Genomic DNA, 144179 nt, shown 5'->3' with positions numbered 1-144179 from the left:
CACCACTGCAGCACTGTGCTCACCACTCATTACTATGATCTATGGGGAGCAGCCGCACTGACATAACCGCTCTGCTCTGATCACCATAGTTACTGGTGAGTGCTCCTCAGGTTCAGGCACCAGGGCTGCAGTGGTCAGTACACGTCACTGAATAAAATCACCACTGCAGCACTGTGCTCACCACTCATTACTATGATCTATGGGGAGCAGCCGCACTGACATAACCGCTCTGCTCTGATCACCATAGTTACTGGTGAGTGCTCCTCAGGTTCAGGCACCAGGGCTGCAGTGGTCAGTACACGTCACTGAATAAAATCACCACTGCAGCACTGTGCTCACCACTCATTACTATGATCTATGGGGAGCAGCTGCACTGACATAACCGCTCTGCTCTGATCTCCATAGTTACTGGTGAGTGCTCCTCAGGTTCAGGCACCAGGGCTGCGGTGGTCAGTACACGTCACTGAATAAAATCACCACTGCAGCACTGTGCTCACCACTCATTACTATGATCTATGGAGAGCAGCCGCACTGACATAACCGCTCTGCTCTGATCACCATAGTTACTGGTGAGTGCTCCTCAGGTTCAGGCACCAGGGCTGCAGTGGTCAGTACACGTCACTGAATAAAATCACCACTGCAGCACTGTGCTCACCACTCATTACTATGATCTATGGGGAGCAGCCGCACTGACATAACCGCTCTGCTCTGATCACCATAGTTACTGGTGAGTGCTCCTCAGGTTCAGGCATGATGGCTGCGGTGGTCAGTACACGTCACTGAATAAAATCACCACTGCAGCACTGTGCTCACCACTCATTACTATGATCTATGGGGAGCAGCCGCACTGACATAACCGCTCTGCTCTGATCACCATAGTTACTGGTGAGTGCTCCTCAGGTTCAGGCACCAGGGCTGCAGTGGTCAGTACACGTCACTGAATATAATCGCCACTGCAGCCCTGTGCTCACCACTCATTACTATGATCTAGGGGGAGCAGCGGCACTGACATAACCGCTCTGCTCAGATCACCATAGTTACTGGTGAGTGCTCCTCAGGTTCAGGCACGAGGGCTGCAGTGGTCAGTACACGTCACTGAATAAAATCACCACTGCAGCACTGTGCTCACCACTCATTACTATGATCTATGGGGAGCAGCCGCACTGACATAACCGCTCTGCTCTGATCACCATAGTTACTGGTGAGTGCTCCTCAGGTTCAGGCACCAGGGCTGCGGTGGTCAGTACACGTCACTGAATAAAATCACCACTGCAGCCCTGTGCTCACCACTCATTACTATGATCTAGGGGGAGCAGCCGCACTGACATAACCGCTCTGCTCTGATCACCATAGTTACTGGTGAGTGCTCCTCAGGTTCAGGCACCAGGGCTGCGGTGGTCAGTACACGTCACTGAATAAAATCACCACTGCAGCCCTGTGCTCACCACTCATTACTATGATCTAGGGGGAGCAGCCGCACTGACATAACCGCTCTGCTCAGATCACCATAGTTACTGGTGAGTGCTCCTCAGGTTCAGGCACCAGGGCTGCAGTGGTCAGTACACGTCACTGAATATAATCACCACTGCAGCCCTGTGCTCACCACTCATTACTATGATCTAGGGGGAGCAGCCGCACTGACATAACCGCTCTGCTCAGATCACCATAGTTACTGGTGAGTGCTCCTCAGGTTCAGGCACGAGGGCTGCAGTGGTCAGTACATGTCACTGAATAAAATCACCACTGCAGCACTGTGCTCACCACTCATTACTATGATCTAGGGGGAGCAGCCGCACTGACATAACCGCTCTGCTCAGATCACCATAGTTACTGGTGAGTGCTCCTCAGGTTCAGGCACGAGGGCTGCAGTGGTCAGTACATGTCACTGAATAAAATCACCACTGCAGCCCTGTGCTCACCACTCATTACTATGATCTAGGGGGAGCAGCCGCACTGACATAACCGCTCTGCTCAGATCACCATAGTTACTGGTGAGTGCTCCTCAGGTTCAGGCACGAGGGCTGCAGTGGTCAATACATGTCACTGAATAAAATCACCACTGCAGCACTGTGCTCACCACTCATTACTATGATCTAGGGGGAGCAGCCGCACTGACATAACCGCTCTGCTCAGATCACCATAGTTACTGGTGAGTGCTCCTCAGGTTCAGGCACGAGGGCTGCAGTTGTCAGTACATGTCACTGAATAAAATCACCACTGCAGCACTGTGCTCACCACTCATTACTATGATCTATGCGGAGCAGCCGCACTGACATAACCGCTCTGCTCAGATCACCATAGTTACTGGTGAGTGCTCCTCAGGTTCAGGCACGAGGGCTGCAGTGGTCAGTACATGTCACTGAATAAAATCACCACTGCAGCACTGTGCTCACCACTCATTACTATGATCTAGGGGGAGCAGCCGCACTGACATAACCGCTCTTCTCTGATCACCATAGTTACTGGTGAGTGCTCCTCAGGTTCAGGCACCAGGGCTGCAGTGGTCAGTACACGTCACTGAATAAAATCACCACTGCAGCACTGTGCTCACCACTCATTACTATGATCTAGGGGGAGGAGCAGCACTGACATAACCGCTCTGCTCTGATCACCATAGTTACTGGTGAGTGCTCCTCAGGTTCAGGCACCAGGGCTGCAGTGGTCAGTACATGTCACTGAATAAAATCACAACTGCAGCACTGTGCTTACCACTCATTACTATGATCTAGGGGGAGCAGCAGCACTGACATTACAGCTCCACTCTGATCACCATAGCTACTGGTGAGTGCTCCTCAGGTTCAGGCACCAGGGCTGCAGTGGTCAGTACACATCACTGAATAAAATCACCACTGCAGCACTGTGCTCACCACTCATTACTATGATCTATGGGGAGCAGCCACACTGACATAACCGCTCTGCTCAGATCACCATAGTTACTGGTGAGTGCTCCTCAGGTTCAGGCACCAGGGCTGCAGTGGTCAGTACACGTCACTGAATATAATCGCCACTGCAGCACTGTGCTCACCACTCATTACTATGATCTATGGGGAGCAGCCGCACTGACATAACCGCTCTGCTCAGATCACCATAGTTACTGGTGAGTGCTCCTCAGGTTCAGGCACCAGGGCTGCAGTGGTCAGTACACGTCACTGAATATAATCGCCACTGCAGCACTGTGCTCACCACTCATTACTATGATCTATGGGGAGCAGCCGCACTGACATAACCGCTCTGCTCTGATCACCATAGTTACTGGTGAGTGCTCCTCAGGTTCAGGCACGAGGGCTGCAGTGGTCAGTACACGTCACTGAATAAAATCGCCACTGCAGCACTGTGCTCACCACTCACTACTATGATCTAGGGGGAGCAGCAGCACTGACGTGACAGCTCTGCTCTGATCACTATAGTTAGTGGTGAGTGCTCCTCAGGTTCAGGCACCAGGGCTGCAGTGGTCAGTACACATCACTGAATATAATCGCCACTGCAGCACTGTGCTCACCACTCATTACTATGATCTATGGGGAGCAGCCGCACTGACATAACCGCTCTGCTCTGATCACCATAGTTACTGGTGAGTGCTCCTCAGGTTCAGGCACCAGGGCTGCAGTGGTCAGTACACGTCACTGAATATAATCGCCACTGCAGCACTGTGCTCACCACTCATTACTATGATCTATGGGGAGCAGCCGCACTGACATAACCGCTCTGCTCTGATCACCATAGTTACTGGTGAGTGCTCCTCAGGTTCAGGCACCAGGGCTGCGGTGGTCAGTACACGTCACTGAATAAAATCACCACTGCAGCACTGTGCTCACCAATCATTGCTATGATCTATGCGGAGCAGCCACACTGACATAACCGCTCTGCTCAGATCGCCATAGTTACTGGTGAGTGCTCATCAGGTTCAGGCACCAGGGCTGCAGTGGTCAGTACACGTCACTGAATATAATCGCCACTGCAGCACTGTGCTCACCACTCATTACTATGATCTATGGGGAGCAGCCGCACTGACATAACCGCTCTGCTCTGATCACCATAGTTACTGGTGAGTGCTCCTCAGGTTCAGGCACCAGGGCTGCGGTGGTCAGTACACGTCACTGAATAAAATCGCCACTGCAGCACTGTGCTCACCACTCACTACTATGATCTAGGGGGAGCAGCCGCACTGACATAACCGCTCTGCTCTGATCACCATAGTTACTGGTGAGTGCTCCTCAGGTTCAGGCACCAGGGCTGCAGTGGTCAGTACACGTCACTGAATATAATCGCCACTGCAGCACTGTGCTCACCACTCATTACTATGATCTATGGGGAGCAGCCGCACTGACATAACCGCTCTGCTCTGATCACCATAGTTACTGGTGAGTGCTCCTCAGGTTCAGGCACCAGGGCTGCAGTGGTCAGTACACGTCACTGAATATAATCGCCACTGCAGCACTGTGCTCACCACTCATTACTATGATCTATGGGGAGCAGCCGCACTGACATAACCGCTCTGCTCTGATCACCATAGTTACTGGTGAGTGCTCCTCAGGTTCAGGCACCAGGGCTGCGGTGGTCAGTACACGTCACTGAATAAAATCACCACTGCAGCACTGTGCTCACCAATCATTGCTATGATCTATGCGGAGCAGCCGCACTGACATAACCGCTCTGCTCTGATCACCATAGTTACTGGTGAGTGCTCCTCAGGTTCAGGCACCAGGGCTGCAGTGGTCAGTACACGTCACTGAATAAAATCGCCACTGCAGCACTGTGCTCACCACTCACTACTATGATCTAGGGGGAGCAGCAGCACTGACATGACAGCTCTGCTCTGATCACCATAGTTAGTGGTGAGTGCTCCTCAGGTTCAGGCACCAGGACTGCAGTGGTCAGTACACGTCACTGAATAAAATCGCCACTGCAGCACTGTACTCACCACTCACTACTATGATCTATGCGGAGCAGCCGCACTGACATAACCGCTCTGCTCTGATCACCATAGTTACTGGTGAGTGCTCCTCAGGTTCAGGCACCAGGGCTGCAGTGGTCAGTACACGTCACTGAATAAAATCACCACTGCAGCACTGTGCTCACCACTCATTACTATGATCTATGCGGAGCAGCCGCACTGACATGACAGCTCTGCTCTGATCACCATAGTTAGTGGTGAGTGCTCCTCAGGTTCAGGCACCAGGGCTGCAGTGGTCAGTACACGTCACTGAATAAAATCGCCACTGCAGCACTGTGCTCACCTCTCATTACTATGATCTAGGGGGAGCAGCCGCACTGACATAACCGCTCTGCTCTGATCACCATAGTTACTGGTGAGTGCTCCTCAGGTTCACGCACCAGGGCTATGGCGGTCAGTTCACTCATTACTGTGATCTAAGAGGAGCAGCCGTACTGACATGACAGCCCTGCTCGGATCACTATAATTATTGAGCGTAGAGTGAAATTGTAGCCAGTACATAATAACATGGCGCGCGGCCCCACCTACAGCAGGCAGCGCCTTCTTTTTTTCTCTCCATTAAAAATAAAGATTTTGAAAAAAATAAAACAAAGAAACATATGATATTGTGTGTTCCTAAAAGAAAACATCTGATCTATCAAAATATACAATTAGTTAAAGGTAATTTTTGGATCCACGAACCAAAACAGGTTCTATTTGGGATATACCCACATATACTTGATCTTATCTAGGGCTATATACAGTCATGGCCAAAAGTGTTGGCAACTTGGCACCCTTGAAATTTTTCAGAAAATGAAGAATTTTTCCCAGAGCGTTATTACAATTCCCCAAGTTTTGTTATTCTCAGGTTTATTTCCTTTGTGTTTGTATTGGAACAACAGAAATAAAAACAGAAAAGAGGTAAATTGGACATAATTTCACACAAAACCCCCCAAAATAAGACGGACACATTTGTTGGCACCCTTCTTAATATTTGGATTAAATCACTGCAATCAGTAGCTTCCTGTAACCATTCACAAGCTTCTTCCACCTTCTCAGCTGGAATTTCAGATGACTCTTCTTACAATCTGGTCTCATATTTCGTCTTCTCCCAACAAAAATTTAAAGGTCTCTCCACAGATGATCAATGGGGTTTAGATCCGGACTCATTGCTGTCACTTCAGAACTATGCAGCATTTTACTTCCTTACATTTCTGGGGGCTTCTTGAAGTATGTTTGGGGTTATTGTCCTGCTGGAAGACCCATGACCTAGGACGCAAACCCAATTTTCTGACACTGGGCCCTGGGGTAATCTTCAAATATCATGATGCCTTGCACACAGTCAGGGCCCCCAGCGCCAGAGGCTGCAAAACAACCTCAAAACAGTTCTGAACCTCCACCATATCTGACTGTAGGTACTGTGTGCTTTTCTTTGTAGACCTTATTCTGTTTTCAGTAAAAAGTAGATTGATGTGCTTTACCAAAAAAGCTCTATATTGGTCTCATCTGTCCAAAAGACGCATTCCCAGAATGATTTTGGATTACTCAATACATTTTGGCAAACTGCAATTTAGCATTTTTTGTCTGTGTGTCAGAAGTGGGGTTCTCCAGGTTCTCCTGCCATAGCTTTTCATTTCATTCACATGTGGATGGATAGTTTGCGCTGACACTGATGCCCCCTGAGCCTGCAGGATAGCTTGGATTTCTTTTTACCTTTATTGAGGCTGCTTAGCCACCATCCTAACTATCCTGAGTGGCAAACTTCCATCAATTATCTGCCGCCCAGGGAAATTAGCTACACTGCTATGGGTTGTAAACGTCTAGATTATGTTGAGCACCTTGGACAAATGAACATCAAGATCTCTGGAGATGGACTTGTAACCTGGAGATTGTTAACATCATTGAACATTTTTGGTTCTCAAGTCCTCAGACAGTTCTCTTCTCCTCTTTCTGTTCTCCATGCTTAGTGTGGCACACACAGACACATAATGCAAAGACTGAGTCAACATCTCCTCTTTTTGTCTGGTTTCAGGTGTAATTTTCTTATTGCCCACACCTGTTACTTGCCACAGGTGAGTGTGAATGAGCATCACATGGAGGAAACAAAAGTTGTTTAACCACAATTCTGGAAAGGTGCCAACAATTTTGTCTGGTTCATTTTTGGGGCATTGTGTGAAATTATGTCAAATTTATCCTTTTCTTTCTCATTTTTTGTGTTGTTCCAATACACACAAAGGAAATATACCTGAGTATAACAAAACATGGGGAATTGTGATAATGTTCTAAGAGAAATACTTCATTTTCTAGAAAACTGTCAAGGGTACCAACACTTGCGGCCATGATTGTAGCTTTTTTTGGACCCTTGCTGTGTTTTTGTGGTTTCCATATCATGATTTCCATTATGTGTACTGACAGAAGGGTAACAATGTTCTGACCTTCTGACTTTCAGGCTCGATATCTCACCATCCTCTACTGCTCCGAACTGAGACTCTTATCATTTTATACACAATCCTCTTGGCTATCTCATACATAAATGTTACTTGCATCTATTTAGCATATGATTAGATATGCAGATTCTCATTTCACTGCATTGTTACTGTTTTGCTCCTAAAAATCTTAATTTTAATTATTTTGTCAGTATTTTGTAAACCCACCCTTGGCTTTCGCCATTGCCTGAATCTTTCTGGGATTCTCTCAATCAGATTCAACCATGTCTCGACTAAAATCTGATCCCAGGTCTCTTCTACACGTTCCCATAGTTGGTGCACACCGGTCGGCTCACTGGGGACTATATACAGCTTTACCCACAAGTGTTGGTGTTCTGTCACTGACATTTAATTCATAATCCCTGATTATTCTGCTTGTTAATGTTTACATTGTTTTCTGGCTCCATCTAGTGACCAGAGTCATAACTGCAGTGTTATTGTGTTTTACTTTCACTATGCTATTTCCCTCCATTTGCAGTGCATTCTGGTAAGGTTGCAATGCACCCTGGTAGCCCTTTTGCAAAGGATTGTGGTTAGTTTAGCCCAGTTTCCCTCCAGTCCACCATTTTCCTTCTGCCTGCATTCAGGAAGCATCTAATTTCTCTTCTCCCCTTGTGACAGCATCGCTGGTATGTACTTATGTTTCCTGTATCCAATTCCTGTCTCATATTAGCCTGCTTAGTTAGTTCTCCCCTGGTTAGCTATTAGTGCAGATGATGTATTATGTGTATATGAATCCCTGATGAACCCAGTACTGATTGTATGCATATATGTTTTTGTTTGTAGTTTCACCTTGCCAATATACCATCACGTTCAATAAAGCACAGATTCAACCTACAGTCTCCTTATTGGACCACGGTATAGCGGTTTAGCTGCCTGTATAAGCTACATGAATTCTGCTTCATATAGTGAGGACAGAACAGTTGGATTGCGTTGAGGTCTGGGGACTGTGGGGACAATCCAGCACCTCTACTTCTTTGTCATTGAACCATTTCTTCGCCAATCTTGCCATATGCTTTTGTGTTGTTGTCCTGCTGGCACATAGTCGTCCTTTTCATACCCACAGTACTCGAGTGTGCAAAGTAACTCATATTATAGGACACACATATAGCTCATCAATGAGACCGCCATCAATCCTGGTCAAGTACCTAACACCTTTGGCAGTGAATCAACCTCATATCATCAGGCTTCTTCCACCGAACTTGACAGTTACTTCAATTTCTCGATCCGTTAACCCCTTTTTCCCTCGTTTCTTCCAGACTCATTTTCACCCATTAGATACTAGTCCATTGACTTTTGTCGATCACCCGTCTCCAATCTTCTACTTTCCACTAGTTGCCCTTTTTTTGCAAACTCGAGCTGACGATACTGAAGTTAAGGCTTCAACTTTCAATCTGCATAACTAATAATATGCTAAATAGCTGCAAGTCACATTTATGTATGAGATAGTCAAGACGATGGTGCGCAGGTGCCGGGAAAGGTCAGAGAGGTCCGGTACCTGCACACTGCAGTATTCTCAACAGGGCAGAGCAGTGCGCCTGCGCCGGAGTCACGACAGGAAGGAAGGAAGAGGACGGCATTGTATAAAGATAGGTGGCGCCGGACCAGACGGCGACACCCATCGGACTGAAACGGACGCCGGGGTGAGTAAAATCTAACTCTTTTTTTTATCTTTCAGGTTACATCAGGGGCTTATCTACAGCATTAACGAATGCATTACAGAATGCTGTAGATAAGCCTCTGATGGCAGTGCTGGCAGCTCATATTTGAAAAAGGGGGGGCAGATACAGTAGATACAGTAATGACACAGTATATTTTTTCACTTGTTCTTCTGAAGTTATATTTACCTAATTTTTAGACCTTCTAAGGACCCATAAAATTCAAAGAGGGTGTACTTATTTTTTCTCATTGCTGTATAACCAATGAGCTCGAAAGATTAATACGCATCTGGAAGTTATTGAGCTGTCGCTTCTTGTACCCTAAAAGCTCAGTGGCTCTTACACGCAGAATGGACTAGAACTTGGCCATTTGTCCAGGTTTCGTGACGTTTATAACCCTGATCTGTGCCGATCGCTGACGCAGGCCGACACAACTTGTTTTTGTGTGAATTTTCAGCCACAAGGTTAGCATCAGCAATAGGATGTTTGAAGTTGCATCAGGACTAATCGCTGCGGTCTCCTAAACGAGATCCGTGTAGTGAATTCAGAATGAGTAACTAAATCCTCCAGGGAGACAAAGAGTTTATGTAAGTCGCAGCTGCGGAGGTCAGAGTAGTCAATCACAGTAAGTGGTAGCCAAAGATAGCTCAACGGAAGGCTGCTGTCCGATATACGACCCAAAATCTGCAGCCTGCGTGAGGCACGTAGGCAACCGTGACCTGGTAAGACGATCTGCTCCATACCGGCCTACAAAGAGCCCTGGTGGTCTGGGCGGGTATTCTGACCAAAGCCTCAATAAGTGGATCAGACAGGGATTAATGGACTTCAGGGGAATCCGCCTGATTGCAACCGGCAGCTTCTTAGTTACCATAAAACTGTAACTCCCAGTATATCCTGAAAGATTGTGCAACGTAGTACTACTACATAGTACAAGCGAACAAATCCTGTAAAAATCGCCATGTCATGAAAGGGTTAAGATTCAGTACGAGATAAAAATGGCTTCAAATATCTTTTTTTTTTTTAATGCTGTGGCAGTAATGTTTAAAAAACTGCTGAATTCTCCCCATAATTGTGATGTACAATGCCCGAAGATATGTTTTCTGTTGCAATGTGCTAACAAATCCTCCATCCTAGGACATTGTAAACTGTCAGTAGTAGGAATTCTTTCCCCCCAGGCAGCCCACCGCCGTTCGTCTACTTACGGGCGACACTAACGGGGGTCCCGCTGCCACCAAAACGCGACGGACAGCGGACCCTGTGTCACCACTATGTCACAATCCCACCACTGACACGGGTGTATCAGCGGACGGAGGGACGTGACACAATGCCGGCACACAGCTATCACAGGCACCGTTGGGGCTTATCTTAGTTATCCCACCACCGGCACCATGTGACAAAAATATCCAGCAAGCTAATCTCGCTCTACAATTTGCCGCAGGGGGAGTTTAATTTGGATGCCCCACCACTGCTATCAATCTTCCAAGTACTGCGGGGATTTATGTATATCCCACTTTCTCAGTTCCACTTTGGAACTCACAGCTCTCCGGCGCCCCCCTTACCCTCAGGTCAGTCAGGGAACTGCACCTAGGATAATTGGTCGCCGGACGGGCTGCCTGTTGTGAACCGGCAATTAGGCTTCTGCAGTAAGGGAATTATCAATGCTGTGGCTGCAGACCCTTATTCAGCAATATAAGACCCTTCTGTACTGCCAGCAAGCCGTAATAGCCGTACACAACGCGCTGCCACCAGTCACGGTTACTTAATTCACAGTGTTAAATTAAGAGGGTCCGTGGCAAACCCTTTGAATTAGTAGCGATTATCTATCAAAGGCGTATAGTTCGAGTCTTAGAGCATGGAGACAGATCTAAATAATTATTTCATTTATTTTCCGAAAGAGGACAGTGATTACAGATAAAAGTTGCTATAAAATTGAGACATAAAATATGTACAGTACAGGTATAAAATAAAAGTGGAGAAAACAAAGAGATTACACTCACAGTTCCATATTGTTCCTTAGGCAGACCATGCGGCTAAGGTGGGTGGAGGCGGAGCTGCACTTCTCCGCTCATCTGGATCTTTCTAGCACGACGACTTGAGCTGTTCTGAGCTGGTTCTGCCAGGGAATGCCTTATAGACTTTCCTATGTGACATCACAGAGAGGTGCATTCTGGGTTGATCCCACCTCTCTTATCCAAGTTATGTTTTGGCTACAAAACTTAGATTAGCTATAACTTTATGGGAGAAGCTGGTATGGACTCATCAGTGGTATCATGTTTCCCAGCGTAATGAGCCCATCAAGAAAACATCAAACATCTATGCGATATGACCGTCCATTTGGGCGCAAATCATATCTCAGGTTCTGGACATCCGAGAGTTTTGCAACAGGCACCACAGCGAAGCTGGGTCTGCTCGGATCGCAGAAATATGATTTTTATATTTCTGCTGGGTATGGTTTTCGCGGGACAATCCCTTATTGTTTTATTCAAACTCCTGGTTTCAAACAAAGAGTTTAGTTCCCGCACTTTTTTTCTCTTTCAGCTGAGAGAAGCCAAATGGTGTGAGGAAGATGGTCTAGCTAATTAACATTCCTGCTCTTCCAGAGGAAGTGGCAGGGTGGATAAAACCTGGGGGGAAAGAATTCCTACTACTGACAGTTTACAATGTCCTAGGATGGAGGATTTGTTAGCACATTGCAACAGAAAACATATCTTCGGGCATTGTACATCACAATAATCACTAAATAACATAGAAATTCCGCTCGCGGCACAATGAGCCAATAATCACTAACCAGACACCATGTAATAATGTGAGTGATTGAGTGCTCACGGAATTCCCGTTCCCGGTGACCTCTTTATAAATGGAGGCTGTCGGCAGTCGCCTATATCGTCAGCCGCTATATAAAGTGCACAGATCTGAGCAGTAAAACAAAGTGTGAACTCAAAGCTGTGCGTCACAGAGTGTCCGTCACTGAAGGTTTGGCAATGACGCTTCCACTCTTTATGAGATGAACACTTCGGCCTCCCGTTATGTGCAATGTTTTGCTTTACTTTTAGAGAATGGGGTATTCGCTGTGGTTCGGTGCCTATAGGCAGTACATAGTTTATGCCCCCCCCCCGTACACAACTGAGAGACAAGAGCAACCTTTCCGACTCTTGACAAGTTATATGATTCTGCTCATTTTTGTTTTTTTTCCTCCCCTTATTTCAAGAGCTATAATTGTATTTTTTCAGCTGACTCAGCCGTATGAGGGCATATCTTAAGGTGAGATAATTTGTTGCTTCAAAATTTTTTTTTGTTTTTTTCTCACCATATAATTTCCTGAAAAATGTGAAATTTTTTCAAAGTGGCTTGATATTAGGAAAAAAAATATGCAATGTCAGGCCATTAGCTCCATGCCTTCACAGCAACGCTCTACTTTGATATTCTGAAAAACAAAATGCAAAGTCAGACCATTATTAGCTCCACACCTTCTCAGCAACTGTCTACTCATTGCGCTAACCGCTCTGCTCCTCCCTGTGTCAGGCCATTGCACTGAACTGCCTCTTGCAGTATCCCCAGTACTGCTGCTTCCTCGTGTGGCTGGAGAATCTTCACCTAAATATAGGGAGGCACAGCCAGACTCTGCAGGAGTCAAAACCACTGTATCCTGAAGAGTTCTGCTTCCCTGGCCTATTATTGGGTATATATTAGGCAGCTACTCCCTCCACACCTTGTCTGAACTTCTGTTGCAGTTTGTCTCCAGTTTCCTATCTTGGGGCATTCTTGTTCGACTCTCCTGTTACTGACCTTGCTTGTTTATCCATTTTTTCTTTTCTCTCCGCTCCTTACCCCGGCTTTGTATTTTTAACCCTTGCTGCCTGCCCTGACCTCAGACTGTATAATCAAGTCTGTCTCCATCCCCTGTGCCTCGCATTTGTGCCTCTGACAAATTTTATAAATGATCTAGATTAGGGAACTGAAGGTAAACTAATCAAATTTGCAGATGATGCAAAGCTAGGAGGGATAGCTAGCACTAGAGAAGACAGAGAAAGGATTCTGTAGGATATAGATAAGCTTTAATAATGGGCAGTGACTAATAGAATGGTATTTAAGATTCTAAGATTTAAGATTCTACTTCTAGGCAAGAAAAATGAAAATTACATCTACAGAATGGGAGGAATAGAACTAAGCAACAGCATGTGTGAAAAAGGCTTGGGTATACTGATAGATACAAAACCTACAAAAGACAAAATAAAAAAAAATCCTGCTGTAACTAAATAAATAAAAAGCAAAAGTGCATCTAAATAATTCAGAGTTCTCAGTAATACTGTATTTGATCCAATATAGCATAAAAGCCGTCCCACCATCGACAAGGTGACTCTGTGATTCGGGCAGTCCTACACTGTCTAATATTAACAAACCTCATCATGTGTCAAAGTTGGCATCAGTTTGTGAATAAGGGCAGACAAAAGAATCGGATCCTAACCCATAGATACCAGTCAGGGGAAGCCTTTAAATAAAATTTCCAGCCTAGGAGAGGGAGGCCACACGCCGGCCTAGATCTAGATAAGGATCTAGATAAGCTTGAACAATGGGCAATGACTAATAGAATGGTATTTAAGATTCTAAGATTTAAGATTCTACTTCTGGGCAAGAAAAATGAAAATTACATCTACAGAATGGGAGGAATAGAACTAAGCAACAGCACACGTGAAAAAGACTTGTGTATACTAATAGATTGCAGACTGCACATGAGTCAACAGTGTGATGCAGCATCAAAAAAGGCAAACACAGTTCTGGGAAGTACGAGAGAAGCATAGAGTCTAGATCACGTGAAGTAATTACCCCCCTCTAGTCCTCCTTGGTCAGACCTCATCTGGATACTGTGTCCAGTTTTGGGCACCACATTTTAAAAAAGAAATTGAAAATCTGGAGCAAGTTTAGAGAAGAGCTACCAGGATGGTGAGTGGACTGCAAAGTTTGTCCTGCGAGGAACGGTTAAAGGATCTGGGAATGTTTAGCTGCAAAAAAGAAGGCTAAGAGGAGATGTAATAGCTGTTTACAAATATCTGAAGGGCTGTCACATTGTAGAAGGATCATCTTTATCCTCATTTGCACATGGAAAAACGAAAAGCAATGGAATAGAACTGAAAGGGAGAAGTTACAGATTAGACATTAGAAAATAATTTTTGACAATTAGGGTGATCAATGCGTAGAACAGGCTGCCATGAGAGGTGGTGAGTTCTCCTCCAATGGAAGTCTTCACACAGAGGCTGGACAGACAACTGTCTGAGATGGTTTAGTGAATCCTGCATTGAGCAGGGGGTTGGACACGAGGACCCTGGAGGTCACTTCCAACTCTGACATTCTAGGATTCTATGATGACCTGTTAGGTCTGCTGCAGGTCCGGGGACTTCCCTGGACTGGAAATTGGCCCAAGGCTATCCTCAACATCAGAGGCTCTAGTGAAAACCAGGTAGCCCCTTAGTCATGACCCACCAGGGTAAGCCCAGCCAGTAGCTCCACACCCACCACCGTCACATGCAATTTCACCAGTGTCTTTTTTAGAACTTTTTTTTACAGTTTTTAACGATACAACTTGGGGATACATATGATGCTTTCAACACTTTATTGCATTTTTTGGGGAAATAAGTGTGATGGTCAAAAATGGCAAATCATGGGCACCAACATTTTTTTTCTTTTTTGCATTTAAAATACAGTTTAACCTCGTCACTACCTTCGGATTTTCCGTTTTTACGTTTTCGTTTTTCGCTCTTCTTCTTCCTAGAGCCATGACTTTTTTTACTTTTTTGTCAATATGGCCTTATGCAAGCTTGTTTCTTGCGGGACTAGTTGTACTTTTGAAACACACCATTGATTTTACCATATTGTGTACTGAAAAACAGAAAAAAAAAATCCAAGCGTGGTTAGATTGCAATAAAAGGGCAATTCCCCAATTTTTTTTTTTTTTTTTAAATTTTTACCATGTTCACTAAATGCTAAAACTGACCTGCCAATATGATTCTCCAGGTCATTATGAGTTCATAGACACCAAACATGTCTAGGTTCTTTTTTAGTTAAAGGGGTTTTCCCACAAACAAATGTTAATTTTAATTAATAGATCTTGGAATAATAATATTTTCCCCAATTGGATGTGATAAATAAAATGTTCCTGTGCTGCAATAATCTTATATGTGCCCCTGCTGTGCTGTGTAATGGTCGGGTCTGGCCATGCAGGAACAACATTGTCTGACCATACCACATCTCCTGGTCAGGGGGGGAAGCAATAAAATCTACAGACATTACAGCCGGAGATCACAGCTGATTCTTTATTTGAAGTAAAAAAGAACCATACATTGTTGTCATATGAGTCTTTTATGTTGATTTTTGATGTTTTCAAATGGCTGTTGTTTGCCTCTTATATCAGCTCCCACAGCATATTGTCTGCTATCTTTGCAAGTCAGTGATGCAGGATCATTGAACAATGGATGTCTGCTTAATGTGTTTAATGACCATTGTGTAGGTTCTGTGGTTTGTTGACTAGCGAAACAGTGGAGTAAAAACGATGCAAATTAATTAGTCAAACAATGCGAGTTAATCTCATCACCCCTTCTCCTTGACTTGTGAATAATGGCTTAAAGAACAGCTGTGAACTATAAATAGAGGATATGCACCTCTGTAACAATTTACATCCAGACATCCAATCAGCTAAAAGATCCAGAGATCCAAAGAACCAGAGACTCTTTACAAAACCACAGCCAGAAACACTCTACAAGACAGCAGCCAGGTCATGGCTCAATCACAAGGGATGCAGATTTGACATTCTAAAGGATACCATTGCCCCAGCTGAAAGAATACAGATCTGCTCCATTGACCATCACTGAATGCATGTATTCGTTTGCAGGGGCCAGGAATGGGACTCGCTGGTCATTTAGCTCCATAGACATTTTCAGAGAAGCTAGGTTGTTGTAACCCTCCAGTCACCTGGCCTTGTACCCTAATGGACTGTCAGCTTCCTAAGCTTGTCATTACCTTCTCTCTGTGTGCGCACCACAGGTGGCATAGTTGGCCCTGGAAGCTCTGAATTCACAGCTTCCCTAATCCGGTGAGTTAGCGGAAGGGTGAGACTCTGTAATGTGCCCAATCTTGGGTAATGTGCTGGGACTATGCTACGCGTTATTTCTGTTTTGTGTTTCATTAAATTATTGCCACACTGTTTCGCCCTCACCCTGTGTTGTCTGAGTAGTATTGCACCCATGGGAAAATAGAGCGGGTTCAGTGGGATGATGTCATGATCCAAATGTGGTTTTGGGTCTTGTCTCTCCTTTCCCGGTCTGGTCATGTCAGGGGTTAACTTTCTCTGCCTCATTCCGGTGTCAGGTCTGCTATTTCTCTGCCCTGCATCCTGCAGGCAGTGCCAGCTTCTTGCCTACGGCACGTGTAGCTGGCACGGCTGAAACCCTGATTTGTCCTCCTGCATTTAGCTGACTTTGCCTGTCTGTGCACTCCTCTCCTACCCGTCCTGCCTCTGTGTGTCCCTGTGTATTTGGATTCCCCGGTTCCCAACTCTGCTTTGGCTCTGACCTGATTCTGTCTCTTCCTTCTGGTACTTCTGCTACAGATCAGTACTGACCTTTTGGTGCTCCCCTGACTCTGTGTTTGAGATTCCCCTTTGTACTACTCTACTCTCTGATATCGACCCAGCTTGTCTGACTATTCTGCCACCTGGTGGTAGCCTCTCTGCAGTTCTGCTGGTCTTCTCTGAGCAGGATTTCAGCACTCTCTCCACTCTGCTGCCATCTAGTGGAGTTTGCGCTACTCTCCATTTACCTGCAGTGCTGCATGGTGACAGATGAGTCCTGGTCCGTGCAGTCTTTCTAAAGACAGCCAGGCCAGTGTGCGAGACGACCCACTGACCCCATGTATCCACATATGTGAAAATAGACATCTGATTAATTAAGATAAAATGCCCACCAGTGAGGGCTTTCAGAAAGCAGCCATGGGAGCTATAAGCAGCCTTAACTGGCATTGTAACTTAGTGATGACCCCAGCATCTACATGGTTAACCAGTAGAGATTGGAGAACAGCTCCATTCACTGCTGCTATAGGCAGACATTGGATGGGTGATACAGCCCTCAAGCATACTCCATACACCCTTGCAAGACCGTGACGAAAAGGTACTTTGCAAGTCACTAAGGGGTTAAGTACATTTTTCCCTTTTATGTATGATGTTTGTAAGGCATCTGTCTTTGTTTTACTCCATCCTCCCGTCTTCCTTTTTATTCTTGTCCCTCTCTAGACAATGGTGGCGTCTGTGACCCATGGTGAGCTTCCAACTCTGAATACTTCTCTTTCCGAATGATGTGCTTACTGCAGGAAGTAATAACAATTAGTAAATGAGAAGACGGCCAGAAGTTGCCAAGGATCTGATCTCAAACTTTTGGAGACAGGCAGGCCGGAATTCATAGGGATGTGACATTTATGAACGTCCACTTTTCTTTCTATGGGATTCTTTTATTGTCCTGGAAAATATAGCCTTTTATATGGAGGTGCGTACATGGCGGCTTCAAAGTGCTCTACTGCCAAAAACATTTCAGATACAATAGTGACTGGCACTTACTTGGGTGCAGCAAGCACAAAACATCATCATCATGGGCACAATCAGTGGGTACAAGGCTGCAGGAGTCATCTCGGATTAGAAAACAAGGTTGCTTTATTTTTTGGGTAACATTATACGAACATTAAAAGGATAATGGAAAAGGACAAAGAATAAAACGAGATTGATTTTTAATTCATAGACTACAGCAAAGCCTTACACTATTGATCACCAGAAACTTTGGATACCATGAAGGATAAGGGTGACCCGAACCATCTCACCAGCCTCATGAGGAACCTATACATCAACCAAGAAGCAACAGTCAAAAGTGGACACGGCGACACGGCATGGTTCAGAGGAGAGTGAGGCATCAGGCAAGGCGGCATCCTGTCACCATTTCTCTTCAATTTATATGCAGAAGCTATTTTCAGGAAGGCCGGACTTGCCAATAAAGAAGGAATCAAATTCGCTGGACGAATTATGAACAATCTTAAATACGCAGATGACACAACATTGATAGGAACAAGTGTAGATGGAATGAAGGACGTATTACGAAGTGTCAAGATGGAAAGCTCGAACATGGGACTGATACTCAACACAAGGAAGACAAAGATATAGACTACTGGCAGCTAGGCCCAGGACACATATGAGATGGACGGCTATGAAATAGAAGTTGTAAAGGACTTCCACCTACTCAGATCAATGATCACTCAAGACGACATCGTGAAATCAACAATGACGTCACTGGACAAGGTCAAATCAAGGAACATTTTACTGGCAACAAAGGCATGGCTAGTACATAGTTTGGTCTTCTCTGTGGTAACAGATGGATGTGAAACCTGGACAAAAAAGAAGAATCAACGTCTGTGGAGACACAGGGGTCATTGAATTCTCTAGTCCATTGACCGAAATCGCATGGACCAGGGATTATCCCATCAAACGCCCGTTCTCCTTTTACTGTGGGCATAATACTACTCAGACATCACAGTGTGAGGGTAGCACAGTGTGGCAATACTTTATTGAACCGCAAAACAGGCAAATAACACATAGAACATTTCCTATGGAGGCAGGTGACCGTTGGGTTCCAATCCTGGCTTTCCCAAATGTATCCTTAGGGCTCAGGTGACCAGTGGGTCCAAATCCTAATTACCCCAAATGTATTCATGGGTTCAGTGTTGGTCAATGGAGGAGATCTGTATTATTTCAGCTGGGGTCATGGTCCCCTAAGCTGGCATCCTGTAGAATGTCAAATCTGTGTATCTCGTGATAGAGCCATAATGTTTTGGCAGCTGTCTTGTAAAAGGTTCCTGACTGTGTTTTTTTAAAGAGTTTCAGGATCTTTGTATCTCTTGGCTCGTCTGTTAGAGGGGCATATCCCACTTATATAGCTCATAACTGTTATCCTTCAATCCAGCATCCAGAGGTCAAGAGGAAGATGTGATGAGATTGAATATGCAATCAATTTGCATAGTTTTTACTGCTCTGTTTTGCAAGTCAACAAGCCAAAGGCCCAACACAATGGTCATTCAGCATATTAAGCAAACATCCATTGTTCAATGTCTTACAAAGAAAGCAGACAATACGCTGTAAGAGCTGATATAAGATGCAAACATTAGCCATTCAAAAATCAATGTTTAACATAGTAACATAGTTAGTAAGGCCGAAAAAAGACATTAGTCCATCCAGTTCAGCCTATAAAATTCTGTCAGAATAAATCCCCCGATCTACGTCCTTCTAAAGAACCTAACAATAACTGTAAGATATAATATTGCTACGCTCCAGGAAGACATCCAGGCCTCTCTTGAACCCTTCGACTGAGTTCGCCATCACCACCTCCTCAGGCAGGGAATTCCAGATTCTCACTGCCCTAACAGTAAAGAATCCTCTTCTATGTTGGTTGAAAAACCTTCTCTCCTCCAGACGCAAAGAATGCCCCCTTGTGACCGTCACCTTCCTTGGTATAAACAGATCCTCGGAGAGATATTTGTGTTGTCCCCTTACATACTTATACATGGTTATTAGATTGCCCCTCAGTCGTCTTTTTTCTAGACTAAATAATCCTAATTTTGCTAATCTCTCTGGGTATTGTAGTTCCCCCATCCCCTTTATTAATTTTGTTGCCCTCCTTTGTACTCGCTCTAGTTCCATTATATCCTTCCTGAGCACCAGTGCCCAAAACTGTACACAGTACTCCATGTGCGGTCTGTCCAGGGATTTGTACAGAGGCAGTATAATGCTCTCATCATGTGTATCCAGACCTCTTTTAATGCACCCCATGATCCTGTTTGCCTTGGCAGCCGCTGCCTGGCACTGGCTGCTCCAGGTAAGTTTATCATTAACTAGGATCCCCAAGTCCTTCTCCAGGTCAGATTTACCCAGTGGTTTCCCGTTCAGTGTGTAATGGTGATATTGATTCCTTCTTCCCATGTGTATAACCTTACATTTATCATTGATAAACCGCATCTGCCACCTTTCGGCCCAAGTTCCCAACTTATCCAGATCCATCTGTAGCAGAATACTATCTTCTCTTGTATTGACTGCTTTACATAGTTTTGTATCATCTGCAAATATCGATATTTTACTGTGCAAACCTTCTACCAGATCGCTAATAAATATGTTGAAGAGAAGAGGTCCCAACACTGACCCCTGCGGTCCCCACTGGTCCCCACTGGTCACAGCGCCCCAGTTAGAGAATATACCATTTATAACCCCCCCGCATTCTATCACTCAGCCAGTTACCCATTTACAAACATTTTCCCCCAGACCTGGCATTCTCATTCTGTGTACCAACCTCTTGTGTGGCACGGGATCAAACGCTTTGGAAAAATCAAGATCTACCACATCCAATGACTCACCTTGGTCCAGTCTATAGCTTACCTCTTCATAAAAACTGATTAGATTGGTTTGACAGGAGCGATTCCTCATAAACCCATGCTGATATGGAGTTAAACAGTTATTCTCAGTGAGATCATCCAGAATAACGTCCCTCAGAAACCCTTCACATATCTCACCAACAATAGAGGTTAGACTTACTGGCCTATAATTTCCAGGTTCACTTTTAGAGCCCTTTTTTGAATGTTGGTACCACATTTGCTATGCGCCAGTCCTGTTTAAGACTTATTTGACAACAGTGTATTGTTCTTGACCAACTGAAGAACAAACACATAAATTCAAAAGTCAACATATAGATAACATATTCCTCCTGGCTTACTGAATATAGACGTCTGGTTAATTATCACAACGCCTTTGAAATGTGCTGGAGAAGGATGTTGTCAATACCATGGATGGCAAGAACAAAAAAATCAAGCCAGATACAGTGGGAAAAAAAGTCTTTAGTCAGCCACCAATTGTGCAAGTTCTCCCACTTAAAAAGATGAGAGCGGCCTGTAACTGACATCATAGGTAGACCACAACTATGAGAGTCAAAATGAGAAAACAAATCCAGAAAATCACCTTGTCTGATTTGGAAGATTTATTTTGCAAATTATGGTGTAAAATAAGTATTTGGTCATTAACAAAAGTTCATCTCAATATTTTGTTATATATCCTTTGTTAGCAATGACAGAGGTCAATTTTTTCTCTAAGTCTTCACAGGGTTGGCACACACTGTTGGTGGCATGTTGGCCCATTCCTCCATGCAGATCTCCTCTAGAGCAGTGATGTTTTGGGCCTGTTGCTGGGCAACATGGACTTTCAAATCCCACCAAAGGTTTTCTATGGGGTTGAGATCTGGAGACTGGCTAGGCAACTCCAGGACCTTCATATGCTTCTTACGAAGCCACACCTTCATTGCCCTGGCGGTGTGCTTGGGATCATTATCTTGCTGAAAGACCCATCCACATTTCGTCTTTAATGCCCTTACTGCTGATGGAAGGAGGTTTGCACTCAAAATCTCACGATACATGGCCCCTTTCATTCTTTCATGTACACGGATCAGTCATCCTGGTACCTTTGCAGAAAAACAGCCCCAAAGCATGATGTTGCCACCCACATGCTTTCACAGTAAGTATGGTGTTCTTTGGATGCAACTCGGCATTCTGTCTCCTCCAAACACGACGAGTTTTGTTTCTACCAAACAGTTCTACTTTGGCTTCATCAGACCATATGACATTTTCCCAATACTCGTCTGGATAATCCAAATGCTCTCTAGCAAACTTCAGACGGTCCAGGACATGTACTGGCTTAAGCAGGAGGACACCTCTGGCACTGCAGGATCTGAGTCCCTCGCGGCGTAGTGTGTTACTGATGGTAGTCCCCAATGCCCCTCTTAGCTGCTCAGCCCTGTTCCTCCAAACCCAATTTCTCCACCATGACATATCAGCTCTTCACCCTCCTATCAAGTTCACACCTCACCACTTGCATGCTTGACCCGTTCCCGTCCCACCTCATCCCTAACATCACCACAGTCTTCATCCCTACTCTAACACACCTCTTCAACCGCTCACTTACAAATGGTGTGTTCTCCTCATCCTTCAAACATGCCTTGATCACACCCATCCTCAAAAAGCCCTCTCTTGACCCATCCTCTGTGTTTAGCTATCGCCCGATATCTCTTCTCCCTTATGCCTCAAAACTACAGGAACAGCATGTCCATCTTGAACTGTCCTCCCACCTCTCCTCCTGCTCCCTCTTTGATCGCTTACAATCAGGCTTCCGACTTCATCACTTAACTGAAACTGCCCTAATTAAAGTCACCAATGACCAACTAACAGCGAAGAGCAAGCGACACTACTCTGTCCTCCTGTCATGATCCAGATTGGTTTATGACAGATAAATGCACTAGTAACCTTTTTTTTTCCTTAAACTGTGTGCTTAAAGGTAGTTTTGCCCCCGGTGGCCATTAGGGTCATTGCACTGTGGTGATTTCAGTTCTAGCTTTTCCCCTGGTGGCCGTTAGGGTCATTGCACTCTGGTTACTTTGGTTTAGTGCACGTGATTATCACTAACAGGTGTGATTGCTCTGGTTTAACTATATAGGAGTGTCTTGTTCTCTCACTCACTTTGGTGATATTGCTCATTTCCAACCAAGTCTGGTGGAGTAAGGAACTACAGAGAGGAGTTCCTTGCAGCTTAGGAGAGCTCTGGTGTAAAGTCTGGTGAAGGAAGGAATTACAGAGAGGTGTTCCTTGCAGCTCTGACAAGCTTGGAGAAGTAGCAGCGATTATGGAGGAAAGCTGCATTCTGGTGGTGGACTCTGTTGCTGGGACCAAGAGCAACAGAGCAAAGCTAAGTGCTGTTATCCCTGTTTGTGACTTCCCTTATGTGTGTTTCAGTGCAGTGGTGGGATTAGTTTCTGCACCGTCCATTTCATTAGAAAGGGCCAGGTGCAGGGCGAGCTAGGGTTCTTAGGTTCCAGCTCAGCGACAGGTGCGGAGCCTGTATAGGGACTGTTAGGAGTGTAGAGACTGGCTCAGGGGAGTGCAGGAGGTCTCCACGTCCCCGTTCCCTATCGCAGGGCCCTCCATTGCATCGGTTTCCCTGGTGTTTCCCTTTATTGTTTAAATTCGCCCTGATGGAGGTGGTGTATCCAGGGTCATGTGTGTCATGTGGGTTTGCCCTGCTGGGGGCGGTGTGTCCAGTCACACGTTGACCTTCACACCTCCTTTTCTTGGACTTGTCTTCTGCCTTCGACACTGTGGACTATTCCCTCCTGGTACAGATTCTCTTATCTCTTGACATCACAGGCTTGGTCCTATCCTGGATCTCATCATATTTAACAAACCGAATATTTAGTGTGTCCCTCTCCCACACCACCTCCTCACCTCGCCCCCTGTCTGTCGGTGTTCCTCAAGGCTCAGTTCTAGGACCTCTACTCTTCTCCATCTATACCTTCGGGCTGGGACAGCTCATAGAATACCACAATTTGCAGTATCATCTCTATGCCAATGACACGCAGATCTATCTATCTGCACCTGACCTCACCTCCGTACGTACCAAAATCCCACAATGTCTGTCCGCTATTTCAGCTTTCTTCTCTGCTCGCTTTCTAAAACTGAACATGGACAAAACAGAATTCATAATCTTTCCCCCATCTCACTCTACCCCTCCACCAGACCTATCCATCAATATCAACGGCTGCTCACTTTCCCCAGTCCTGCATGCTCGGTGCCTCGGGGTGATCCCCGACTCTGCCCTCTCTTTCAAGCCACATATCCAAGCTCTTGCCTCCTCCTGTCGACTTCAACTCAAAAATATTTCCCGGATCTGTGCATTCCTTGACCATGAAACCACAAAAACACTACTGCACCGCCGCACAACCAGCTTTAACCTCTCCTAGTGTATCCGCACCCATCCCCTGTAGACTGTGAGCCCTCGTGGGCAGGGTCATAGAATCATAGAATCGTAGAGTTGGAAGGGACCTCCTGGGCCATCTGGTCCAACCCCCTGCTCAAAGCAGGATTCGCTAAATCATCCCAGTCAGATGTCTGTCCAGCCTCTGTTTGAAGACTTCCATAGAAGGAGAACTCACCACTTCTCGTGGCAGCCTGTTCCACTCATTGATCACTCTAACTGTCAAAAAGTTTTTTCTAATATCTAATCTGTCTCCTCCCATTCAGTTTCATCCCATTGCTTCTAGTCTTTCCTTGTGTAAATGAGAATAAAGTTGATCCTTCTACAATGTGACAGCCCTTTAGATATTTGTAGACAGCTATTAAGTCTCCTCTCAGTCTTCTCTTTTGCAAACTAAACATTCCCAAATCCTGCAACCTTTCCTCATAAGACAGGGTTTGCAGACCGGTCACCATTCTGGTCGCTCTTTTCTAAACTTGCTCCAGTTTGTTGATGTCTTTTTTAAAATGTGGTGCCCAAAACTGGACACAATATTCCAGATGAGGTCTGACCAAAGAGGAGTAGAGGGAAATAATGACTTCACGTGATCTAGACTGTATGCTTCTGTTAATACATCCTAGAATTGCATTTGCCTTTTTTGCTGCTGCATCACACTGTTGACTCATATTCAGTCTGTGATCTATTAGTATACCCAAGTCTTTTTCACATGTGTTGTCACTTAGCCCTATTCCTCCCATTCTGTATATGCTTTTTTCATTTTTATTGCCCAGATGTAGTACTTTGCATTTCTCCCTGTTAAAAACCATTCTGTTAGTTGCTGCCCACTTCTCCAGTTTATTTATATCTTTTTGAATCAAAACCAGGGAAAGAGTCTTGAGGAGATCATTTGCATATTCCCAGTGCCTTCTGGGATAAGCGAAGAGTCTCCGCGAGCTCAACGATCACTGGGTTTTGGCTGTTGCAGCTGAAAACAGGAAATCGGAAAACCAGGGGAAGAATCTCGAGGAGATCATTTGCATATTCCCAGTGCCTTCTGGGATAAGCGAAGAGTCTCCGCGAGCTCAGCGATCACTGGGTTTTGGCTGTTGCAGCTGAAAACAGGAAATCGGAATTTTGGCTCATCTTTCATCGTTTTTAAGAAATCTCAATATGGAAGAGGCCAGGAGCCATTTGGTGAGCTGCATTTCTTGCTACATGTTCACAGATTTACCAGTGGAAAAGCCAAACTTCACATGCCACAAATGCAAGCTTGTGTCCCTGTTGGAGGAAAAGTTGCAAAATCTCGAAGAGAGGTTAGCTACTTTGAAGATCATTAAGGAAGGTGAAGAGTTCTTGGACAGAGCAGAATTATCTCTTCATGTTACAGAAAGAGAAGAAATTCGACGTGCACCTGAAGAAACAGAGGAATGGAGACATGTGACCCAGAGAAGCAGGAGGATCAGGAGGCAGTCAGCACCCATACTGCTGAGGAACCAGTACCAGGCTCTCACGCAGGAAAACGATGAAGAAATACATCAGGATAAGACTTTGCCAACAAACAGCAACCTTGTACGCCATCAGAGTCCTCCTGGATGGAGAAAGAAAAATGTTGTGAAGAAGAAATGGAGAGTGGTGGTCATGGGGGATTCCCTGTTGAGAGGAACAGAGGCCGCTATCTGCAGACCGGATATAACTTCAAGAGAAATGTGTTGTCTTCCAGGTGCAAAAATTAAAGATGTGTCTGACAGGATATCAGGACTCTTCAGACCTACAGATGACTACCCATTCCTGCTACTACGTGTGGGGACAAATGACACCGCAAGAAACAACCTGGAAACCATCTGCAGAGACTTTGAAGACTTAGGCAAGAAAGTCAAAGAACTGGGAGCGCAGGTGGTCTTCTCTTCCATCCTCCCAGTGGATGGCCATGGAACAAGGAGGTGGAATAAGATTCTGCAGGTGAACAACTGGCTACGTCGATGGTGCCGTCAGCAACGATTTGGATTTCTGGATCACGGAGTGGATTACCTTTACGATAAACTACTTGCTAGAGATGGGGTGCACCTTACGAAGACTGGAAAACATGTATTTGGAAGTCGTCTTGCTACACTTGTAAGGAGAGCTTTAAACTAGAACAACATGGGAAGGGAAGCAAAAGACCAGAAAAAGCCATACACCTGACAAATGCTATTGAGAACTCTGCTATTAGAAGTGGAAAGGAAGAACAAAGACGAAAGAATCTAATTAATAAAAACATTGGAGAAAGAGAAACCAATCACAAACTAAAATGTTTCTATACTAATGCACAAAGCATGGGCAACAAACAAGGAGAATTGGAACTACTAACACAGGAAAAGAAATATGATGTCATTGGAATCACTGAAACTTGGTGGGACAATACACATGATTGGAATACAAGACTAGAAGGATACAACTTATCTGCAAGAAACAGACTTGATAAACGAGGAGGAGGTGTCGCATTGTATGTTAGAAACGTGTATATCTGCACAGAGATCCAAGCTTCAGAGACTGGGAGTTCTGTGGAAACTGTTTGGGTAAGAATACAAGGACAGAACAATGGAAAGGACACCATTGTAGGCATTTACTACAGGCCGCCTGTGCAAGCTGAAGATATGGATGAACTCTTTATGCATCAAATGGCCAAGTTCTCCAAAAAATATGACATAGTTGTCATGGGAGATTTCAACTATCCAGACATTTGTTGGGAATCTCTCTCAGGCAAAACTAACAGGTCAAGGAAATTCTTATCCTCTCTTGCTGACAACTTTATGTTCCAAAAGGTAGGGGAGAAAACAAGGGGAACTGCTACCTTGGATCTAATCCTTATAAACAGGGAGGAAATGGTTGAGGAGGTAAAAGTGGCTGGGACCCTAGGAGGTAGCGACCATGCTATTTTAGAATTTTGGATAACTAGAGGAGGAAGACCTGTGAAGATCAGACGTCAAGGTTAGATTTCAGAAAGGCAGATTTTAAGGGATTCAGAAAGAGAATTGGAGGGATCCAATGGCTGGATATCCTTAAAGACAAAAATGTCCAGGAAGGATGGGAAATCTTGAAAAATGAAATTCTCAAAGCACAATTGTTAACAATTCCGAAAAGAGGGAAGAATAGGAAGCATTTAAGGAAACCAGGATGGATGAACACAGAACTTAAGCACATGCTAAAAAGGAAGAAAAAAATGTTTATAAAATGGAAAGAAGGAGGCATATCTAAAGAAGAATATAATGCTGTCTGCAGAACCTGCAGGGCACAATTCAGATTAACTAAGGCTGAAAATGAATTGAGGCTTGCAAGAGATGTCAAAAGCAATAATAAAGGATTTTGGGGATATGTCAAAAGTAAAAGAAAAGTCAAAGATGCTATAGGATTTTTACAGGATGAAAATGATGAAATGGTAAGACAGGATGTTGAGAAGGCTGAACTTTTAAATTCCTATTTTGCATCTGTTTTCTCTCAGAAAGGAAATGTAACATCAACTGTTCTTCACTGTCCTATTAAGGGAATAGAAGAATCCAGGATATCTATAAACAGAAAGATAGTGAGGAAACACTTAGCTAACCTAAATGAATTCAAATCTCCAGGTCCAGATGAATTACACCCCAGAGTACTGAAGGAGATAGCAGAAGAAATTTTTGAACCCCTCTCCATAATCTTTGAAAATTCTTGGAGAACAGGAGAAGTCCCAGAAGACTGGAGAAGAGCAAATGTTGTTCCTATCTTCAAAAAGGGGAAGAAGGTGGACCCAGGCAACTATAGGCCGGTGAGTCTGACTTCTATACCAGGAAAGATCTTTGAACAGATTATTAAACAACATGTATGTCAGTACCTGGATAAGAATGAAGTGATTAAACAGAGTCAGCATGGGTTTGTAACTAATAAGTCATGTCAGACTAACTTAATTTCCTTCTATGAATGAAGACGGAAACTCCCTCGACTTGGTCTTCTCTCGGCTTTGTGCAGTGGATGATTTTGCAAACTCCCCTCTCCCGCTCTCTGACCACAATCTTCTTTCATTCTCTATAAAGAACTGCCAGGCTGCTCAGGTCACCCCCACTGTCCAGACTTATAGAAACATACAGGCCATTAACACCCAGAAACTTCTGAAGAACTTGCAGTCTTCATTGGCCCCTATCTCCTCCCTCTCATGTCCTGATTCTGCATTGAAGCATTACAATGAAACACTTCAAAGTGCCCTGGATGAATTTGCACCCCCTATAAATAGAACACCACAACGCAGACGGCGACAACCCTGGCACACGGTGCAAACACGTTTCCTGCAGCGGAGCTCCAGGTGCGCCGAACGTCTGTGGAGAAAATCCAATCTACACGAAGATTTCATCCATTTTAAGTTTATGCTTAGAACATACAACACTGCCCTTCACCTCTCCAAACAAACCTATTTCAACACCCTCATCATCTCACTGTCCAATAACCCGAAACGTCTCTTTGACACTTTTCATTCTCTACTCAATCCAAGAGTACAGGCCCCAACCACGGAGCTCCGAGCTGACGATCTGGCCAATTACTTCAAAGAAAAAATTGACCAGATCCGACAGGAAATTATCTCCAAATCCCCTCATACCATGCACTGTCCTCCCTCCCCCACTGCATCTAACTCACTCTCTGATTTTGAACCAGTCACAGAAGAAGAAGTAAGCAGGCTCCTTGCATCTTCTCGCCCAACTACTTGCACCAGTGACCCATTTCCGTCACATCTCCTCCAGTCCCTTTCCCCTGCTGTCACCCCTCACCTAACTAAAATATTTAACCTCTCTCTCTCTTCTGGTATTTTTCCCTCCTCATTTAAGCATGCCATCATACATCCACTACTTAAAAACCATCCCTCGACCAAAACTGTGCCACTAACTATAGACCTGTCTCTAATCTTCCCTTCATCTCTAAACTCCTGGAACGCCTGGTCCACTCCCGTCTTATCCGCTATCTCTCAGAAAACTCTGTTCTCGACCCTCTCCAATCCGGTTTCCGCTCTTTACACTCCACTGAAACTGCCCTCACTAAAGTCTCTAATGATCTGCTAACAGCTAAATCAAATGGTCATTACTCCATGCTAATTCTCTTGGATCTCTCTGCAGCATTCGACACTGTGGATCATCAGCTCCTCCTCACTATGCTCCATTCCATTGGCCTCAAGGACACCGTTCTCTCCTGGTTCTCCTCCTATCTCTCCGACCGCTCCTTTACTGTTTATTTTGCCGGTTCCTCCTCCTCTCACCTTCCCCTTACTGTTGGGGTTCCTCAAGGATCGGTTCTAGGCCCCCTCCTCTTCTCCTTGTACACTGCCCCTATTGGTCAAACAATCAGTAGATTTGGTTTCCAGTACCATCTCTATGCTGATGACACCCAATTATACGCTTCTTCTCCTGACATCACGCCAGCCTTTCTAGAAAACACTGGCGATTGTCTAAACGCTGTGTCTAATATCATGTCCTCACTATATCTGAAACTGAACCTGTCAAAGACTGAACTCCTTGTGTTTCCTCCCGCTACTAATGTACCTACACCTGACATTGCCATTTCCGTGTGTGGTTCCACTATTACTCCCCAGCAACATGCCCGCTGTCTTGGGGTCATACTTGATTCCGAGCTTTCCTTTGCCCCCCACATTCGATCACTGGCTCGCTCTTGTCATCTGCACCTCAAAAACATTTCTAGAATTCGACCTTTTCTTACTTTTGACTCTGCAAAAACTCTCACTGTTTCTCTTATTCATTCTCGTCTCGACTATTGTAACTCTCTTCTAATCAGTCTCCCTCTTACCAAACTCTCCCCTCTCCAATCTGTCTTGAATGCTGCAGCCAGGATCATATTCCTCACCAATCGTTACACCGATGCCTCTACCTTGTGCCAGTCATTACACTGGCTACCCATCCACTCCAGAATTCAGTATAAACTTATTACCCTCACCCACAAAGCCCTCCATGGCTCAGCTCCACCCTACATCTCCTCCCTTGTTTCAGTATACCACCCTACCCGCGTCCTCCGTTCTGCTGATGACCTGAGGTTAGTATCCTCAATAGTCAGAACCTCCCACTCCCGTCTCCAAGACTTTACACGTGCCGCGCCAATTCTTTGGAATGCACTTCCCAGGTCAATACGATTAGTCCCCAATCCCCACAATTTTAAGCGTGTCCTGAAAACGCATTTATTCAGACTGGCCTATCGCCTCAACACATTAACCTAATCTATCCCTGTGTGGCAGAGCCAAAAGTTTTACCATAACCAGGTTCCCAGCATCATGTTCCCACATGCTTTATGCATCCGTTAGCCCTCTGTGTCTGTACTGTTACACACTTAACATTATGGCTGGTCCAAGCAATGAGGGCAACTGTTACCACCCACCTTTCGTGTCTACCTCTTTCCTCATAGACTGTAAGCTTGCGAGCAGGGCCCTCTTTCCTCTTGGTATTTGTTAGAATCTACTGTATGTGATTATTGTTATGCTGTAATGTCTATTGTCTGTACAAATCCCCTCTGAAATGTAAAGTGCTGCGGAATATGTCGGCGCTATAAAAATAAAATTTATTATTATTATTATTATTCTATGACGGAATCACTGATTGGGTGGATCAAGGAAATGCTGTAGATATAGTATATCTTGAATTCAGCAAAGCATTTGACAAAGTATCTCATACAATCCTTATTGAAAAAATGACTAAGTATGGAATGGACAAGGCAACTGTTAGGTGGATTCATAACTGGCTTAGTGATCGGACCCAAAGAGTGGTCGTAAATGGCTGCACATCCAGTTGGAAGAATGTCTCAAGTGGGGTACCACAGGGCTCTGTCCTGGGCCCTGTATTGTTCAACATCTTTATCAATGATTTAGATGAAGGAATTGAGGGTAAACTGATTAAATTTGCTGATGACACAAAGCTAGGAGGGATAGCTAATACTAGAGAAGAGAGAGAGGATTCAAAAAGATATAAATAAACTGGAGAAGTGGGCAGCAACTAACAGAATGGTTTTTAACAGGGAAAAATGCAAAGTACTACATCTGGGCAATAAAAATGAAAAAAGCATATACAGAATGGAAGGAATAGGGCTAAGCAACAGCACATGTGAAAAAGACTTGGGTATACTAATAGATCACAGACTGAATATGAGTCAACAGTGTGATGCAGCAGCCAAAAAGGCAAATGCAATTCTAGGATGTATTAACAGAAGCAAACAGTCTAGATCACGTGAAGTCATTATTTCCCTCTACTCCTCTTTGGTCAGACCTCATCTGGAATATTGTGTCCAGTTTTGGGCACCACATTTTAAAAAAGACTTCAACAAACTGGAGCAAGTTCAGAAAAGAGCGACCAGAATGGTGACCGGTCTGCAAACCCTGTCTTATGAGGAAAGGTTGCAGGATTTGGGAATGTTTAGTTTGCAAAAGAGAAGACTGAGAGGAGACTTAATAGCTGTCTACAAATATCTAAAGGGCTGTCACATTGTAGAAGGATCAACTTTATTCTCATTTGCACAAGGAAAGACTAGAAGCAATGGGATGAAACTGAATGGGAGGAGACACAGATTAGATATTAGAAAAAACTTTTTGACAGTTAGAGTGATCAATGAGTGGAACAAGCTGCCACGAGAAGTGGTGAGTTCTCCTTCAATGGAAGTCTTCAAAGAGAGGCTGGACAGACATCTGACTGGGATGATTTAGCGAATCCTGCTTTGAGCAGGGGGTTGGACCAGATGGCCCAGGAGGTCCTTTCCAACTCTACGATTCTATGATTCTATGAATCCTCTCTCTCTCTACTCTAGTATTAGCTATCCCTCCTAGCTTTCTGTCATCAGCAAATTTAATCAGTTTACCCTCAATTCCTTCATCTAAATCGTTGATAAAGATGTTGAACAATACAGGGCCCAGGACAGAGCCCTGTGGTACCCCACTTGAGACATTCTTCCAACTGGATGTGCAGCCACTTACGACCACTCTTTGGGTCCGATCACTAAGCCAGTTATGAATCCACCTAACAGTTGCCTTGTCCATTCCATACTTAGTCATTTTTTCAATAAGAATTGTATGAGAGACTTTGTCAAATGCTTTGCTGAAGTCAAGATATACTATATCTACAGCATTTCCTTGATCCACCAAATCAGTGATTCCATCATAGAAGGAAATTAATTTAGTCTGACATGACTTATTAGTTACAAACCCATGCTGACTCTGTTTAATCACTTCATTCTTATCCATGTACTGACATACATGTTGTTTAATAATTTGTTCAAAGATCTTTCCTGGTATAGAAGTCAGACTCACCGGCCTATAGTTGCCTGGGTCCACCTTCTTCCCCTTTTTGAAGATAGGAACAACATTTGCTCTTCTCCAGTCTTCTGGGACTTCTCCTGTTCTCCAAGAATTTTCAAAGATTATGGAGAGGGGTTCAAAAATTTCTTCTGCTATCTCCTTCAGTACTCTGGGGTGTAATTCATCTGGATCTGGAGACTTGAATTCATTTAGGTTAGCTAAGTGTTTCCTCACTATCTTTCTGTTTATAGATATCCTGGATTCTTCTATTCCCTTAATAGGATAGTGAAGAACAGTTGATGTTACATTTCCTTTCTGAGAGAAAACAGATGCAAAATAGGAATTTAAAAGTTCAGCCTTCTCAACATCCTGTCTTACCATTTCATCATTTTCATCCTTTCTCCTTCTGTACTTGTGTGTGTCTTGTATTGGTCATGTTTATTGTACTTGTCTATATTTACCCCTTTTCACATGTAAAGTGCCATGGAATAAATGGCGCTATAAAAATCTACTATATAATCGTCTAATTCTGTCTGTCTGTAACGGAAATCCCGCGTCACTGATTGGTCTGCACACTCAACTCTCCTGAATCAATATACCTTATTACTAGTTTGTCGCAGCTTTTTCTGATATTTTCTGCACTTACAACTTTGCTATTCCTTAGTGTTACCACAATTATTATATGCAAGATGCCAGATTGCCTGCACAGCTCTCCTAACGAAGAGATGGAGTCCCTTCACCAATTCCAGACATGGGAGCTTACTGAGCTACCACAAGGAAAAAGTGCTATCGGATGTAAGAGGGTCTTCAAATAACAAATATGACTCAGAAGGTAAAGTATGATGAAGATTATGATGCTACATTTTCTCCAGTAGTGAAGCAAACCACATTCAGAACTTTAATGTCTGTAGCTGCAGTTCAGCAGATGACACAGACATTTTGACGTCAACACAGCCTTCCTACATGGTGACATTGAAGAAGAGTTGTTCATGAACCAAGGAGGGATATATTAAAAAGGGTGAAGAGCAACTTGTTTGTAAAATGCAAAAATCTCTCTATGGACTTAAGCAGTCGGCGGCGAGAGCTTGGAACTCGAAAATGAACAAAGTTTTGATGGATGAAGGATTTAAAAGATCTCAAGCTGATCCACGCTTGTGTACGATGAATGTAGTTGTAGGGAAGGTGACCTGATGGACGGACTTGTCTGTAGGGAGAAGGGATGGTTGGTGCACTGTAGACAGAAGTTTGTAACGACAGAAGGGACACAGCTGGGGAAAATGGAAAAGAAGTGCAATACCTAGATTTGACCACAAGATGCCAGGGGGGAGAGTTATGAATGAGTCACCGGAGGAGGAAAAAAACAAAAATGCAAGCTAAGTCCAGAAAACTGGAGAGGTTGGTAGCTAGCGGATTGCAGACCCCTGATCCTATTCACAACAACTAATAGTAGCCGTGGAGCGTTCCTACGGTGGTCCTAGGCGCCTCTTCACAGCGGAGAACTAAATAAGCCTAAAGAAAGAAAGGGCAAATCTAAACTGCCCCAGAGCAGACCCCAAAGCAATAGACAGCCCCCAACATGTATTGTCGGTGAAAACAGATGAAAACACAAACACAGACAGAAAGACAGGCAGAGCAAACGATGGGGCCCAACTAACTAGATAGGAAAGGACAGAAAAGATGCTGGCGGCAATCCGCAAAAACCCTACCAAAAATGTCCCAACACGTCTGATAGGAAAAACGGCCCTGAAGTCACTAGACTTCAAAATCCCTGTATCAGCACTCCAATATATTCTGAAGACAGAGCAAAAGAGATTTAACCGATCAGGGACAAAAATGGAAATTCAGCAGAGCCCCAGCCGGGGCTGGCAGAGCACAAAACTAAGCAAATCAGACAAAATCTCAAGGAACAATAACAGAGCAAAACTTAGCTTAAGAAGACAGGAACTGAACTGGAGGCCAGAGCTCAGAGCAGAGAAATCACCAGCAACCCTACAGGGCGTCGGCTGCCTTATATCCACTCAGAGATTCCGGATGTCCAATCGCAATCCACCTGTTCAGGTGACAGGTTTCTCCCATCCAAATCAGTTTCACCACCTCCTTTCACCAGCAGAGGGAGTTCATCGGACATCAAAGGTGAACGAGAAAATGAGCTCACAACAGTACCTCCTCCTTGAGGAGGGGTCACCGAACCCTCATCCACGCCATCAGGCCGATCTGGATGGGCCCGATGAAAAGCACGAACCGATCTTTCCGCATGAATATCAGATGCAGAGGCCTGGCCATAACCCTTCCATTTAACCAAAAACTGGAGTCTCCGTCTAGCCAGACGAGAATCCAGTATCTTCTCAACCTCATATTCCACATTACCTTCAACCAATACAGGGTCAAGAGGTGCCACCACAGGAACTACTGGCTCAACAAACCTCTTCAACAGAGACTTATGAAACACGTTATGGATCTTAAATGTAACAGGAAGAGCCAATCGAAAAGAGACCGGATTAAGAATCTCCAAAATCTTGTAAGGTCCAATAAATCTAGGTTTAAACTTTAGAGAAGCCACCTTCATAGAGATATTCTTTGATAACAACCAAACCATATCACCCACCTTAAACCGGGGACCAATGGTCCTATTCTGGTTGGAAATCCGCTGGGCCTTTTCCTGGGAGAGAGACAACTTATCCACCACTTAGTCCCAAATCTGGTGCATTCTCTCCACCACAGTGTCAACACCTGGGCAGGCAGAAAACTCCACCTGCCCTGAAGAGAATCGAGGATGAAACCCAAATTTACAAAAAAAAGTGACATCAAAGTGGCAGAACTAGCTCTATTATTTAAAGCAAATTCGGCCAAGGGCAAAAATGAGACCCAATCATCCTGATCAGCAGAGATAAAACATCTCAAATAAGACTCCAAAGTCTGGTTTGTTCTCTCCGTCTGCCCATTGGTCAAAGGCATCAATAACCCACTAGAGCAAGAACAAGGTTTAGACCGGGAGAAAGTCCCACAGGACTGCACAAAATTCCTGACATCACAAGACAAGGCGGGCCACCAAAAAGACTGACTCACCAAATCTCTAGTACCAAAAATACCTGGATGACCAGCCAATGCAGAGCAATGAACTTCAGACATTACTCGCTTCCTCCACTGGTCAGGAACATACAATTTTCCAATGGGACAACGCTCAGGTTTGTCCTCCTGAAACTCTTCCAGAGCACGTCTCAAATTTGGCGAGATGGCAGAAAGAACTACCCCCTCACCTAGGATGGTAGCAGGCTTGGTCACAATAGGAGAATCAGCAAATAAACTCCTAGAGAGGGTGTCTGCCTTGACATTCTTGGTGCCTGGAAGAAAAGAGACCACAAAATCAAAACGTGTGAAAAACAAGGCTCACCTAGCCTGTCTAGGATTCAAGCGTTTGGCCGACTCAAGGTAAATCAAATTCTTGTGGTCAGTGAGGACCACGACTTGATGTCTAGCTCCCTCCAACCAATGTCTCCACTCCTCAAATGCCCATTTCATGGCTAACAGTTCCCGATTCCCCACATCATAGTTGCGTTCAGATGGGGAGAACTTTCGGTAAAAGAAAGCACAGGGATTCATTTTAGATGTTACCGGATCTTTTTGGGACAAAACAGCTCCTGCACCAATCTCAGAAGCATCCACCACTACCTGAAACGGGAGTGAGACATCAGGTTGCCGCAAAACCGGAGCAGAAGTGAACCTCCGCTTCAGCTCCTGAAAGGAAGAAAAAGCCTCTGGAGACCAATTCAGCACATCAGCACCCTTCTTAGTCAAATCAGTCAATGGTTTGGCAATACCAGAAAAATTAACTATAAATTTACGATAAAAATTAGCAAAACCCAAAAACTTCTGGAGGGCCTTCAATGAAGTGGGCTGAACCCAATCATAAATGGCCTGTACCTTGGCCGGGTCCATTTCAATAGTTGACGGAGACAAAATAAATCCCAAAAATGAAATCCTCTGTACACCAAAAAGGCATTTCGACCCCTTAACATACAGGGAATTCTCCCTCAAAATCCGGAACACAGTCCGAACATGTTCCACATGAGAGTCCCAATCCCTGGAAAAGATCAAAATATCATCCAGATAGATGATCAAAAATGTATCCACAAAGTCCCGGAAAATATCATTCATGAAGCACTGGAAGATAGAAGGGGCATTAGTGAGCCCAAAAGGCATCACCAGGTACTCAAAATGTCCCTCCGGAGTATTAAACGCCGTCTTCCATTCATCCCCATGCTTAATGCGAATAAGATTATACGCCCCCCTGAGGTCAAGCTTGGTAAACCAGCAAGCACCTTTAACTCTGGAGAATAGATCAGAAATCAGGGGTAACGGATACTGATATTTAACAGTAATTTTGTTGAGGGAACGATAGTCAATACAAGGCCTTAATGAACCATCTTTTTTGGCCACGAAAAAAAAACCAGCACCCAAGGGTGAAGAGGATGGTCTAATATGACCCTTATCCAACGACTCCTTAATATAAGATCGCATAGCCTCATGCTTGGGTACAGATAAATTGAAAGGTCGACACTTGGGAAATTTACACCCCGGGCTCAGCTCAATTGCACAGTCATAACTCCTATGAGGAGGCAAAGACGCAGACTTATTTTCACTAAATACATCATAAAAATCAGCCAAATAGTCAGGAACATCAAGCGACTGGGGAGAGGTGGAGAAAACAGGAGCATCACTAAGGGCACACCGACAACCCCAACTCACCACAGACACAGATTTCCAATCCAAAACTGGATTATGGATTTGCAACCAGGGAAACCCCAGAACAATGGTATCATGCAAATTATGCAACACCAAAAATCTGCAATTTTCTTGATGGTCTGGGGCGACCCGCATTACCACCTGGGTCCAAAACTGAGGTTTATTCTTCGCCAAAGGAGTAGCATCAATACCCCTCAAAGGGATATGCGTCCGCAGAGGTGTCATAGGAAACCCACTACGTTTAGCAAAATCCAAGTCCATCAGGTTCAGAGCCGCTCCTGAATCCACAAAAGCCTTAGCGGAAAAAGTGGACAGGGAACAGATCAGAGTAATCGCCAGAAGAAACTTAGGTTGTACACCACCCACAGCAAATGTGTGTGCAAAATGTTTCTCTCGTTTAGGGCAGACAGAAATCATATGAGAGACATCTCCACAGAAAAAACACAGCTTATTACGCCTTCTGAACTCCTGACATTGCGCCCTAGACAAAACTCTATCACATTGCATAGGTTCAGACATTTGTTCAACAGGTGGCAACATTTCTCGTGTAATTTTACATTCACGTAAACGCCGATCAACCTGAATGGCTAATGACATAGAATCGTCAAGACCAGAGGGAACAGGAAATCCTACCATAGAGTCTTTTACGGTTTCTGACAAACCCTTCCGAAAGAGAGCTGCCAAGGCACCATCATTCCAGGTAGTAAGGACCGCCCACTTTCGGAATTTTTGACAGTACAACTCTGCAGAATCCTGACCCTGGCTTAATGCCAACAGGGCTTTTTCAGCTTGATCAATAGCATTAGGTTCATCATACAACAACCCCAAGGCTTGAAAAAATGCATCCACATTAGTTAGAAAAGGATCATCAGGTGTCAAAGAAAACGCCCAATCCTGGGGATCGCCGCGCAGCAAAGAGATGACAATTTTAACCTGCTGCGCAGAGCTCCCCAATGAGTTAGGCTTCAAGGCAATAAATAATTTACAATTATTCTTAAAATTCATTTAGACCGCTCCCCAAAAAACACATCAGGAGTAGGGATCTTTGGTTCAGCAGCATGTGAATGAGCAAGATAGGCAGAAATTCCCCACACTTCAGCAGTGAGCTGCTCCACACGATCAGACAATTGCTTAATCTCCATTAAGAAAAAATTCCTTCTACGGCCCCAGAGAAAAAGAAGAAAAAATATACAATAAAAAAAAAAAAAAAATTCTGACACTTTTTTTTTTTTTTTTTTTACAATTCTTTCCTGCTATTTAGTACCCTAGAATCTGCAGTATGGCTGGTGATTCTGTTATGCAAGCTAAGTCCAGAAAACCGGAGAGGTTGGCAGCTAGCGAATTGCAGACCCCTGATCCTATTCACAACAACTAACAGTAGCCGTGGAGCGTTCCTACTGTGGTCCTAGACGCCTCTTCACAGCCGGAGAACTAAATAAGCCTAAAGAAAGAAAGGGGAAATCTAAACTGCCCCAGAGCAGACCCCAAAGCAAAAGACAGCCCCCAACATGTATTGTTGGTGAAAACAGATGAAAACACAAACACAGACAGAAAGACAGGCAGAGCAAACAATGGGGCCCAACTAACTAGATAGGAAAGGACAGAAAAATGCTGGCTGCAATCCGCAAAAACCCTACCAAAAATGTCCCAACACGACTGATAGGAAAAACGGCCCTGAAGTCACTAGACTTCAAAATCCCTATATCAGCACTCCGATATATTCTGAAGACAGAGCAAAAGAGATTTAACTGATCAGGGACAAAAATGGAAACTCAGCAGAGCCCCAGCCGGGGCTGGCAGAGCACAAAACTAAGCAAATCAGACAAAATCTTATGGAACAATAACAGAGCAAAACTTAGCTTTAGAAGACAGGAACTGAACTGGAGGCCAGAGCTCAGAGCAGAGAAATCACCAGCAACCCTACAGGGCGTCAGCTGCCTTATATTCTCTCAGAGATTCCGGATGTCCAATCGCAATCCACCTGTTCAGGTGACAGGTTTCTCCCATCCAAATCAGTTTCACCACCTCCTTTCACCAGCAGAGGGAGTTCATCGGACATCAAAGGTGAACAAGAAAATGAGCTCACAACAGGGACCGCTGCGGCGGGTGCTCCTCCTGGAGGTACCGCGGGGTTGGCAGCGGCGTTGGCTTGTGGCGCAGATATTCTCCCCCCCAGTTAACGTTAGCCTGGGCCGGGGGTTGTGGGAGCTCACCGGCGGCCGCTTCGCTGGCCCGACGCTCCAGGCTGTAGGCCTCAGCTCCTCCTCTCGCGCGCTGTCCTCTCTTCCTGCATGGCACTTCTCTTCTTCGCACTCTGCAGCAGGCTCCGCCCACGAAGGCTGCCCCACTTTCTTCCTGCGAGCGCCAAGCAGCGTGGCAATGGCGGCAACTGGCGCCAAATTCACACAGTTCACAATCACAGTCTATGGCACACAGGACCCAGGGATACTGAGCTCCGTAATCCTGTTCGTGATGCCAAAATTGGGTCACCCCTGCTGGCTTCACCCAGGGCTGTGGGGTACTCGGTACCGGGTCGGTGTCAGGGGGATGATGTGTCACAGCAGCGGTGACCTGTCCCGTCGCCCTGGGCCCCAGTATCAATGGCGGTGGTGTTTGGTTGTAATATAAAGTTTGTGACGCCACCCGTGGTATTTGGCAAGTGAGGTGTTAGCCAACGCTGCGTGCAGATCCTCTGGGGCTGATGGAGTGTCACAGCTTAGATGGTGTAGCTCCCCACAGGTGAAGCTGTAACCCCAGGGCAGTGTGTAAGTGATGGGCACAGGGATGTAGCAGTGCCGACAGGTTAGGAAGCAGACACATCACAGCGGGGTGCAATTTCTGTACCTTTACTTGGTAACTGCAGTCCAGGGTCCTGATCACAGATGGTATTGGAGCAGGCTAGCCTGGAAGCAACTCAGGGATTCTCTCTCTCAGACGGGCTGTGCAGTCTCCCTAATAGCGCTGTGTGTGTGAAGCACTCCAGTCCTTAGTTACTCTGAAGTTCCTCCTGTCAAATGTTCCTAGACTTCCACTTGCACGGCAGACAGCTGTAGCCTCTCTCTCTCTGGGACTCCTCTCACTCTCCGAATCCCCGGCTCTCTATCCGTTTTGCTGTTGTGCCTCAAGTCTTCTAGGGGAGCAGGGCATCTACAGCCTCCTACTCCTCGGGTATCTGTGGCAGGGCCGTTAGTACCCGTACCACCGTGGAGACCCGACTCCAGTTCTGTGCACTCTCAATCTGAGGGAGCTCGCCTGCTGCAGCTCAACCTCCAGCTTCGCATTCCCCGTCTGCACACTTCACCCTCCGCAGACTAACTCCCTCTTCTTCCTCCTGGCCCTCAGGGATCACTCCTCCCCTCAATCCTGGGTCAGAGCTCCCCCTGCTGGTCAGGAGGGGAACTGTGTTGTACGCATGGATTGACTGTGAGAGAGTCCCATCATTGCCTCCAAGTCTGGCATTACCCTCCCCTGGAGGAAGGCAAAGCCAGTGTGGCGACCGTACTCCTGGGGGCGCCACACTTGAGCCCAAACCTCAGTCTTTGTTGTTCCCTGTGACCTGAGGCTGAGGCCAAACATCGGTCTGACAGAGTGACAACACCTTTCATTTCCTCGTCTGTTTACAGGACATTTTATATATTTTTTGCTTTACAGATATTTTCAATCAATTGCAACATTTTTTTAAAAAAAAGTTGCTAATTTTTTACACAAGTGCAATACAATTTCCCCTGGAATTAATTTATTTACATCTACTTTTTTTGCGCAGATTTGACATTTTAACAAAACTTAGGCTACTTTTAGACTAGCATTCTGAGGCGCAGTGCAGGGCCGCCACTAAGCTCCGCCCCTGCCGTGCCTCCTCCGGTCAGCTCCTCCTATGATCGCATGACGCTGCGTGCGATCAGCGTACCCTATATTTAGCATTGGGTACGCTGGCATGATTTTGCCGGCGCTTGCGCCCTTTTGGTGCTGCACCGAGCGCACAAAAATGCAACACAGGAGAATGCTTGTGCATGCCCTAATTATCTCCCGCCTTGACTACTGCAACACTCTCCTCTGTGGCCTACCTTCTAACACTCTCGCACCTCTCCAGTCCGTCCTTAACTCTGCTGCCCGATTAATTCATCTCTCTCCTCACTACACTCCTGCTTCCCCGCTTTGCAAATCCCTTCACTGGCTACCATTCCCAGTTCAAATTACTAACACTGACCTACAAGGCCATCCATAACTTCCGTATATTTCCGAACTAATCTCTCAATATCTTTGTTCACGTAACCTCCGGTCCTCCCAAGAGCTCCTTCTCTTCTCCACACTTATCCGCTACTCACCCAATCGCCTCCAAGACTTCTCCCGAATATCCCCCATCCTCTGGAATTCTGTGACCCATCACGTCCGGTTATCCACCACATTTGGATCCTTAAAAAATATATAAATTGCTCTCAGTGAGAGAAACAAAATAGGAATCTTGTGGGTATGATACCTTTTAATGGCTAACAAATAATAGTGAATGTTGTTACAAAGCAAGCTTTCGGGACTGCTTACGTCCCTTCATCAGGCTGATATATTTGGATCCTTCAGACGGAACCTGAAAACCCATCTCCTCAAAAAAGCTTACAACCTGTAATGCCCACCAGGCCACCTCAACACCATCGGAGCTACTGCAACCCCCGACCTACTGTCTCCTTCCCCATAATCTTCAGTACAAGACAATGTGGACAATTGTAGCTTCAGCTTTGTGGGAACAGTATGGTGAAGACCTTTATCTGCTCCCCCTGACTGTGACCCGTTCACAAGGTCCATACAGACATGGAGGAGACATGAGCAGCCGCACAGAGCCCGGTCCCCCATCCCACTATACAATGGAGATTGTGAGCCCGGCCTCTCCCAACATCAGGGTATGACCCCACAAATGGGCAAAAGATCACATAGGCGCCTCCAAAATCTTGTAAAAAGTCTTCCCAGAAGAGCAGGAGCTGATATATCTGCTGAGTGGTGACTCCATATTAGTGTCTAGGGATGTGGGACAGAAGGTCAGAAAACCTGGAGGTGTAACGCGGCCAAAAGTAGAGTTGAGAGAAAAACATTCATAGGACCCAACATAAATCATTTATTAATAGATGGTGCTGCATCTTACTCTATGCTTGCACTCGGGTGTATGTTTCTGTTCGCACATTATCATTATCTGCATCCTGCATGACCGCATGGGGATTCCAGGCTAACGAAACTGCAAATAGTACTCTGATCTCTCCTACGTGACAATCCCAACTCGTGTTTTGGACATTTTTGCCAGGTTTTGTATCCTCTTCTATAAAGTAAATAGGAAAAAAATCTTGGCAGAAAATTGAGGTCTTTTGTGATTAGAATTATTGAACGTGACTAATGTCATATTGAGGTTAAAAAAGGGTCACGTACTCCACTATTTATCTCTATCTATCTTTATATCTAGCCCTACCTTTCTTTTTATCATCTATCTCATAGGTCGTGACAGTTTGGTGATGGATTCAGTACATCTGACCTCTGGTGCCTCTCTGTCACGTTGTAACCGTAGGATTACCGGTGAAGAGGGACCATATACTCTCCCTAATTTAGGGAAGCCCTAGCTATCCCTAACCCCGGGGTTACTCCTGAAGGTGGAGATGCCCGGTTCTCGTACTTCTCTGTGCTGCTACGAAACCCTAAGCATCTCCAACCCTCCCCCAAGGGAAGAAAGGGGCAGGAGTAAAATGGGTAACGCCGACTGGACAAATGGGAAAAGTAAAGTACAATCCAACAACAGGTGCACAGGTGAAATTACAAAGGGGGGAAGAGAGCTCAATAAGAAGGCAGTAAAGCAACATGAAGGAACAGCAACAAGGGGAAGGAAGAGGTATTCACAACAAACCGCATACAACAATTTCAAGACGACAAGAGCAGCTCTCCAGAACACCTTTTCCAATGCAGCTCGGAACACAATGAAGAATCTATTGCTGGCATGGAGGGAAGACAGACACAGTTTTATATAATGGGGGGGGGTGTGGTTCCAACAGCAGCAAAGAAAAACGTTCCTCCTAGGAACCACCAAAGCCTTCGTCCTACTGAAAGTACAGAACAGCGGGTTAAACCCGTATGCACCAAGGCATGGTGACTTACCAGTGGACTCATGGCAGTGATTGTTAATTGCAAACTCAGCAAAGGGCAGGTATGATGACCAATCCTGATTCTGAGGAACAAAACAACTAAGGTAAGTGTTAGGATTTCCAAGGGTGAACCCACTGGACCGCGGCAATGAACCTCCCCTGGGCGAGCGGGCCAGGTGGACCACCCTCTATACAGGGAGCATTAGGGACAGGCTCAGGGGAAACTATTACCGCTGCAGCCGGTACCCGGGGCAGACACAGGATACAAAGCAGGGGACTGGAGAGGCAGACGGACGGACGTGCAAGGCAGGAACCAAGGAAGATGGAGAGGATGGAGGCACAGGCCGGCACGGCTGGAACACAGAGGCACGGGCTGGACGGAGACACAGGCTGGACGGAGCCACAGGCTGGACGGTAAGGTGAGCCATCGAAACTCAGGCTGGAGGTAGACATGGGCAGGCGAGCACTGGGAGATACAAAATGGAGAACGACAATCAGGGCGGAGGTGATAGGTAGCAGGGAAGCGCGGCAGGAAGGACGGAAGTGACAGGCTGGCGTGGAGCCAGGATCACTCGCTTAGCACAAGTGACGATCAGGCAACGCCAGGAGGAAGGGGCGGTCTGATAAGGGCAAGTGCAGCGGTGTTTCCGGGTCAGGGTCCTCCAGAACCTAGAATGAGTCGGAAGGGCGGCCGGTCTCACAGAGTGCGGTGTGCACGTGCGCGGTAGGACCGGCTGTGCGCGCTCGCCCGACAGGAAGCAGACGCTGCTGCAGGAGGTGGAGAGAGGATGGGGACGCGGGCAGCGGTGGTGCGTGCGGCAGCGGGGCAGGCAGCGGCGTGACAGTATATCTCTAGGCTTTGGTTCATATATTCTGTCTGACCGTTAGATTGATCTCACTTTAACAAAATTATTCTGGGAGAAGTAATCAAATAGTGAACATATATTTCCCTTAAAAACAATTTTAATTCCTTATTATAGTAAAAAAAAACCTATCCCAGTGTGTAGGGTAAAAAAACCCCTATATAACCCACAATATTGACACACAAAATTGCCTGCAATAACCCTGCAATATGCCTCACTGACTCCTTCCTTGCCGTGGAGGTTGGCACCCTAAGAGACAATTTTTTGGCGCCCCCACTCCCCGTGGACTGTCCCTCTCTCCCCTAATATCACCCTATCTATATAGGGGGGAAAACAATATAGCAAAGAAAAGAAATGAAAGGAATTGATCCTTACACAATATATAACAATTCATTTAGTAGGTTCAAACCCAGAATTAGCAAGAAACAAAGAAAGGCCAAACAACATTAAGGCCCATAATTGCCACAATGATCCAAATCCAGAAAAAATGTTAAACACACAGCGGCATATCCACATCCCAGGAGCAACAATTTTTCCCCCATAAATAAAGGACTTATTAATATATGATAATACCAATGTAACAGCCCCTCAATCATAGGGACATAAGGCCTTTGAAATAGAGCCATATACAATAATGCAAATGATTGAAATTTAGCATATATTTAGGCCACCTCAAAAAATGTTACACACATAGCGGGATATTCATTAACCTAGGAGCAATGATCTCCCCCTTATTCACATATGGTAATACCAATAGGCAGCCCCCAATCGTAGGGACATAAGGCCTTAAAAAATAGAGCAATATACAATGATGCAGATAATTGGAACTTAGCGTATGTTTAGGCCATCCCGACGCGTTTCCCCGTTTGCACGGTTCATTAGGAGGAATGCATATCGATGCCGGATGCCATGATGATGTAAGGCAGACCACTAGATTGAGGAAAAAGATAGATGCACTCCTAGGCGAGAACAAAGAGCGCTTCACAATTTAGACACAAACTGGGTCCCCGGATCTGTGGCCACAACAAAGGGAGTCACAACCAGCTGAGCCAACATTTTAGCATTCGGGAGAGCTGATAAAAGGAGTAAAATGTGCCATTTTATTGAACCTATCTGTGGCGCCCCTGAGGCTTCAGTCGCCTCAGAGGTACTGCACCTTCTCCTAAGGTGTGGTACCCCACCATCCAGGTAGGGTGGGAACTCTGTTTCACATTCCAAAACTTGCACCCCACACACAGGATAGTTCAGCAGGGACCCATCCATGCTTTATGCTGGAAAGGTCATAGGGTGCCTCTTGTGATCCCTGGCTTCGTAACACGGGAGGTGCTGGGGAGGCGGGTGGAGTTAGCTATAAAAGTGAGGGAAGGTGTAGGATTTCAGGTCAGTCTGACAGAGGGTGAGAGAGAAAGGAAGTCACTCAGACAGAAGTGAGGATCCCTAGAAGAGGGATGGAGGAAGGAGTGCTGCAGCTGCCTCAGTGACCTGAGCCAGCTGGCACGGGAAAGGAACAGAAGGAAGAAGACGTAGACTGGAGACTACAGATTCCATAAGAGAGATAGAACAGTTCGGAACGAAGAAGAATAGAAGGACGGTGGGAAGCAGGTTGAGAAAGATAGAGAACCCTTCCAGTCCAGAGCGCAAAGGCCGGGGCCCGGTCCCCGAGGTTGATTGGATCTTTATGTCCGGCAACAGACACCGGAGGAGTAGTGAGCCACTAACGCCTTACTCCCATCATATAAAAAATAAATTTTTGGCACTCAACTTGAAATGATTGGTAGAATTTTATTCGCAGTCATAATAGACGTTTCGGTCAATTCATTCTGACCTTTCTCAATATACTGCAACGGTACAGAAGTTGAAAAGAATATATAATAACAATAAATCAAAACTATGAACAATAATGTATGATCATCACATCAAGAAATAAAGACATCAAAATCATGTGCATGAGTGGTGGGAAGACCTAGATATAAAATGTGAACAAGAGGTAAAAGTCACAGAAAACGAAAAAAAGGAGGGGGGGGAAATAAAGTATGAAACATACCCGACTGCTCTTGAGATGTAGAGAAAAATTGTGTGGCAGATATCTAGATTTAAACATATGTTCATGTCAGTCAAAACAAGAAACCGGGGTGAGGTAAATATGTTCAGTATATGGGATCACTTACATAAAGGTATAACAGGGAGCAAAAGGGTCGGTGAATCGATTGCCTACGGTCCGAATGAGGCCTAAGTCGATATGAAAAAATAAGCCTTGTTATATGTTGACTATGGTAGGAGCATCGGTTTAAGTATATATAGCAATCTGTGTATGAGGAAAATAACCAACCTGTGGTATATCATACAAAATTTCGTATGTCCTGCGACTTGGGTCACTGGTATAAATGTATCTAGGCAATAAATAAGGTGTAAATAGATCTCTCCAGATCATACATTGATTGTTGAAAAAAAAATATATATATACAGAGGATATATAGTGAAAACCGTACCATATATGTCTCTATATGCAGGGTGATGGGACCCGGACCATAAATACACTAGAGATAAGTCTGTATGTCCCTGATCATGATATCCTTGTAAGTACTCGTCAATTCAAATCTGTATTGCCCCGTAATTTCCTTTTTCTATCTGAAACCATGATCAAAAAATACGTCTTAGGCTGGTTTCACATTTGCGTTTTTTAGCGCTGGAAAAAAACGCACACCTGCGCATGCGTTTTTTCCCCTATATTTAACATGGGTGCGCATACCTGCGCACTGGTCAGCGCATGTATGCGATTTTCATGCGCTGCGTTTTTTTGGGGTGTGCGATTGGATTTTCCAGACGCAGCATGTTGCATTTTTTGGCCCTGCAAAAAAGCGCATGCGCACATATGCGCACGTTTTGCGCTAAAAATGGCCATTATAGCCTATGGATGCGCATATGTGCGCACTGGCATGCTCATGTATGCGTTTTTTTGCATATGCGTTTTTTTTTTTAAACCATGGAATTTAGGGGTTTGGGTTAGAGTTAGGGTTAGTTAAGGGGGTTTAGGGTTAGGGTTATGGTCAGGGTCAGGGTTAGGGTTAGGGTCAGGGTTAGGGTTAAGTATGGTTTTGTTAAGGATTAGGGTCATGGTTAGGGTCAGGATTAGGGTTAAGTATGGTTTTGTTAAGGGTTAGGGTCAGGGTTAGGGTTAGGGTCAGGGTTAGGGTTAGGGTTAGGGTCAGGGTTAGGGTCAGGATTAGGGTTAAGTATGGTTTTGTTAAGGATTAGGGTCAGGGTTAGGGTCAGGATTAGGGTTAAGTATGGTTTTGTTAAGGGTTAGGGTCAGGGTTAGGGTTAGGGTTAGGGTCAGGGTTAGGGTTAGGGTTAGGGTCAGGGTTAGGGTCAGGATTAGGGTTAAGTATGGTTTTGTTAAGGATTAGGGTCAGGGTTAGGGTCAGGATTAGGGTTAAGTATGGTTTTGTTAAGGGTTAGGGTCAGGGTTAGGGTTAGGGTTAGGGTTAGGCTCAGGGTTAGGGTCAGGGTTAGGGTTAGGGTTAGGGTCAGGGTTAGGGTTAAGTATGGTTTTGTTAAGGGTTAGGGTCAGGGTTAGGGTTAGGGTCAGGGTTAGGGTTAGGGTCAGGGTTAGGGTTAGGGTCAGGGTTAGGGTTAGGGTCAGGGTTAGGGTTAGGGTTAGGGTTAGTTAGGGTTTAGGGTTTGGGTTAGGGTTAAGTATGATTTGGTTAAGGGTTAGGGTCAGGGTTAGGGTTAGGGTTAGGGTCAGGGTTAGGGTTAGGGTTAGGGTCAGGGTTAGGGTTAGTAAAGTCATGGTTTGGGTAGTGTGAGGGGCCACCTAAAAATGTTGGAAAAAAACGCAAACGCGGTAAAAACGCGCTAAAAACGCATACAAACGCATAAAAACGCTGCGTTTTTTTCATGCATGCTCATAAAAATGCTTGAAAAAAACGCAGCAGTTGTATGCTTATGTATGCGTTTTTTCAATGCGTTTTTTTGCGGGAAAAACGCGCTGCAAAAAAAAGCAAGTGTGAAACTAGCCTAAGATGTCTGGCTTTCAGCCAGAATAAGTCATAAATATCTGACATTCAGCGTAAAAAAGCATGTCCCAAGAAAAATGTGTACCCACCATCAATGAACTTGGTAATGAGGCCCGGGTCCAGAACTCTGATTACCAATGCGGTCTATATAAGAGAATGTGGGTCAAAATGCGTCCCTACCGAAGGAATGACAATATATGAAAAGGTAAACTAGTGAGGTCCCTTACCAGTAGTAGATAGTAGTGTCTCCTGCCACAATGTAACTCGGCATCCACCGCTTGTTCATGGGCAAGGTGACAGTGGAAGGCGCTCATTTTTAAACATTAGGGGCGGGACTAACAATCCGGCCGTAAAACCGGAAGTACGTCACCGGAAGTGACGTCGCGCTATGTGATAGTGTCAAATGACACTCGAAAGGGAATGTAAACATGAGATCCCTCATGATAAGTAGTGTACATGGCACAATGGCACAAACACAGACAAAGGAGTGTATGAGAAATGTTATTTATTGGGAAGAATACGATATTTAGAGCAAACTATAATGTATATATAAGGCAGCGGGTAAAGAGATAGGAGAAATAGAAAAACGAGATGAGGAGAGGTCAGGGATCCAGAAGGAAGGGTCGGGAGGTGACAAATTGCATGTTGTCTATTCAATAGCGATGGCTCTGAGACCGTGTCACTCTGTAGAAGTCTGGACCTCTTCCTTCGTTGGCTACGGCGTGGCCTCTTCTTCTTGGACGTCGTCGGCGTTGGTCCAAAAAATGAGGTGGACCTAGGTGAGTGTCTCTCTTTTTTACGCTGAATGTCAGATATTTATGACTTATTCTGGCTGAAAGCCAGACATCTAAGACGTATTTTTTGATCATGGTTTCAGATAGAAAAAGGAAATTACGGGGCAATACAGATTTGAATTGACGAGTACTTACAAGGATATCATGATCAGGGACATACAGACTTATCTCTAGTGTATTTATGGTCCGGGTCCCATCACCCTGCATATAGAGACATATATGGTACGGTTTTCACTATATATCCTCTGTATATATATATTTTTTTTTCAACAATCAATGTATGATCTGGAGAGATCTATTTACACCTTATTTATTGCCTAGATACATTTATACCAGTGACCCAAGTCGCAGGACATACGAAATTTTGTATGATATACCACAGGTTGGTTATTTTCCTCATACACAGATTGCTATATATACTTAAACCGATGCTCCTACCATAGTCAACATATAATAAGGCTTATTTTTTCATATCGACTTAGGCCTCATTCGGACCGTAGGCAATCGATTCACCGACCCTTTTGCTCCCTGTTATACCTTTATGTAAGTGATCCCATATACTGAACATATTTACCTCACCCCGGTTTCTTGTTTTGACTGACATGAACATATGTTTAAATCTAGATATCTGCCACACAATTTTTCTCTACATCTCAAGAGCAGTCGGGTATGTTTCATACTTTATTTCCCCCCCCTCCTTTTTTTCGTTTTCTGTGACTTTTACCTCTTGTTCACATTTTATATCTAGGTCTTCCCACCACTCATGCACATGATTTTGATGTCTTTATTTCTTGATGTGATGATCATACATTATTGTTCATAGTTTTGATTTATTGTTATTATATATTGTTTTCAACTTCTGTACCGTTGCAGTATATTGAGAAAGGTCAGAATGAATTGACCGAAACGTCTATTATGACTGCGAATAAAATTCTACCAATCATTTCAAGTTGAGTGCCAAAAATTTATTTTTTATATATTCTCTGGTGTGGGAACCTTTTTTGTGCACCATTTCAGCTGTGCCACGGTATACATATCATTACTCCCATCATAGACTTAGGACACAACAGCAACTGAATAGAGAGCCGGGACGCAGTGAGGAGTCCCCGAAGCAGGCTATAGCTGTCTGTCATACAAGTAGAGAGACTAGGAACACCTAGAGAGAGGCATTCCAGGGTAACTAAGTACTGGAGTGCTTCGCACCTAAAGGCGCATTGGAGGAGTCGTACAGTAAGGTACATATTGGCGGAGTGTGGAGGGGAGAATCCTATCCTGCCTGGAGGTTGGCTGGAGCCCTGACCTGAAGAACACAGTACGGAGGCAGGCAGTTGAGTGAACTGCAAACAGTGAGTAAAGCTTTGGAACCGCATACTCTGGTGTCCTCCAGTTATTCCAGCACCGCTACACCTGGGTACCAGCCTCTATACCATTCTGTGCCTCTCCTCATCCATTGCACCTACACTGCCCTGGGACTACAGCTCCACCTGTGGGGAGCTACACCATCTTTGCTGCACCACACCATCAGTCCCAGCGGATCTGCATGCAGCGTTGGCTCAACATCTTACTTGCCAAACACCACGGGTGGCGTCACGAACTGTTCAAATAAACTATTACACCATTAACATCACCGCCATTGATATTGGGCGCCCAGGGCCACGGACCGGGTCACCGCTGCTGTGACACACATTCCCCCTGACACCGGCCCGTTACCGAGTACCCCGCTGCCCTGGGTGTGAGGGGCGACCCATATCCACCACCACGAACCCGAGGGTGGCGGAAGATCAGTAATAAAATCCATGGATAGATGAGTCCATGATCTATTAGATATAACTAAAGGTAGGAGAAGAACCGGACAGACGAATATGCGAGGTCTTAGAACATGCACAAGTATTACAGGTAGACACAAAATCCACCACATCCTGACCCAGCCTAGGCCACCAGAAACTACGAGACACAAGATCCACAGTAGCATTGCAACCATGGTGACCCACAAGAACCGAGTAATGAGGTTCTCCTAAAATTTTTAAACATAAATATAATGGCACAAATAATTTCCCTCATGGACAAGAAACAGGAGCGTCCCCCAATACCCTACCATCAAGATCTGAACATATGGCAGAAATAGCCACTCTCTTTTGCAAAATAGGAACAGAGTCCTCAGTATGACCTCCCCCAGGGAAACTCTGGGACAAGGCATCACCCTTCACATTTTTATCCCCAGGATAAAAATAAAGACCACCTAGCTTGTCTCAGAGCGAGACATTTCGCATATCTAATATATAAAACTCAAAGTGTGTATGTATGTATGTATATATGTATGTATGTATGTATGTGTGTGTGTATGTGTGTGTGTATGTGTGTATGTCCGGGATAGGCATCCGCACCGTCACAGCTACAGCCACAAAATTTGGCACAGTCACACGTCTGGACCCCGAGAGCGTCCTAAGCTATGTTGTGAGGCAAAATTTTAACCCCGCGCGTTCCAATTCACCAAACAATTTTGCCCCTGTCTACATAATGGGGAAAAAGTGTGTGCGTCTAGCCCCGCCCCTCATTATGATGTCATAATGCCCCTATCTACATACTGGGGAAACAGTGTGTGCGTATCAAGCCCCGCCCCTCATTATGATGTCACAATAGTTGACTATGGGATGGAGGATGTGTGATGGGTATATGGGCACTGGACTATGGGATGGAGGATATGTATGACGGGTATATGGGCACGGGACTATGGGATGGAGAATATGTATGACGGGTATATGGGCACGGGACTATGGGATGGAGGATGTGTGATGGGTATATGGGCACGGGACTATGGGATGGCGGATATGTATGATGGGTATATGGGCATGGGACTATGGGATGGCGGATATGTATGATGGGTATATGGGCACGGGACTATGGGATGGAGGATATGTATGATGGGCATATGGGCATGGGACTATGAGATGAAGGATGTGTGATGGGTATATGGGCACTTGACTATGGGATGGCGAATATGTATGATGGGTATATGGGCGTGGGCCTATGGGATGGAGGGTATGTATGATGGGTATATGGGCACTGGACTATGGATGGAGGATATGTATGGTGGGTATATGGGCATGGGCCTATAGGATGGAGGATGTATGATGGGTATATGGGCACGGGACTATGGGATGGAGGATAATTATAATTTGCTATCACTAACCACAGTTAGTTACTATGCCCGGGCAGCACCGGGCTCTTCAGGTAGTTCTAAATATAACACATTTTTATGGTCAGTAATTATCATGACAGGGCAAATTGTCCCCTCCAGAATATGATGCCGCTCCTCAATAGCCAACATAGTGGTCAAAAGTTCTCTATTACCTAGGTAATTTCTTTCAGCCGATGACAGTTTCTTAGAGAAGAATGCGCATGGGTGCCATTTCCCAGAAGATGATCCCTGTGATAAGACAACTCCATCCGCCACCTCAGACACTTCCACATCCTCAATAAACTGCTGTGAAACCTCAGGCTGAATGCGTTCTGGAGCTAAGGAAAAATTTTTTTAGAGAGTTAAATGCCTGCTGGGTAGGGTTAGACGAGACAGAGAAGATCTGAGTTTTTGGTCATGTCCGTGAGTGGTCTGACAATGGACGAGAAGTTTCAGATAATTGTCAGATAATAATTAGCAAACCCCAGAAAGCATTGTAGGGCTTTAAGGTTTTCTGGAAGATCCCATTCCAATACTGCGCAGACCTTCTCAGGATCCATCTGGAAACCTGAAGTCGACACCAAGTAACCCAGAAATTGTATTTCCTGAAAGGTGAACACACATTTCTCAGGCTTAGCATACAGTTTATTGTCTCGCAATACCTGTAGTACCTGCCTGACATGTCCCTGATGTGTCCTAAAATCAGGTGAGTAAATTAAAATCATCGGGGTATACCACCACAAATTTGCCCACCAGATGATAATATGTTGAGAAACAGCGAGGGCATTAGTCAGACCAAATGGCTTGACAAGATTTTCTAAATGCCCTTCAGGAGTGTTAAATGCTGGTTTCCACTCATCCCCTTCTCCAGTTCTTATCAGATTATAGGCCCCCTAAGTCCAACTTGAAGAACCATTTTGCTCTTACAATCTGATAAAACAAATCCAAAATGAGGGATAAGGGTCTCGGATGGTAATCCAATTTAACTCTTGAAAGTCCAGACAAAGACGTAGGGCTCCATCTATTTCTTGACAAAAAAAGAAATCTGCAGCAATGGGGGAAGAAGGTCTGATATGTCCCTTGGCAAGACTTTCCCACAATATATTCCTTCATGATCTGTCTTTCGGGCCCCGAAAGATTGTATAACCTGGATTTGTGTAGTTTTGCTCCAGGGAGCAAGTTAACGGGACAGTCATAAGCCCAATGAGGAGGCAATTCCTGGCACCTCTCTTCAGAAATCACCTACTCAAAACCGGACAGGAAAAAAGGTACAATGTTGGTGGAAATGGTAGTGAATCGGGTAATTTCCCTCGACCTCCAATCTACCACAGGATTATGCATAACTAACCACTGGAGACCCAGTACAATAGGATTGGAGACCTTCAAGAACATAGCAAAAAATACATTCTTCATGAAGGACCCCAATGTGAAGGCCCAAATTATGCACCTCCTGTGTGAAATACCCCTGACCAAGGGGCGCAGAATCAATAGAGTATTTGCGGAGAACACTACAGAACACTACAAGACAAACCATGAGTTTTGGCAAACCGCGTATCCACCATATTGGCCACCGCCCCACTATCCAAAAGAATAGACACTCTCTCAGGTTTTGTACCAACAACAACTTCTGCAAGTAAGACAAACTGAGAGCTAGATATAGAGGAAGGTATACGCCCAGGTTGTAATCCTTGGCACAACTTGGGGGCAGAAGTTTTCCATTGGTTCCTTTAATTTATGTCCTTAAATCAGGATGTGATTCTTTGGACAGACTTCTTTTGTGAAAGGATTTGGAGTGGATCTTCCGACTCCCATGTACTGGGCTGTTAGTGGGAGAATGTCGGGGGCATAGATCAGGTTCCAGTACAGTTATCCTATAGACATGAGTCGGTCACTCATTATGCCACGTACTAATGCGTAAGGATCATACACCCAATGTGCTCATTGTGCTCAGATCATTTACCCTCCGCTCCTACCCAACCAACACCTAGTTGTCTACCAATATTGCATCCAAGATACGAGGAAATCCAGAAACATAATACAAGAGAGAGCGCGCGAGAGAGAGAACGCGCACAAGATTGATTTTTTCAGGACCCTAGCCCTTACTTCGACCATTTTACAGTACCAAAGTTTGGGTCCCAAATGACTTCTATATTGTTCGGGTTTGGGTTTAAGTTTGGGTAGAGTTCTGGTACCCAAATTTTGGACTAACGTTCACTCATACCCTACAAACCCGAACATCCACGGGCCCGCTCATCCCTAGCAATGATACAATGTGTTACTTGATGTAACATGTCACTACATATGTAGTGCAGTGCATTGTTCAGCTTGTCAGTGTTTCACAGCCTGTTACACCCAGCTTCCAGCCCCATCTGTAATACATGGCTAATAAGGGAACATTGTTTGCCTACAGTTGCCATAACATTCTATCTCCATGCTGCAATCACATTTCTAAGGTGAGCACTTTCTCTCTGTCATACACCTCACATGATGGCTGCTGCTGTCATTATTGACAGGGTTAAAAGTGTTGTCCTGGCATAACAATTGATGGCATAACCTTACAATAGGTCATCAATGTCTGATGGGTGGGGGTGCGACGCCCGGCATTCCTGCTGATCAGCTGTTCCCAATGCCGGCTGGAACTGCTCTGTCACAGAGCTGTACAGCTCCATCGACAGAATAGTGACCGCGGCCAGGTACTGCACATCCCCCCCTATTAACTTGAATATAGATGGTGGATGAGCAGTACATGGCAGCGGCCACTATACAATCGATGGAGCTGTACTGAGCAGTTCTGGCCAACGCTTGCAACTGCTGATCTGCGGTATTTCAGAAAAGGAACATCATACCAACAGTAAAATATGGTGGTGGCAGTGTGATGGTCTGGAGATGTTTTGCTGCTTCAGGATGTGGAAGACTTGCTGTGGTAAATGGAACCATGAATTTTGCTGTCTACCAAAAAATCCTGAAGGAGAATGTCTGGCCATCTGTTCGCGACCTCAAGCTGAAGCGCACTTGGGTTATGCAGCAGGACAATGATCCAAAACATGGTGTTCTGCAGGTTGTTGTGGAACGTGTGTTTATCTCCAGGTCCTTGTCCCCATTTGGTATCTTCCTCCCAGTCATTATCCTCCTCCCTGTTGTTGGTTAGTTTTTTTTTCCCAATGCCGGCTGGAACTGCTCAGTCACAGAGCTGTACAGCTCCATCGACAGAATAGTGGCCGCGGCCAGGTACTGCACATCCGCCCCCTATTAACTTGAATATAGATGGTGGATGAGCAGTACATGGCAGCGGCCACTATACAATCGATGGAGCTGTACTGAGCAGTTCTGGCCAACGCTTGCAACTGCTGATCTGCGGTATTTCAGAAAAGGAACATCATACCAACAGTAAAATATGGTGGTGGCAGTGTGATGGTCTGGAGATGTTTTGCTGCTTCAGGATGTGGAAGACTTGCTGTGGTAAATGGAACCATGAATTTTGCTGTCTACCAAAAGATCCTGAAGGAGAATGTCTGGCCATCTGTTCGCGACCTCAAGCTGAAGCGCACTTGGGTTATGCAGCAGGACAATGATCCAAAACATGGTGTTCTGCAGGTTGTTGTGGAACGTGTGTTTATCTCCAGGTCCTTGTCCCCATTTGGTATCTTCCTCCCAGTCATTATCCTCGGCCCTGTTGTTGGTTAGTTTTTTTTGTATGAGAGGCTTTCTGTTATCCCTCTTCTGTCTTTGTGTCTGGTTTACCTTTCATTTCTGTCCCATGCCTTATGTTTAACAGGAGCATAGTAAGGTCTCAGGACACTTTACCTTTTAAGAGTACCCCTGGGACAGGGATAGTTAGGGTCCCAGCTTCAGGGACCGTTTGAGGACCCTCTTCCTTACTGAAGACCATCACAGTGTGACATTGTCATAGTCTGAACAGAGTCGTCCAACTCCCCGCCAGGACAGTCTGGCACGTAAACACCAAGGAGAACCCAAATTTCCTGTAATATTAGGTCTGCCTGTCCTTTGTAAATGAAGTCATCCTCCATCAATACGTAAGATGGAATTTTCTTGCCGAGGAAGGAAATTGTGAGTTTCTTATCAGGAGCTTCCTGTGTCCATCGGCCTATATAGTTGTATATATTTGTGTAGTCTTCTCTGTAATATGACCGCCCGGCACGTTACGCCATTGTCTACACTATTCCTTCAGACGTCTGATTCTGGGTTTTCTGTGGCTTCATCGGAAGACTATTCTTGTCAATGGTGATGTTCCCACATGACGGCCTGTTTGTGGACTGAGTTCATGTAAAAAATATCAGAGATGTGCAATATTGATCCAAGTCACTGGGTCCATGGAGATCATGGGCAGATCATGGATGCCCTTTGTGTGCCGTCTGTTCTTACATTGCATTGGGCAGGAGAAGCGTGCAGTTTTTTATTTTTTTGCATAAGAGAAAAATCACTAGTGAGACAATGATGGCTAAAAACAGAAATCGGCCACAAACTGGTCTGTAACATGGACACCATAGCCCCGATCCAACAAGAGCACGGAGCTGCTGTTTCCTTCCACTCTGGCCCCAATGTGTACACGAGACATGGGCTTCAGGTTGTCAGCTCCTGGCGATAGAATAACAAGAAATGCCAGGCTTAGAACTAATCCCAGGAATTCTCAGCATGTCACTCAGGAGCAGCGCTTTGACTTCTGCTGGATACATGGCTCCATCTAGTGCTTCTCACATACTGTACATTGGGCTGAGCAAATGTTAAAAGCATCCAGGGTCGTGGAGCAGCATTGGAAAAAAAACACGCCTGCCAGACGACTTCACTGCTCTCAAACAAGCTACACTTGCCTTCAAATCAGCCCTCACCTCTGCTAAACTGAACTATTTCACAAACCTTGTATCTTCATTATCCCACAACCCAAAACAACTGTTCAGCACATTTAACTCTCTCCTCCGCCCACCACTGCCACCTCCAACTACCCTCATCTCTGCCGAGGACTTTGCCACCAACTTCAAAAACAAGATCGACCGAACAAGGCAAACCTTTACTGTTCCACCACCCCAACCGCTCCACATACCAGACCTCTGCCCCTCCCTAATAACCTCCCTCTTCAACATCACCGAAGGAGAGCTTACTAATCTCTTTTCCAAATCACACCTCACCACCTGTGCACTTTACCCCATCCCTTCCCACCTGCTCCCCAACCTCACTAACATGATCATTCCAGCCCTAACCCATCTCTTCAACCTATCCCTAACTTCTGGTACCTTCCCCTCTGCCTTCAAACATGCCACCATCACACCCATCCTCAAAAAAATCAATCCTTTACCCAACTGCTGTGCCCAGCTATCGCCCCATATCACTGCTCCCGTTTGCTTCCAAACTCCTTGAACAGCATGTCCATGCTCAACTTTCCTCCCACCTCTCAGCTAACTCCCTCCTTGACATCCTGCAATCTGGCTTCCGCCCCCACCACTCCACTGAAACTGCCCTGACCAAAATTACTAATGACTTACTCACAGCCAAAGCTAACAGACAGTTCTCCATCCTCCTCCTTCTAGACCTGTCCTCTGCCTTCGACACAGTTGACCACTGCCTACTGCTACAGATTCTTTCTTCCCTTGGCATCAAAGACCTTGCCCTGTCCTGGATCTCCTCATACCTTTCTGACCGCATATTCAGCGCTTCCCACTCCCACACTACCTCCTCATCCCGCCCCCTCTCTGTTGGAGTCACCCAAGGCTCGGTCTTGGGGCCCCTACTTTTTTCCATCTATACTCTTGGCCTAGGAAAACTCATAAAGTCCCATGGCTTCCAGTACCACCTGTATGCGGACGACACTCAGATCTACCTCTCTGGCCCAGATGTCACCTCTGTGCTGTCCAGAATCCCAGAGTGTCTATCAGCCATATCCTCCTTTTTCACCTCTCGCTTCCTAAAACTCAACGTAGACAAAACTGAACTCATTATATTTTCTCCATCTCACGTATCTTCCCTACCCGATCTATCTATTATGGTAAACAGCATCACGCTCTCTCCCGCACCTGAAATCCGCTCCCTCGGAGTAACTCTCGACTCTGCCCTGTCCTTCAAACCACACATCCAATCTCTTGCCACCTCCTGTCGCCTCCAACTCAAAAATATTTCCAGAATCCACAGGGATAACAGTGATATCCACAGTGACCCCCATAATAACAGAGATATCCACCGTGCCCCCATAATAACAGTGATATCCACAGTGTCCCCATAATAACAGTGATATCCACAGTGCCCCCATAATAACAGTGATATCCACAGTGCCCCCCATAATAACAGCGATATCCACAGTGCCCCCATAATAACAGTGATATCCACAGTGCCCCCCATAATAACAGCGATATCCACAGTGCCCCCATAATAACAGTGATATCCACAGTGCCCCCCATAACAGTGATATCCACAGTGCTCCCATAATAACAGCGATATCCACTGTGCCCCATAATAACAGTGATATCCACAGTGCCCCCCATAATAACAGCGATATCCACAGTGCCCCCATAATAACAGTGATATCCACAGTGCCCCCCATAACAGTGATATCCACAGTGCTCCCATAATAACAGTGATATCCACAGTGCCCCCATAATAACAGTGATATCCACAGTGTCCCCATAATAACAGTGATATCCAGTGTCCCCATAATAACAGTGATATCCACAGTGCCCCCATAATAACAGTGATATCCACAGTGCCCCCATAATAACAGTGATATCCACAGTGCTCCCCATAATAACAGTGATATCCACAGTGCCCCCATAATAACAGTGATATCCACAGTGCCCCCATAATAACAGTGATATCCACAGTGCCCCCATAATAACAGTGATATCCACAGTGCCCCCATAATAACAGTGATATCCACTGTGCCCCATAATAACAGTGATATCCACAGTGCCCCCATAATAACAGTGATATCCACAGTGTCCCCATAATAACAGTGATATCCACAGTGTCCCCATAATAACAGTGATATCCACAGTGCCCCCATAATAACAGTGATATCCACAGTGTCCCCATAATAACAGTGATATCCAGTGCCCCCATAATAACAGTGATATCCACAGTGTCCCCATAATAACAGTGATATCCACAGTGCTCCCCATAATAACAGAGATATCCTCAGTGCCCCCATAATAACAGTGATATCCACAGTGCCCCCATAATAACAGTGATATCCACAGTGCTCCCCATAATAACAGTGATATCCACAGTGCTCCCATAATAACAGTGATATCCACAGTGCCCCCATAATAACAGTGATATCCACAGTGCCCCCATAATAACAGTGATATCCACAGTGCTCCCCATAATAACAGTGATATCCACAGTGCTCCCATAATAACAGTGATATCCACAGTGCCCCCATAATAACAGTGATATCCACAGTGCTCCCCATAATAACAGTGATATCCACAGTGCCCCCATAATAGCAGAGATATCCACAGTGCCCCCATAATAACAGTGATATCCACAGTGACCCCATAATAACAGTGATATCCACAGTGCTCCCCATAATAACAGTGATATCCACAGTGCTCCCCATAATAACAGTGATATCCAAAGTGCCCCCCATAATAACAGTGATATCCACAGTGCCCCCATAATAGCAGAGATATCCACAGTGCCCCCATAATAACAGTGATATCCACAGTGCCCCCATAATAACAGTGATATCCACAGTGCCCCCATAATAACAGTGATATCCACAGTGCCCCCATAATAACAGCGATATCCACAGTGCTCCCCATAATAACAGCGATATCCACAGTGCCCCCATAATAACAGCGATATCCAGAGTGCTCCCCATAATAACAGCGATATCCACAGTGCTCCCATAATAACAGTGATATCCACAGTGCCCCCATAATAACAGTGATATCCACAGTGCCCCCATAACAGTGATATCCACAGTGACCCCATAATAACAGTGATATCCACAGTGACCCCATAATAACAGTGATATCCACAGTGACCCCATAATAACAGTGATATCCACAGTGTCCCCATAATAACAGCGATATCCACAGTACTCCCACAATAACAGCGATATCCACAGTGCTCCCACAATAACAGCGATATCCACAGTGCTCCCCATAATTGTGATGTACAATGTCTGCAAGATATGTTTTCTGTTGGAATGTGCTAAAAATCCTCCATTTCCTTGAGAAGCTGCCTGCCAGTGTCTCAGTTACATTGCACACTGCAGTAGCCTCCCTTCCCCCCAAGTGTTATAAACCAGTACACTTCCTGTCACACCATTTGGCTTCTCTCAGCCTCAGCTGAAAGAGAAAAAAAAAGTGCGGGGAAAAAACTCTTTGTCTGAAATCAGGAGTTAGAAGTAAACCTTTAAGAGCCTGCCCTGCGAAAACCGTACAAAGTAGAGATATGAAAATCATATTTTGGTAATCTGAGCGGTCCTAGCTCCGCTACAGGGTATCTTTCGAAGTTCTAACCTGTCCAGAACCTGAGATATGATTTGCCCCCAAATAGAAGGTCGTACCTATGGTGTGCATGGTATTGTTTGATTCTATTCGGTAAATTGCAACCACTGATACCACTGATGAGTCCATACTAGCTTCCCCCATAGAGTTATGAGGATTATAAGTTTTAGCAAGATTCCTACATTGGAAAGAGAGGTGGGATTAACCCAGAATGCATCTCTCCGTGATGTCACAAAGCAGAGCCTATAAGGCATTCCCTTGGCAAAACCAGCTCAGAAGAGCTCCAATCCTCGTGCTGACAAGAACTCCAGATGAGTGGAGATGTGTGGCTCCGCCTTCTTTCTCCGCCGCATGGTTTTGCCTAAAGAGCCATGAACAACCGTGAGTGTACTTTCTATGTTCATCCATCCTTTATTTTATATTTGTAACTGTACATAATTAATGTCTCAATTTTATAGCAACTTTTATCTGTAACCACTGCCCTACTTTTTTGGGGAATAAATGATTTAATATTTAGTTCTGTCTCCATGCTCTAAGAATCGAACTATACGCCTTTGTTAGATAATCGCTACTATTTTGTGGGTTGGCTTCAAACCCCTCCCTTGAGTCTATAACTTAAGCGGAGAAACCAGGAGCTGGTGGCAGCGCATTGTGTATGGTGATTGCGGCTTGCTGGCAGTACAGAAGGGTCTTATATTGCTGAATGAGGGGCTGCGGCCACAGCATTGATAATTCCCTTACTGCAGAAGCCTAATTGCCGGTTCGCAACAGGCAGCCCGTCCGGCGACTAATTATCCTAGGTGCAGTTCCCTGACTGACCTGAGGGTAAGGGGGGCGCCGGAGAGCTGCGAGTTCCAAAGTGGAACTGAAAAAGTGGGATGTACATAAATCCCTGCAGTACTTTGAAGATTGATAGCAGTGGTGGGGCACCCAAAATACCCCCTGCGTCAAATTGTAGAGCGAGATTAGCTTGCTGGATAATTTTTGGTCACACGGTGCCAGTGGTGGGATAACTAATATAAGCCCCCACTGCGCCTGTGATAGCCGTGTGCCGGCATTGTGTCACGTCCCTCCGTCCGCTGATACACCAGTGTCAGTGGTGGGATTGTGACATAGTGGTGACACGGTCTGCTGTCCGTCGCGTTTTGGTGACAGCGGCACCCCCATCAGTCGCCCGTATTTGAACGAACAGCGGTGGGCTGTTCGTCACATATTGGTGGCAGAGCGGTGGGATAATCCTAGAGCATTAGTGATTTGGTTTAAGCAATCATTCCTCTCACTAAAGACCTGCACGGTTCCTGCGGGAATCCTGCATCATAGGTTTTGGAGAACAGACTCAGTGGTTACTAGTCCTGAGACATTTTTGTGTACTTGCAAGTATTCCCTCCTTCCTCTCCGTTTTTCTTTTCTATCTTTTATTTGGCAACCATGGCGGCAAAAGGAAAACACTGGTACAGACAGCAGAAAAAGGACAATCTTGCTGCAGTGTGCATGTACCGAGGCATTGACGCCACAAACAAAACCAAAGACCAACTGATCGCGGCTCTGGTGCAGCTGGACAACGACCAGAATCCAGTGGGCGCAGAAGTTGGCCCAAGTGACAATGGGGCTGCAGCAGAGGCTCCACTCCTGAGCACGCTGGACCCCTATCTACAAGCGGCCTTGGACGTCCTCCCTGCCGAAGACAGTGAGGGTCGTCTGACACTGATCCAGCAATATCGGCAGGAGGCCCAGGCCGAACGCCAAGCACAGGCGGACAGAGCTGAGCGCCAAGCAGAAGCTCAGAGGGCCCATGAGCTGGAGATGCTCCAGCGGGGGTGGAATGCCCCCACAGCCCGAAGCAGTGAGCCCAGCAGCGTCCAGGCTCCTAAACCCCGGCCAGAGCATTTTCCCGTGATGGAAAAGGACGGGGACTTGGACACGTTTCTGCGAGCCTTTGAGAAATCCTGCAGACAGTACTGACTGCCCGAAGACCAATGGGCCAGGTACTTGACCCCAGGGCTAAAAGGCAAAGCTCTGGAGGCGTTCCCTTCTCTTCCGCAAGCGCATGATGATGACTATTGCGCCATAAAGGAGGCGCTGATCGCCAAATATCGGCTGACCCCTGAGGTATACCGAAAGAAGTTCCGGCACCTCCAACGTGGCCCACATGATAGCTACAGTGATGTGGTGCAAGGACTCAGGACCCACTTTGACCAGTGGATCCATGGACTGTCCGTTGAATCCTTTGAGCAGCTACGGGACCTGATGAACAAAGACCAGTTCCTGCATCTCTGCCCAGCTGAGGTCCGACAGTTCACCCTGGACCGCGGACAAAGCGGCACAGATCGCCGACAACTACGAGGCCAACCGGAAGCCCGAGACGCGGAGGCCAGTCGCCACCAGCTGGAGAGGGGGTAAGCCTGCAACCAACCCCAGTGCCCCAGCTAGCCGTCTCTCCGGAGGCCCGGTCCTTATTGCCAACAGCAGGCCGGCTCCTGACAGTCGCCTGTGTTTCACCTGAAATTGGACTGGTCACTTCCGTCACGCCTGTCCGGAAAAGTCGAAGAGTCCCCCAGCCAAGGCCCCCGGGCCCAACGCCTCTGTTCTTTTGGTGGGAGGTGTGGTTAGGAGGATTGACGACAACGTTCAACCTGTTCAGGTGGGGGCCCGTCTTGCTACAGGCCTCAAGGACACCGGGGCTGAACGAACCCTCATCCGTCCTGGACTGGCAGCCCCTGAAGAGTTTGTCGAGGGGAAAACCCTGACTGTCACCGGGATTGGAGGCACCCGTTGTCCCTTGCCAGTGGTCCGGGTTTATCTTGATTAAGGGTGCTGGGAGCGGGTTGAGGGAGGTGGGAGTGTCTGAAAACCTGCCCACTGATGTTTTATTGGGGACTGACTTAGAATCATAGAATCATAGAATCATAGAATCGTAGAGTTGGAAGGGACCTCCTGGGCCATCTGGTCCAACCCCCTGCTCAAAGCAGGATTCGCTAAATCATCCCAGTCAGATGTCTGTCCAGCCTCTGTTTAAAGGCTTCCATTGAAGGAGAACTCACCACTTCTTGTGGCAGCCTGTTCCACTCATTGATCACTCTAACTGTCAAAAAGTTTTTTCTAATATCTAATCTGTGTCTCCTCCCATTCAGTTTCATCCCATTGCTTCTAGTCTTTCCTTGTGCAAATGAGAATAAAGTTGATCCTTCTACAATGTGACAGCCCTTTAGATATTTGTAGACAGCTATTAAGTCTCCTCTCAGTCTTCTCTTTTGCAAAGTAAACATTCCCAAATCCTGCAACCTTTCCTCATAAGACAGGGTTTGCAGACCGGTCACCATTCTGGTCGCTCTTTTCTGAACTTGCTCCAGTTTGTTGATGTCTTTTTTAAAATGTGGTGCCCAAAACTGGACACAATATTCCAGATGAGGTCTGACCAAAGAGGAGTAGAGGGAAATAATGACTTCACGTGATCTAGACTGTATGCTTCTGTTAATACATCCTAGAATTGCATTTGCCTTTTTTGCTGCTGCATCACACTGTTGACTCATATTCAGTCTGTGATCTATTAGTATACCCAAGTCTTTTTCACATGTGCTGTCACTTAGCCCTATTCCTCCCATTCTATATATGCTTTTTTCATTTTTATTGCCCAGATGTAGTACTTTGCATTTCTCCCTGTTAAAAACCATTCTGTTAGTTGCTGCCCACTTCTCCAGTTTATTTAAATCTTTTTGAATCCTCTCTCTCTCTTCTCTAGTATTAGCTATCCCTCCTAGCTTTGTGTCATCAGCAAATTTAATCAGTTTACCCTCAATTCCTTCATCTAAATCGTTGATAAAGATGTTGAACAATACAGGGCCCAGGACAGAGCCCTGTGGTACCCCACTTGAGACATTCTTCCAACTGGATGTGCAGCCATTTACGACCACTCTTTGGGTCCGATCACTAAGCCAGTTATGAATCCACCTAACAGTTGCCTTGTCCATTCCATACTTAGTCATTTTTTCAATAAGGATTGTATGAGAGACTTTGTCAAATGCTTTGCTGAAGTCAAGATATACTATATCTACAGCATTTCCTTGATCCACCCAATCAGTGATACCGTCATAGAAGGAAATTAAGTTAGTCTGACATGACTTATTAGTTACAAACCCATGCTGACTCTGTTTGATCACTTCATTCTTATCCAGGTATTGACATACATGTTGTTTAATAATTTGTTCAAAGATCTTTCCTGGTATAGAAGTCAGACTCACCGGCCTATAGTTGCCTGGGTCCACCTTCTTCCCCTTTTTGAAGATAGGAACAACATTTGCTCTTCTCCAGTCTTCTGGCACTTCTCCTGTTCTCCAAGAATTTTCAAAGATTATGGAGAGGGGTTCAAAAATTTCTTCTGCTATCTCCTTCAGTACTCTGGGGTGTAATTCATCTGGACCTGGAGACTTGAATTCATTTAGGTTAGCTAAGTGTTTCCTCACTATCTTTCTGTTTATAGATATCCTGGATTCTTCTATTCCCTTAATAGGACAGTGAATAACAGTTGGTGTTACATTTCCTTTCTGAGAGAAAACAGATGCAAAATAGGAATTTAAAAGTTCAGCCTTCTCAACATCCTGTCTTACCATTTCATCATTTTCATCCTGTAAAAATCCTATAGCATCTTTGACTTTTCTTTTACTTTTGACATATCCCCAAAATCCTTTATTATTGCTTTTGACATCTCTTGCAAGCCTCAATTCATTTTCAGCTTTAGCTAATCTGATTTGTGCCCTGCAGGTTCTGCAGACAGCATTATATTCTTCTTTAGATATGCCTCCCTCTTTCCATTTTATAAACATTTTTTTCTTCCTTTTTAGCATGTGCTTAAGTTCTGTGTTCACCCATCCTGGTTTCCTTAAATGCTTCCTATTCTTCCCTCTTTTCGGAATTGTTAACAACTGTGCTTTGAGAATTTCATTTTTCAAGATTTCCCATCCTTCCTGGACATTTTTGTCTTTAAGGATATTCAGCCATTGGATCCCTCCAATTATCTTTCTGAATCCCTTAAAATCTGCCTTTCTGAAATCTAACCTTGACGTCTGAGTCTTCACAGGTCTTCCGCCTCTAGTTATCCAAAATTCTAAAATAGCATGGTCGCTACCTCCTAGGGTTCCAGCCACTTTTACCTCCTCAACCATTTCCTCCCTGTTTATAAGGATTAGATCCAAGGTAGCAGTTCCCCTTGTTTTCTCCCCTACCTTTTGGAAGATAAAGTTGTCAGCAAGAGAGGATAAGAATTGACCTGTTAGTTTTGCCTGAGAGAGATTCCCAACAAATGTCTGGATAGTTGAAATCTCCCATGACAACTATGTCATATTTTTTGGAGAACTTGGCCATTTGATGCATAAAGAGTTCATCCATATCTTCAGCTTGCACAGGCGGCCTGTAGTAAATGCCTACAATGGTGTCCTTTCCATTGTTCTGTCCTTGTAATCTTACCCAAACAGTTTCCACAGAACTCCCAGTCTCTGAAGCTTCAATCTCTGTGCAGATATACGCGTTTCTAACATACAATGCACACCCCCTCCTCGTTTATCAAGTCTGTTTCTTGCAAATAAGTTGTATCCTTCTAGTCTTGTATTCCAATCATGTGTATTGTCCCACCAAGTTTCAGTGATTCCAATGACATCATATTTCTTTTCCTGTGTTAGTAGTTCCAATTCTCCTTGTTTGTTGCCCATGCTTTGTGCATTAGTATAGAAACATTTTAGTTTGTGATTGGTTTCTCTTTCTCCAATATTTTTATTAATTAGATTCTTTCGTCTTTGTTCTTCCTTTCCACTTCTAATAGCAGAGTTCTCAATAGCATTTGTCAGGTGTATGGCTTTTTCTGGTCTTTTGCTTCCCTTCCCATGTTGTTCTAGTTTAAAGCTCTCCTTACAAGTGTAGCAAGGCGACTTCCAAATACATGCTTACCAGTCTTCGTAAGGTGCACCCCATCTCTAGCAAGTAGTCCATCGTATAAGTAGTTCACTCCGTGATCCAGAAATCCAAATCGTTGCTGACGGCACCATCGACGTAGCCAGTTGTTCACCTGCAGAATCTTATTCCACCTCCTTGTTCCATGGCCATCCACTGGAAGGATGGAAGAGAAGACCACCTGCGCTCCCATTTCTTTCACTTTCTTGCCTAAGTCTTCAAAGTCTCTGCAGATGGTTTCCAGGTCGTTTCTTGCGGTGTCATTTGTCCCCACATGTAGTAGCAGGAATGGGTAGTCATCTGTAGGTCTGAAGAGTCCTGATATCCTGTCAGACACATCTTTAATTTTTGCACCTGGAAGACAGCACATTTCTCTTGAAGTTATATCCGGTCTGCAGATAGCGGCCTCTGTTCCTCTCAACAGGGAATCCCCCATGACCACCACTCTCCGTTTCTTCTTCACAACATTTTTCTTTCTCCATCCAGGAGGACTCTGAAGGCGTACAAGGTTGCTGTTTGTGGGAAAAGTCTTATCCTGATGTATTTCTTCATTGTTTTCCTGCGTGAGAGCCTGGTACTGGTTTCTGAGCAGTATGGGTGCTGACTGCCTCCTGATCCTCCTGCTTCTCTGGGTCACATGTCTCCATTCCTCTGTTTCTTCAGGTGCACTTCGAATTTCTTCTCTTTCTGTAACATGAAGAGATAATTCTGCTCTGTCCAAGAACTCTTCACCTTCCTTAATGATCTTCAACGTAGCTAACCTCTCTTCGAGATTTTGCAACTTTTCCTCCAACAGGGACACAAGCTTGCATTTGTGGCATGTGAAGTTTGGCTTTTCCACTGGTAAATCTGTGAACATGTAGCAAGAAATGCAGCTCACCAAATGGCTCCTGGCCTCTTCCATCTTGAGATTTCTTAAAAACGATGAAAGATGAGCCAAAATATCGGCGCGCGGTTTTTCCGATTTCCTCTTTTCAGCTGCAACGGCCAAACCCCAGTGATCGTTGAGCTCGCGGAGACTCTTCACTTATCCCAGAAGGCACTGGGAATATGCAAATGATCTCCTCAAGATTCTTCCCCTGGTTTTCCGATTTCCTCTTTTCAGCTGCAACGGCCAAACCCCAGTGATCGTTGAGCTCGCGGAGACTCTTCACTTATCCCAGAAGGCACTGGGAATATGCAAATGATCTCCTCAAGATTCTTCCCCTGGTTTTCCGATTTCCTCTTTTCAGCTGCAACGGCCAAACCCCAGTGATCGTTGAGCTCGCGGAGACTCTTCACTTATCCCAGAAGGCACTGGGAATATGCAAATGATCTCCTCAAGATTCTTCCCCTGGTTCCGACTTGGGGCGGATGGTTGCATACTACGTCCCTGACACGCTTCCCCAAACTGATAATAAGGGTAAAGTTAACCCTGATGATGCTGATGATGGGAAACTGAATGTGTTACCAGCTAATGCCTTGATGAGTAATGATACAACTAACAACCATTCCTTCCCCAGGTATGATGCTGATGCTGATGTGAATGTACCAAAGCAAACTGATAACCATTCTTCTCCTAGGAAGGATGATGATGTTGTTGATGTATCTGTGCCGACTGAACCCGTTAACCCTTTCTTTGAAACGGTAGATGTGTCCACAGGTACCGAAGTGCTCAGCCCCGTCACTCTGCGGAGTGAGACGGCTGAGGAACCCCTGGCAGGAGCAAGCAACGGTGCTCAAGGAAATGGGGAGGTGCATGGGGACCATGAGGAAGGTAATGCCATGCAGCTGACCAGTGCCACCGAGGAAGGTAACTGGCCCATAAGTAGCACTGCTCCTGAAGGGTTGGGGGTGGATGGGGAGGTAGAGCCCAGGGCAGCACCGGTTGGCGGGTCTGTAGAAATCCCCAGGGAGGCAGCATACATAGCAGCTGTCACACGCAGTCAGAGTGCCCAGATCGCAGGTAACGCACTGTCTTCTGGACCCTCTGCTGCTACAGGAGAGACTGAACCAGAGGTGAACCCAGAGCCGGTTCCAGAGGGTCCCAGTAAAGAGGGGACCCTTACGTCACTTCTGGCAGCCTCCAGCATGGAGTTCCAGGCTGCTCTGCACTCAGATGCCAGCCTGGAGAAATTGAGAGGTCTCGCCAAGACGCCCACGTCCAAGTCTGATAAGGAGAGGGTGTTCTGGGAACGGGGAAGGTTGTACCGGGAGACAGTACCCGGAGATCCTAAAAAGGAGTGGTTGAGGGAAAGACAGCTGGTCGTCCCCTATCAGTTCAGAACTGAGTTGTTGCGGATTGCCCATGAGATTCCACTCGCTGGACACTTGGGGATCAGCAAAACAAAGGCACGGCTGTCTCAACACTTCTATTGGCCCAAGATGGGGACAGATGTAACACACTACTGCCGCTCCTGTGCCACCTGTCAAAAAGTGGGTAAGGCGGGGCCTGCTCTTAAGGCTTCCCTTATTCCTTTGCCGGTGATAGAGGAGCCTTTCCAGAGAATCGCGGTGGACATTGTAGGCCCGCTGTCCATCCCCAGCAGCTCCGGAAAGCGATATATTCTCACCGTGGTAGACTACGCTACCCGATACCCAGAGGCAGTAGCTCTGTCTTCAACCAGGGCAGATAAGGTGGCTGACGCACTGGTGACCATCTTTTCAAGGGTAGGATTTCCCAGGGAGATGCTTACCGATCAAGGGACCCAATTCATGTCTCGCCTAATGGAGGCTCTCTGTGAGAAAATGCAGGTGACGCACATGGTATCGAGTGCGTATCACCCACAGACTAATGGTTTGTGTGAACGCTTCAACGGTACCCTCAAACAGATGCTCCGCATACTGGTTGAGACCCAAGGGCGCGACTGGGAGCGGTACCTACCACACCTGCTGTTCGCTTGCAGAGAAGTTCCGCAGGCCTCGACCGGGTTCTCCCCCTTCGAGCTCCTGTATGGCAGGCGAGTCCGGGGACCTCTTGGGTTGATAAGAGAATCCTGGGAGGATGAGCCAAACCCCACAGAAGTGTCCATCGTGGATTATGTCATGCGCTTCCGTGACAAGATGCAGACCTTGACGCAGTTGGTGCATGACAACATGACGCAGGCTCAGGCTGACCAGAAGCGCTGGTACGACCAGAACGCCCGGGAGCGGACCTACCAGGTGGGTCAAAAGGTGTGGGCGCTGGTCCCTGTACCAACGGATAAGCTTCAGGCAGCCTAGGAAGGCCCGTACGTCATCCACCAACAGCTCAACCCGGTCACCTACATGGTCACGCTTGACCATGCTCGGGGTAGGCGCAAGGCCTTTCACGTCAACATGCTGAAGGCGCACTACGAACGTGAAGCTTGCGTCCTACCAGTCTGCAATCTGCCAGAGGACGGGGAGGAAGATCCCCTCCTGGACATGCTGGCCCAATCCAAGGCTGATGGGTCCATTGAGGACATGGAGATAAGTGGTTTGCTAACCGTATCCCAGCAGTTGCAGTTGATGGCCACCCTGGAACCCTTCCGGGCCGTGTTCACCAACCAACCGGGGAGGACGGAGTTAGTGGTTCATGAGGTGGACACCGGGAATCACGCCCCATTACGGCGAACACCTTATCGGATCTCTGACACGGTGCAACAAGTCATGCGCCAAGAGATCGATGAGATGTTAAGGCAGGGGGTGATTCGACGGTCAAAAAGCGCGTGGGCTTCACCTGTAGTCCTCGTGCCTAAAAAGGATCGAACCACCCGGTTCTGCGTGGACTACAGGGGGCTCAACGCCATCACAACCTCTGATGCCCACCCGATGCCGCGCATCGAGGATCTGCTCGAGCGGTTGGCAAAAGCAAACTACATATCCATCATGGATTTGAGTCGGGGATACTGGCAGATTCCCCTGAGCCCTGAGGCGCAGGAGAAATCCGCCTTTATCATCCCCTTTGGACAGTACGAGTCCACGGTCATGCCCTTCGGCATGAAGAATGCCCCTGCCACTTTCCAGCGGATGGTCAACCACCTGCTTCGGGGACTGGAGGAGTGCGCGGTGGCGTACTTAGACGATATTGCCGTCTTCAGTTCCACCTGGGAGGAACACCTTCAGCACCTCCAGGAGGTGCTCAAGCGTCTTCACCAGGCAGGCCTGACCATCAAGCCGGGGAAGTGCCAGATAGGCATGCACGAAGTCCACTACCTGGGGCACCGGGTAGGCGAGGGTTTCATGAGTCTGGAGCCAGGAAAAGAGGACGCAATCGTGTCCTGGCCCACCCCCAGGACTAAGAAACAGGTGAAGTCCTTCTTGGGCACTGCAGGGTACTATAGGCGATTCGTACAGGACTATAGCGCCATTGCAAAACCCTTGACGGACCTCACCAAGCAGAGGCTACCCCAAACAGTCAACTGGACAGATGACTTTGAGGCGGCTTTCCAAGCTTTGAAAGCAGCCCTGTGCAACTCTCCAGTGTTGAGAGCAATCGACAGCAGTCGCCCGTTTCTGGTACAGACCGATGCCAGCGAGTTTGGCCTCGGTGCTGTGCTTAGCCAGGTCGACTCGGGGGACCAAGAGCACCCCGTGTTGTAACTGAGTCGGAAACTTTTGCCGAGGGAAGTGGCATACTCGACCATCGAGAAGGAGTGTCTGGCCATGGTGTGGGCACTGCAACGCTTGCAGCCCTACCTGTACGGGCGCGCCTTCACGGTGGTAACCGACCACAACCCTCTGAGCTGGTTGCACACAGTGTCCGGAACCAGTGGAAGGTTGCTCCGCTGGAGCCTTGCCCTTCAAGGGTACGACGTCACTGTAAAACACAGGAAGGGCAGTGAAAACGGCAATGCCGGTGGGTTGTCCCGCCGGGGCGAACCCGCTGAGGTGCGCATGGCAGATTACCGAGAGGTAATGCCTCCTTAGCGCCCTCTTAAGGGGGGAGGTGTGATGTACAATGTCTGCAAGATATGTTTTCTGTTGGAATGTGCTAAAAATCCTCCATTTCCTTGAGAAGCTGCCTGCCAGTGTCTCAGTTACATTGTACACTGCAGTAGCCTCCCTTCCAACCAAGTGTTATAAACCAGTACACTTCCTGTCACACCATTTGGCTTCTCTCAGCCTCAGCTGAAAGAGAAAAAAAAGCGCGGGAAAAAACTCTTTGTCTGAAATCAGGAGTTAGAAGTAAACCTTTAAGAGCCTGCCCTGCGAAAACCATACAAAGTAGAGATATGAAAATCATATTTTGGTAATCTGAGTGGTCCCAGCTCCGCTACAGGGTATCTTTCGAAGTTCTAACCTGTCCAGAACCTGAGATATGATTTGCTCCCAAATAGAAGGTCGTACCTATGATGTGCATGGTATTGTTTGATTCTATTCGGTAAATTGCAACCATTGATACCACTGATGAGTCCATACTAGCTTCCCCCATAGAGTTATGAGGATTATAAGTTTTAGCAAGATTCCTACATTGGAAAGAGAGAGGTGGGATTAACCCAGAATGCATCTCTCCGTGATGTCACAAAGCAGAGCCTATAAGGCATTCCCTTGGCAAAACCAGCTCAGAAGAGCTCCAATCCTCGTGCTGACAAGAACTCTAGATGAGTGGAGATGTGTGGCTCCACCTTCTTTCTCCGCCGCATGGTTTTGCCTAAAGAGCCCTGAACAACCGTGAGTGTACTTTCTATGTTCATCCATCCTTTATTTTATATTTGTAACTGTACATAATTAATGTCTCAATTTTATAGCAACTTTTATCTGTAACCACTGCCCTACTTTTTCGGGGAATATATGATAAAATTATTTAGTTCTGTCTCCATGCTCTAAGAATCGAACTATACGCCTTTGTTAGATAATCGCTACTATTTTGTGGGTTGGCTTCGAACCCCTCCCTTGAGTCTATAACTTAAGCGGAGAAACCAGGAGCTGGTGGCAGCGCATTGTGTATGGTGATTGCGGCTTGCTGGCAGTACAGAAGGGTCTTATATTGCTGAATGAGTGCTGCGGCCACAGCATTGATAATTCCCTTACTGCAGAAGCCTAATTGCCGGTTCGCAACAGGCAGCCCGTCCGGCGACTAATTATCCTAGGTGCAGTTCCCTGACTGACCTGAGGGTAAGGGGGCGCCGGAGAGCTGCGAGTTCCAAAGTGGAACTGAGAAAGTGGGATCTACATAAATCCCTGCAGTACTTTGAAGATTGATAGCAGTGGTGGGGCACCCAAAATACCCCCTGTGTCAAATTGTAGAGCGAGATTAGCTTGCTGGATAATTTTTGGTCACACGGTGCCAGTGGTGGGATAACTAAGATAAGCCCCCACTACGCCTGTGATAGCCGTGTGCCGGCATTGTGTCACGTCCCTCCGTCAGCTGAAACACCGGTGTCAGTGGTGGGATTGTGACATAGTGGTGACACAGGGTCCGCTGTCCGTCACGTTTTGGTGGCAGCGGGACCCCCGTCAGTCGTCCCGTATTTGGACGAACAGCGGTGGGCTGTTCGTCACAATAATAGCGATATCCACAGTGCTCCCATAATAACAGCAATATCCACAGTACCCCCATAATAACAGTGATGTCCACAGTGCTCCCATAATAACAGCGATATCCACAGTACCCCCATAATAACAGTGATATCCACAGTGCCCCCATAATAACAGTGATATCCACAGTGCCTCCATAATAACAGTGATATCCACAGTGCTCCCATAATAACAGCGATATCCACAGTACCCCCATAATAACAGTGATATCCACAGTGCCCCCATAATAACAGTGATATCCACAGTGCCCCCCATAATAACAGTGATATCCACAGTGCTCCCCATAATAGCAGTGATATCCACAGTGTCCCCATAATAACAGTGATATCCACAGTGCTCCCATAATAACAGTGATATCCACAGTGCTCCCCATAATAACAGTGTTATCCACAGTGCTCCCATAATAACAGTGATATCCACAGTGTCCCCATAATAACAGTGATATCCACAGTGCCCCCCATAATAACAGTGATATCCACAGTGCTCCCATAATAACAGTGATATCCACAGTGTCCCCATAATAACAGTGATATCCACCATGCTCCCATAATAACAGTGATATCCACAGTGCTCCCATAATAACAGTGTTATCCACAGTGTCCCCATAATAACAGTGATATCCACAGTGTCCCCATAATAACAGTGATATCCACAGTGCCCCCATAATAACAGTGTTATCCACAGTGCTCCCATAATAACAGTGATATCCACAGTGCCCCCCATAATAACAGTGATATCCACAGTGCCCCCCATAATAACAGTGATATCCACAGTGTCCCCATAATAACAGTGATATCCACAGTGCCCCCATAATAACAGTGATATCCACAGTGCCCCCATAATAACAGTGTTATCCACAGTGTCCCAATAATAACAGCGATATCCACAGTGCCCCCATAATAACAGTGATATCCAGTGTCCCCATAATAACAGTGTTATCCACAGTGTCCCAATAATAACAGCGATATCCACAGTGCCCCCATAATAACAGTGATATCCAGTGCCCCCATAATAACAGTGTTATCCACAGTGTCCCAATAATAACAGCGATATCCACAGTGCCCCCATAATAACAGTGATATCCACAGTGCCCCCATAATAACAGTGTTATCCACAGTGCCCCCATAATAACAGTGATATCCACAGTGCTCCCATAATAACAGTGATATCCACAGTGCCCCCATAATAACAGTGTTATCCACAGTGCTCCCATAATAACAGTGATATCCACAGTGCCCACCATAATAACAGTGATATCCACAGTGTCCCCATAATAACAGTGATATCCACAGTGCCCCCATAATAACAGTGATATCCACAGTGTCCCCATAATAACAGCGATATCCACAGTGCTCCCATAATAACAGCGATATCCACAGTGCCCCCATAATAACAGCGATATCCACAGTGCCCCCATAATAACAGTGATATCCACAGTGCTTCCATAATAACAGTGATATCCACAGTGCTCCCATAATAACAGTGATATCCACAGTGCCCCCATAATAACAGTGATATCCACAGTGCCCCCATAATAACAGTGATATCCACAGTGCCCCCATAATAACAGTGTTATCCACAGTGTCCCAATAATAACAGCGATATCCACAGTGCTCCCATAATAACAGTGATATCCACAGTGCCCCCATAATAACAGTGTTATCCACAGTGCTCCCATAATAACAGTGATATCCACAGTGCCCCCATAATAACAGTGATATCCACAGTGTCCCCATAATAACAGTGATATCCACAGTGCCGCCATAATAACAGTGATATCCACAGTGTCCCCATAATAACAGTGATATCCACAGTGTCCCCATAATAACAGTGTTATCCACAGTGCCCCCATAATAACAGTGATATCCACAGTGTCCCCATAATAACAGTGATATCCACAGTGCTCCCATAATAACAGTGATATCCACAGTGTCCCCATAATAACAGTGATATCCACAGTGTCCCCATAATAACAGTGATATCCACAGTGCCCCCATAATAACAGTGATATCCACAGTGTCCCCATAATAACAGTGATATCCACAGTGCTCCCATAATAACAGTGATATCCACAGTGTCCCCATAATAACAGTGATATCCACAGTGTCCCCATAATAACAGTGATATCCACAGTGCCCCCATAATAACAGTGATATCCACAGTGTCCCCATAATAACAGTGATATCCACAGTGTCCCCATAATAACAGTGATATCCACAGTGCTCCCATAATAACAGTGATATCCACAGTGCCCCCATAATAACAGTGATATCCACAGTGCCCCCATAATAACAGTGATATCCACAGTGCTCCCCATAATAACAGTGATATCCACAGTGCCCCCATAATAACAGTGATATCCACAGTGCCCCCATAATAACAGTGATATCCACAGTGCTCCCATAATAACAGTGATATCCACAGTGCTCCCCATAATAACAGTGATATCCACAGTGCCCCCATAATAACAGTGATATCCACAGTGTCCCCATAATAACAGTGATATCCACAGTGCTCCCATAATAACAGTGATATCCACAGTGCCCCCATAATAACAGTGATATCCACAGTGCCCCCATAATAACAGTGATATCCACAGTGCTCCCCATAATAACAGTGATATCCACAGTGCCCCCATAATAACAGTGATATCCACAGTGCCCCCATAATAACAGTGATATCCACAGTGCTCCCATAATAACAGTGATATCCACAGTGTCCCCATAATAACAGTGATATCCACAGTGCCCCCATAATAACAGTGATATCCACAGTGTCCCCATAATAACAGTGATATCCACAGTGTCCCCATAATAACAGTGATATCCACAGTGTCCCCATAATAACAGTGATATCCACAGTGCCCCCATAATAACAGTGATATCCACAGTGTCCCCATAATAACAGTGATATCCACAGTGCTCCCATAATAACAGTGATATCCACAGTGTCCCCATAATAACAGTGATATCCACAGTGTCCCCATAATAACAGTGATATCCACAGTGCCCCCATAATAACAGTGATATCCACAGTGTCCCCATAATAACAGTGATATCCACAGTGTCCCCATAATAACAGTGATATCCACAGTGCTCCCATAATAACAGTGATATCCACAGTGCCCCCATAATAACAGTGATATCCACAGTGCCCCCATAATAACAGTGATATCCACAGTGCTCCCCATAATAACAGTGATATCCACAGTGCCCCCATAATAACAGTGATATCCACAGTGCTCCCATAATAACAGTGATATCCACAGTGCTCCCCATAATAACAGTGATATCCACAGTGCCCCCATAATAACAGTGTTATCCACAGTGCTCCCATAATAACAGTGATATCCACAGTGCTCCCATAATAACAGTGATATCCACAGTGCCCCCATAATAACAGTGATATCCACAGTGCCCCCATAATAACAGTGATATCCACAGTGCTCCCATAATAACAGTGATATCCACAGTGCTCCCCATAATAACAGTGATATCCACAGTGCTCCCATAATAACAGTGATATCCACAGTGCCCCCATAATAACAGTGATATCCACAGTGCCCCATAATAACAGTGATATCCACAGTGCCCCCATAATAACAGTGATATCCACAGTGCCCCATAATAACAGTGATATCCACAGTGCTCCCATAATAACAGTGATATCCACAGTGCCCCCATAATAACAGTGATATCCACAGTGCCCCCCATAATAACAGTGATATCCACAGTGTCCCCATAATAACAGTGATATCCACAGTGCCCCCATAATAACAGTGTTATCCACAGTGCTCCCATAATAACAGTGATATCCACAGTGCTCCCCATAATAACAGTGTTATCCACAGTGCCACCCATAATAACAGTGATATCCACAGTGTCCCCATAATAACAGTGATATCCACAGTGCCCCCCATAATAACAGTGATATCCACAGTGCTCCCATAATAACAGTGATATCCACAGTGCTCCCATAATAACAGTGATATCCACAGTGCCCCCATGATAACAGTGATATCCACAGTGTGCCCATAATAACAGCGATATCCACAGTGCCCCCATAATAACAGTGATATCCACAGTGCTCCCCATAATAACAGTGATATCCACAGTGTCCCCATAATAACAGTGATATCCACAGTGCTCCCCATAATAACAGTGATATCCACAGTGTCCCCATAATAACAGTGATATCCACAGTGCTCCCCATAATAACAGTGATATCCACAGTGCTCCCCATAATAACAGTGATATCCACAGTGTCCCCATAATAACAGTGATATCCACAGTGCTCCCCATAATAACAGTGATATCCACAGTGCCCCCATGATAACAGTGATATCCACAGTGTCCCCATAATAACAGTGATATCCACAGTGTCCCCATAATAACAGCGATATCCACAGTGCCCCCATAATAACAGTGATATCCACAGTGCTCCCCATAATAACAGTGATATCCACAGTGCCCCCATAATAACAGTGATATCCACAGTGCTCCCCATAATAACAGTGATATCCACAGTGTCCCCATAATAACAGTGATATCCACAGTGTCCCCATAATAACAGTGATATCCACAGTGCTCCCATAATAACAGTGATATCCACAGTGTCCCCATAATAACAGTGATATCTACAGTGCCCCCATAATAACAGTGATATCCACAGTGCTCCCCATAATAACAGTGATATCCACAGTGCCCCCCATAATAACAGTGATATCCACAGTGCTCCCATAATAACAGTGATATCCACAGTGCCCCCCATAATAACAGTGATATCTACAGTGCCCCCATAATAACAGTGATATCCACAGTGCTCCCCATAATAACAGCGATATCCACAGTGCCCCCCATAATAACAGTGATATCCACAGTGCTCCCATAATAACAGTGATATCCACAGTGCCCCCATGATAACAGTGATATCCACAGTGCCCCCCATAATAACAGTGATATCCACAGTGTCCCCATAATAACAGTGATATCCACAGTGTCCCCATAATAACAGTGATATCCACAGTGCTCCCATAATAACAGTGATATCCACAGTGCCCCCAAAATAACAGTGTTATCCACAGTGCCCCCATAATAACAGTGATATCCACAGTGTCCCCATAATAACAGTGATATCCACAGTGCCCCCATAATAACAGTGATATCCACACAGTGCCCCCATAATAACAGCGATATCCACAGTGATCCCCATAATAACAGTGATATCCACACAGTGCCCCCATAATAACAGCGATATCCACAGTGATCCCCATAATAACAGTGATATCCACAGTGTCCCCATAATAACAGTGATATCCACAGTGCCCCCATAATAACAGTGATATCCACACAGTGCCCCCATAATAACAGTGTTATCCACAGTGATCCCCATAATAACAGTGATATCCACAGTGCCCCCATAATAACAGTGATATCCACAGTGCCCCCATAATAACAGTGTTATCCACAGTGCTCCCATAATAACAGTGATATCCACAGTGCTCCCATAATAACAGTGATATCCACAGTGTCCCCATAATAACAGTGATATCCACAGTGCCCCCATAATAACAGTGTTATCCACAGTGCTCCCATAATAACAGTGATATCCACAGTGTCCCCATAATAACAGTGATATCCACAGTGCCCCCATAATAACAGTGATATCCACAGTGCCCCCATAATAACAGTGATATCCACAGTGCCCCCATAATAACAGTGATATCCACAGTGCTCCCATAATAACAGTGATATCCACAGTGCCCCCATAATAACAGTGTTATCCACAGTGCTCCCATAATAACAGTGATATCCACAGTGCTCCCATAATAACAGTGTTATCCACAGTGCCCCCATAATAACAGTGTTATCCACAGTGCTCCCATAATAACAGTGATATCCACAGTGCTCCCATAATAACAGTGATATCCACAGTGTCCCCATAATAACAGTGATATCCACAGTGCCCCCATAATAACAGTGATATCCACAGTGCTCCGATAATAACAGTGATATCCACAGTGCCCCCATAATAACAGTGTTATCCACAGTGCTCCCATAATAACAGTGATATCCACAGTGCTCCCATAATAACAGTGTTATCCACAGTGCCCCCATAATAACAGTGTTATCCACAGTGCTCCCATAATAACAGTGATATCCACTGTGCCCCCATAATAACAGTGTTATCCACAGTGCCCCCCATAATAACAGTGATATCCACAGTGTCCCCATAATAACAGTGATATCCACAGTGCTCCCATAATAACAGTGATATCCACTGTGCCCCATAATAACAGTGATATCCACAGTGTCCCCATAATAACAGTGATATCCACAGTGCCCCCATAATAACAGTGTTATCCACAGTGCTCCCATAATAACAGTGATAACAACAGTGCTCCCATAATAACAGTGTTATCCACAGTGCCCCCATAATAACAGTGTTATCCACAGTGCTCCCATAATAACAGTGATATCCACTGTGCCCCCATAATAACAGTGTTATCCACAGTGCCCCCCATAATAACAGTGATATCCACTGTGCCCCATAATAACAGTGATATCCACAGTGTCCCCATAATAACAGTGATATCCACAGTGCCCCCATAATAACAGTGTTATCCACAGTGCTCCCATAATAACAGTGATATCCACAGTGTCCCCATAATAACAGTGATATCCACAGTGCTCCCATAATAACAGTGATATCCACAGTGCTCCCATAATAACAGTGATATCCACTGTGCCCCATAATAACAGTGATATCCACAGTGTCCCCATAATAACAGTGATATCCACAGTGCCCCCATAATAACAGTGTTATCCACAGTGCTCCCATAATAACAGTGTTATCCACAGTGCTCCCATAATAACAGTGATATCCACTGTGCCCCATAATAACAGTGATATCCACAGTGTCCCCATAATAACAGTGATATCCACAGTGCCCCCATAATAACAGTGATATCCACTGTGCCCCCATAATAACAGTGATATCCACAGTGCTCCCATAATAACAGTGATATCCACAGTGCTCCCATAATAACAGTGATATCCACAGTGCCCCCATAATAACAGTGATATCCACAGTGCTCCCATAATAACAGTGATATCCACAGTGTCCCCATAATAACAGTGATATCCACAGTGCCCCCATAATAACAGTGATATCCACTGTGCCCCATAATAACAGTGATATCCACAGTGCCCCCATAATAACAGTGATATCCACAGTGTCCCCATAATAACAGTGATATCCACAGTGCTCCCATAATAACAGTGTTATCCACAGTGCCCCCATAATAACAGTGATATCCACAGTGCCCCCATAATAACAGTGATATCCACAGTGCTCCCATAATAACAGTGATATCCACAGTGCTCCCATAATAACAGTGATATCCACAGTGCCCCCATAATAACAGCGATATCCACAGTGCCCCCATAATAACAGTGATATCCACAGTGTCCCCATAATAACAGTGATATCCACAGTGCCCCCATAATAACAGCGATATCCACAGTGCCCCCATAATAACAGTGATATCCACAGTGTCCCCATAATAACAGTGATATCCACAGTGCTCCCCATAATAACAGTGATATCCACAGTGCCCCCATAATAACAGTGATATCCACAGTGCTCCCCATAATAACAGTGATATCCACAGTGCTCCCCATAATAACAGTGATATCCACAGTGTCCCCATAATAACAGTGATATCCACAGTGCTCCCCATAATAACAGTGATATCCACAGTGCTCCCCATAATAACAGTGATATCCACAGTGCCCCCATAATAACAGTGATATCCACAGTGTCCCCATAATAACAGTGATATCCACAGTGTCCCCATAATAACAGTGATATCCACAGTGCTCCCCATAATAACAGTGATATCCACAGTGCTCCCCATAATAACAGTGATATCCACAGTGTCCCCATAATAACAGTGATATCCACAGTGCTCCCCATAATAACAGTGATATCCACAGTGCCCCCATGATAACAGTGATATCCACAGTGTCCCCATAATAACAGTGATATCCACAGTGTCCCCATAATAACAGCGATATCCACAGTGCCCCCATAATAACAGTGATATCCACAGTGCTCCCCATAATAACAGTGATATCCACAGTGCCCCCATAATAACAGTGATATCCACAGTGCTCCCCATAATAACAGTGATATCCACAGTGTCCCCATAATAACAGTGATATCCACAGTGTCCCCATAATAACAGTGATATCCACAGTGCTCCCATAATAACAGTGATATCCACAGTGTCCCCATAATAACAGTGATATCTACAGTGCCCCCATAATAACAGTGATATCCACAGTGCTCCCCATAATAACAGTGATATCCACAGTGCCCCCCATAATAACAGTGATATCCACAGTGCTCCCATAATAACAGTGATATCCACAGTGCCCCCCATAATAACAGTGATATCTACAGTGCCCCCATAATAACAGTGATATCCACAGTGCTCCCCATAATAACAGCGATATCCACAGTGCCCCCCATAATAACAGTGATATCCACAGTGCTCCCATAATAACAGTGATATCCACAGTGCCCCCATGATAACAGTGATATCCACAGTGCCCCCCATAATAACAGTGATATCCACAGTGTCCCCATAATAACAGTGATATCCACAGTGTCCCCATAATAACAGTGATATCCACAGTGCTCCCATAATAACAGTGATATCCACAGTGCCCCCAAAATAACAGTGTTATCCACAGTGCCCCCATAATAACAGTGATATCCACAGTGTCCCCATAATAACAGTGATATCCACAGTGCCCCCATAATAACAGTGATATCCACACAGTGCCCCCATAATAACAGCGATATCCACAGTGATCCCCATAATAACAGTGATATCCACACAGTGCCCCCATAATAACAGCGATATCCACAGTGATCCCCATAATAACAGTGATATCCACAGTGTCCCCATAATAACAGTGATATCCACAGTGCCCCCATAATAACAGTGATATCCACACAGTGCCCCCATAATAACAGTGTTATCCACAGTGATCCCCATAATAACAGTGATATCCACAGTGCCCCCATAATAACAGTGATATCCACAGTGCCCCCATAATAACAGTGTTATCCACAGTGCTCCCATAATAACAGTGATATCCACAGTGCTCCCATAATAACAGTGATATCCACAGTGTCCCCATAATAACAGTGATATCCACAGTGCCCCCATAATAACAGTGTTATCCACAGTGCTCCCATAATAACAGTGATATCCACAGTGTCCCCATAATAACAGTGATATCCACAGTGCCCCCATAATAACAGTGATATCCACAGTGCCCCCATAATAACAGTGATATCCACAGTGCCCCCATAATAACAGTGATATCCACAGTGCTCCCATAATAACAGTGATATCCACAGTGCCCCCATAATAACAGTGTTATCCACAGTGCTCCCATAATAACAGTGATATCCACAGTGCTCCCATAATAACAGTGTTATCCACAGTGCCCCCATAATAACAGTGTTATCCACAGTGCTCCCATAATAACAGTGATATCCACAGTGCTCCCATAATAACAGTGATATCCACAGTGTCCCCATAATAACAGTGATATCCACAGTGCCCCCATAATAACAGTGATATCCACAGTGCTCCCATAATAACAGTGATATCCACAGTGCCCCCATAATAACAGTGTTATCCACAGTGCTCCCATAATAACAGTGATATCCACAGTGCTCCCATAATAACAGTGTTATCCACAGTGCCCCCATAATAACAGTGTTATCCACAGTGCTCCCATAATAACAGTGATATCCACTGTGCCCCCATAATAACAGTGTTATCCACAGTGCCCCCCATAATAACAGTGATATCCACAGTGTCCCCATAATAACAGTGATATCCACAGTGCTCCCATAATAACAGTGATATCCACTGTGCCCCATAATAACAGTGATATCCACAGTGTCCCCATAATAACAGTGATATCCACAGTGCCCCCATAATAACAGTGTTATCCACAGTGCTCCCATAATAACAGTGATAACAACAGTGCTCCCATAATAACAGTGTTATCCACAGTGCCCCCATAATAACAGTGTTATCCACAGTGCTCCCATAATAACAGTGATATCCACTGTGCCCCCATAATAACAGTGTTATCCACAGTGCCCCCCATAATAACAGTGATATCCACTGTGCCCCATAATAACAGTGATATCCACAGTGTCCCCATAATAACAGTGATATCCACAGTGCCCCCATAATAACAGTGTTATCCACAGTGCTCCCATAATAACAGTGATATCCACAGTGTCCCCATAATAACAGTGATATCCACAGTGCTCCCATAATAACAGTGATATCCACAGTGCTCCCATAATAACAGTGATATCCACTGTGCCCCATAATAACAGTGATATCCACAGTGTCCCCATAATAACAGTGATATCCACAGTGCCCCCATAATAACAGTGTTATCCACAGTGCTCCCATAATAACAGTGTTATCCACAGTGCTCCCATAATAACAGTGATATCCACAGTGCCCCATAATAACAGTGATATCCACAGTGTCCCCATAATAACAGTGATATCCACAGTGCTCCCATAATAACAGTGTTATCCACAGTGCTCCCATAATAACAGTGATATCCACAGTGCCCCCATAATAACAGTGATATCCACAGTGCTCCCATAATAACAGTGATATCCACAGTGTCCCCATAATAACAGTGATATCCACAGTGCCCCCATAATAACAGTGATATCCACTGTGCCCCATAATAACAGTGATATCCACAGTGCCCCCATAATAACAGTGATATCCACAGTGTCCCCATAATAACAGTGATATCCACAGTGCTCCCATAATAACAGTGTTATCCACAGTGCCCCCATAATAACAGTGATATCCACAGTGCCCCCATAATAACAGTGATATCCACAGTGCTCCCATAATAACAGTGATATCCACAGTGCTCCCATAATAACAGTGATATCCACAGTGCCCCCATAATAACAGCGATATCCACAGTGCCCCCATAATAACAGTGATATCCACAGTGTCCCCATAATAACAGTGATATCCACAGTGCCCCCATAATAACAGCGATATCCACAGTGCCCCCATAATAACAGTGACATCCACAGTGTCCCCATAATAACAGTGATATCCACAGTGCTCCCATAATAACAGTGATATCCACAGTGTCCCCATAATAACAGTGATATCCACAGTGTCCCCATAATAACAGTGATATCCACAGTGTCCCCATAATAACAGTGATATCCACAGTGCTCCCATAATAACAGTGATATCCACAGTGTCCCCATAATAACAGCGATATCCACAGTGTCCCCATAATAACAGTGATATCCACAGTGTCCCCATAATAACAGTGATATCCACAGTGTCCCCATAATAACAGTGATATCCACAGTGTCCCCATAATAACAGCGATATCCACAGTGTCCCCATAATAACAGCGATATCCACAGTGTCCCCATAATAACAGTGATATCCACAGTGTCCCCATAATAACAGTGATATCCACAGTGCTCCCATAATAACAGCGATATCCACAGTGTCCCCATAATAACAGTGATATCCACTGTGCCCCATAATAACAGTGATATCCACAGTGTCCCCATAATAACAGTGATATCCACAGTGCTCCCATAATAACAGTGATATCCACTGTGCCCCATAATAACAGTGATATCCACAGTGTCCCCATAATAACAGTGTTATCCACAGTGCTCCCATAATAACAGTGTTATCCACAGTGCTCCCATAATAACAGTGATATCCACAGTGCCCCCATAATAACAGTGTTATCCACAGTGCTCCCATAATAACAGTGATATCCACAGTGCCCCCATAATAACAGTGATATCCACAGTGCTCCCATAATAACAGTGATATCCACTGTGCCCCATAATAACAGTGATATCCACAGTGTCCCCATAATAACAGTGATATCCACAGTGCCCCCATAATAACAGTGTTATCCACAGTGCTCCCATAATAACAGTGATATCCACAGTGTCCCCATAATAACAGTGATATCCACTGTGCCCCATAATAACAGTGATATCCACAGTGTCCCCATAATAACAGTGATATCCACAGTGCCCCCATAATAACAGTGTTATCCACAGTGCTCCCATAATAACAGTGTTATCCACAGTGTCCCCATAATAACAGTGATATCCACAGTGTCCCCCATAATAACAGTGATATCCACAGTGTCCCCATAATAACAGTGATATCCACAGTGCCCCCATAATAACAGTGATATCCACAGTGCCCCCATAATAACAGTGTTATCCACAGTGCTCCCATAATAACAGTGATATCCACAGTGCCCCCATAATAACAGTGATATCCACAGTGCCCCCATAATAACAGTGATATCCACAGTGCCCCCATAATAACAGTGATATCCACAGTGCCCCCATAATAACAGTGATATCCACAGTGCCCCCATAATAACAGTGATATCCACAGTGCTCCCATAATAACAGTGATATCCACAGTGCCCCCCATAATAACAGTGATATCCACAGTGTCCCCATAATAACAGTGATATCCACAGTGCCCCCATAATAACAGTGATATCCACAGTGCCCCCATAATAACAGTGTTATCCACAGTGTCCCAATAATAACAGCGATATCCACAGTGCCCCCCATAATAACAGTGATATCCACAGTGCCCCCATAATAACAGTGATATCCACAGTGTCCCAATAATAACAGTGATATCCACAGTGCCCCCATAATAACAGTGATATCCACAGTGCCCCCATAATAACAGTGATATCCACAGTGCCCCCATAATAACAGTGATATCCACAGTGCCCCCATAATAACAGTGATATCCACAGTGCCCCCATAATAACAGTGATATCCACAGTGTCCCAATAATAACAGTGATATCCACAGTGCCCCCATAATAACAGTGATATCCACAGTGCCCCCATAATAACAGTGATATCCACAGTGCCCCCATAATAACAGTGATATCCACAGTGCCCCCATAATAACAGTGATATCCACAGTGCTCCCATAATAACAGTGATATCCACAGTGCCCCCATAATAACAGTGACACCCACAGTGCCCCCATAATAACAGTGATATCCACAGTGCTCCCCATAATAACAGTGATATCCACAGTGCCCCCATAATAACAGTGACACCCACAGTGCCCCCATAATAACAGTGACACCCACAGTGCCCCCATAATAACAGTGATATCCACAGTGCCCCCATAATAACAGTGATATCCACAGTGCCCCCATAATAACAGTGATATCCACAGTGCCCCCATAATAACAGTGATATCCACAGTGCTCCCATAATAACAGTGATATCCACAGTGCCCCCATAATAACAGTGACACCCACAGTGCCCCCCATAATAACAGTGATATCCACAGTGCTCCCCATAATAACAGTGATATCCACAGTGTCCCCATAATAACAGTGATATCCACAGTGTCCCCATAATAACAGTGATATCCACAGTGCCCCCATAATAACAGTGATATCCACAGTGTCCCCATAATAACAGTGATATCCACAGTGCTCCCATAATAACAGTGATATCCACAGTGCCCCCATAATAACAGCGATATCCACAGTGCCCCCATAATAACAGTGATATCCACAGTGCTTCCATAATAACAGTGATATCCACAGTGCTCCCATAATAACAGTGATATCCACAGTGCCCCCATAATAACAGTGATATCCACAGTGCCCCCATAATAACAGTGATATCCACAGTGCCCCCATAATAACAGTGATATCCACAGTGCCCCCATAATAACAGTGTTATCCACAGTGTCCCAATAATAACAGCGATATCCACAGTGCTCCCATAATAACAGTGATATCCACAGTGCCCCCATAATAACAGTGTTATCCACAGTGCCCACCATAATAACAGTGATATCCACAGTGTCCCCATAATAACAGTGATATCCACAGTGCTTCCATAATAACAGTGATATCCACAGTGCTCCCATAATAACAGTGATATCCACAGTGTCCCCATAATAACAGTGATATCCACAGTGTCCCCATAATAACAGTGATATCCACAGTGTTCCCATAATAACAGTGATATCCACAGTGCTCCCCATAATAACAGTGATATCCACAGTGCCCCCATAATAACAGTGATATCCACAGTGCTCCCATAATAACAGTGATATCCACAGTGCTCCCATAATAACAGTGATATCCACAGTGTCCCCATAATAACAGTGATATCCACAGTGCCCCCCATAATAACAGCGATATCCACAGTGCCCCCATAATAACAGTGATATCCACAGTGCCCCCATAATAACAGCGATATCCACAGTGTCCCCATAATAACAGTGATATCCACAGTGCCCCCATAATAACAGTGATATCCACAGTGCTCCCATAATAACAGTGATATCCACAGTGCCCCCCATAATAACAGTGATATCCACAGTGTCCCCATAATAACAGTGATATCCACAGTGCCCCCATAATAACAGTGATATCCACAGTGTCCCCATAATAACAGTGATATCCACAGTGCTCCCATAATAACAGTGATATCCACAGTGCCCCCATAATAACAGCGATATCCACAGTGCCCCCATAATAACAGTGATATCCACAGTGCTTCCATAATAACAGTGATATCCACAGTGCCCCCATAATAACAGTGATATCCACAGTGCCCCCATAATAACAGTGTTATCCACAGTGTCCCAATAATAACAGCGATATCCACAGTGCTCCCATAATAACAGTGATATCCACAGTGCCCCCATAATAACAGTGTTATCCACAGTGCCCACCATAATAACAGTGATATCCACAGTGTCCCCATAATAACAGTGATATCCACAGTGTTCCCATAATAACAGTGATATCCACAGTGCCCCCATAATAACAGTGATATCCACAGTGCCCCCATAATAACAGTGATATCCACAGTGCTCCCCATAATAACAGTGATATCCACAGTGCTCCCCATAATAACAGTGATATCCACAGTGCTCCCCATAATAACAGTGATATCCACAGTGCCCCCCATAATAACAGTGATATCCACAGTGCCCCCATAATAACAGTGATATCCACAGTGCTCCCCATAATAACAGTGATATCCACAGTGCTCCCCATAATAACAGTGATATCCACAGTGCTCCCATAATAACAGTGATATCCACAGTGCTCCCATAATAACAGTGATATCCACAGTGTCCCCATAATAACAGTGATATCCACAGTGCCCCCCATAATAACAGCGATATCCACAGTGCCCCCATAATAACAGTGATATCCACAGTGCCCCCATAATAACAGCGATATCCACAGTGCCCCCATAATAACAGCGATATCCACAGTGTCCCCATAATAACAGTGATATCCACAGTGCCCCCCATAATAACAGCGATATCCACAGTGCCCCCATAATAACAGTGATATCCACAGTGCCCCCATAATAACAGTGATATCCACAGTGTCCCCATAATAACAGTGATATCCACAGTGCCCCCATAATAACAGTGATATCCACAGTGTTCCCATAATAACAGTGATATCCACAGTGCTCCCCATAATAACAGTGATATCCACAGTGCTCCCATAATAACAGTGATATCCACAGTGCTCCCCATAATAACAGTGATATCCACAGTGCCCCCATAATAACAGTGATATCCACAGTGCCCCCATAATAACAGTGTTATCCACAGTGTCCCAATAATAACAGCGATATCCACAGTGCTCCCATAATAACAGTGATATCCACAGTGCCCCCATAATAACAGTGATATCCACAGTGCCCCCATAATAACAGTGATATCCACAGTGCCCCCCATAATAACAGTGATATCCACAGTGCCCCCATAATAACAGTGATATCCACAGTGCCCCCATAATAACAGTGATATCCACAGTGTTCCCATAATAACAGTGATATCCACAGTGCCCACCATAATAACAGTGATATCCACAGTGTCCCCATAATAACAGTGATATCCACAGTGTTCCCATAATAACAGTGATATCCACAGTGCCCCCATAATAACAGTGATATCCACAGTGCCCCCATAATAACAGTGATATCCACAGTGCTCCCATAATAACAGTGATATCCACAGTGCCCCCATAATAACAGTGATATCCACAGTGTTCCCATAATAACAGTGATATCCACAGTGCTCCCCATAATAACAGTGATATCCACAGTGCTCCCATAATAACAGTGATATCCACAGTGCCCACCATAATAACAGTGATATCCACAGTGTCCCCATAATAACAGTGATATCCACAGTGTCCCCATAATAACAGTGATATCCACAGTGCTCCCATAATAACAGTGATATCCACAGTGCCCCCATAATAACAGCGATATCCACAGTGCCCCCATAATAACAGTGATATCCACAGTGCTTCCATAATAACAGTGATATCCACAGTGCTCCCATAATAACAGTGATATCCACAGTGCCCCCATAATAACAGTGATATCCACAGTGCCCCCATAATAACAGTGATATCCACAGTGCCCCCATAATAACAGTGATATCCACAGTGCCCCCATAATAACAGTGTTATCCACAGTGTCCCAATAATAACAGCGATATCCACAGTGCTCCCATAATAACAGTGATATCCACAGTGCCCCCATAATAACAGTGTTATCCACAGTGCCCCCATAATAACAGTGATATCCACAGTGTCCCCATAATAACAGTGATATCCACAGTGTTCCCATAATAACAGTGATATCCACAGTGCCCCCATAATAACAGTGATATCCACAGTGCCCCCATAATAACAGTGATATCCACAGTGCTCCCCATAATAACAGTGATATCCACAGTGCTCCCCATAATAACAGTGATATCCACAGTGCTCCCCATAATAACAGTGATATCCACAGTGCCCACCATAATAACAGTGATATCCACAGTGTCCCCATAATAACAGTGATATCCACAGTGTCCCCATAATAACAGTGATATCCACAGTGCTCCCATAATAACAGTGATATCCACAGTGCCCCCATAATAACAGCGATATCCACAGTGCCCCCATAATAACAGTGATATCCACAGTGCTTCCATAATAACAGTGATATCCACAGTGCTCCCATAATAACAGTGATATCCACAGTGCCCCCATAATAACAGTGATATCCACAGTGCCCCCATAATAACAGTGATATCCACAGTGCCCCCATAATAACAGTGATATCCACAGTGCCCCCATAATAACAGTGTTATCCACAGTGTCCCAATAATAACAGCGATATCCACAGTGCTCCCATAATAACAGTGATATCCACAGTGCCCCCATAATAACAGTGTTATCCACAGTGCCCCCATAATAACAGTGATATCCACAGTGTCCCCATAATAACAGTGATATCCACAGTGTTCCCATAATAACAGTGATATCCACAGTGCCCCCATAATAACAGTGATATCCACAGTGCCCCCATAATAACAGTGATATCCACAGTGCTCCCCATAATAACAGTGATATCCACAGTGCTCCCCATAATAACAGTGATATCCACAGTGCCCCCCATAATAACAGTGATATCCACAGTGCCCCCATAATAACAGTGATATCCACAGTGCTCCCCATAATAACAGTGATATCCACAGTGCTCCCCATAATAACAGTGATATCCACAGTGCTCCCATAATAACAGTGATATCCACAGTGCTCCCATAATAACAGTGATATCCACAGTGTCCCCATAATAACAGTGATATCCACAGTGCCCCCCATAATAACAGCGATATCCACAGTGCCCCCATAATAACAGTGATATCCACAGTGCCCCCATAATAACAGTGATATCCACAGTGCCCCCCATAATAACAGTGATATCCACAGTGCCCCCATAATAACAGTGATATCCACAGTGCCCCCATAATAACAGTGATATCCACAGTGTTCCCATAATAACAGTGATATCCACAGTGCCCACCATAATAACAGTGATATCCACAGTGTCCCCATAATAACAGTGATATCCACAGTGTTCCCATAATAACAGTGATATCCACAGTGCTCCCATAATAACAGTGATATCCACAGTGTTCCCATAATAACAGTGATATCCACAGTGCCCACCATAATAACAGTGATATCCACAGTGTCCCCATAATAACAGTGATATCCACAGTGTTCCCATAATAACAGTGATATCCACAGTGCCCCCATAATAACAGTGATATCCACAGTGCCCCCATAATAACAGTGATATCCACAGTGCTCCCATAATAACAGTGATATCCACAGTGCTCCCCATAATAACAGTGATATCCACAGTGCCCCCATAATAACAGTGATATCCACAGTGCCCCCATAATAACAGTGTTATCCACAGTGTCCCAATAATAACAGCGATATCCACAGTGCCCCCCATAATAACAGTGATATCCACAGTGCCCCCATAATAACAGTGCTATCCACAGTGTCCCAATAATAACAGTGATATCCACAGTGCTCCCATAATAACAGTGATATCCACAGTGCCCCCATAATAACAGTGTTATCCACAGTGCCCACCATAATAACAGTGATATCCACAGTGTCCCCATAATAACAGTGATATCCACAGTGTTCCCATAATAACAGTGATATCCACAGTGCTCCCCATAATAACAGTGATATCCACAGTGCTCCCCATAATAACAGTGATATCCACAGTGCTCCCATAATAACAGTGATATCCACAGTGCCCACCATAATAACAGTGATATCCACAGTGTCCCCATAATAACAGTGATATCCACAGTGCCCCCATAATAACAGTGATATCCACAGTGTCCCCATAATAACAGTGATATCCACAGTGTCCCCATAATAACAGTGATATCCACAGTGTCCCCATAATAACAGTGATATCCACAGTGCCCCCATAATAACAGTGATATCCACAGTGTCCCCATAATAACAGTGATATCCACAGTGCTCCCATAATAACAGTGATATCCACAGTGTCCCCATAATAACAGTGATATCCACAGTGTCCCCATAATAACAGTGTTATCCACAGTGCTCCCATAATAACAGTGATATCCACAGTGCCCACCATAATAACAGTGATATCCACAGTGTCCCCATAATAACAGTGATATCCACAGTGCCCCCATAATAACAGTGATATCCACAGTGTCCCCATAATAACAGTGATATCCACAGTGCTCCCATAATAACAGTGATATCCACAGTGCCCCCATAATAACAGTGATATCCACAGTGCCCCCATAATAACAGTGATATCCACAGTGCTCCCCATAATAACAGTGATATCCACAGTGCCCCCATAATAACAGTGATATCCACAGTGCCCCCATAATAACAGTGATATCCACAGTGCTCCCATAATAACAGTGATATCCACAGTGTCCCCATAATAACAGTGATATCCACAGTGCCCCCACAATAACAGTGATATCCACAGTGCCCCCCATAATAACAGTGATATCCACAGTGCCCCCCATAATAACAGTGATATCCACAGTGCCCCCATAATAACAGTGATATCCACAGTGTCCCCCATAATAACAGTGATATCCACAGTGCCCCCCATAATAACAGTGATATCCACAGTGCCCCCATAATAACAGTGATATCCACAGTGCTCCCCATAATAACAGTGATATCCACAGTGCCCCCATAATAACAGTGATATCCACAGTGCTCCCATAATAACAGTGATATCCACAGTGCCCCCATAATAACAGTGATATCCACAGTGCCCCCATAATAACAGTGATATCCACAGTGCTCCCATAATAACAGTGATATCCACAGTGCTCCCATAATAACAGTGATATCCACAGTGCCCCCATAATAACAGTGATATCCACAGTGCCCCCATAATAACAGTGATATCCACAGTGCTCCCATAATAACAGTGATATCCACAGTGCTCCCATAATAACAGTGATATCCACAGTGCCCCCATAATAACAGTGATATCCACAGTGCTCCCATAATAACAGTGATATCCACAGTGCTCCCATAATAACAGTGATATCCACAGTGCCCCCATAATAACAGTGATATCCACAGTGCTCCCATAATAACAGTGATATCCACAGTGCTCCCATAATAACAGTGATATCCACAGTGCCCCCATAATAACAGTGATATCCACAGTGTCCCCCATAATAACAGTGATATCCACAGTGCCCCCATAATAACAGTGATATCCACAGTGTCCCCCATAATAACAGTGATATCCACAGTGCTCCCATAATAACAGTGATATCCACAGTGCCCCCATAATAACAGTGATATCCACAGTGCTCCCATAATAACAGTGATATCCACAGTGCCCCCATAATAACAGTGATATCCACAGTGCTCCCCATAATAACAGCGATATCCACAGTGCCCCCATAATAACAGCGATATCCACAGTGCTCCCATAATAACAGTGATATCCACAGTGCCCCCATAATAACAGTGATATCCACAGTGCTCCCATAATAACAGTGATATCCACAGTGCTCCCATAATAACAGTGATATCCACAGTGCCCCCATAATAACAGTGATATCCACAGTGCCCCCATAATAACAGTGATATCCACAGTGCTCCCCATAATAACAGTGATATCCACAGTGCCCCCATAATAACAGTGATATCCACAGTGCTCCCATAATAACAGTGATATCCACAGTGCCCCCATAATAACAGTGATATCCACAGTGCCCCCATAATAACAGTGATATCCACAGTGCTCCCCATAATAACAGTGATATCCACAGTGCCCCCATAATAACAGTGATATCCACAGTGCCCCCATAATAACAGTGATATCCACAGTGCTCCCATAATAACAGTGATATCCACAGTGTCCCCATAATAACAGTGATATCCACAGTGCCCCCATAATAACAGTGATATCCACAGTGCCCCCCATAATAACAGTGATATCCACAGTGCCCCCCATAATAACAGTGATATCCACAGTGCCCCCATAATAACAGTGATATCCACAGTGCCCCCCATAATAACAGTGATATCCACAGTGCCCCCCATAATAACAGTGATATCCACAGTGCCCCCATAATAACAGTGATATCCACAGTGCTCCCCATAATAACAGTGATATCCACAGTGCCCCCATAATAACAGTGATATCCACAGTGTCCCCATAATAACAGTGATATCCACAGTGCTCCCATAATAACAGTGATATCCACAGTGCTCCCATAATAACAGTGATATCCACAGTGCCCCCATAATAACAGTGATATCCACAGTGCCCCCCATAATAACAGTGATATCCACAGTGTCCCCATAATAACAGTGATATCCACAGTGTCCCCATAATAACAGTGATATCCACAGTGTCCCCATAATAACAGTGATATCCACAGTGTCCCCATAATAACAGTGATATCCACAGTGCCCCCATAATAACAGCGATATCCACAGTGCCCCCCATAATAACAGTGATATCCACAGTGTCCCCATAATAACAGTGATATCCACAGTGTCCCCATAATAACAGTGATATCCACAGTGCCCCCATAATAACAGCGATATCCACAGTGCTCCCATAATAACAGTGATATCCACAGTGCCCCCATAATAACAGTGATATCCACAGTGCCCCCATAATAACAGCGATATCCACAGTGCCCCCCATAATAACAGTGATATCCACAGTGTCCCCATAATAACAGTGATATCCACAGTGTCCCCATAATAACAGCGATATCCACAGTGCCCCCATAATAACAGTGATATCCACAGTGCCCCCATAATAACAGTGATATCCACAGTGCCCCCATAATAACAGTGATATCCACAGTGCCCCCATAATAACAGTGATATCCACAGTGCTCCCATAATAACAGTGATATCCACAGTGCCCCCATAATAACAGTGATATCCACAGTGCCCCCATAATAACAGTGTTATCCACAGTGCCCCCATAATAACAGTGATATCCACAGTGTCCCCATAATAACAGTGATATCCACAGTGTCCCCATAATAACAGCGATATCCACAGTGCCCCCATAATAACAGTGATATCCACAGTGCCCCCATAATAACAGTGATATCCACAGTGCCCCCATAATAACAGTGATATCCACAGTGCCCCCATAATAACAGTGATATCCACAGTGCCCCCATAATAACAGTGATATCCACAGTGCCCCCATAATAACAGTGATATCCACAGTGCCCCCATAATAACAGTGATATCCACAGTGCTCCCATAATAACAGTGATATCCACAGTGCTCCCATAATAACAGTGTTATCCACAGTGCCCCCATAATAACAGTGATATCCACAGTGCCCCCATAATAACAGTGATATCCACAGTGCTCCCATAATAACAGTGATATCCACAGTGCTCCCATAATAACAGTGTTATCCACAGTGTCCCCATAATAACAGTGTTATCCACAGTGTCCCCATAATAACAGTGATATCCACAGTGCCCCCATAATAACAGTGATATCCACAGTGCTCCCATAATAACAGTGATATCCACAGTGCTCCCCATAATAACAGTGATATCCACAGTGCCCCATAATAACAGTGATATCCACAGTGCTCCCCATAATAACAGTGATATCCACAGTGCTCCCCATAATAACAGTGATATCCACAGTGCCCCCATAATAACAGTGATATCCACAGTGCTCCCATAATAACAGTGATATCCACAGTGCTCCCCATAATAACAGTGTTATCCACAGTGTCCCCATAATAACAGTGATATCCACAGTGCCCCCATAATAACAGCGATATCCACAGTGCTCCCATAATAACAGTGATATCCACAGTGCTCCCCATAATAACAGCGATATCCACAGTGTCCCCATAATAACAGTGATATCCACAGTGCCCCCATAATAACAGCGATATCCACAGTGCTCCCATAATAACAGTGATATCCACAGTGCTCCCATAATAACAGTGATATCCACAGTGTCCCCATAATAACAGTGATATCCACAGTGTCCCCCATAATAACAGTAGTATCCACAGTGCCCCCATAATAACAGCGATATCCACAGTGTCCCCCATAATAACAGTAGTATCCACAGTGCCCCCATAATAACAGTGATATCCACAGTGCCCCCATAATAACAGTGATATCCACAGTGCCCCCATAATAACAGTGATATCCACAGTGTCCCCATAATAACACTGATATCCACAGTGCCCCCATAATAACAGTGATATCCACAGTGCTCCCATAATAACAGTGATATCCACAGTGCTCCCCATAATAACAGTGATATCCACAGTGCCCCCATAATAACAGCGATATCCACAGTGCTCCCATAATAACAGTGATATCCACAGTGCTCCCCATAATAACAGTGATATCCACAGTGTCCCCATAATAACAGTGATATCCACAGTGCTCCCCATAATAACACTGATATCCACAGTGCCCCCATAATAACAGTGATATCCACAGTGCCCCCATAATAACAGCGATATCCACAGTGCTCCCATAATAACAGTGATATCCACAGTGCTCCCCATAATAACAGCGATATCCACAGTGTCCCCATAATAACAGTGATATCCACAGTGCCCCCATAATAACAGCGATATCCACAGTGCTCCCATAATAACAGTGATATCCACAGTGCTCCCCATAATAACAGTGATATCCACAGTGTCCCCATAATAACAGTGATATCCACAGTGCTCCCCATAATAACACTGATATCCACAGTGCCCCCATAATAACAGTGATATCTACAGTGCTCCCCATAATAACAGTGATATCCACAGTGTCCCCATAATAACAGTGATATCCACAGTGCCCCCATAATAACAGTGATATCTACAGTGCTCCCCATAATAACAGTGATATCCACAGTGCCCCCATAATAACAGTGATATCCACAGTGCCCCCATAATAACAGTGATATCCACAGTGCCCCCATAATAACAGTGATATCCACAGTGCCCCCATAATAACAGTGATATCCACAGTGCCCCCCATAATAACAGTGATATCCACAGTGCCCCCATAATAACAGTGATATCCACAGTGCCACCATAATAACAGTGATATCCACAGTGCCCCCATAATAACAGTGATATCCACAGTGTCCCCCATAATAACAGTGATATCCACAGTGCCCCCATAATAACAGTGATATCCACAGTGCCCCCCATAATAACAGTGATATCCACAGTGCCCCCATAATAACAGTGATATCCACAGTGCTCCCCATAATAACAGTGATATCCACAGTGCCCCCATAATAACAGTGATATCCACAGTGCCCCCATAATAACAGTGATATCCACAGTGCCCCCATAATAACAGTGATATCCACAGTGCCCCCCATAATAACAGTGATATCCACAGTGCCCCCCATAATAACAGTGATATCCACAGTGCCCCCATAATAACAGTGATATCCACAGTGCCCCCATAATAACAGTGATATCCACAGTGCCCCCCATAATAACAGTGATATCCACAGTGCCCCCATAATAACAGCCTTCTGAGATCCCTGATTTTGTAATTTTTGCCATTTATTGCATTGTATTCAGTGAGTTGTTGATAAGAATTTGTAGCCGAGCTTCCTAATATCACCACCAGGTGGCCCCGGCTCCCTGAAGTAAGATCCTTTTCTCCTTGCAGAGATCTCTTTCTCTTTTTCTCTCTTTCAAATTCAAATGAGCTTTATTGGCAGGACTAAGTACATGTTAGCATTGCTAAAGCAAATAGTAAAAATAGGGGGTCGATGGGTGTTATAGGGAGTCATATAGAGGTCCAGGATATATCAGGCTCCTATTAGAGGATAGGGGCATGTCCAGGGTGGGTATGTAAGGGTGGGCCAGGACCGTAGTCGTAGCCGAGGACCCCTGAGCTTTAGTATCCTGGCCTCCCATCACAGGAAAATAATGTCCACTGGTGGGGGACCCTCTCAAGGCGGATTTACATTGATTGACACAAAGTCCAAATCGACTTCAACAATAACATCTTTACTGGTTCCGTTGCACAGCACATCCAGAGACTTCACATTATTTACAACGGGCTTTACAAAACAATGTCCCTTTTCTTTCCCTGCGTTACACTCGTGATCACAAAGCGTGGGCCCGGGTCGTACCATCCCTGACGGGTCCTCAGTGTTTTCTCTGCGCATCTCTACCACGGGTAAGCTTCCCTCGGTCTGTTTCGCCCCAGACTCAAGATCATTTATCTCCGGAGTATAAAACCTCTGAAAGAGAGTACTGCCCTTCAGTTCTGCCTTCTGCCCTTGTGTGACATTCTTACTATACGTTCTCACTGCTTCCTTGGTGTCCCTTGACCGTTTCACCCCTGTTCTAAGGGTTTCTGCTCATGCAATGAGTTGCCACATTCTGGCTCTTCCAAACTGTACTAGCCCACTGCTTTCTTGTAACGTAACTGTGGATGGCTGAGGTTCCCTCTTCTTCTAGTTGCGTGATTGCTGTGACGTCCTGGGCCCATAGCCCGTGTGAACGGTTCGGGCGTCCCTAGCCCTCTGACCTGTACTTTCACTATGCACTACCTTACCACAAAGCAACCCCTCCTATGATTAACCATTCACTTACATTATACCTTATCTAAGAACTGTGGGCACTAAAATGCCCCCATCTAGTGGTCAATCCTAAAAACTATGCTTTCCTTGACTTTCTACATAACAGCACATGAACATATATTACATTTTTTATCTCTTAAAGTAATACACAAAATAGTGTAGCAGTACCTATGTGACACACAGAAATGTTAATACACATGAATGTGTAGCAGTACCAGTAATAAACGAGAAAGAAGAAACAATAACATTTTCCATTCCCTTACAGGTATAGGAGTCCATGACATATCAGGCTCCTCTTAATCTGGGGATAGGGATATATCCAGGGTGGGGTATAAGAGTCCATGACATATCAGGCTCCTCTTAATCTGGGGATAGGGATATGTCCAGGGTGGGGTATAGGAGTCCATGACATATCAGGCTCCTCTTAGTCAGGGAATAGGGATATGTCCAGGTTGGGGTATAGGAGTCCATGACATATCAGGCTCCAGTCACGGCCACGTGTGTCTGGACGCAGCGGTTACCACAAGGCGAACCCATAACACACGTGACCCAGGATACAGCTCCTCCAGTGGGGCGAATTTAAATAATAAAACATGCAGATGGATACACCGCCTACACCTGGTGAATTTAGGAATTACATGTTATACATACATTCTGGAAACCCCGCCTCCAGTACAGCAAATTTAAATAATAAGGGGGAACCTGGGTAACATTAACAATGGTGGGCCCTGCGATAGGGAATGGGGACGTGGAGACCTCCTGCACTCCCCTGAGCCAGTGTCCCTGCACTCCTTACGTTCCCTATACAGGCTCCGCACCTGTCGCCGCACGCGAACCTTAAACCCTTGCTCGTCCTGACCCTAAACCCTCACTAGGGAATTGGTCGGTGCGGAGACTAATCCCACCGCTGCACTAACAACACACATGAGGAAAGAAGACAATACAGGGGAAACACCACTTAGCTTTATGCTCTGTGCTTATGCTCCTGCAACAGAGCCCCACCACCTGCGTGCGTCTTCTCCTCCACCCGGATCCATCACCATAACAGGATCCTTCACCATAGTGCAGCCTTGGAGCAGAGTCCATCACCAGTTGCAGCTGCCCAGTCACAGAGTCCCAAGGATGAGTCAGCCTCTGCCAAGAATCTAAGCATGCTTGAGTCCAGCTCCCGGCAACCAAGTCGAGCATGCTGAGTGCAACTCTCTCCATAGTCGCCACTCCACCAAGCCATGCACGCACTTCCCGCCGACACCATAAACTACGACTCCTCCACGCCATGCCAGCAATTCCTGCAGACACCATTAGCTGCCACTCATCCCCTCTGGCTGACTGCGCAGGACTCATGTTCACCCAGGCTTCCTTGTCAAATGAATGAATATCACCAGCAGTGATTGCACACCCTGAGACTCATTTATAGAGCCCCACACCTGATTCATAATTACATACATATTAAACCCAAACTATCGTGTGATACCACTTACCACCACCGGGGCAACTCAAAATGAATGACACCACATGTGATAATTCCAATGACCACCGGGGGCAATCACGTCACCTTGCCAAAGGAAAAAATGTTCACTTTGTCCATTTAATTTGACAGATCCACGCCTGGACCATGACAGTACCCCCTCCTTAATGAGGGGCCTCTGGACCCTCAAGACCACTCCTCATTAGGGAAGCACCTACAGCGGGGATCCCCAGATCCTGAGTTCACCCCACCACTACCTGACACTTCAGGTTAATGACAAACGCACCGCTGGTATTGGCAATATATGTTCATTTTGGAGGCACCACTCATCTCCACAGCGCAGACCTGGGGAACGAGTTATGTATGTGTATGTTTGCTATGAGCCGACCAGACTCCACAACACACTTCCACAAGATGGTTTTTTGGTGGCCACCCATACATGCTCGTTCACACACAGGTCCGGAACTGAACGTTTATTGCACACATTCGTTTGTCATATATTTGGTGAACTAATTCTGGACACGACAACAGAGGCGTCCCCCTGTGTCACACACTCACACCCCCACTATTCACCAAGGGACACCACCCTCCAACCCTTTCACCATGAGGTCTGCGCCTCCCAGGGTTGGTTAATGGCGAGGGTTGAGATTTGTCCCTTCTCCCCCGCAGCACACCTGCCACTCACACCTGGAGGAGAAGGGGACAGGAATATGGAGGAAATATACACTCACTGGTCGCCTTCCTCCAAGCGACCAGGAGGGGGCGGCCTCTTCGGTGGTATAGAAGATTTGGCGTAAACCCTGCAGACTATCACACCAGTCTGCTTACTACAGGGACGCACCCCTTCACCTCGGGGAATACCAGGCAGCTCCGTGGGCACCAACTCCTCCCACCTGCCTGGGTACCTCCGCGTGCATGAGCAAGTCCCGCTCCCCAGCAGCGACTCTAGGGGGCTTCAATGCCAGAGCCGCAATTTTGATTTTCTGGATGAGCCAGGGGAAAGGCCCCAGACCCCGAAAATTGCTGCCGAAGCTGTTTCAACACCATGCAGCTACTCACTCACCTCAGTGAAGCCCAGAAGCAATTGCTCACAGGTCTCCACATGGCCAAAGGCCCCAAACCCTGATAATTGCTCACAGGACTCCACATGGCCAAAGGCCCCAAACCCTGATAATTGCTCACAGGTCTCCACATGGCCAAAGGCCCCAAACCCTGATAATTGCTCACAGGACTCCACATGGCCAAAAGCTCACCAGAAAAAAAAAAGGTAAGGCTGGTGATAATATCACGGTCACGTGTGTCTGGACGCTGCGGTTACCGCAAGGCGAACCCATAACACACGTGACCCAGGATACAGCGCCTCAAGTGGGGCGAATTTAAATAATAAAACGTGCAGATGGATACACCGCCTCCACCTGGCAAATTTAGGAATTACACGTTATACATACATTCTGGAAACCCCGCCTCCAGTACAGCGAATTTAAATAATAAGGGGGAACCTGGGAAACTTTAACAATGGTGGGCCCTGCAATAGGGAATGGGGACGTGGAGACCTCCTGCACTCCCCTGAGCCAGTGTCCCTGCACTCCTTACGTTCCCTATACAGGCTCCGCACCTGTCGCCGCACGCGAACCTTAAACCCTTGCTCGCCCTGACCCTTAACCCTCACTAGGGAATCGGTCGGTGCGGAGACTAATCCCACCACTGCACTAACAACACACATGAGGAAAGAAGACAATACAGGGGAAACACCACTTAGCTTTATTCTCTGTGCTTATGCTCCTGCAGCAGAGCCCCAACACCTGCGTGCGTCTTCTCCTCCACCCAGGTCCATCACCATCCTGGATGCTTCACCATAGTGCAGCCTTGGAGCAGAGTCCATCACCAGTTGCAGCAGTCCAGTCACAGAGTCCCAAGGATGAGTCAGCCTCTGCCAAGAATCTAAGCATGTTTGAGTCCAGCTCCCAGCAACCAAGTCGAGCATGCCGAGTACAACCCTCTCCATAGTCGCCACTCCACCAAGCCATGCACGCACTTCCCGCCGACACCATAAACTACGACTCCTCCACGCCATGCCAGCAATTCCTGCAGACACCATTAGCTGCCACTCATCCCCTCTGGCTGACTGCGCAGGACTCCTCTTCAGCTCCATCCTTCCACCAGGCTCTCACAAACTCAGAATCAATCAATGAATGAATATCACCCACCGTGATTGCACACCCTGAGACTCATTTATAGAGCCCCACACCTGATTCATAATTACGTACATATTAAACCCAAACTATCGTGTGATACCACTTACCACCAACGGGGCAACTCAAAATGAATGACACCACATGTGATAATTCCAATGGCCACCGGGGGCAATCACGTCACCTTGCCAAAGGAAAAAACGTTCACTTTGTCCATTTAATCTGACAGATCCACGCTTGGATCATGCCAGCTCCTCTTAATCTGGGGATAGGGATATGTCCAGGGTGGGGTATAAGAGTCCATGACATATCAGGCTCCTCTTAGTCAGGGAATAGGGACATGTCCAGGGTGGGGTATAGGAGTCCATGACATATCAGGCTCCACTTAATCTGGGGATAGGGATATGTCCAGGTTGGGGTATAGGAGTCCATGACATATCAGGCTCCTCTTAATCTGGGGATAGGGATATGTCCAGGGTGGGGTATAAGAGTACATGAAATATCAGGCTCCTCTTAGTCAGGGAATAGGGATATGTCCTGGTTGGGGTATAGGAGTCCATGACATATCAGTCTCCTCTTAGTCTGGGGATAGGGATATGTCCAGGTTGGGGTATAGGAGTCCATGACATATCAGCCTCCTCTTAGTCTGGGTATAGGGACATGTCCAGGATGGGGTACAGAAGTCCATGAAATATCAGCCTCCTCTTAGTCTGTGGCAGACAATGACATATTCCACTGCTTTGGCCGCTGCACTTTCCTCTTGCCCCAGTATTATCGGCAGTTTCTCTTCCTCCTCCATGGAGGTGAAGTCTGGGGGGAGATCAGACAGTCTCTTGAAGTGAGTGTCCCTCACTGCGGAGTATTTGGGGCACCTCAGTAGGATGTGGGCCTCGTCCTCCGTGGCCTCCTGGGGGCACTGTTGGCAGAGTGTGCTCTCTCGGGGCTTGTAGTTCTGTCAGTGCCACACAGTTTCGTTGAGTAGGCTTTGGGCACTTTGTCTATACCGGCTCATGATCTGTTGCTCTTTGGGTTTTTCTAGTTTCTCTAGATATGGGGCCAGTTTGTACTCCCTCTGTAGGCTCTGGTATGTCGTCAGTTTCTGGGATTTATGTCGTTCCTCCAGATGCTGATATTCCCCTTTGACTTTGTGTACCATCTTCTGGATTTTGCCTTTTGTCTGGCCATGTAGGTTGATGGCTTGGTCAGGCTGGCTTTGGGTACTTTGTGTTGGGAGGCTTCTGGTGCAGGAAGGTTTTGTGATGGTAGGAGCTGGGACAAATACTTTGTGGATGAGCCTTGAAAGACAGCGCCTTCTTCTGGATTACGAGGTGTAGTGGGAATCTGCCCAGCTCTGCTCTGCAGACGCTGTTTGATGTGCTCCGATGGACTTGGAGAAGATGCTTGCAGAACTCTAGGTGGAATATTTGTTGGCCAAGCATCCCACTTTGACTAGTTTTGGTATGAGACTGGGCCCCAGAGCTCAATGCCGTACAGAAGGACTGGGGCAATGATGGAGACAAAGTTTTTTAGCCAGACGGTTACTGGTGCCTTGAGATGGTGTAAGGAGGAAGACTGGGCTGCGGGTACCTCTCCTGTGCCGGGTCCGGAACTGTCGGGGCTGTCTCCTCTGTTGTCCAGGGGAAAGAATAAAAGACTGGACAAATCTCCTTACCCGGAATCAGGGGGCGTGGGTAAGCTGCAGCGCACGCGGAAGCAGTCAGTTTTGGCGTGAACAGGCAGCAAGCAGCAGGAGAAGCAGAGTACTCCGTCTCCTGAGCACTGCAAAGGGCCTTGTGCGCCGGCTCCCCCTGCTACTTGCGGAAACGTTGAGAAGAAAGGTGCTGTGCGCTGCAGTACTGTGAGCACAGGGGGTGTACACAGTAGAGGAGGCCGGGTACCGGAGAAATACCTGTGGCCCTCCTTGCCAGTGGACCTCAGCAGGTGCACCTAGGACCTTAGAGACGCTGTGGCCCTCTTTACTTTGGCCACAGCAATTCATGGACTAGGGGCTCAGGAGAAGGTGCCGGACACCGACGGCTGCTGCCGGACTGCCGTGTGAAGGATTCACCTCTGGACATCATTTCAGCCGTGGCTGACGCTGCAACTCCCTGCAGGATCATCTGCCGTGGAGGAGTACCAAGGACACGATGAGTTATTTCTAAAAAAGACTGTTCTCATTCTGCACTTATTGTTCTGCATATTTTCCCCTTAATCATTTGTCTCCCTGCGAGGAGTTAATCCCTTGTTCAATCAAACTGTTTAATTTGTTAACTCTTGCACTGCCTTCTGTCTATCAGTGCATTCCGCAACCTGCTAACACTTGGCAAAGTCGACAGGATGAAGTCCACAGGTACAGAATTGACAGACCAAGCGACCGGGGGTGTCCCAAGGGCCAGCTTACCGCGGGGGGCCATACTTAGTAACCTACCAAAGTTTACAGGGAGCAATTCACTGTTATGGGACTGGACCGAGCTGGTTAAGGGTATGATGAGAATGTACCCCATGACCCCCGCGATGCAGGCGGAGATAGCTATGATGGCCCTGGACGGAGAGGCGAGGTGCTCCGTCATGGTCCGGCCCCGCACGGGCGAGACACTTTCACCAAGGTCTTACAAATCCTAGAATAAATGCACGGGGACCCCACGGATGTCGGTGAATTGCAAATGCGCTTGTTTAGCCGTGTCCAAAAGGAGGGTGAGTCTGTGACTCAATATATGAATGCGCTGCAGGAGATTCACGCTGCCATCGCTATGTGAGCAGGTTGGCAGATGCAGTAACAGGCAGAGCAAGGGTTAACATTGATTTTACCTAAATGGGGGATACTCCATGCAGGGAGGGGAAAGGAGAGGCAGGGGTATGGCAAGTGACATGAGCACAATAGGTGTGCAGGGTGAAGTAACACTTGTAATAAGTATAGCAACTGTTCATGAAGGGTTAACTTATCAGCCTGACAGCTTCCTGACTGCAGAGTCTTAGGTTCCAACGGTGGCGCCTATGCAATTGGCGAGTGATGATTCCAGTGTCGTCCTGAAGGAGATGATGATCCAGTTCCCGGCAGTGGCGGTGAGTCCTCGCTGTCTTGTACGGGGTCCTGGGTCCAGGATTCGTCGTGTGAAGTGCAGCGCAGTCTCTAACACTGCCAGAGCTTAGCGTAGCTCAACAGTAGGAGGGTACAGTTCTAGGTGAGTCACCCGGTCTTTCTTAGACGGCATGCGTGCGGTAACAACTGGCCTGGAGCGTTTGGCACCTTCGGTTGCGGGAGCCAACGAGCATACGGCAGGTCTCTGGTCACAGTCACTGTACCTAGCTGCAGGGGATCTAGAGCGCGGGCCTGCGCTGTGACAGTGCTCAGAGGATGGAGCACCAAACTTCCCCTGCTGCGTGCTGCGTCTTCCCGTCAAGTCTCCCCTCTCTTTTAAGCGCCCCCTGCTGTCTAGTGCAAAGGTTGGTCTGGGTTGCAAAGCTTTCCCCCAGACAACAATGGTGACAGCCCCTACAGTTCCGGAAGCGGTGCAATAGAGGTACCCCTGGTCCCGTCCATCTCCTTACACCCCACCTCTCCTTTTGCTCCCCATTCCACGGGTGAGAGTTCTTGTAGTGCACGTTAACATTCTCCTATTCCTTGAATGATTTGTTGCCAAATAAATTGGTCCTGATTGTATCTGTTGGGGGGTATTCCGGCTGTTGCCCGTCCGGAGCGCCCTAAGTCAGAAGGAGTAGTCGAGTCAAGTTGGGTAGTCGAGTCAGGCTGAACAGGCAAGGACGGGGAAACGCCCATTTCCAACGAAGCAGCCACTTCAGGGACGTCAGGCACCTGTCAGGCGACCGATCAGGATCTTCCTCTTCTCCAAAATCAGCAATAGTTGGAGGAGGTATTTCAGGAGCACTTTGCATTTCTTGTATTTGGTCAGGATCTCTTGATAAGCAGGGTCATAGCATATTCCTGTGAACTACTCAAGTGGGGGCATTCTCTTCCCCTTCAGGTTGGACTTCATAGACGGTAAATAAGCAGTATAGGTTAAAGTGCTTAGTGCAATATTAGGTCCTCTAATCCCTATAATTAATATAAGGGCAGCTATAATAAATCAATTACTCACTGGTCTTTTTTTGGATATTCATAGTCCTGAGTAGAGATGAGCGACTTTGCCTTTTTTAGGGTCGAGTCGGGTTTCATGAAACCCAACTTTCTCAAAAGTCAAGTCGAACGAAATCGTCCGACTATCGGGAAAAGTCGAAGGTCCGACTGAAACACGAAACCCAATGCAAGTCAATGGGGAAGCAAAGTCGGCAGGGAGTGGAGGACAGGAAACACGCCTACATGCCGGAACGCTTTTTTAAAGTGCGCAAAATCTCTCTCTCCCCGGATGCTGCACATGTCATCTCGTTGCCCACAGAGTACGTCCTTGCTCAGTGGCTGAAAAAAGTCACGTGCAAGCATTCTGGGAAATCAGACTTTGGCGCTTGTTTTGCCGACCACATAGCCGACTTCATGCTGTGGTCGGGTTTCAGTCGGCGAAACCCGACTTTGCCATAAGTTGGCGACTTATGTATCTGGTCGACCTGTTTCGCTCAACTCTAGTCCTGAGTAGAGATATTTTGGATCAATATTAGTATCTCTTTTTCATATAGGTATCTGTCATTGCTGCAAAGTCTTACACAGGAGGGAACAGCGATTGTGATGTCCGTGGCCTCCAGATTTCAGGCCATCATTGCTGCAAAGCCTCCCACAGGAGGGAACCAGCTATGGTGACGTCCTTGGCCTTCAGATTTCAATCTGTCATTGCTGCAAAGCCTCACACCAGACGATACCAGTGATGGTGACGTGCATGGCCTTAAGACTTCAGGCCGTCATTGCTGCAAAGCTTCACACAGGAGGGAACCAGCAATTGTGACGTCCATGGAGTCCAGACGCCAGGCCATCATTGCTGCAAAGCCTCACATAGGAGGAAACCAGCGGTGGACTGGTGACATTTATGGAGTCCAGATGCCAGGCCGTCATTGCTGCAAAGCCTCACATAAGAGGAAACCAGCGGTGGTGACATCCATGGAGTCCAGACTTTATACTGTCATTGCTGCAAAGCCTCCCAGGAGAGGAAACCAGCAATGGAGATGTCCATGGTCTCCAGACTTAAGGCTGTCATTGCTGCAAAGGATTCTCTACAGAGGATTAAAGATGGACATTTTATTCCTGAAAGCTTTCTTTTGGTCATAGTCTTGAAGTATAATGGGTGGTGATGACCAGTTATGGTCTGCTTTCTATTAACTTTTTCGTACAATTCACTTTTTGATATGTACAAAGAGAATGTTGAAAAAAGAGAGAACATTATGTCAGAAGGATGAGGAAATTCCATGAAAGGCTGATATGAGGGACAGAAGAGCCGTGTTATGGGCTAAACAGCACAGTAACAAGTGACTGCACACACTGTGGCTGTGAACCGTCTCCACGCACACAAACCCCTGTTTACACAGCAAGCAAAGAAATGCAACTTCACTGCCAGAGCAGGACTGAGCAGGAGTGCGAGTGCAAAAGACACCACAAGGTGAAGACATCTCCTCTCAGGGGTCAATGCCTGGAGGCTGCACTGACAGCTCTGCATACAGTTGTGGCCAAAAGTATTGACACCCCTGCAATTCTGTCAGATAATACTCAGTTTCTTCCTGAAAATGATTGCAAACACAAATTCTTTGGTATTATCTTCATTTAATTTGTCTTAAATGAAAAAAACACAAAAGAGAATGAAGCAAAAAGCAAAACATTGATCATTTCACACAAAACTTCAAAAATGGGCCAGACAAAAGTATTGGCACCCTCAGCCTAATACTTGGTTGTACAACCTTTAGCCAAAATAACTGTGACCAACCGCTTCCGGTAACCATCAATGAGTTTCTTACAATGCTCTGCTGGAATTTTAGACCATTCTTCTTTGGCAAACTGCTCCAGGACCCTGATATTAGAAGGGTGCCTTCTCCAAACTGCCATTTTTAGATCTCTCCACAGGTGTTGTATGGGATTCAGGTCTGGACTCATTGCTGGCCACCTTAGAAGTCTCCAGTGCTTTCTCTCAACCCATTTTCTAGTGCTTTTTGAAGTGTGTTTTGGGTCATTGTACTGCTGGAAGACCCATGACCTCTGAAGGAGACCCAGCTTTCTCACACTGGGCCCTACATTGTGCTGCAAAATTTGTTGGTAGTCTTCAGACTTCATTATGCCATGCACACGGTCAAGCAGTCCAGTGCCAGAGGCAGCAAAGCAAAGCAACCCTAAAACATCAGGGAACCTTCGCCATGTTTGACTGTAGGGACCGTGTTCTTTTGAATGCCTCTTTTTTTCTCCTGTAAACTCTATGTTGATGCCTTTGCCCAAAAAGCTCTACTTTTGTCTCATCTGACCAGAGAACATTCTTCCAAAACGTTTTAGGCTTTTTCAGGTAAGTTTTGGCAAACTCTAGCCTGGCTTTTTTATGTCTCGGGGTAAGAAGTGAAGTCTTCCTGGGTCTCCTACCATACAGTCCCTTTTCATTCAGATGCCGACGGATAGTACGGGTTGACACCGTTGTACCCTCGGACTGCAGGGCAGCTTGAACTTGTTTGGATGTTAGTCGAGGTTCTTTATCCAACATCCGCACAATCTTGCGTTGAAATCTCTTGTTAATTTTTCTTTTCCGTCCACATCTAGGGAGGTTAGCCACAGTGCCATGGGCTTTACACTTCTTGATGACACTGCGCACGGTAGACACAGGAACATTCAGGTCTTTGGAGATGGACTTATAGCCTTGAGATTGCTCATGCTTCCTCACAATTTGGTTTCTCAAGTCCTCAGACAGTTCTTTGGTCTTCTTTCTTTTCTCCATGCTCAATGTGGTACACACAAGGACACAGGACAGAGGTTGAGTCAACTTTAATCCATGTCAACTGGCTGCAAGTGTGATTTATTTATTGCCAACACCTGTTAGGTGCCACAGGTAAGTTACAGGTGCTGTTAATTACACAAATTAGAGAAGCATCACATGATTTTTCGAACAGTGCTAAAATTTTTGTCCACCCTCTTTGTTATGTTTGGTGTGGAATTATATCCAATTTGGCTTTAGGACAATTCTTTTTGTGTTTTTTCATTTAAGACAAATTAAATGAAGATAATACCAAAGAATTTGTGTTTGCAATCATTTTCAGGAAGAAACTGAGTATTATCTGACAGAATTGCAGGGGTGTCAATACTTTTAGCCACAAGTGTATATGTGGTGCATGTACACGCTAGGCAGGGGACACTTCAGCATCTGGACAGAACCCACCGCAGGCAGCGCCGAACGGACACGGGGTGCTCACTGGTGTCAATCACAGGATGGGAAACGCTGATAGTGAGGAGCACTGGGACAATTGTTCTTCATCATCAGTTTAGGTTATAGACATGATAGTCACTAGATTACCCTCCTCACAGGCCATCGATGATGACTTTCAGGTTTCTCCATGATCGCGTCCCTCAGAATCAGTACAGGATCGGTAATGTATGTACACAGTGACTGCACAGGCAGAATAGTGATTGCAGCTCTGGGGTATCACACAGGAAGAGGGGGAGCTGTGCTCTGAGTGTTCTGCCTGGAGAGAGCTCCTGGGAAGGGAGGTAAAGTTTTTCATCCAGAACATTTTGTCTGCACCCTTCCCAGGAAAGAAGGCTCATCTTTGGACTGGCCTCCGGGCTGGGCCCCCGGCTCCCAACTCCCAGTCCAAGCTGGCGGGAGGTTGGAGGACTCCCAATCTGGCTAGGGTCACAAGATTTGGCCAAGAATCAGGCAAGGGATCCAGCATGAAGACCCGCAGGACCCCCAAGGCCATGGCCGCGGCAGCTCCTTCCCCCAGAGGTAGGCCGAGTACGAGCAGGGGTGCTGTAGCGGTGCCCCTTAATTGGAGCACCAAGGTGGCAACGGAATCCGTCGTCGGCTATGGATCCCACATCCATGCTCACCTCTGCGAGTATGAGGACGCCTCAAGGAAGCTAAGATCCCTCTGGGGGGAGTTGAGGGTAGCTAAGGAGAGGTCTGACAGGACCTCCAGCAATAAGAAGGCCGAGCTATCTGCAGAGGTCATGAAGATAAAAAAAATCCATACAAGACCTGGAAAGCCGGAGATGTGAGATCTTGGCCGGCGGTGGGCCATTCGCGAAAAGCTGGAAAACGACGACCGGTTCAGAGCCATGACAGGTGTGGCTCCGGAGGAGCCACGGAGCTCTGGCCAGGGGGTGGAGGAAGAGGAGGAATGCGAGGAGGAGGTCGTGCCCTGCCCACCGCCTGGTGGCCTGGTAAAAGATGTCCAGGCATCATATAGTGGGATAGCCCCCGAGCAAGTGGCTCTCCCGTCAGATTCTAGCCCTTCAGAGGGCAGCGGGAGCGAGGGGGCGGATGAGGATGGTGGTAGTAGCAGTGAGGGGGGCTGCCTCATCATGCAGCAGATCCGGCAGATCGAGTCCCCGATCCGTTTTAACCAGCTGAAGTTCAAGGATGAGATCTGCGAAGGTGAGGCAACCAGGAGGGGGATGAAGAGAAAGGCTAAGAAGAAGGTAAAGAAGAAATCATCTGTTGTGCAGAAATTTGCGTATGTCCCCCTCTCTGTGGCCCCCCGGTCCCACTGTGCGGCACCCACTACCCACCCCGGCTCGGGCTCTGTTGTGGGTCCGCAGCAAGGGAGCAGGGAGACTAAAGGCCATGACACGCAGGCAGGGCGCTGCCTCTGTTTGTGGTAACGGAGGGGGTAGTGATGTGTCTGATATGGAGCATGTTGTTGAGGGCGGACCAGTGAGCAAGATCGGTGAGCGCTGGGGTGTCTGGGTCCCTCATTTACGGATCCGTTAAAGCTGGATCGCTTCTGGGGACCCAGGCACCTAGTAAAGTGAAGGGACCTGCGGCTCCGGCAGAGCCGGCTCATAAAAAGAAAGTGGTTGGGTCGGCTCCTCTGGAGGGGTCTGCAGTGAAGTCGGGGCTGGGGGCCCCGCCACCGCTGGACGCTGAGGCGGAGTGGCCTATCCTGGAGCCGGCCACCCGGTGGCCAGGCTGTTTGTGGCCCAGGGTGTGATGGTGGGGGGCGCTGTGCCCCGGGAGACTGGCACCACCGGGGGGGGCCCTGGGGGTCTGTTCCGGGGGTCCGGGTGGGGCCAGCCTCGGTGGGCGTGGCCTCCTTGGCACCCGCTGCCCATGTGGGTGCGGCTTTGGGTGGCTGTGCTGTGCAGCTGAAGGCAGGGGGCATGGCTTCCCAACCAAAGGAAAAAAAATGGTCTTGGTCAGCAATGGAGCAAAGACTGCAGCAGACAGCAGCAAGGGCGCTTGCCTGGCGGGGTCCCCTGAGTCTGGGTGCTTACCTGAGGTAGGGGCGCCGGCAACTACGCAGGACGGAGCTGGAGGCGGGACTGCTCCTGGCTTCCTCCCTGCTAGTGATGGAGGAAGTTCTGTGCATGCTGTGGGTGCAGTTGTGGTAATTGCAGGTACACGGGATGCAGTGACGAGACGCGAGACAGATTAAACTTTAGATAGTAACTTTTATAGATAAATGCCGTTAGGGCTATTCTAAGCAACCAAACAAAATAACAGTAGTTGTCCTCGCAGGGAGCAAATACACATAAACAAGGATTGGGAGAACACGACTACTCCGGCAAAGACCGGTCACTATAGGGCCGCGGAATGGACGACTACTGGTCCTTAGTTACTCTGTGTCACTTATCTGTCCTGACGTCCCTTGGCGTCCTGTTTGACAGTGTGTCGGCATTGCAGCCACTGGGCCCAGCCACTGAGGATCTGGCGTAGTCGTCGGGTGTTCCGACGCCCAGACGAAGCAGGGGCACAACAGGCCCGCGGAGAGTTCTTTGGCGGAATGTCCCCCAGCGGAGGCAGCGGGATACAGCCTGGGAGAGTGGAGGTCGCAGCCCCCTGACAGGGGCTGGCAGCGGCGGTGCTAAGCGGCGGTTGATAGGTCACAGGTCGGTCGGCTCGGTGCCGTCTACGTGCGGTCCACCGAGAGTCTCCCTCATGTCGCTGTACTCCTCTCTGATTGCTGCTCGTGGCTCTGACTCCCTGGCCCTCACAAGGTCTCCTCCTCCTTCTCTCCTGTTCTGCTGACTCACTCAGACTGGCCCTCTCCACCCCTTTTATCTGGACTCCTCCCCCAACTGCCCTGTCAGTCTCAGCGGTCCATCCCCTAACTCTGCTGCATGGAAACAGATCCCCCAGGAACCTAGAAGACGGTCCCCTCGGTTCCGGCCCGGGTACTCGACGGAGGCCCCTCCTACACTCCCCCATCCTGTATGCTCGCCAGTCCTTGGGCGAGGGTCTTGGTAGGCTCGGGATGGCCATTTGAGACAAAAGTTCTTGTTGCCATACGAACTGATCCTGTTCGTAGCGTTCAGGGGGTTTGCCAGCTGTTGACCGCTCGGAGCGTCTTGGTTCGACTGTGGTGGAGCTTTCTGGGGTGGTGGCCAGTGGTGGGCTGGCCGATTCTGATGGGCTGGCGTGACTGGCTGAGATATTGTTTCTTGGATGGTCCGCTTGTACCGCTGGGCTATCTTCTTCGTCATCTAGGTCCCAGACCGTGGGCAGTGGTTCAGGGACCTAAGGAGTGGGCTTGGGTCGCACGGGATCAGTGGATGTACAGGGCCACAACATATTACGGTGCACAGTATGAGTGGGAAGTGCCCCGTCTTTTTCAGGTCGTATCTCGTACACAGGCCCATCGGGGCTTATTCGGCGCAATACTCGGTAAGGACTCTCTTCCCAACGTGGTTCTAGCTTGTTCTGGGGGAGATGGTCTAGTATGAGTACTTGATCCCCAGTCGGTGGGTGGAGGCAGAGTCCCCCCTGGGTGCTCTAGGTCCTGGAGTTTTGACTGGATGATGCGGTGAAGGGTCTGTAGCCGGTGTCGGTGATTTCGGACCCATGATAACACCCCGGAGCAGGGTTGGGGTTCCTCCGGGTTTAATTCTACCTCCGTGATCCCTATGCCTTCTCGTCCGAATAGCAGTGAGTAGGGGGTATAGCCGGTAAGGCTTGCAGGCCCGGCAAGTTTCTTCCACAGCTGCATGCAAGCGCGGATGGTAAACTATCTGCTGCAACCATTGCAAGGTCTTTTGAACTCCGAAGTGAGCCCCCTTTTCGTGGGCTTCCCGAGCCAGTTCACTGAGTTGGGCTCTGGGCACGACTACCTGCCAAGTTGTTGCAGACGTTGCCCGTGATACCGCCTTACGATACAATAGTCCTTTCTTGGTGACTAGTTTCTCCCATTGGCGTAGCATCAGCAACAAATCCTGAGACGAAGTCTGTCTCTGGGCGTCGGTGGGTAGTCTGTCGGTAATCACCCATCGGTGTAGGAGCCCAATTTCTTCATCTTCTTGCTGCTGAGGGATCCATCTGTCACGTGATTGCTCCAGCATACCCCTTGGGGGTCCTTCTTGCGTGGCAGCCGTGAGCACGGTGGCGGTGAGGACGTACGGCATCTCTTCTCCTTCCAATTCGTCATCTCGACTTTTCCCCGGCATTGTGTGCCGGATCCTGGAGAAGGCATCCGCGTGCACATTTTCTGCTCCTCTTTTGTAGATGATCTTGTAGTTGAACTAGGCCATCCGGGCCACCCATCGCTGCTCCAGAGCCCCCAATTTGACGTTCTCCAAGTGGGCCAGCGGGTTGATGTTGGTCCACACCACCACTTCGGAGCCCGCCAGGTACTCTGCGAACCGCGTCGTCATGGCCCACACTACCGCGAGGAGCTTGAGCTTAAAGGAGCTGTAATTGTCAGGGTTACGTTCGGAGTCATGAAGCGATCAGCTACCATAAGCAATCACTCTCTCCCGGCCGTCCTGCACTTGTGACAATACAACCCCTAGCCCGTGGAGGCTCCCGTCGGTGTGTAGTATGAACGGTTGTGAGAAATCCGCATTAGCTAACACTGGGGCACCCGTGAGTGCAGCCTTAAGGTCTTGGAAGGCTTCCTCTTGCGGTTGTGGCCACTGGATTTTCCGTCCATTTGCCCCGGCAGGAGCCCCCTTTAGCAGGTCCTGCAGGGCTCGGGCCCGGCATGCAAAATTCTTTACAAAACGACGGTAGTATCCGGCCAACCCTAGGAAGGCCCACACGTCTTTTACCGTTTCGGGGGTAGGCCATCTCTGGATGGCAGCAACCTTTTCCAGGGACGGTCTAACACCCTTGGCAGAGACAATATGCCTCAGATATTCAATCTGGGTGCGAAACAGGTGGCATTTCTGGGGTTTCACCTTCAACCCATACTTCTGCAGCCGGCCGAGCACCTGCCCCAACCGCCACAGGTGGTCTTCAAACGTGGCAGCATAGATGATGATGGCGTCCAGATATATCAGCGTGGCCTTGAAGTTGAGATCCCCGACACCACTAGATCAGCCGCTGAAAGGTCCCTGGGGCATTGGCCAGCCCGAACGGCATCCGATTGAACTTGAACAGCCCCATGGGAAGGATGAACGCTGTCTTAGCCCTATCTTCTTCCGACATTGGCACCTGCCAATACCCGCTGGCCAGATCTAAAGTTGAGAAGTACTTCACCTTCCCCAAAGCGGACAGGGATTCTTCTATGCGGGGCAACGGGTACGAGTCTTTGATGGTACAGGCATTCAGCTTTCGATAGTCCAGGCAGAACTGCAGGGTGCCATCCTTTTTGCGAACCAACACAATGGGAGCTGCCCAGGGGCTCTGACTCTCTCGTATGACCCCCTTCCACAGCATTTGGGCCAGTAAAGTTTTTACCTCCTGGTATAGTTGTGGAGGGATTTGTCTGTATCATTCCCGTATGGGGGCCGTTCCTGCCGTGGGAATTCCGTGCATGATGGCTGTGGTGCATCCAAAATCATCCTCGTGGCTAGCGAATACCCCGTGATACTGTCTTAGTAGTGTTTCTACCTGGAAAAGTTGGGCGGGAGCCAGGCCGGAGAGTTCGGCCCGCATTCTTTCCAGGATGTTTCAGCCCTTTTCCTGAGTCGAGGACTCAGCAGTCTGCAGAGTTCGAATAGTCACTGCCCAATGGTCCTCAGGTTGCACCTTCAATTGGACCGTAGGGGCTGGCAGCACCTCTTCCAATGGCTTCACCAGCTTGGCCATCTCAACAATGGGCCTTAAGATGATGTCTTGTTCTTCTAGGTTGAAGCAGAGCACCAGGATGGTCCCTCTCCGCACAGTGGCCAGGGAGCGGGCCACCAGTATGCCAGGAGGCAGGCGTTCTGAGTAGCACGGCTCCACCTGCATCTCCATGCCCTCCAAAGGCACCAGGGCCCGGATGGGCAGGGCCACCACTGTCTGCCCAGGGGCAGTATGAGCGGGGGAGCCGCTGGCGCGATGATTTTGCCCAGTGCCTCGCCCTCCTGGCAGTCCTGGAGAACTCGCGCCTCCCGCACTAACTGCTGGAAGACCTGCCCTTGGGGCATGCGGGAACCCCACTGGTTCAGAGTCTCTTTCGTGGGGTCATTGAGGAGTAAATTGCCAAACTCCCGCAGGATGTTCATGCCCAGAATAACTGGATGTCTGTCGTTGGTCTCCCCATGAGTCAGGACCACTCCCCGGCGTCCGAGGGATTTGCCACACAGCGTCATCTGCACCCAAACCACCCCGGTGACAGGGATTGGTAATTGATTGGTGGCTACCAGTCTTATCATGGATCCCCACTGGGGTCTCACTGCCTTAGGGAAATGCTGCCGAAAGTAAGTTGCAGGCATGGTCGTTACTTGCGACTCTGTGTCCACTAGGCACCGTACGGCACGGCCCTCGACTTCTGCCCATACCACTGAACACTTTGCGACCAGATCTTCGGGACTTCCACCACCTCGTGTCATGGCTTCTGGCTTCGAGCGGCGTTCCCCCAGCCCGGAGCCCTCTAGTTTAATGGCGGCCGGGGTGGGTGTCTCCCACACCACGGAAACTCTCGTGCGAAGTGGCCCAGCTCCCTGCACTCATAGCACTGGGGCTGTGAGGGCCGGCCACTCCGGGCTTTGCGAGGCCCCCAGGGCCCGGGATTGAAACTAGGCCACCCAGACGTGACCTCGGTTTTTCTCTTCACTTCGGCCAACTTGCCCCTAATGTTCTTCAGCTCTTATTTCATCTCTTCTATCCATTGGGGCTCTCCGACAGCAGTCACAGCGGCCTCCACACTCCGGACCTTCCCCACGGGGTCCGTCATTCCCTGCTCCTGCTCTCGTGCACGTGCCTGACTCCCCACCTCAGAGAAAACTAAATGTGGGTTCACTTGGACCTGCTCCCGTATTGCCTGCTTTATCAACGGGTCTTGGAGTCCAGTTACTAACAGATCGCGTAGGGTAATGTCGATGGGTCTTACCCCTACGCTGTCTTTCCGCTCGATGGCCGTGTATAACTCATGGAGGACATTCATATACTGGGTGATAGTCTCCCCCTCTCCCTGCATTCGACTGAACAACCGGGTCCTCAACTCTCCCACATCTGTCGGATCCCCATGGGTCTCTTCCAGTATAAGCAAGACCCTAGCAAAGGTGTTGCGGTGTCCCGGGGGCCTTCACATTAGTGAATCCAGGGCCTCCCCTTCTAATGCCATGAGAGCTACCTCGGCTTCCAGGTCAAGGGTCATCGGATGCATTCGGAAGAGGCCTCGCATTTGCTCTGCCGAGCTCCACAGCATGGTGTTGGAGCCTGAGAACCTGGGCAGGTTGTTTAGCATAGCCCCCAGAGAAATGCTGGACCAGGGGCCCTGGTTGTTTGCTGTGTCTATGGCCCTGCTCTGGCTTGGGGTGCCGCTGTCCGCGCTCGGAGACTGCATCCTGCCGACTACGCCAAATGTGGTAATAGCAGGTACGCAGGATGCAGTGATGAGACGCAAGACAGATAAAACTTTAAACAGTAACTTTTATAGGTAAATGCCATTAGGGCTATTTTAGGCAACCAACAGAATAACAGTAGCTGTCCTCGCAGGGAGCAAATACACATAAACAAGGATTGGGAGAACACGACTACTCCGGCAAAGACCGGTCACTATAGGGCCGCGGAATGGCCGACTACGGGTCCTTAGTTACTATATGTCACTTATCCATCCTGACGTCCCTCAGTGTCCTGTTCAACGGTGTGTTGGCGTCGCAGCCACTGGGCCCAGCCGCTGAGGATCTGGCGTAGTCTTCAGGCGTTCCGATGCCCAGGAGAAGCAGGGACACAACAGGCCCATGGAGAGTTCTTTGGTGGGATGTCCCCCAGTGGAGGCAGTGGGATACCACTGTGGGGAAGGTGACTTGACCGACAAACTTGACTGGAAGTAGGAGGGGACGATTTGTGCACTACAGACGGAGATTGGCAATGACAGAAAGGTAACAGCAGGGAGACACAGAAAAGGGAGTGCAGTACCGAAATTTGACCACAAGATGGCAGAGGGGAGTGTAGTTCAGGACTTAACATCAGCTTACGGCTAAAGAAACTGCTTAGTCATTGGGGGCGGGGAGATAGGAACCCAGGAGGGGAATTCCCAGTGAGAGAGGGGATAGAATCATAGAATCGTAGAGTTGGAAGGGACCTCCTGGGCCATCTGGTCCAACCCCCTGCTCAAAGCAGGATTCGCTAAATCATCCCAGTCAGATGTCTGTCCAGCCTCTGTTTGAAGACTTCCATTGAAGGAGAACTCACCACTTCTCGTGGCAGCCTGTTCCACTCATTGATCACTCTAACTGTCAAAAAGTTTTTTCTAATATCTAATCTGTGTCTCTTCCCATTCAGTTTCATCCCATTGCTTCTAGTCTTTCCTTGTGCAAATGAGAATAAAGTTGATCCTTCTACAATGTGACAGCCCTTTAGATATTTGTAGACAGCTATTAAGTCTCCTCTCAGTCTTCTCTTTTGCAAACTAAACATTCCCAAATCCTGCAACCTTTCCTCATAAGACAGGGTTTGCAGACCGGTCACCATTCTGGTCGCTCTTTTCTGAACTTGCTCCAGTTTGTTGATGTCTTTTTTAAAATGTGGTGCCCAAAACTGGACACAATATTCCAGATGAGGTCTGACCAAAGAGGAGTAGAGGGAAATAATGACTTCACGTGATCTAGACTGTTTGCTTCTGTTAATACATCCTAGAATTGCATTTGCCTTTTTTGCTGCTGCATCACACTGTTGACTCATATTCAGTCTGTGATCTATTAGTATACCCAAGTCTTTTTCACATGTGCTGTCACTTAGCCCTATTCCTCCCATTCTATATATGCTTTTTTCATTTTTATTGCCCAGATGTAGTACTTTGCATTTCTCCCTGTTAAAAACCATTCTGTTAGTTGCTGCCCACTTCTCCAGTTTATTTAAATCTTTTTGAATCCTCTCTCTCTCTTCTCTAGTATTAGCTATCCCTCCTAGCTTTGTGTCATCAGCAAATTTAATCAGTTTACCCTCAATTCCTTCATCTAAATCGTTGATAAAGATGTTGAACAATACAGGGCCCAGGACAGAGCCCTGTGGTACCCCACTTGAGACATTCTTCCAACTGGATGTGCAGCCATTTACGACCACTCTTTGGGTCCGATCACTAAGCCAGTTATGAATCCACCTAACAGTTGCCTTGTCCATTCCATACTTAGTCATTTTTTCAATAAGGATTGTATGAGAGACTTTGTCAAATGCTTTGCTGAAGTCAAGATATACTATATCTACAGCATTTCCTTGATCCACCCAAATACGACTGGTTGGGGTTCCAGAGATGTTAGTCCCGGGAGGAGCTCAGCAGAGGAAGACTCAGGACAGAAGACGGAGAACGGTGAAGAGCTCGACCAGGGGACTGACAGGAGAAGACAGTCAGGGGGGTGGCCCTGACACGACGTACCGCAGGACAGATGAGGGCCTGGGGGTACCGGTTGGATGACGACCTCGGGCATTTGAAGCGCTGGCGATAGATTGGTCTAGGACAGCCCCAGCGAAAGATCCGTGAGGGACGTCATCACGACTAAAGGAAAGGTGAAAGGTACCCGGGCCTGGAAACGGAGAGCTGTAAAGGAACTGCGGTGCATGGCTAAGGTCGTTAGGAGGACGGCCAATAAACCCCGATCTGTTACAACTGAATTCTGCCTCCGTCTCATCTTTGCATTTTCCGGTCGTGGTAAGCAGTGGACCACCCCCCATTCCCGGCCCCTACCACACCACCTGGGAGTGGGAGAGTGGAGGTTGCAACTCCCTGACAGGAGCTGGCAGCGGCGGTGATAAGTGGCGGTGGATAGGCCACAGGCGCAGCCTGCGGCCACACTGGAGGATCCCTGGCGGGCGCAAGCCCAGCCCCTACCACGGACTGGAGCGGGACGGTGGCAGCTGCGGGTGGCAAAGGAGAAGTCTCCGCCGTGGGCGGGAGTGAAGCGGCGGTGGCTGGGGGCAGCAGCGAGGAGGCCGCAGCCGTGAGCTGGAGTGAGGCGGCATCGGCTGCTGATGGCTGTGAGTAGACCACGGCCGAGAGCTAGAGTGAGGCAGCAGTCTCCTTTTGTCGGTAAGCTCGGCGCCGTCTCCCTGCGGTCCACCGAGAGTCTCCCTCCTGTCGCTGTCCTCTCTGGAAGCTGCTCGTGGCTCTCGCTCTCTGGCCGTCACCAAGTCTCCACCTCCTTCTCTCTTGTTCTGCTGCCTCACTCAGTCTGGCCCTCTCCACCCCTCTTATCTGGACTCCTCCCCCAACTGCCCTGTCAGTCTCAGCGGTCCATCCCCTAGCTCTGCTCCCTGGAAACATACCCCAGGAAGCTAGAAGATGGTCCCCTCGGTTCCGGCCTGGGTACTCGGTGGAGGCCTCCCCTCCTACATGTACACAGTGACTGTACCAGCAAAATAGTGAGTGCAGCTCTGGAGTGTAATACAGGATGTAACTCAGGATCAGTAATGTACTGTATGTACACAGTGACTGCACCAGCAGAATAGTGAGTGCAGCTCTGTTCAGCTGATGCTCATTGTGGTGATTGTGGGTGCGGTCGACACTGATCCTGCTGTGTGTTCCTGAGCTCTGAGAACCAACACCTCTCCACCCAGGGACCTGCTCTCTCTCTTACCCAGGGAGGGAGTGGGTTTCCTGGGATGAGTGAAGGAGCCCAGTCCCTGGTTTCTGTTTCCCGGTCCAGGCCGGTGGGGAACAGAAGATACCAGCAACAGGCCTGCACATCAGAGGACTCAGGGGTTAGAGACTCTCCAAACGGGGGTCGCAGCAATGTGGCTCCTACTCCCCCCCCAGCCTGCAGAGACCCAGAGCAGCCGTAAGGCTTCCAACATGAAGGAGAAGCCTGCTGGCAGCATGCAAGATGTCGGTCCTTCCGGAGAAAAGCTGAGTGCTCACAGAGGTAAGGCAGACCTCACGGAGGAAGGTTGGGGCTGCAGAAACCAAAGAGGCGAGTAAGACCATCAGGAGGCTCCGGGAGGAGCTGTGATGCACAAGCGCCAAAGCTACAGGTTCCTCCAGACCCAGGAAGACCCATCTCCAGGTGGAGGTAAAGAGACTGAAGCTGGATATTAATGAGCTGGAGGTGAGGAAAGCATTCCTAAGAGAAAAAAGTGGATCATTTAAAGAAAAACTACTAAATGAGGACAGATTCAGAAATGCCTGACAACAGAGAGCAAAGGCAGATAGGGCTGCAGTCTGAGAGCCAGGTGGATGATGAGGATGATGATGATGACCAGCAGAAAGCTTCACCTGGCAGCCTGCACAGTCACCCGCAGGCCACGTGCAGCGAGCTCCCTGCTGGACAGGCGACATTGGCATCTGGTCGCAGTTCTGCTGGCTCTGGGGAGGACAGGGAGGACAGTGACAACAGTGGCCAGGGAGGGGCACTAATGGCAGAGATCAAGCTCCTGGAGTCCCCAATGTGCCTTCAGAACTTCTATCTTGGTGATGATTTACCAGAGGAGGCACCTGGGGGCCAGAAGAAAAAGGGAAAGACCACCAAGCCAAAGCTCCAGGAGTTATGTATATGCCCCCCTCCCTGTACCCCCTGAGTCAGCTGCAGGGTCAGATCGCTGCATAAGCCCCGTTGCCCAGCCCAGACCAGGTTCTGCTGTGGATCCGGTGCAAAGGCATGGGGAGATTACAGAGCACGGTAGTGAGGCACAGACCTCCGTCTCTGCTTGTAGTATCAGGTACGTAGCAGCAGGTGCATCAGCCGAGAGGCTGGACAGTGAGGGCGGTCCGGCGGCTGGTACACGATTAGGCCATGATACTGTGGTGCGCTCCTCAGTGGGAGGGGGAGTGGCCCAGTGTCAGGGGCAGCTCCGGTAGCCTCGGCGCCCCTGAATGCTGTTGCCGCTGATCACTTAGTTGAGAAGCGGCCGCAGTGTGAGGGGGCTGTCGGGGCTGGGCGTTCCGATCCTCCCAAGACCTGTTCTGCGTTGGTGCCGCTGGTCAGCAAGATATTGATATGAAGGATCAGCAGCGTCTCACAGCGGCAAAAGATCAGTGGCGCCTAGTGAAGCAACGAAAATTACCAACTGATGATGCGGAGGGCACCCGTAAGTCCAGGGGTGAGGTCATCGCCTGTTCTGTTGAGGAGACTGAGCCCCTTGTGCCTGATGATGCGGAGGTCAAAATGCCACCCCCTGTTGTCACTGGTCCAGCAGGAGAGAATGTGGTGGGAGGTGTGGATGAGGAAATTTCTTTGTCTAGTGGTGTGGTTGCTGGTTTGGTGGAGAGTGAGGGTGTTTTGGAGGTGGGTAATAGTGATACTGTTGGCGTTGATGTGGTCACTGGTCTGGTTGCTCCCCCGCTGGTGGCAGTACCCGTTAGTAGTTATGCCGTTGTCACCTCCGGGGGAAATAGGGCGTTCTCCTCGTCTCCGAGCTCTGGGGCTGGCATGTTGCAGCGGCGTCTCCTGAAGGCTCTAAAGAAGGGGGAGAGATCACTAATGGTAGAGGGTCGAGAGGTTGATCTATCCTTCTGGATAGAGAGGCATGACCTCGGGGCCTTCCGAGAGCAAAATGGGGGAAATACAGTGTGGTCCCTTCCGACAGCAGAGCCAGGTAGTGTGCGTAGGAATGTGGTCCGGTCTTCGGTGGAGGGGCAGTGATGCATGTCCTCCAAGGTCTAAGGTTGCAGAGCTCCTGCTGAATATGGGCTTCAAGGCTATTGACATCTATGCCTTGATACATCGCTATTCCACGCCTGAGTTTGATGTCAGCTTTGTTCGGCAAGAGGGGCTTGAGCTCTTCTGGTCGAATTATGAGTTGGCAAAAATGAGCCGGGCTGGCGGGACTTTGCCATCCAGGTGGTGTCTCACCAAAATCAAGTCAAGAAAGTGACCGTGATGACTTGTAACGAGTCGCTTTCTTGTTATGACATCATGACGTGGCTTGGCAGATATGGAGAAGTGGTGGAGCTGCCAAAGAAAAACCGTGATGAGTATGGTATCTGGTCAGGGGCCTGGACGTTTATGGTAAAACTTAAATGTTCAGGTGGTATGGTTGCCCACATTCCATCATCTGCATTCCTGGGTAGGGACTGTATCCAGGTCTTCCACCAGGGGCAACCGAAGCTCTGTCACATGTGCGGCGACCCCACACACTTCAGTGCAAACTGCACTGTGCAGAAATGTGCATTGTGTGGGGATATCGGCCATCTAGTTGCATCTTGTGTGACGATTAGGTGCCACCTGTGTGTTGACTTAGGTCACCCATTCAGCCGTTGTCCTCGCTCCTTCGCTAATGCAGTCATAACCCCGGTGGGAGAAAGCTGTGAGGCTGATTCTGCTGGGGAAGGGACTAGCAGTGGTGAGGGAGCTGAGGGGCCAAGGAGGAAAAGCAATAAAAAGACGCCTGCCCAGCTGAGGCGTCTAGACAAGCGCAGACAGGAGAGGGAGCTGGGCGAGCCCCGGGCTACTGAGGTGACCCCTGTTCTGGATGCCAGTCTTGCTGCTGAGGCCCCGAGGGATGATGAGTTGGATGAGGAGGTCAGGAGGATCCACAGGGAGGAAACTGCCACTGCCTCCGAATCCTCCCATTATGAAAGTATGGATGAGGATAATAGGCAGTGGCTAGACGACAAGCTTAAGTTCGGCACCAAAAAGAAGAGAAAGAAGGGAGATAAAACATCTTCTCCCACTCTGATCAAGGTACCTAAGGAAGGAAAAACTGACTCCCCTCTTTCTAATCGGTTCCAAGCCCTTGAGAACATCTCTTCCTCTGAGGAGGTAGCTGAGGGTGAGGTTCCGGCTTCGGCGGAGCTTACAGGGGGTGCCGAGTCTCCTTCTTCTGGGAATGTAAGGTCCTTGGAGGGAGGGACTGGCCCAGAGTCCGGAGACGAGGACGACAAAATAAAAAACACGTAGGAATGGACACCTCTGTGTCGTTAAAGAGGGGGGGGAGGATTCCTCCTCTGAGGCAGAGGATAAGGGGAGTGGGAAGAAGAAAGCCATCTAACTCAATCACCAATGATGTCGGTACCCACTCCGTTGACGCTGGCGTCCATTAATGTTGCCAGCATAAAGTCAAATACAGCCAGATTTGCGGCCTTTGATTTTCTCAGCCATGTTGAAGCTGACATTTTCTTTTTGCAAGAGACCGGACTGCCAAACATGGCAGAAGTGTTCAAAGCCAAGAGGGAGTGGAGATTCGGGCCCTCCTATTGGTCTCTTGCAGCCGTGCCGTATAGCGGAGTTGGCGGTCCTTTTTACCGCACCAGTGGAATGCCGACGGGTTATTGAGTTAGAAATGGGGAGGTGCCTGATCTTAGATGTCCTCATGAAGGGACAAGAGCTCTGGCTTATTAACATCTATGGTCCCCAATCTAAATGGGACCGGAAGTGTCTCTTTATGAGGATCAAGCCCTACATTTTTACAAGTCGGCAGGTTGTCTTTAGAGGGGACTTCAATACTGTCACAAGGCCCCGAGATAGAGGAGGTTCCAGAGACAAGCTGACTTATGATAGCGTCGCCCTTAATTGTATAACTAGTGAGGCTCGCCTGGTGGATGTCCACATTCGGCACAACCCAGGCTACGAGGGGTTCACCTATCATAGAGGTAACTGTAGGTCAAGAATAGATAGGTTTTATTTAAAGGAGGAAGCTGTCTCTTCAGCAGTGTCTGTTGTTGAGGTGGAGTTATCCGACCACTGTTTAATTTTGTTTTCTCTTAATGTTACAAAGACCCTCCGGATGGGAAGAAGCTTTTGGAGGCTCAATTCGTCTCTCTTGGAAGAAGCGGACATAAGACAGTCCTTTGAGGATTTTCTTCAGAGCCACGTACCCTTACTGGATCTTTCTAGTAGTAAGTCAGAGTGGTGGGAGATGTTCAAGAAAAGAGTGGCAAGATTCTTCTGCCAGCTCACGAGCCTCAGGAGTCTGAGCAGGTACTGCCTGTATCAGGGTCTGAGGAGGAAACTCGAGCATCTTGTCTCAACTGGAGGTAGCCGCGAGGAGATCTCCAGAGTGAAATCTTTGCTCATGAGGTGTCAGTACGAGACACGCATCTTTGGTTTTTGAGAGGGATTACGGAAAGTACCGCTCGCCCGACCCTTACAGAAATTGCAAGATGTCAGTGAATAGTAAAGTGGTTACAGGACAGGTCGACACTACGGGGTCCTTGAGGCGATCCAGATCTGTGATCCTGGAGGTTGTCAGATCCTTCTACTCGCACCTCTTGGGGAAGAGGGATCTTGATTGGGATAAGATGTCGGCTTTCCTGGCTGAAGCCTTTCCTGAACCAGGGGTAGAACCCTCTCTTGATGTTTTGACAGAGATGATCAGGGAAGAGGAAGTTAAGTTGGCGATTGAAGGGCTTGCCCAAAAAAAATCACCCGGTTCAGATGGCTTAACATCTGAGTTCTATAAGACCTTAAGACCTTTAAGGACGCTTTGGTTCCCCTTTTGACTGAGGTATTCCATGAGTGTCTTTTCTCGGGCACTCTGCCAAAGTCAATGAGGAGGTCTGCCCTGATTATCTTGTCAAAGGGTAAAGACCCATCGTGCATTGAGAATTGGCGTCCCATAGTGCTTCTCAATGCAGACAGGAAGGTTCTGGCAAAGGTGCTGTTTAATCGGCTGGTGAAATCTGCACCTCGACTCTTTTTGGAGGCCCAGCATTGCTCTGTTCAAGGTCGCAGCACATTTAGTGCTGTGCTCGGTGTCCGGGAGGCGGTGGAGCAGAGTAGGGCTGGTCACTGGAAGAGGTGCATGCTGTCACTGGACCAGACAAAAGCGTTTGATCGGGTTAATCATGAGTACCTCTGGTTTGCCCTTCTGAGATATGGCCTGCCAGGGGGGTTTGTTGATTGGCTTAAAACCTTGTACGGTGGGGCAGAGAGTTTCCCGCTTGTGAATGGTTGGATTGGCAGCTCTTTTGAGGTTGGATCTGGTGTTCCCCAGGGTTGTCCCTTGAGCCCACTGCTGTAATTGTTTGCGATTGACCCACTTCTTAGGAGGGTGGATCGTTGGCCGGGATCAGGATGGACCGGGCAGCAACGGAAGCCACTCTGAGGGTAGTGGCGTATGATGATGATGTCACTGGTGTTTCCTCTCACGAGGAGGCAAGGTGGCTGATGTCAGAGGTAGATCGCTACTTGGAGGCATCCGGGTCCAAGATCAACCGGGATAAGTGTGAGAGTCTCTGACTGGGAGGAGGAGATCCTAGTTTTGATCTCCCGGACACCCTTCCAGGAACCAAAGTCTCTGCAAAAGTCCTTGGCATCAAATTTGGCCAGGGGGATTACCCCAAACAAAATTGGGACAGCAGGCTAGAGATCGCCACTCAGAAGGTGAACCAATGGAAGGGTTAGTCTTTGACCCTCAGGGAAAGGGTAAACCTGATCAAAACTTACCTGCTCCCTTTACTGATTTATCTGGGCAGTGTGTGCATCTTGCCGGAGTCTCTCTGGACTCAGGTCTACAGTTTGTTCTTCCAACTGTTATGGGGGAATAGACTGAACTTGGTCAAGAGGGAGGTTACTTACCGTACGAGGAGACTAGGAGGGTTGGGTATGGTCAACCCTGTGGTATTCCTTGTGGATACCTTCATTAAGATCAATATTGCAAACCTCTGGAAAGAGAGGGCTCCTCCGTGGGTACTCTCCTGTAGGGGATGGTTTCAGCCTTTCATCCAGGAATGGGAGACAGGACATCTTCCGGCTTACGCTACCTTGGTTCTGAAGGTAATTCGTCGGTGGGATCTGGGAATGTGGGAGATCAGGACTCTGCCAAGGAAACTACTTGACAATAGGATTCTGTTGACCCATTTCCAGAGGCCTCTGGTGCTCAGGGATTGCCCAAGTCGGGATCTTGGGGTGGGTTTGCATCTTTTGAATTCTATCAGGATCCCCTCGAAGTTTTGGGACTTGGCTTGGCACTGCTTTCATGGGAAACTGTGTGTGAGGGACAATTTGAAGTGTAGGAGCTCTGAAGACAGGAATTGTCCTCGGGAGCATTTTGGTACTGTGCTGGAAAGCATGGACCATTTCCTGCTTCATTGTCCCTTCAACACAGAGGTGTACAACAGGGTGGGCACCTCCATTGGCTGGTCTCGGCTGGCCGGTCTCTCCTATGCGGAATGGGCCTATGGAGCATTCGGAGACCTTGGTGGCCGGGACCGCTGCACCTTATTACTAGGTAGCACAGTGGTTAGGTATCACACGTGGAACGCACGGTGCTTGGTATCGACGCAGCGGAAAATCCTCCCAGTGGACGATGTGTTTAGGACCATACTCGGTGACTTGGTGAAGGTGCGCTCTCTGGAGTATGAAAGACTGGGCACACGTAGGGCCGCTCTCCTCTGGAGGGGCTTTTCTTTTAGTGTTCCCTACTCTGGTCATCTCCTTTCCTGGTGGTGGGCTGCTACTGACACTATAGATTTTTGTTTTGTGATCGGTATACAGTGATGTAGGGCTGCAGGCGCCAAACTTGGGCTTTGTGATTTGTGGGTGTTGTAGTGTTTTGTTTCTGTATGTATTGTATATAGGGATATAGATTTTGGTGTAGGTGTTAGGTTGGGTGGTGGAAAAGGGGGGAGGTGGGTTTATCTTGTGGGACTATGGGACACGGGTGTTTGGGGAAACACTGGCACTGCCTGATCTGGCCTATGGACGTTGGACATGGACTGAGGCATGAGACGCAGGACCAGCTCTCAGGTCAGTGCGGGGTTGGGAATGGTGGGCTTGTGTGTGGGGTGTTTAGTTTAGTCTTGTATATATTTGTATAGTTTGGTTATTTCATATACTGTATATATTTTTAAAAAAAAATGTTTATGTATATATTTAAGTCGGCCTTTGTTTATTTTATTGTTTGTTATTAGTTTGTTTGGTGACCGGACCAGAAGGTGTAAGTTATTATTAGTTATTAATCTGTATATATGTATAATATTAGAAGCTTGGGCTGATAAATGGCAAATGAGCTTTAATGGGGATAAATGTAAGGTCATGCACTTGGGTAGCACGAACAAGTTGTATAATTATGGGCTTAATTGTAAAACACTGGGCAAAACAGTCACTGAAAAAGACCTGGGAGTATGGGTGGACGACAAACTCACATTTAGTGGCCAGAGTCAAGTAGCTGCTGCAAAGGCAAATAAAATAATGGGATGCATTAAAAGAGGCATAGATGCTCATGAGGAGAACATAATGTTACCTCTATATAAGTCACTAGTGCGACCACACTTAGAATACTGTGTACAGTTCTGGTCTCCGGTGTATAAGAAAGACATAGCTGAACTGGAGCGGGTGCAGAGAAGAGCGACCAAGGTTATTAGGGAACTAGGGGGTCTGCAATACCAAGACAGGTTATTACACTTGGGGTTATTTAGTTTGGAGAATCGAAGGCTTAGGGGTGATCTTATTACAATGTATAAATATATGTGGGGACAATACAAAGACCTTCCTAATGATCTTTTTACTCTTAGACCTGTGACGGGGACAAGGGGGCATCCTCTACGTCTGGAGGAAAGGAGGTTTAAGCATACTCACAGACGCGGATTCTTTACTGTAAGAGCAGTGAGACTATGGAACTCTCTGCCATATGATGTTGTAATGAGTGATTCACTACAAAAATTTAAGAAGGGCCTGGATGCCTTTCTTGAAAAGTATAATATTACAGGGTATATACACTAGTCTCCTTAATATTGCGTTGATCCAGGGAGCTAGTCTGATTGCCGTATGTGGAGTCGGGAAGGAATTTTTTTCCCCAATGTGAAGCTTACTGTTGCCACATGGGTTTTTTTGCCTTCCTCTGGATCAACATGTTAGGGCAAGTTAGGATAGGATATGGGGTGAACTAGATGGACTTAAAGTCTCCCTTCAACCTTAATAACTATGTTACTATGTTACTATGTTACTATGTGTGACAGGAGGGAATGAGTGACTGGACCAGTGTTCAGTATACGGATTATTTTCTAGCTGATATTCTTGTTATGTTTCTGTTGTTATTATTATGTTTTTCATTTTTATAATAAAAGATCTACAGGATGTAACTCAGGATCAGTAATGTAATGTATAAATGGGTCGCCCTCCCAGGGCTGTGGAGTACTCGGTACCGGGCCGGTCTCTCAGAGGGGAATGTCACAGCAGCGGTGACCCGGTCCGTGGCCCTTGGCGCCCATGTAAAAGAGATTAAGTGATGGAATAAAGTTTATGTTGAATGATTCGTGATGCCACCTGTGGTGTTCGGCAATGAAGATGTTAAGCCGACGCTGCGGACAGATCCCCTGGGACAGATGGTGTGGTGCAGCTATGATGTTGTGGCCCTCCACAGGTAGGGCATTAGTCCCAGGGCAGTGAGGATAGGTGTTGAGGAGGAGGGTGCAGTTCCTGGCACAGGGATGAAGCAGTGCTGACTGGGTTGCAGGAAGAAGGCAAGGACACAACAGGGTGCAGTTTCTTTACCTTTACTTTGCTTGGCAAATGCAGTCCAGGGTCCAGATTACAGATGGCACAGGAGCTGGCTAGCTTGGAAGTAACTTCTCTCTATGCAGATGGGTTGTGTAGTCTCCTTCCTAGGTCTTATTTTTAGGTACTTGCAGTACTGTGATACACTGAAGTTCCACTTGCTTATTCTCTTTAGAACTCCCTCGTATGGCAGACAGCTGTAGCCTTCCTCTTCTGGCTCACACGTCGCTGTTGTGCCTCCGAGCATTTACAGCTTCCTATTCCTCCGGCTTCTGTTGCAGGACCATCAGTGTCCGTACAGCCTTGGAGCCCGGGCTCCAGATCATGCGCTATAGCTGGGAATGAGCCTGAACTCTCTGCTCAATCTCCCAGCTCTTCTCCTCCACGTCCACACACATTGCCCTCCTCACACGAACTCCCAATTTCCCCTTCCTGGCCCCCAGAGAGCAGCTCTTCCCCCAGTTTTGGGTTCAGAGCCCCCTCTGCTGGCCTGGAGTGGGAGCTGTGTTGTGTTTAACTGCCAGAGAGATCCTTTATTGCTTCCAAGCATGACATCACACTCCCTAGGAGGAAGGCAATGCCATTGTGGTGACCATACTCCTGGGGGTGCCACATGTACACAGTGACTGCACCAGCAATTTAAACAGTACAGTTCTGACCCTGAGCCACTATACTGCCCTATATTATTATTTATTTATATAGCACCATTGGTCCCATGGTGCTGCACATGAGAAGGGGTTACATACAAAGTACAGATATCACTTACAGTAAACAAACTAACAATGACAGACTGATGCAGAGGGGAGAGGACCCTGCCCTTGCGGGCTTACATTCTACAGGATGGTGGCAAAGGAGGCAGTAGGTTGGGGGGTTGTAGCAGCTCCAGTGATGGTGAGGCGGTAGCTCCAGTAGTGGTGAGGAGGCAGTGGGGTCATTGCAGGCTGTAAGTTTTCCTGAAGAGATGGGTTTTCAGGTTCCGTCTGAAGGATCCAAGTGTGATTTATAGTCGGACGTGTTGGGGCAAAGAATTCCAGAGGATGGGGGATATTCGGGAGAAGTCTTGGAGGCGGTTGGGTGAGGAGCAAAGATGGTCTTGGGAGGACCGGAGGTTACGTGAGGGAAGGCATCGGGAGATTAGTTCAGAGAAATATGGGGGAGACAGGTTGTAGATGGCCTTGTAGGTCAGTATTAGTAATTTGAACTGGATACGCTGAGGGAATGGGAGCCAGTGAAGAGATTTGCAGAGGGGAGACGCGGAGAAGTAGCGAGGAGAGAGATGAATTAGTCGGGCAGCAGAGTTAAGGATGGACTGGAGAGGTGCAAGAGTGTTAGCAGGGAGGCCACAGAAAAGGATGTTGCAGTAGTCGAGGCGGGAGATGATGAGGGCATGCACAAGCATTTTAGTAGATTGAGGGTTGAGAAAAGAACGGATTATGGAAATATTTTTGTGCTGGAGGTGGCAGGAGGTGGAGAGAGCTTGGATGTGCGGTTTTAAGGACAGGGCAGAGTCAAGGGTTACTCCGAGGCAGCGGACTTCCGGGACGGGGGAAAGCGTGATATCATTAATTGTGATACATCAGGTAAGGAAGATCTGTGACATGGAGGAAAGATGATGAGTTCATATTTGTCCACATTGAGTTTGAGGAAGCGAGAGGAGGAGGAGGAGGATATAGCTGATAGACACTCCGGGATTCTGGACAGCAGAGAGGTGATGTCTGGGCCAGAGAGGTAGATCTGAGTGTCCTCAGCATACAGGTGGTACTGGAATCCATGGGACTTTGAGTTGTCCCAGGCCAAGTGTATAGATTGAGAAGAGTAGGGGTCCTAGAACAGAGTCTTGGAGGACACCTACAGAGAGAGGGTGGGATGAGGAGGTAGTGTGGGAGTGGGAGATGCTGAATGTGCGGTTGAAAAGATATGAGGAGATCCAGGATAGGGCGAGGTCTTTGATTCCAAAGGAGGAGAGGATCTGTAGTAGGAGGCAGTGGTCAACTGTGTCGACAGCAGAGGACAGGTCTAGGAGGAGGAGTATAGACTATTGTCCGTTTGCTTTGGCTGTAAGTAGGTCGTTAGTAATTTTGGTCAGGGCTGTCTCAGTGGAATGATGGAGACGGAAACCAGATTGTAGATTGTCAAAGAGCAAGTTAGATGAGAGGTGGGAGGAAAGTTCAGCGTGGACGTGCAGCTCCAGTAGTTTGGAAGCGAATGGGAGCAACGATATTGGGCGATAGCTGGACATAGCGGTTGGCTTTGATTGTGGCATATTTGAAAGCAGAAGGGAAGGTACCGGAAGTTAGTGATTGGTTGAAGAGGTGGGTTAAGGGCCCGTCACACATAAAGATGCACCAACGATCCTGACAACAATACGACCTTGTCAGGATCGCTGGTGCATCGCTACATGAGCGCTGGTGAGCTGCCAAACAGGCAGCTTCACCAGCGATCAGCACCAGCGAGGATGCTGGTCTCTAATGTAAATATCGGGTTACTAAGCGGTGCACGTCACTTAGTTACCCGATGTGTACCTTAGAAACCTGCATGCTCGCGCCGGGAGCTGCCAGCACGCAGGTTTCTAAGGTACACATCGGGTAACTAAGTGATGCATGCCGCTTAGTAACCCAATATTTACCTTAGAGACCAGCTCCCAAGCACCTGTTTAGAGCACTGGGAGCCTCGCTGATCGTTGGCTCCCGCTGCCACACGCAGCGATGCATGCTGGCCAGCGGGAGAGTAACGATGAAAAAATGGCCCAGGCTGATGCTGCACGATCAGCGATACCCAGCGGGGGGGGCGGTCACTGATTCCCGTCACACACAGTGATCTCGCTGGTGAGATCGCTGTGGCGTCACAAAATCAACGCTCTCGCTAGCGAGATCGCTGTGTGTGATGGGGCCTTTAGGGATGGAATAAGTGTGGTGGTGAGGTTGGGGAGGAGATGGGATGGGGTCGAGTGCAAAGGGTGTGAGGTGCGATTTGGAGAAGAGGCGATTAAGCTCCCCTTCAGTGATGTTGGAGAGAGGGGTTATGGGGTTTGGGCATTGGTCTGGTATACAAAGGAGTTGTGGTGGTTGAATGATGAAGACTTGCCTTGTTTGGTCGATCTTATTTTTGAAGTGTGTGGCAAAGTCCTCGGCAGAGATGAGGGAGGTTGGAGGGGGCAGTGGTGGGCGGAGGAGCGAAGTAAAAGTTTTGAATAACTGTTTGGGGTTGTAAGATAGGGAAGATACAAGTGTTGTGAAGTAGGCCTGTTTAGCAGAGGTGAGTGCAGATTTGAAAGCGAGTGTTGCCTGTTTAAATGCGGTGAAGTCGTCTTGTGAACTTGTTTTCTTCCAACGCCGCTTTGCAGTCCTGGACACTTGCCGGAGCTTTTTAGTGGTGTTGTTGTGCCAGGATTGCCTATTTATGCATCACAATCTGTTATGCATGACAGGGGCAACCGTGTCAATAGCTGATGCGAGAGTGGCATTGTAGAAAGCAGTGGCACCGTCTGTGTCATGGAGTGAGGATATGGATGCCGGTGGTAGAATAGAGTCAGAGAGCGTGTGAGTGTCTAGGTGTGCAAGGTTTCTGCGGGGGGTGCGTGTGTTGCTGGACATGGGTGACAGGAGAGGACAGGGATGAGAAAGTGAGTAGATGGTGGTCAGATAGAGGGAGAGGGGAGGTGGTGAAGTTAGAAAGAGAGCAGAGGCGGGTGAAGACCAGGTCTAATGTGTGTCCATCTGTGTGGGTGGCTGAGGAGGACCAATGAGTAAGTCCAAAGGATGAAGTAAGGGACAGGAGTTTGGAGGCTGCTGACTGAAGGGTATCAGTGGGGATGTTGAAGTCACCCATGAGGATAGTGGGGTGTCAGTTGAAAGAAAATGAAGATGCCAAGTAGAGAATTGGTCAATGAAGGGCGTGGTCGGGCCTGGAGGTCGGTATATGACAGCCACTTGGAGGTTGGAGGGAGAGTAGATGCGGACAGAGTGGACTTCAAAATAGGGGAGGATTAGGGAGGGAACAGGTGGGATTGGGTTGAAGGTGCAGTTGGACTTGGAAGAAAGGAGAAGAGCCACTCCTCCACCGTGTCTGTTGCCAGGGCAAGGAGTGTGGGTGAAGTGGAGGCCGCCATAACACAGCAGAGCAGGGGAGAGGGTGTCAGAGGGTGCCAGCCAAGTTTCTGTGAGGTCGAGGAAGGCAAGGTTGCGAGAGAGAAAGAGGTCATGAGTCACATGAAGCTTATTGCAGATGGAGCAGGCATTCCAAAGTGATCCAGAGAGTGGGAGCAGGGGGTTGGGTGTCAATGGCACGGATTTTATGTTGGAAAGATTGCATTAGTTCTTATTAGATAATAAGAATTAATAATCTTAATAATCTTACTAATATTATTTGCACTCCTTCATCTCCTTCTTTCAATTGTGCCCTTTGGAATCCACGGTCTGTATGCAACAAGCTTCCTTTCCTACACAATTATTTTCTGAAAAACTCTCTGAATCTGTTGGCCCTCACGGAAACCTGGATTCAGGATTCTGACACTGTCTCTCCTGCTGCCATTTCCCATGGTGGCTTACAATTCTCCCATTCCCCGAGACTGACAAACAGACCTGGTGGTGGAGTCGGCATACTCCTGTCCCCACAATGCACTTTCCAGGTCATCCCCCCAGTTCCATCACTCTCATTCCCTTCTTTTGAAGTCCACACCATCAGGCTCTTTCGTCCCCTCTCCCTCAGAGTAGCGGTCATATACCGGCCCCCAGGCTCACCCACCCACTTCCTGGACCATTTCTCTGCCTGGCTGCCGCACTTCATGTCCTCAGAACTACCAACCCTTATCCTGGGAGACTTCAACATCCCCATTAACAGCCCCACTTCCACATCTGCATCCCAGCTTCTATCACTAACCACTTCTCTTGGCCTCTCTCAGCTCTCAACCTCTGAAACACACAAAGACGGTAACACCCTGGACCTGGTTTTCGCCCGGCTCTGCTCAATCTCCTACCTAGATAACTCACCGCTTCCCCTCTCTGACCACAACATTCTCTCCTTTACACTCACAAATCCTCGCTCACCCCAGCACCCTCCTACCTACCATTCAGTCAGAAATCTACAAGCCATTAACCCTCATACACTTTCAGACTCCCTACACTCATCATTGTCCCCAATCTCTTCTTTGTCCTGTCCTGATCTGGCTGTACATCACTTCAATGACACTCTTAGAAGCACCCTTGACCAAGTAGCTCCCCTCACCCTCAGAACCTCCAAACACAGAGTGAAACAGCCCTGGCTCACATCGCAAACTCGATTTCTCCAGCGATGCTCTAGGTGTGCTGAACGCTTATGGAGGAAAACACGCACACCAGAAGACTTCATACACTTCAAATTTATGTTAAGGACATATAACTCTGCCCTTCACCTCGCCAAACAGACCTACTTCACCACCCTGATCTCCTCACTATCCAACAACCCCAAGAAACTTTTTGACACCTTTCACTCCCTCCTCAGGCCAAAAGCACAAGCCCCTATCACAGACATTTGCGCTGATGACCTTGCCTCCCACTTTATAGAGAAAATAGACAATATCCATCAGGAAATCCGCTCCCAATCACCAAATTCAGTGACTCCCATCCCTCCCTGCATTTCCCCTGGCTCACTCTCCACATTCGATCCCATCACAGAAGAAGTCTCCAGGCTCCTCTCCTCTTCTCGTCCGACTACATGCACAACCGACCCCATTCCCTCACATCTCCTCCAGTCTCTCTCTCCAGTCGTCACAACTCACCTAACTACAATCTTTAATCTCTCCCTCTCCTCTGGCATCTTCCCCTCCTCCTTCAAACACTCTATCATTACTCCATTACTAAAGAAACCCACCCTCGACCCATCCTGCACAAACAACTACAGACCAGTCTCCAATCTCCCCTTCATCTCTAAACTCTTGGAGCGCCTGATATACTCCCGCCTTACCCGTTACCTCTCCACTCACTCCCTCCTAGACCCTTCACAGTCCGGTTTCCGCCCCCTACATTCGACAGAAACTGCACTCATCAAAGTGACCAATGACCTTCTGACAGTAAAACGTAATGGTGACCACTCTCTGCTCATTCTTCTCGACCTTTCTGCAGCTTTCGACACTGTTGACCATCCTCTCCTACTCTCTAGGCTCCAGTTACTAGGCATTAAGGACACTGCTCTTTCCTGGTTCTCCTCCTATCTTTCCGACCGCTCCTTCAGTGTTCTGTTTTCTGGCTCCACTTCATCTCCTCTTCCTCTCGCTGTTGGGGTACCTCAGGGCTCAGTCCTTGGCCCCCTTCTCTTCTCTCTCTACACGGCCCCAATTGGACAGACCATCAGCAGATTTGGCTTTCAGTACCATCTTTATGCTGATGACACACAACTGTACACATCATCCCCTGACCTTACCTCCGCTGTACTACAGAACGCCACTGACTGTCTGTCTGCAGTCTCCAACATCATGTCTGCTCTCTATCTGAAACTCAACCTCTCCAAAACTGAACTTCTTCTGCTCCCACCATCTACCAACCTCCCTAAATCTGACATTTCCCTCTCTGTGGGTGGCACCATAATAACACCCCGACAGCAGGCGCGCTGTCTGGGTGTTATGTTCGACTCCGATCTCTCCTTCACCTCCCATATACAATCTCTTGCCCGCTCGTGCCGCTTACACCTAAAGAACATCTCTAGAATCCGCCCTTTTCTCACCATGGAAACAACAAAAACTCTCACTGTCGCCCTGATCCACTCCCGCCTGGACTACTGTAATGCTCTATTAATTGGCCTCCCTCTCACTCGACTCTCCCCTCTCCAGTCTATCCTTAATGCAGCAGCCAGGGTTGTCCATCTGGCTAATCGTTACTCATACGCGTCCGCTCTTCGCCAGTCGTTACACTGGATGCCAATTCATTACAGGGTACAATTCAAAGTACTTGTTCTCACTCACAAAGCTCTCCACAGTGCGGCACCCCCTTACATCTCCCTCATTTCTGTCTATCGGCCTAACCGACCGCTGCGCTCTGCAAATGACTTTCGACTAACCTCTGCCCTAATCCGTACCTCCCACTCCCGACTCCAAGACTTCTCCCGTGCTGCGCCAATTCTCTGGAATGCTCTACCCCAAGATATTAGGACCATCCACAATTTGCATAGTTTTAGGCGCTCGCTCAAAACACATTTGTTCAGAGCAGCCTATCACATTCAGTAATCAAAGTCATGTTATGTTTGTGTGTGTGTAGCCCATTCACTATCTCCATCTAACCCCCACCCCCTGAAGGTGACTGGACCATCATTGTAAATACATCATTGTAAATACAAACCTGTGCTTTGTATCTCCCCCACCTCATTGTAGATTGTAAGCTCCCACGAGCAGGGTCGTCTTATTTCGCTTTAATTATTGTATTGTTAACGTTGTTACTTATGACTGTTGTGTTTGAAACTGTTTAACTGTAAAGCGCTGCGGAATATGTTGGCGCTATATAAATAAAGATTATTATTATTATTATTATTAGATAGGGAGTGGTAGGAAGGGGAAGTAATAAGGGGTATGAGCTGTGGGGGTCCAGGATTGGGAGATATGTCGCCAGCAGTGAGGAGAAGCAGAGAAAGGGAGAGCAGATGGGAGTGGGCAGCTTGTTTCATTAGGACAGATTTGAGGTTGAGGAGCAGGACAGCAGAGGAAGTCAGGTGGGGAGGAAAGAGGGAAGGGGAGATGATTATTTGGTTAGAGGGTGCTGGGGTTTGGGGATAGCGAAGGAGAGTGAGGAGTAATGGAGCAAACACTGTGAGGGCATATGTAAACAAGGTGAAGGAGTAAGAGGGTTAATAGAAAAGCTAGATCCAAGTAATAAGAAGTGCTTACTCAGCAGACATACCCAAAAGAGACAGATACATAGTGTGGGGTCCTGACTCCTGCCGTGACTAACTGCCGTTAAAATAACTGCATCTTCACGATACTTTTGCTGCAGCGATACTTATTCTGCAGAAATACGTGTGGTGTTATGAATGAGTCACTGAAGGAGGAAAAAACAAAAATACAAGCTAAGTCCAGAAAACCGGAGAGGTTGGTAGCTATGCTATCGGATTGCAGACCCCTGATCCTATCCACAACAACTAACAGTAGCCGTGGGGAGTTCCTACGATGCCATAGACCCCTCGAACACAGCCGGAGAACTAAATAGGTCTAAAGAAAGAAAGGGGAAATCTAAACTGCCCCAGAGCAGACCCCAAAGCAATAGGCAGCCCCCAACATATAATGACGGTGAAGCAAGATGAAAACACTAACACAGATAGAAAGATAGGTTGAGCAAACGATGGGGCCCAAGCTAACTAAAAAGGACAGGATAGAAAAGCTGCTGTCTGCAATCCGTAAAAAACCCTACCAAAAAATGTCCCAACCGTCTGATAGGAAAAACAGGCCCTGAAGTCGCTAGGACTTCAAAAGTTGTGACTCAGCAGCGATATCGCTAGCGAGATTGCTGTGTGTGACTCCCGCTTAAGTATTGAGTACAATGCAACAAATGAATTTAGCAAACATTCAACAGGCACAGTTATATACCATTAAAGGAAATGTTGCAGCAGATGACAGCAAGCAGGGATTGTAGCAGAGATTGTACCATACAGTACAGTGCTGACCCTGAGCTACTATACTGCCCTATATGCAGTACAGTGCTGACCCTGAGTCACAATACTGCCCTATCTACAGTACAGTGCTGACCCTGAGCTCCCGCACTGCCCTATATACAGTGGTGACTCTGATCCCCGCGCTGCCCTATATACAGTACAGTGCTGACCCTGAGCTTCCGCACTGCCCTATATACAGTGGTGACTCTGATCCCTGCGCTGCCCTATATACAGTGCAGTGCTGACCCCGAACCCTGCGCTGCCCTATATACAGTACAGTGCTGACCCTGAACCCTGCACTGCCCCATATACAGTGCAGCACTGCCCTGAGCCCCATGCTGCCCTATATACAGTGCAGTGCTGACCCTGAGCCACCCTGCAGCCCTATATACAGTACAGTGCTGACCCAAAACCCCACACTGCCCTATATACAGTACAGTGCTGACCCTGAGCCACAATACTGCCCTATATGCAGTGCAGCGCTGACCCTGAGTCACAATACTGTCCTATCTACAGTACAGTGCTGACCCTTAGCCACTATACTGGCCTATATACAGTGCAGTGCTGACCCCGAACCCTGTGCTGCCCCATATACAGTGCAGCACTGCCCTGAGCCCCATGCTGCCCTATATACAGTACAGTGCTGACCCAGAACCGCACACTGCCCTATATACAGTACAGTGATGACCCTGAGCTCCCGCACTGCCCTATATACAGTGGTGACTCTGATCCCCGCGCTGCCCTATATACAGTACAGTGCTGACCCTGAGCTTCCGCACTGCCCTATATACAGTGGTGACTCTGATCCCCGTGGGTCGCCCTCCCAGGGCTGTGGGGTACTCGGTACCGGGCCGGTATCAGTGGGATGTGTCACAGTGGCGGTGACCCAGACCGAGGCCCTGGGCGCCCAAGTAATAGGAAAATGTGAATGGTGGAATGTAGTTAGATGAATAGTTCGTGATGCCACCTGTAGTGTTCAGCAAGGGAGGTGTTAAGCCGACGCTGCATGCAGATCCTCTGGGACTGGTGGTGTGGTGCAGCAATGATGGTATAGCCCTCCACAGGCAGGGCTGTTGTCCCAGGGCTGTGTAGATATGGAGACACTTAGATGGTGTAGTGTTTGGCACAGGGGATGTAGCAGTGCCAGGCGGACGGACGCAGGAAGGAATGGAGGACACCAGGGCATGTAGTTCCAAAGTTTTACTCACAGTCTATAGTGCCCGCTTCTGTGCCGTGTCCTCCGGGTCAGGGACTCAGTCAACCTCCAGGCAAGATGGAATGCTCCCTTCCACACTCCGCCAACTTATGTGCCTTTTCTGAACGTCTCCTCTATAGTGCCTTTCAGTGTGAAGATCTCCTAGTACCGAGTTACACTAGAGTTCCTCCTGACCAAAGGTGCTCTGCTTCTCTCTAAGCAAGGAGCTGCAATGTGGTTGTGCTGAACTACTCTATTGTGTGGGGTGCGAGTGTTGGAGCGTGGTCAGGAGCCTCCAACTTACCTGGATGGTGGGGCACCACACCTTAGGAGAAGGTGCAGTACCTCTGTGGCGACTGAGCCTCAGGGGTGCCACATACCCCCCCATTAAACACAGCACGTCCGCGGGCTGCAAAGTAAACAAAGTTGACAATACAGGAACATACAAATTTTTGCTATGCTGAATAAACATTTCTTATACTAAACTTCCCATGTGAGAGGCACTCATTCTTGAACGTTACAAACAATTCTTAATTAGCTATCTAAAATCCTAAGTTCAAAAGTGCAATTTTCCATACAATACTTAATTCAAAGTGCTATTGTCTGTTACTCTCTATCACTTCAGTATTCTTCATCAACACATTTCTTTTCATACCCATGACTATGGATCACCAAGCACGAATCTTGCTCAAACATTTCTTTTCATCTTTACTGCACATTTTCTACTTTCTTTCAACTCTGAGCGACAACCGTGGTGCATCTACATTTTCAATTCTTTATTCAAATCTCTCTGTCCAAATTTCTTATCTCTTTATCAAAACATTCTTAATTCTATATAAAAGCCATTTCCTAGTTACCAATACTCTTATAAGACACATCATTATCAAATACTTCATGTTAAAACTTTCAACAATTCTTGTAAGTGCTGAACACTGCTCCCTGCCGGGATCTCTTGCAGTGTCCTTTGATTGGAGTCATGCTCCAAATGAGGTAGACATTATCTTCGCAAAGTGTCCTATGTAAAACCAAGAGAGGGCACATAAAGAGGTACAACTATTTACAAGCAGAAGTTTTTGGATCACTCCAAGTTCATGATCGCTCAGTTCAATAGAAAGGCTGCCAACAAAACAGGGCAACACTGGAAAAACAAAAACTAAAACATAATGCAAAAACAAAGCACAACTGTGCAAATACGTCATTGTAAATACATCATTGTAAATACAAACCTATGCTTTGTATCTCCCCCACCTCATTGTAGATTGTAAGCTCCACAAGCAGGGTCATCTTATTTCGCTTTAATTATTGTATTGTTAACGTTGTTACTTATGACTGTTGTGTTTGAAACTGTTCAACTGTAAAGCGCTGCGGAATATGTTGGCGCTATATAAATAAAGATTATTATTATTATTATTATTATTACCCTCCTGAGTAACGAGAGTTATGTGTGGGTTACTAGTGCTGGTCCCCTCCTGGGGTTCTGGAAGCTGCTGATTGGGAACTGCTACCAGATGTGAGAAACACATTGGCAGACCTCAAGTACTCCTCTTCAAGTGGGGTGAAGCTTGCGGCTTTCTGTACCTTTGGCACACTTTGGCACATGGGGGCAGTAGGTGGTTTCTCCTTGCAGGTCTGGATGAGATCCTTCGGGACTCGCCTGATGTTCATTGCGTACCAGCCTCTCAGACCTTCGTGTCTGGTAAACGTTACGTGATCTCTCGGGCTCAGGTTCCTGGTAGGGTGCCCTTTTCTCAAATGAGGTTCTACGTCTCTCCGGTTGAAAAACAGATCGGAGATTCGGCTAGGGTCATGGATGGTTCACGTTCAGGATATGTCCCCAACCTGCTGCATCTCTTGGACCATAATGACCGGCACGGACCCGCTCCTTCCGGTCCAAATCTGAGCCTAGTACCGCTTGCCGGTGCTGCTCCCTCTCCCGGTGTTCAGCTGCCAGTTGCCGGATGGTAGCTTGACAACTAGCCCAGTTTTCCTCATCTTCCCGTTCCTCCCGGGACTGATCTAGGCTGGTTTCCCGGTCCCAGACCAGATCTAGCACGACCTGGCCAGCCGCTGCGACCATGGTACACCCCAGGGCCTTCCCAGGTGTCGGGGCATCGGACGTACCTGGAGCCTCCTGGCAGTGTGGCCTCTCCGATGCCGGTGAAAGCGGGCCAGTGGCAGCGGGTGGTGATCCGGGTCCGCGGGGGCCTCTGGTGGGACCTGCGCAGCTGCGTCAGGTCCAGGCGGGAGCTCCTTTTCCTCCGCTTCAGCTCCCGGGGCCTCATATAAGTCTTCCGGTGGCGGCAGCAAGGGGACTTCAGATGCTGCCGGTGGTGTGATGGCGGCGGCAGGCTCCACAGAATCTGCCTGGGGAAGCTCCGGTGTAGCAGCGGCGGGTACCGGTGCCGCGGGTACCACAGATGTAGGACCCTCCTGGGCGTGCTGCCAGTTCAGCTTCCACAAGGCCTCCTGCCTCAGTTGCAAGTTGCGCGTCAGCTGGGCAATTTCTTCCTCCAGCTGCCGGCGAATCATCTCCGATACTGGGTTGGAGCCTTCAGCCATGGCGCCAGGGAGATCCACTTCCCCGCGCTCCGCAGGCCTCCTTCCCTCTTCTTCCAAGATGGCGTTCTGGCGTTCTTCTCCCTCCTCTCTCGGCCCCTTTCCCGCCACTGGCTTCTGCCCCTCCTTCCTGGGGCGGCGTCTTCTTCCAGCGCCTCCATACCAAGCCAGTATACGAACCCCTCAGGGGGTGGGCCATGTTGCTGTCACATAGTAATTCAGGCAGGGGAGGCCCAAGACTGTTTGCGGTCTTTTCCCTAGGACCTCCCATCTCGTCAAACCCTTCTCCATTCCAACGGCCATTTTTAATGTTCATTTCACAGTCTATCAAACTAGGTGTTCTGCACATTCTCAAAAGTTTTAAGTCCAACAAATCTTAGGCACACAGAACCCGATGGCATCGGGTCTCGTCATCCTGCTCGTGACGCCAAGTTGGGTCGCCCTCCCAGGGCTGTGGGGTACTCGGTACCGGGCTGGTATCAGTGGGACGTGTCACAGCGGCGGTGACCCGGACCGTGGCCATGGGTGCCCAAGTAATAGGAAGATGTGAATGGTGAAATGTAGTTAGAAGAATAGTTCGTGACGCCACCTGTGGTGTTCGGCAAGGGAGGTGTTAAGCTGACGCTGCATGCAGATCCTCTGGGACTGGTGGTGTGGTGCAGCAATGATGTTATAGCCCTCCACAGGCAGGGCTGTTGTCCCAGGGCAGTGTAGATATGGAGACACTTAGATGGTGTAGTGTTTGGAGCAGGGGATGTAGCAGTGCCAGGCGGATGGACGCAGGAAGGAATGGAGGACACCAGGGCATGTAGTTCCAAAGGTTTTCTCACAGTCTATAGTGCCCGCTTCTGTGCCGCGTCCTCCGGGTCAGGGACTCAGTCAACCTCCAGGCAAGATGGAATGCTCCCTTCCAACACTCCGCCAACATGTGCCTTTTCTGAACGTCTCCTCTATAGCGCCTTTAAGTGTGAAGATCTCCTAGTACCGAGTTACACTGGAGTTCCTCCTGACAGATGTTCCCATGAACTCTACTTGTACGGCAGACAGCTGTAGCCTGCTTCAGGGACTCTCTACTCCTGAGTCCCGGCGCTCTATCCGTGTTGCTGTTGTGCCCTCAAGTCTTAGATGGGAGTAGTGCATTTACAGCCAACTACTCCACCGGTGTCTGCTGCAGAACCATTAGTGTTCATACAACCTCGGGGACGGGCCTGGCCTTGCGCTTAGAACTTCTAGGCAGGGTTCTTCCTCTAACCCACGTCCTCTGTGTTCCCTTTTACTCCTACGTTCCGTACTTGTCTTTTTCCCTTCTATGGAAGCTTAGGCTTCAGTTCAATGTCCTTCTCCTTATTTCCTTTCCCGTGCCAGCTGGCTCAGATCAGTGAGGCAGCTGCAGCACTCCTTCCTCCATCCCTCTTCCAGGGATCCCCACTACTCTCTGAGTGGCTTCCTCTCCCAGACTCTCCGACTGACCTGTAATCCTAAACTATCCCACTCTTTTATGTATTCTAAACTCCACCAACCTCCCAGCACGTCTAGTGTTCCAAGCAGGGAACCACCAAAGGTGCTCTGCTTCTCTCTAAGCAAGGAGCCGCAATGTGGTTTTGCTGAACTACTCTATTGTGTGGGGTGTGAGTGTTGGAGCATAGTCAGGAGCCTCCAACTTACCTGGATGGTGGGGCACCACACCTTAGGAGAAGGTGCAGTACCTCTGTGGCGACTGAGCCTCAGGGGCGCCACACCCGCGCTGCCCTATATACAGTACAGTGCTGACCCTGAGCTCCCGCACTGCCCTATATACTGTGGTGACTCTGATCCCCGCACTGCCCTATATACAGTGCCGCACTGCCTTATGCTGTTTACAGTAAGCAGGGATCTTCTGGCTTCTCTGACAGGTGAAGGTTATTGAGGTGTCACTATAAACTTCTTATCTACAGTCATAAAAGTGGCCCTAAGGACAAGGAGTCAGGAGTGTGGGCGTGGGACTAGAGGAGGTGCCCGAGTATCAGTACCACACTGTCCTGCACTGTCACCCTCCTTTACTATAATTGGACATTTATTGACTCCATAAACTTTTATAGACCCCAACAAGTGAATGTTTAACTGTAAGATGTCCACGTGTAGGAGAAGCTGGTGTGTCCCTGACATGAGAGACCACCACAAGGGCCGCACGGGGGCTCCTAGGTCTGACCGGGCGCTGGGGTCTTGTGTCCTGGGGGTCCACACTGTGAGACTTCTGCAGTGGCCGCTGCGGCCTGTGACCACACTTGCACCAAGAGTCGCTTTCTGCACTTTCTGCGACGCTCCCCATTGCACACACATGTGGGGACTTTTCAAAGTGTTTCCCCAGTTTTCTGCCAAAAACACTTTCATGAATGGCGCCCGTGTGTTCAGTGACTGCCCTGACACAGGATGTTTGGGGGGTGATGTTGGGCCGTTGGATTATGACTAAAACCATTTTGTTTGTATGAAAATTTGCTGATACTAGAGGAGGACAGAGGGGTCTGGAGGAGGCAGAGAGGGGTCTGGAGGAGGACAGAGGAGTCTGAGGGGGCAAAGAGGGGTCTGTGGGGGAACAGAGGAGTCTCGAAGGGGCAGAGAGGGGTCTGGAAGGGAATAGAGGAGTCTGGAGGGGAACAGAGGAGTCTGGAGGGGGCAGAGAGGTCTGGAGGAGGCAGGGAGGGGTCTGGAGGAGGACAGAGGAGTCTGAGGGGGCAGAGAGGGGTCTGGAGGAGGCAGAAAGGGGTCTGGAGGAGGACAGAGGAGTCTGAGGGGGCAGAGAGGGGTCTGGAGGAGGCAGAAAGGGGTCTGGAGGAGGACAGAGGAGTCTGAGGGGGCAGAGAGGGGTCTGGAGGAGGCAGAGAGGGGTCTGGAGGAGGACAGAGGAGTCTGAGGGGGCAGAGAGGGGTCTGGAGGGGAACAGAGGGGTCTGGAACGGA

This window comes from Dendrobates tinctorius, unplaced genomic scaffold (genome assembly GCF_039654945.1).
Source record: "Dendrobates tinctorius isolate UK_male_01 unplaced genomic scaffold, ASM3965494v1 ptg000151l, whole genome shotgun sequence".
NCBI classification, from domain to species: domain Eukaryota; kingdom Metazoa; phylum Chordata; class Amphibia; order Anura; family Dendrobatidae; genus Dendrobates; species Dendrobates tinctorius.
Note: the sequence above shows the minus strand (reverse complement) of the source record.